Source organism: Gastrolobium bilobum, unplaced genomic scaffold, assembly GCF_033153095.1.
Source record: "Gastrolobium bilobum isolate Gb01-03AN ecotype WA unplaced genomic scaffold, APGP_CSIRO_Gbil_v1 utg3480, whole genome shotgun sequence".
NCBI classification, from domain to species: domain Eukaryota; kingdom Viridiplantae; phylum Streptophyta; class Magnoliopsida; order Fabales; family Fabaceae; genus Gastrolobium; species Gastrolobium bilobum.
Genome location: NW_026898569.1, coordinates 1 through 115,842, shown reverse-complemented (window position 1 = coordinate 115,842; position 115,842 = coordinate 1). Strand labels below are relative to the sequence as shown.

General features: G+C 35.4%; 4 protein-coding genes and 1 non-coding gene across 8 annotated transcripts; 2 read left to right on the top strand and 3 right to left on the bottom strand.

The window, feature by feature from the left end:
• Window positions 1-3,648: 3,648 nt before the first annotated feature.
• On the top strand, window positions 3,649-3,753 carry LOC133317442 (small nucleolar RNA R71). Its single transcript, XR_009752320.1, has one exon. It is a non-coding gene; the product is annotated as a small nucleolar RNA R71 (small nucleolar RNA).
• Window positions 3,754-20,793: 17,040 nt separating this feature from the next.
• Window positions 20,794-52,369, bottom strand: LOC133317438 (mediator of RNA polymerase II transcription subunit 23). Of its 2 annotated transcripts, none has more exons than XM_061519301.1 (21): window positions 52,131-52,369; window positions 52,006-52,049; window positions 51,314-51,413; window positions 50,195-51,184; window positions 47,543-47,842; window positions 46,833-47,048; window positions 46,318-46,525; window positions 44,815-45,098; window positions 44,498-44,581; window positions 43,864-43,958; window positions 43,474-43,636; window positions 43,097-43,342; window positions 40,710-40,880; window positions 40,375-40,488; window positions 40,163-40,288; window positions 39,246-39,394; window positions 29,028-29,268; window positions 28,151-28,922; window positions 27,291-27,472; window positions 21,471-21,574; window positions 20,794-21,371 (listed from the first exon to the last, which is right to left on the bottom strand). In XM_061519301.1, exons 1-21 carry the CDS (start codon window positions 52,254-52,256, stop codon window positions 21,170-21,172), a joined length of 4,917 nt encoding a protein of 1,638 aa, XP_061375285.1. In that variant the 5' UTR covers window positions 52,257-52,369; the 3' UTR covers window positions 20,794-21,169. The 2 variants fall into 2 exon arrangements, with proteins under 2 accessions (XP_061375285.1, XP_061375286.1); XM_061519302.1 differs by having other exon boundaries at window positions 46,833-47,050; window positions 47,608-47,842.
• A 15,802-nt stretch (window positions 52,370-68,171) lies between these two features.
• LOC133317439 (glucan endo-1,3-beta-glucosidase 3-like) lies at window positions 68,172-73,614 on the top strand. Of its 2 annotated transcripts, none has more exons than XM_061519303.1 (4): window positions 68,172-68,322; window positions 71,090-72,337; window positions 73,017-73,044; window positions 73,233-73,614. In XM_061519303.1, the coding sequence occupies exons 1-4, from the start codon at window positions 68,268-68,270 to the stop codon at window positions 73,381-73,383; spliced, it is 1,482 nt and encodes a 493-aa protein (XP_061375287.1). In that variant the 5' UTR covers window positions 68,172-68,267; the 3' UTR covers window positions 73,384-73,614. The 2 variants fall into 2 exon arrangements, with proteins under 2 accessions (XP_061375287.1, XP_061375288.1); XM_061519304.1 differs by having other exon boundaries at window positions 68,172-68,328.
• An 811-nt stretch (window positions 73,615-74,425) lies between these two features.
• LOC133317441 (uncharacterized) lies at window positions 74,426-82,453 on the bottom strand. Of its 2 annotated transcripts, none has more exons than XM_061519308.1 (3): window positions 82,390-82,453; window positions 81,636-81,989; window positions 74,426-74,835 (listed from the first exon to the last, which is right to left on the bottom strand). In XM_061519308.1, exons 2-3 carry the CDS (start codon window positions 81,867-81,869, stop codon window positions 74,677-74,679), a joined length of 393 nt encoding a protein of 130 aa, XP_061375292.1. In that variant the 5' UTR covers window positions 81,870-81,989; window positions 82,390-82,453; the 3' UTR covers window positions 74,426-74,676. The 2 variants fall into 2 exon arrangements, with proteins under 2 accessions (XP_061375292.1, XP_061375291.1); XM_061519307.1 differs by lacking the exon at window positions 82,390-82,453 and adding an exon at window positions 82,129-82,179.
• A 17,955-nt stretch (window positions 82,454-100,408) lies between these two features.
• Window positions 100,409-105,357, bottom strand: LOC133317440 (uncharacterized). The gene is made up of 8 exons (XM_061519306.1): window positions 105,225-105,357; window positions 102,320-102,447; window positions 102,134-102,193; window positions 101,921-102,013; window positions 101,559-101,637; window positions 101,319-101,443; window positions 100,941-101,084; window positions 100,409-100,868 (listed from the first exon to the last, which is right to left on the bottom strand). The coding sequence occupies exons 2-8, from the start codon at window positions 102,443-102,445 to the stop codon at window positions 100,632-100,634; spliced, it is 864 nt and encodes a 287-aa protein (XP_061375290.1). The 5' UTR covers window positions 102,446-102,447; window positions 105,225-105,357; the 3' UTR covers window positions 100,409-100,631.
• Between the last annotated feature and the right edge of the window lie 10,485 nt (window positions 105,358-115,842).

Below are 115,842 nucleotides of genomic sequence, written 5' to 3'. Positions count from 1 at the left end.
AATTGGTCAGAACACCTTTTGTAGAGCAAAGGGTCGTCCCAGAAATACTGCTTAGCTTCATGATGGAACCTCTTTCTCCCTTGGTGATTCAAGTGGTATGGCTCGATTCCGGCAGCCAGGTAGTTTGCAATATCTGCAAACCAAGGAGCTTGTTTTTCAGCGATCATTAGAAGCTGCTCATCAGGGAATGTCTCCTTGATATGATCTCCTTCTTGTGGGCTTGCTCTCTTTAATCGAGATAGGTGGTCAGCCACCTTGTTATCACTTCCTCTCCGGTCCTTGATCTCAAGGTCAAATTCTTGGAGCAATAGTACCCATCTAATTAGTCTTGGCTTTGCATCCTTCTTAGCAAAGAGTTGCTTGATTGCTGAATGATCAGTGAAGACTGTGACTTTGGAACATATTAGATATGAACGAAACTTGTCACATGCAAATACAACTGCCAGCATCTCCTTCTCCGTCATTGTGTAGTTGGCTTGTGCCGGAGTAAGAGTTCTACTAGCGTAGTAAACAGTTCTGAAGACTTTGTCTTTTCGCTGCCCAAGAACTACTCCCAAGCCGAAGTCGCTGGTGTCACACATTAGTTCAAAAGGAAGACTCCAATCTGGGCTTTGAATGATGGGTGCGAACACCAGCCTCGACTTGAGCACCAGGAAGGCTGTCAAACATTTTTCATCAAAATTGAACTTCCTGTCTTGCTCCAGAAGTTCACAAAGTGGTTTGGCGATTTTGGAGAAATCTTTAATGAAACGTCTGTAGAACCCAGCATGTCCCAAGAAGCTTTTGATCCCTTTTACGGTGGTAGGGGGAGGTAGCTTCTCAATTGCTTCCACCTTAGCATTGTCCACCTCGAGGCCCTTGCTTGAGATTTTGTGTCCTAGCACAATGCCTTCTCTTACCATGAAGTGGCATTTTTCCCAATTCAGCACCAAATTGCTCTTGACACATCTTTTCAATACCTGTTCAAGGTTATTGAGGCAAGTAGGAAAAGAGCAACCAATGACAGAAAAATCATCCATGAAAATTTCTACTGCTTCTCCTACCAAATCAGTAAACAAAGCAAACATGCATCTCTGAAAAGTTGCAGGGGCATTACATAGCCCAAAAGGCATTCTTCTGAATGCAAACGTCCCAAAGGGGCACGTAAAAGTGGTTTTGTGCTGGTCTTCAGGAGCAACCGGGATTTGGTTGTATCCCGAATACCCATCTAAGAAACAAAAGAATTCTTTCCCAGCTAGATGATCCAGCATTTGGTCAATAAAAGGAAGGGGGAAATGATCATTTCGAGTAGCATTATTTAATTTCCTGTAGTCTTGACAAATCCTCCACCCAGTTATTTTTTTGGTGGCTATTAACTCTTGTTTGTTATTTTCAACTACAGTAATGCCACCCTTTTTTGGAACGCATTGCACAGGAGCAACCCATTTACTATCTGAGATGGGATAGATTATACCTGCATCAAGCCATTTGATGATTTCTTTTCTTACCACCTCCTTCATATTGGGATTCAGTCTCCTTTGATTCTCCACAGATGAGCTGTCAGGGTCTTGGAGCAAAATCTTGTGCATGTAAATTGTTGGGCTAATTCCTTTTATGTCAGCCATGGTCCAGCCGATTGCTCCTTTGTAATCTTTGAGCTTTTGTGTGAGTTGAAGTTCCTGTTCATGGGTTAGCAAAGAAGAAATAATCACAGGGAGAGTGTTGTCTTTACCCAAATAAGTATATTTCAGGTGTTCAGGTAAGGGTTTTAACTCCAAGGTAGGTGGTTGCTCTACTGAAGGCAATTTTGGTCTTTCCTCTTGCTCTGATCGATTTAAGGATTCAAAGACCCTTTCTTTCCTTCCCTGGGGTTGGTGGAAACTGATGGATGCAAGGTATTCTTCCAGCTCCTCAAAGTCCTTAATGCCTATCTCTGGCTGCAAATGCTCTTGCTGTTCTTCTCGTATGACCGAGTCAAGGATCGAAATGCTAGAGCATTCCTCAGTGTTATCTTCATCAAACCTTATTGCTTTCATGACATTAAACTTCACTTCTTCTCCGTTTACACTCATAGAAAGTTCACCCTTTCTGACATTTATGATAGCATCACCGGTAGCCAGAAATGGTCTGCCCAAAATTATTGGAACTTCTTGATCTGCTTCAAAATCTAAGATGATGAAGTCAGCTGGTAGAATGAACTTGTCTACTTGGACAAGGACATTCTCAATTTTTCCTTCTGGTTTGGCTATAGATCGGTCTGCAAGTTGAAGAGTGACTGTGGTTGGTCTTGCTGCTCCTATGTCAAGCTGCTTGAAGATGGAAGCTGGCATTAGATTTACACTTGAGCCCAGATCACAAAGTGCCCGACCAAGATAGTTCTTCCCAACTGTACACGGGATGGTGAATATACCAGGATCCTTTAGTTTGGGAGGAATTTTAGTCAGGTACTTGCACGATTGTTGAGTGAGGGCTACGGTCTCAAACTCTTCGATCTTTCTTCTTTTTGACAAAATGTCCTTCATGAATTTTGCATATGAAGGCATTTGCTCCAGAGCTTCTACTAGAGGGATATTTATGTGAAGTTGTTTCATCAAGTCAAGAAACTGGCTAAACTGTTTATCCTCGTGTTGCTTTTTCAACCTCTGTGGAAAATGAGGCTCGATCGGTTCACTCCTTCTCTTGCATGGGGGAACATAAGTTGGAACTGAAACTGGTTCACTGACTTTTGTTGCTCCAAGTTCTGCTACAGGTGTTGCGTCATCCGGTTTGATTTCAGCAGACTCATTGCTTTGGACCTTCTCTTCTGATCCTGTCTGAGCTTCAAGGTGTGAAGGGTCAGAGGCTTCTTCAACTTCCTTTCCTATGGGCTGTTTTGCTGGTTCGCGCTTTCGAGGTCGTGCCACTAAGTCTGGGGATGGTAAGGTTTTTCCATCTCGCAGGCTTATAGCATTACAATGCTCCTGGTTATCTTGAGACGGCTTTTCTGTATCACTAGGGAGTGTCCCTGGTTGCCTCTGTTTGAGTGCTCCAGCCAGCTGACCAATTTGGGTTTCTAGGTTTCGCATGGCTGCGCTGTTCTGATTCATGTACTCCTTGACAGAAGTCTCAAAGGATTGGGACTTCCCTTCACCCTTATCCCAGTTTTGTTGGTTCTGCCTGGGATACGGGGGTCGGTTCTGGTAGTTTCCTCCACTACCTCCAGCATTATTCTGATTCCTCCAGCCTCGGTTATTGTTCCCTTGATGGTTGTCATTGCTCCTGTTGTTGTTGTCATACCCTCCTGCATAGCACACAGCAGCTAGATTGTTACAGTCCTCATATTCATGAGGACCTCCACAAGTGGGGCAACTCTGACTTGATTGAGTCAAAAGAAGTTGCTCATTTGTTTTTTTTTGTTCCATGGGCTTCCAGTTTTTTATAGTGTTCTGGAGCGAAGCCATTTGTGCAGAAAGAGCATCAGCTGAGCTTAGCTCAAGAACTCCTGCTTTCTTAGGAGCACTGTGTCGTGTTGAAGGCCATGAAATATGTTTTTTTGAAAGTTTTTCCAACAACTGGTAGGTTTCTGGATAAGTAAAATCCAAAAGATCTCCCCTTGCGGCTGCATTAACAGTTGCTTTCAATGGTGGGGTTAAACCATGATAAAACGTGTGAATGATGCCCCAATCAGAAACTCCATGATTCGGGCAGATTCGTATCAACTCTTTAAAGCGTTCCCACGCTTCATACAGACTTTCCCCATCATACATTTGAAAAGAAGCTATATCAGCCCTCACTTGGGCTTGTTTTGCTTGGGGAAAAAATCGGGTAACAAACTGTTCCGCCAATTGCTCCCAACTGGTGATGGAGTTTGGGGGCAATGTTCTCCTCCATTCTTTGGCTTTTCCAGCTAAGGAAAATGGAAAAAGCCGCATCCGCATGTTTTCTTCCGAAATACCATGAACTTTGAAATTGTCAACTATCTCAGTGAAATTGTCCAAATGACTGTGAGGGTCTTCCATGGGTAGTCCATGGAACTGACCAGCGTTCATAATCATTTGGAACATTGCAGGTTTTATTTCAAAGTTCGGGATATTCAGAGGAGGGGGAACATATCCTCGTTTTGGACCATTTCTGAAGGGAGCAGCCATATCATTCAATGATGGCCCTCTTCCTTCATTCGGTCCTTGTTCAGGCCCATGATTATGATTTCCATTGTTATCATTGTTTACAACCTCCTCCATTGTACTGTTTTTCAACCTTTGAACTCTTCTTCTATTTCAGAAGGTTCTCTCGGGTTCTGGATCAAAAAGTACTATTTCTAGTCCAAGTTCTGTAGGTTCTGTGCTCATACAAATGGAGGAGGTTTATTAAAACAAAAAGACTGCGATTAAACAGCAAAAATGTTTCCTTAAAAATGCCCTTTCTTGCCAAATGATCCCCGGCAACGGCGCCAATTGCTTGGTCGAACTGAGCGTTGCTCGGGAATATTTCTTTCAAAGAGCAAGAGTGTAGAGTGGTAATCAGGATTGCCAACAGGAGCAATCTACTCTGACTAGGAGCAACCCTCTTCAACTATACGCAAGCGTACGTGTCAAGCAATATAGGGTATTATAGCCCCAGATTTATCGTCCTCAGGGAGCAGTTGTGAAGTAAGAAGCGCTAAAGGAAACTTAATTTGTAAAATGGAGCAATAAAAGAAATCACTATTCTCAGCTAAGCTTCACAAAGAGCAATCTCTGGGCAGCTAGTTAAACAATGTTAACCATTCTGAACCAGATGAGAGCAGTGAATGACTTAGCATGGTCATCGAATAAAATGGCATCAATTGAAGTAACTTTAAGAGCAGTCAACGAAATGAAAGTAAGAGCATCAGCTAGTAAAACACAGTTCAGTTATCGTGAGGAAAAGGTTGTGATAGGAATTGAGTTAAGATTAATTTCAGAAAGAAAAAGATCAAGTAGGTGTTACGGGTTCCATGTTTTCATCCTTTTGGTTAACCCTGCCTGGTAGCATATTTTACAAGTGGATTTCGCTCCTTCCCTTGTTTTGCTATAGGTAAGCAGAGGGTAAGGCCTTACTCTCCACGTTACTCCATAGTACTTGGAGTTATATGCAAGGAAACCATGCTGCCTTCTCAAAAGAGCATGGATTCACATGGCAGTGCTCCCCATTCCAGGTGTTTATCCCTCCTTTCTTAAGGCTAAATACCCCAGGATTTTGAGAATGCTCCACACGCCTTTGTCAGTGTTTCATCAACCGAGTGGTCTCGGGATGAGGTTGCCAGCCCAAAGGGTTTCACAAAATCAATAAATTAAACCAAAGAGCAACTCAAAATTCATTTATAAAATATGTGTTCCTTACAAAGCTATCCTAAGACAAAAGGGATTACTTCTATGGAACCCTCACCTACTTAGAGGAAGTTAGCTCCTAGTGAGCATTTTTACAAAGAAATAAGAAAACAAAGAGACAATCAGTCCTAGGATGGGTGCTGATCCTCCTCTTTATGAGGATTGCTTGTTCCTTTTATAGGGTTCTTCATTTGATCTCCATTGTTCCTTTCATCAAGGGTCGTGCTTTGTCTAAATCCTCTCCAATGGTAGCTTTGCTTCTTGCCAGCTTGGCCTTAAATGGAAGTGGTCCCCCTTGCTTTTGGCTCCCTTTTTGAGTAGGAGTATCGGATTCAGGGCAGCACCTCCACCTTCTCTGTTGTAGCTGACGTGGCGGCTCCTCATTTCTCAGCTTCTTTGCTTTCGTACTGTAGCAGAGGCAGCACCTCCACCTTCTCTGTTGTAGCTGATGTGGCGGCTTCCCATTGCTTCATTTGACTGCTATTGTACTATAGCAGACTTCTTTTTCCTTTCTGCGCAACACTCCTTCTTCTCTCTTCATTTTGTGGTTCCTTTTGATGGGCCTTAGGTGTCCTGAACAAAGCAAACTAACCCAATAGTCATATGTGAAAAAGATAATGTTAAATTTGCTCCAGGTCTACCTTAATTCCCACTTTCGGCATTGCTCTGGTCCACTATTCAAAACAGTTGCTCTATATGAAAAGAAGAAGGTTGAAGGGAGTGATTTATAACCAAAACATGGGTTTTGTGGAACAATTTACACTTAATGGGCCTCAACTCTTGAGGACTATCAATATACATCTTTTGTTCCTCGGTGCTAACATCAAACTTTAACTTGAAACCCATAATGGTAGCAAGGCATCAAATAATTAGAATATGATTAACAAGACTAAAATATGAATACAAATTAAATACATCATTCAAAAGCAACAGTGGAAACAAACCTGCAAAGTCTCCCAAATGAGTTGCTTGTAAAATGGAGGAACATTTGCCCATTTACCATAACTGATAGGGAAATTTTGACAATCAACAGCAAGGGCGCCTGCAAACTCAGTGTACAAGCGACCAGATTGCCCAATTGGTTCACCACTAAAGTGCCATTCCAAATCAATTCTATGATTGTCAGGCAGCACATATACATCTTGCACTCGCATATGTTGCTCCCTAATAACTCCCTTCCCATCTAAGTATTAAAGGAAACCAATTAATTAGTATTCAAAAATATAAACTAATTAATCATATTAAGTAAGGTGGGAATTTTGCACCTGTAACGTTAACTGTCCAATAATTAGGGCCTCTTTTCTTCACACCAGATTCTACCCTTATTGGACGACATGAGCTTACCGGTTCAGTAGTTTGCGGATTTGCTTGTTGGACAGTTACATCGTCCCGTCCAACAGAGAAAAAAAACAGGGACATACCTGAAAATGAAAATTACCCACCTTGGTTTCACTCAAACTCAAACCTAAAAAATCAAACCAACAATGCATATCAATTAGTGTATGAAAATCGAAGAAGCAGGGACATGCCGACAGAGACATGATTTGTGGGTTAGGGTTTGTAAATTGTTAAAAGCGGTAGAGAAGGGTTTACCTTGATTAATCACAAAAATCGAAACCCGCGCAGATGCCGCGGTGGCGAACAGACAACAAATAGCAACTGAACGGATGGGTTACCGGCGGCGAAGGTCTTTGGATACGGATGTGAGGAAATAGGTTCGAAGAAATTAGGATGAGAACGTGAGACGCGAGAGTGAGAAGCGGCGGGAAACCAAAATTAATTAGGGATGGTAACTTTGGATACCGTATCGTATAATTAGGGATACTAACTTTGGATACGGTATCGTAACAATCAAATAAGAATGTTAATATCTATGTAGCATCGATGAGATGGGACACGTGACACGATACGACACGACATTTTGATACGTTAATTCTAAAAATTGTTAGATTTCGACACGTTAGAACACGTTTTGATATTAATAATATTTTTAATTTATGTAGTGTATATTATATTTAATATTCAATAATTTAACAAAAAAATGAATCTAAACTTATAATATTCATAACTTTTGCAAAAAAACATAATATATCCAAAATATTTATATTAAACTCAATAAAATAGTAATCGTAATCTAACGAATCTAATAGTTAGAACTAAAAACTCAACGCAACACAACCTTTGAACCTTTTTTAAATTTCTATAACGCGTGTTGGAGTGTCGGGAAGCGTCCGAGAGTGTCGGAAAGTGTCGGACACGACACGTCAAGATTTTTGAAGTGTCGATGCTTCATAGGTTAATATTAATCTTACTACCACATCTTATTTTCCATCGATGAATGATTATCTTTATTGCAAATTAATAATTAACTAATGAATTTGATTTGTGAAAATAATAAGTGTTGATTAACTAAAATCAACTGTTAAGATATGGTAGTAATATTGATAGTAATATTATTTTATTGTTACAATATCTTATCCCAAATAACTTTTAGGATAAATAAATCATATAAATATATTATTTTATTTAAAAAATTAAACAGGCCGGGCCTACAACCTAATCTTTAAATAGGCTTTACTAAAAAAAAAAAAAAAAAAAACTTTTTCACAAGCTTAAATTGGTTCTAATTTCTTAATAGATCAGGCTAGGTCACACTGTAGGTACTTGTAAATCACCGTAGCTCATTTACATTCTTAGAGGTTTATAAAATAATCTTATCACATAATGACATAAAAAAAGGGTTGAAAATTGGTTTTGAAGGGATGACCCGTAGGCTGTAGCCTATTTTGATAGTTCTACTTTAATCTAATTGTACCTATTCACAAAATGGGGCAATACAAAAATTGATGAGATTGAGGAAGGATAAAAGCTGTAACGCCCCAATTTAATGATCGGATTGTTAACTTATATATGGTACTTTTAAGCGCAGATAATTAAATCCTGAAGCGGAAGACTTAACTTTTACTTTTATAAAGTTACCATTCTTTAGTTTATTTTACAATTTATCTTAGTTGTACAGTCTCATACCTGTACAATGTTCCTAATTATTTTAAGGGATTTGCATTCATCATGCAACATGACAACAAAACATTTCCTACACACACAACATTTTGTGAGGCCCGCATTTTTTAAAGTAAAAAAAAAAAAACTACGGCACGGAAAACGAATCTCTATAATATAACACAATCACTTTTTCTACAACATAACTTTTATAAAACCCTTATTTTAATGTAACTAATTACAAATTATAAATCTGAACATACATCATATATATATTGCACTATAGTATCATACATATACAGAAATATATATTGAAGGTAACATTCAACAGATAAACTCTTTTATAGGCTACATATGCCTTTCCAAATGATTATCAACTGCAAATATGCATGATCATATACGTTATGCACTGTCAAAATATGTCTACATCAACATGTAAAATAGCTAAATGTCCACTCCTGATGAGTCTTCTATCCTCACTGCACTGGTCTTTTGCCCTTTGAGGACTCTCATATTACTGATGTACCTATAATTTAAATTACAGCCCCACAACGGGGTGAGAAATGAATCCCAATAAGACTTTGGATTTACGGAGAAATCTCCACCCAATAGTTCACTTACTGCATAAAAGGTCAGATATAAAGCATATAATACAACATGTAATACAAACTGAATTATTACGGAAGCATTTGTACTTCCCCACTGGTAATAATACGGAAGCATTTGTACTTCCCCAATGATATAATACGAAAGATTTATTCTTCCCCACTGATATATAATTCATTCACATCATTTACATACTTGTCTACATGAATGCACATGTATGCACATATACCAAATATCTCACTGTCAATTATACATGGAGTAACAACAACGAGGAAGAAAACCCCTAAACTGAAAGCTTACCTGAATTACTTTTCCTTGAAAAGTAACTTGAGATGCACAATATGATCTACTTGCAACTTGATATCCCTATATCAACTTTCTTGATTGACGACTTGAATAGGTTAACAGGATCTAGAAACAACTCTGGAACTTGGCGACCAAGGCTTGAAAGTGTGATAAGGAAGCTATCTTGGTAACTTAATGGACAAGCTACAATAACTTGAAGATCAAGCTATGAAACTTGATGATCAAGTAAAAGTGACTAAAGGACCAAGTCAAGGTATCTTGATGAAGAAGTCAAAATGGCGACTTGGTGGCCAAATAGGTGTAGTGTGATGTTGAAGCTAACTTGATAACTTAATGAACAAGTAATGTCAAACTTGAAGAATGAGCCAACTTGGTGACTAAGTATAACACCTCACATTTTTAAGTTTAAATATTAAGATGTTAATCAAAGAAAAAAATAAAAATAAAAGAAGTGAGGTGCTTGTCGTGCTTAATCCTTGTCGTGCTTAGACAAATCCTTGTCGTGCTTAATCCTTGTCGTGCTTAGACAAATCCTTGTCGTGCTTAATCCTTGTCGTACTTAGACAAATCCTTGTCGTGCTTAGGAATCATTGTCATGCTTAAACAAAACTGAATGAGTGAAATCCTTATGGTTGTAAGCAAAGTCGGTTAGGTTAGGAGATTTCCGTGGCTTTACTGCAAAAGAAGGTAAGCTCCTTAGTTTTAATCAAGTTCCTTGTTCTCCAAGCGGTGGTGTCAAGGAGATGTTAAACAAAAAAAGAAATTCTAAATGCCTTAAAAAAACATCCAAGTCGGAATTGCAAGTGACTTCCAAGCGGTGGAGTCAAGAAAGAATAAAAAAAAAGAGTCCTTGTCATGCTTAAGCAAGTTGGCAATTTAAGCAAGAGGTGGAGTCAAAGGAAACATTAAAGAAAGGAATTCTGATTGCCTTTAAACAAACAAGTCGGTTCCTTCTTGTCAAAAACCTCAAATCGGTTTTCTTTCCTTAGCAAAACACTTGACCGCTTCTTGCTTTTGTTCTTTTCTTTGCGTACAGCCTAGGAGACATCAAGCAGCTGCATTCTTTTCTTCTAAACCGTAGCAACCAAGAGAGCTAAGAGTAGCTAGTGAGATATGTGCCTCCTTCCCCTTCGACCTTGGACTATCTTACAAGGATATAAAGTTGTTTTTCAAAGATTAAAGTTGCAAGTTGATTCCTAGTGTGGTGGAGGTTAAACAAGGTAACGTATAGATGTTTGAATGGTTGGAAATTTATAGTGGATTGGATTTTATAAGTCAAGGGCTGATTGTAAAAAATTAATATGGTGATTATTTAAGGAGTGTTATGTGTGGTGAACAAAAGAAATAGTAAGAAAAATCTATGAAATCCTAGTATAGGCCAATTCGGCCAAGAGGAGAAAATTGTATAAACAGTATGTTGATAAAATTCTAGGTAGAAGTGGATGTTGGTTTCTATAAGTTAAGATGATGTTTTGACGTTTTTTCGTATTCTGACAGAATTGCCGAGTATTAACAATTCGTACATGGTTGTTGTAGGTTGCCGTACGTTGATTTGAACCCCGAACCGTGAGCTCGGTGGATTTCCCTTGGTCCTGGATTAAGTGGGATTGAGGTGAGTAATTGGAACCATGCTTGTAGAATTAGTAACTTGCATGTGTTCATATGAACAGTAATTAATTGAGAATGTCCTCTGTGTAGGCATTTCTGTTGTATAACGAGCTCGAGAAATATATTACGTTGGAGCTACGTGGAGAGGAGTATTCAGGTAACCTCTTGGTACTGGGGCTTGTTCCCCTTGTGTGTTCCACCATGCCGTTGAGGGTGATGGTAGGAAAATGTATATGAGTAATGTAGAATAACATGATCATGCATTTAGTATGTATGTTGGTACGTAGGTACTGAGTCTCTGTACAGTAGACAGTTTTTCCTTCGGGTGTTTCGGACTTCCACTGGATAGGTCTCCGAGAGGGAGTTCCAGTTGACCTAGGGTCGTGGTGTGTGATCCGGATACGAGCACACTAGGAAGTCTCGGGTGTATGCGGATGGGAGGGGTACCTTGGTTGTTGTTCTAGGAACACGCCTTGGATGAGACCTATAGGCTTATATGCCGAGGACGTTGCGTGTGTTTGGTAGCTACCACTCCAGCTTCGTCGTATTTTGTATCCTATGATCTCTGTTTTCTCTAAATCCCTTGTTGTATCATGTTTTAAAGAAGTTATTTTATATTATTTATATGCATCGAAGTGAGCCATTGGGCGGAGTATTCTTCAGAACCTCTGGGTTACTGAGATATATTCGTATATCTCACCCTGTCTTGGGGGCTTTATTTCAGGATGTAGCAGTGGTGCAAGAGCGGCGGGCAAGAAGCCCGCAGGATGATTAGCTGGAGTATTTGCAGTATTTCGCATTTTGGTGGCCACTGGCCTAGGCTAGACTTAGGGCATGAACATTCCATATGTATGTAGGATGAGATTCATTGTTATATTTGTTCATGTCATTTTGCCTAAGACTAGTACATATATCATTTTGAGGTTTTTTTCATTATGTTGTATTTGAAGACTTTGAGTTGTAAAGTGTAATATGCATGTGGAGACAGTAAACTGAACCTGAATACTTGATGTAATATGTAAGCATGTAATATGATGGAAGGGCAATAGGCCTATTTTAGGAATATGATTATGTGTATGTTTAGAAGATGCATGCAATTGGACTTTGATGATTGAAACGTATTAAGTATTAATCGAGGAAGAAATGTGATATGTATTATATATGTAAAATAAACTGTGATGGGTTGTAAGTGCCCCAAGGCATTGTTGGTCCTTGTGTGTGCCACCCACTGATTATTAGATACCATTTGAGGTCATAGATCACTTGTATAAATTTGGGAAACGTTGGAAAAACAAAGGAAACTCTGGCGAAATTTCTAGGAATTGACAGTTTTTATGTGAACTTCGAGAGATCATATCTCCCTCCATAGAGGTCCGACAGGGATATTACATACACCATTTTAAAGCTTGAGATATCCCCCACATTGTGTTAAAATATTAGAATATTCTGGGTTGCACGCAGCCCTGTAGAAGACTGTGAACACGGACTGTTCAGAACGCTCCTGTGTAGGGGCTGTTTCTGGCAGTTTTTGGGAATTTTATTCCTGCTTCGTTTCTTAGTCAAACTAAGTGTATGATATATCAAATTGAAGCTTGAGGTGTCTAGTTTATGGTATAAAAATTTGAGAGTATTTGAGTGAGTGGTTTCTCTGAAGTAATTCATTTAGTGAGGGATGTTTGGAGTTGTTTTGGGGTTAGCTAACAGCTTTGCTCTTCCAACTTCAAACGGCGATATCCGGAGCAAACAAGATCGAAATACCTCGTGTGATGGTTCATTAGAAAGGTAATTAAGTCCCGTAAAAGATACTAAGAGATGAGATGAACTCGAAGAAAACTATGACGATATAAATAAATATACCGAACCATGTTCGGATAGACAGAAAACGTAAAATTGAGAAATTAACTAAGTGGGTTTATGGGAACCCCTTAGTGGCTTTTAACAAGTAAAATAAGTTAGAAGAGTAGTTTAAATAAGTATTCCGCGAATAGTTTATAGTTACAGTCACAACTTTTATTTATTACGCTTTTTTACAGTTTTAAATGCTCGCGTAATAATCGGAAAAAGTTTATTCGCATTTTTATCAATGAATTGTTGTGATTGTAACTGCGCTTAATATCATAATTAATGTTAACAATACCGGTGTACAACGGGCTGTTACACTAAGTCTTGAAAAAGTAGTGTGATGAAGAAGCTATCTAAGTAACTTGTAGAATAAGCTACTAGATGACTTGTTTAACAAGTAAGCTATGTGACTTCATGAAGAAGCTATCTTAATAACTTAGTGAACAAGTAAACCAACCTTAAAGACTAAGCAATTGAAACTTGAAGGACAAGCTAATGAGGTAACTTGTTGAGCAAGTTAAGTACCTTGACCAACAAGCAAGGTTACTTGACTGGTAAGAAAACCAAGATTACTTGATAAACAAGAAAGGTAACTGAGAAACTTAGACAACACACCACTTAACCTTTATATGAAATAAGTCTACTATTTTTCATTTTCTCTAACTTTAACTTATTTTTCATAATTATTCTACTCATAATTAACATACATTTATACCACTCAAAATTCATGAAATTGCCCACACAATTTAACTAGACTGTTAGAATCAAGTTTAGGCTATGTCCTTGCCAATTTACCAATTTCCCCTTAACTTTTACTAAATTTACATCTATGTCCCTACACATATTTCATGCTCTTATTCAGGTCTTAGTTGACTTATTAAATATAAATTGTATCCTCACGTTCATAATCATGCTAATTACATGATTAACTAGACACTACCTCCTTAAACATATACTTAATTCTCAATTATTTGTTAAATTTCTTAAACGAAACACTACCTAAAAGTGAGAGTCCAACGTCAATAACTTGGTTTCCTTAAGTACCACTTCTCCACCTATCTTAAAATACCACACCCAAAGTGGTGTTTGTGAACAGTTAGTTTCAGCAAAAAAAACAACGCAAATCTAATTGCCTAGGCTTCCTACTCTGTTGGTCTTTTTTTTTCTAAAACTTGAACCAAACGTGGTCTTTTTCAATATCCACCCATATTTTCCCATCAAACTCAAATGAAAACATGTACCAAATACACCCTTACTTTGAGGGAAACTCTTAGAATTTGACAAAGAATGAAATTCTTTGGGATATCATAATGAATACATGCAAAAATAAAGAAATGGAATTAGCTCAACCAGATAACGATAAATAAAATACACCATAAATTAAAGCAATATATGCTCGAGGACAAAGATTTGCTCTATATGCTGTAACACCTTGTCTCGAGCCGATATGTTAATTTATTTTTTGGTAATAAAAGTGCCACATGTTAAATTGAATAAACGAAAGACTTATTAAAAGTATCACAATAGCTTACCATTAATTACATGACTTAACTTTTTCTTTTAAATTTCCTTTCATGTAATTGTCTTACTTCATTTATTATTTAAAACTTTGATTCTATGTAGTCTCATAACCACACAAAACTTTATTTAACTTACAAAACTATAACCAATTATCAAGTATCTACCTGAATATAATAACAAGTAATATTTCTGACAGAAACCATGGACAACATAATGGCTGTAAATTGAACATTTATAAGGATTACAATCCCACTTAATTCAAAGCACCTGATGGACGACAATCTCAATACTTCTTAATTTATAAACAGACATCAACTGATGGCTCCGTGCCATTTCATTACACTATACTAAAATAAACAGACACATATACATTTCGTCCTTAACTGCAAAAATAAATATATAGACCTCTCAAAAGATGTATACACTAAAACATACATATATATATGATCTTAGAAAAAAAATATCCATTACTCCATCTTAGAACAAACATACATATACACATTCACTCAAGTTTAACTTACATTCCATGTCTTTTATGTCACCATAGACGAATTCATATAAAATAAGGTCCATGAACTTGTTTAAACTTTTCAATTAACTTTGTATAGTTAACCTTCTTTACGGGATCATGAAACCCTTCACCGAAAATTAAAATAATTCACCATCTTAATCTAGACATTATAAGCTTTCCAACAATATATTATACGCTTCATTTTGACAAGTAACACTCAAGATATTTTCGCCTTAAGCAAACAGCTCAAAATCATCATCAGAAAAAACAAGACAGTGAACACCTTATTTTTTTGGGGACGTTTCTCTATCCAGTTTATTCTGAAATTTTAAAATCAAATATTAGACATCTAGGGATTTAATTTGACATAATACTGGTCTTGTTTCGTTCATGGATGAAGGAGTTATGAATTTTTCAAACTCCATATAACATGTCGCCAACACAGGGCAGTTTTGGATACAGTTCACTCTTACTAATTCTGAACACAATTTAGCACCAAGAAAAATCTCGAATTTTAATACAAGAAACTAGACACCTTAGGCTTTAATTTGGTACCTCACGCATTCCATTTCGTTAAGAAATGAGTGAGATATGTCCTTTTCAATTTGGACTAAAATGAAAACATAGTTTTTAACCGTCTGAACAACTTTTACTATTTTGTCCACGAATTTTCCGATTCAAATCATTTTGCTCTGAATTTTTAATATGTTATAATTGACTTGTATATCTTTAATTTAGTATATACCACACTCAATTTTGAGTCCTACAACTTCAGTTATGAACTTTGCAAACAAAGGCCAGTTTTGGCTCTATTAGGGTTTGTCCACTTTCCAATCAACTCAATCTTGTTTCCTTTAAACCAATTATCATTATAACACTTTAAACCCTAATTTCACTTAGAAATTTTATCAAACACGTGATGTGTATTTTTTAGCACACTTGGCCGATTCAATCTCTTGAAGATTTAACAAACCTTTTTGTTCATTTTAAGTTTAAACATGCATAGTTTATCTAAAACCAATAAACAACCTCCGATGAACTTCAAAATACTCAAAACAACATGTAGAGTCATGATCATTAGTACGAATTTTTTTGTACTTTCATTTTGCATTCAGAACTTTTATTTTTATTTTTTGTAGCGTCTTAAAATGAGTTTGAGCATGTTGCTGATAACATTAGTCCGAATAATAGTTATGACTCTCTTAATGTAACACCCCTAAATTTTTAATTATTTTAAAATTATTTTTATAAAAAAAGTTATAAAAAAATCTCATTTCATTACTTATGAGAATCACATAAATATTGCAGAAGTTAAACAAGAGCAAATTTGGTGAAATGTTACTGCCGCATCTGTAATGAGGTAAGTGCAAGACTTATTTTATCATACTCTCATATCAAAAATATATTCAATTTAAATATTTAAAACTTCAAAATGCAAAACCCGACTCTAAGGTTTAACTTAAATATCTCTTATATAGTTATAGCATAAAATTTATAATGTTTAGGCCTAGCTTGAAATGTTCGAGACATTATCTTCCATGCTCACTACAAGCCCCAATATTCGGAACATGCTTCACTAAAGGTCTTTGCTTCCCCTAAGAATCATTGTAGCACACAAACACACAACATAAACAATCAACAAAAGGTGATAATCTCAATCCAAAAACACAGAAAAGATAGTCATAACTCAATAACTCATCATAATCAACTCGAGTTTCAATCCAAATTTGTCATTTTCTTTATTAATCTTATTTAGTTTCTGTAAAACTCCCAAATTTTTATCATTTTTTTTAAAAAATATTTCTATAATAGAGAAATTGTCAAAAATCACATTTAATTATTTATTAGGATTGCATAAATATTGCGAAAGTTAAACTAAAGTCAATTTGGAAAAATGTTACCGTCGCACCTATATTTGGGAGAAGTGCAATGCTAGCTTTGTCATACTCCTATACCAAAAATATATTCAATGTAAATATTTAAAACTTCAAAATGTAAAACCAGAGTCTAAGGTTTAACTTAAATATGTCTTATGCAGTTATTAAATCCTAAGTATAGAATTTATAATATTCAACCTAACTTGAAATGTCTTAGACGTTATCCTCACTGCTAGTCTCAACCTTCGAAACCTGCTTCATTGAGGATCTATGCTCCCCTGAAGGATCATTGCAGCACACAAATAGACAAACACAAACAATTAGCAAAAGCTTATAATCCCAATTCAAAACACAGCTAGGATAGTAATTCCTCAATTCATTAAGGATAATTGTAACTCAAATCAATCAACATAATCAACTCGATCATTAATCAAGATATTTCATTTCCACTAATAATTTTATTTAGTTTCATTTAGTTCATTTACTGGGAAGAGAACCATGGTAGACCGAACCATAGTAGACCCGGAAAACCCTGTTGTCAGGTACCACTTTGGGAAGAACGGATAACACCATTGTCACATCATATAACATTAAAGGCATAAAGCCCAAAGGTTGTGTTCATCACTTTCAAGATATATCATCACAAAAGCTATCTTCCCACTATTATTTTATCACACACAAATTAGGGAAATCAAATTTTGTCATAAATTATATACTTGGAAAATTTCCTCAAAACAATTATCCAACATTTATCAAAGGTAGCATTCATTTTACTTATAATCACTTATCCAACATCTTATCAAAGGTAAAATTTATACCACATATAATCAATTATCCAACATCAAATAAGAAGTAAAAGTCATACCACACGTAATCAATTATCCAACATCTATCAAAGGTAAGATTCAACATCTATCAGAGGTAAGATACATATCACACATTACAAATTAACACTTCAACCTACTATCATTAAGGAACTAAGATTATACCCAAGAAAATCATGTATAATTAGCCTTTGATTTTTTAGAGATTAAGATTAAACCCAACAATATTCATATATAATTAACCTATTATTTTCTATAGGTTAAGATTAAACTCAATAAAATTTCCAACACAATTCATATATAATGAACCTAGGATTAACTAAGGGTAAGGATTAGATAAGACAAATTCATTATAAAACTAACCTATAATACCCTAAGTATCAAGATTACATATAACAAATTTTATATAAAACTACCCTATGATACCCTAAGGATTAGGATTTCATATAACAAATTTCAAATAAAACTACCCTATGATACCCTAAGGATTAGGATTTCATATAACAAATTTCAAATAAAATTAACCTATGACACCCTAAGGAAACAAATTTCAAATAAAACTATCCTACAACACCCTAAGGATATAAAACTATGACACCCTAAGGATTAGGATTAACTAAACTTCGTGTTTGAAGGCTTCCTCAGTAGAAGAGCAATTAGCGAGGGGAAGCTTAGTTGGCAGCTAAGGGAAACATAGTTGCAACATAATTTGAAAGGGTTAGGAGAATGGAAGAAAAAAGGAGAAGGGAAATAGAGAGATGTAGGGAATCAGAGAAAGTATGGAAATGATTTGATTTGTTAGGTTAAACTCCTATTTATAGCTAAGGTTTTGTAATGGAAAAATGACATTAATTGCAGGTAATATTAATGGTAATCATAATTACTTTAATTATCATTAATTCATATCTTAAAGGTTACAAAATTAAATAAAAAATAGATGTTGAACGTTACAAATTAAATGATAACCAAAAATAAATGTTGAATGTTACAAATTAAAGTTACCACTAATTAACGTTACAATTTTATAATCAAATAATGGCACACTGGTGACAATTAATGACAACCAGCCTCAACATAAATATATCAAGGTCTATTCTTGTAACACCACTTCATGCCAAAGTAAAAATGTCTAACATCAAATAATGACTATAAAGGTAAGATTCATATCACACATAATAAATTAACACTTCAACCTACATCATTAAGGAATTAGGATTATACCCAAGAAATTTCATATATAATTAACTTGTGATTTTCTAGAGATTAAGATTAAACCCAACAATATTCAAATATAATTAACCTGTGATTTTCTTGAGTTTAAGATTACACCTAATAAAAATCCCAACACAATTCATACATAACCAACCTACGATTCTCTAAGGATTAAAACTAACCTACGGATTAGGATTACGCTATCAAGATTCATATAAAAACTAACTTACATATTAGGATTACGCTATCAAGATTCATATAAAAATTAATCTATAGATTATGATTACCATAACAAATTCATATATAAAGAACCTATGATTACCTAAAGATTGTAATTACATATAACAAATTCAATATAAAACTAATCTATAATACGCTAAGGATCGAATTACCTATAAAAAATTCATATATAAAGAACCTAAGATTACCTAAAGGTTAAGATTACATATAATAAATTCCATATAAAACTAACCTATACCTTAAGGATCATGATTACATCAAACAAAATTAATATAAAACCAATCCCTAAAGATCATGATTACATATAACAAATTTCATATAAAACTAACCCATGATGCTCTAAGGATCGAGATTACATGAACTCCGTGTTTCTCAAAAGAAGAGTGACGAGGGGAAAACGTAGTTGGTAGTTAAAGGGAAAAATAATTGCAACAATATTTGAAAGGGTTGTGAGGAAGGATGAAAAAGAAGAAGGAAAATGGAAAGATGCAAGAAATTAAAGAGAATACGAGAATGATTTGACTTGTAAAGTTAAGCTCCTATTTATAGCCAAGGTATTATAACGGAAAAAGGGCATTAATTGCCGATAATATTAAAATGGTTAAATAATTATTGATGATAATCATAATAACTCTAATTACTATTAATTCATATCTTAACGATTAAACAATTAAATAATAACAAAAATAAATGCTGAATGTTACAAATTAAATGACAACCAAAAATAAATGTTGAATCTTACAAATTAACATTACTACCAATTAACGTTACAATTTTATAATCAAACAACGACACACTAACAATTAATGTCAACCAATCTCAACATATAAATATATCAATGTCTATTCCTATAACACCACTTTATGCCAACGTTAACATGTCATGTAATGATATACATACATATTAGGGTACACACCAATATAAATGTAAATATCATTATTATTGAAAAAAACACTTCTCCGTAGTTCGTTTTGCATGCCATTTCTCGTCTTTTCTTTTTTTAAAGTGAGGCCCACCTTATTTTGGGTCGGCTACAAAATTAAAGCTTCTCCTCTGAAAGGAGAAGTTCAAAACCCATTATTATTATTATTATTTTATTTTATTTTTAGAGTTTTGAGCTATGGTAATGTTACCGTTAGCATGCTAGTATAATTGAATAATTACAAGTTAGCATCACATCTTTTACTACTAAACTCTCTTTTAACATATTATAAAGATATAATAGAATTATTAACTTATTAGTGACTTGATACGAAGCAAAACATTCTCAAAACAGCCGTCAATTTCATTCTTGATTATAATTTATAGGTATTTTATACGCATTGGACTGCTGATTTTTTCACTAATCATTAGTTGCACATTACTTTTATTGAAGAGGTTATAATTATAACATCTATTCCCTTATAACCATATTAATGATTCTTAGATCAAAATCAAATCAATAGTTACAAAATAACATTAAATAAGAACCATTCATTTAATTTTGATCCAACAATCATAAAAATAATTATTAAGGTTGTAAGACAAAAAAGATAGTAAATATAACCTCCCTCTACTTTTATACTACACTTTTTATTTATTTTCTGTCTCGAGATTTCTGCGTCCACTTACCCCCGTGACCGTGAATATGCTCAGTGAAACTATCACAAATGGTGTAAACATGATTAGAATAACATACAAATATCAGTGTCCACGTAAAAATGCAATTGCTACAAAACCATTCTTATCCTTTATTGATGGCCAGGTGCTTTGCAAACAGATTTGTGATATAGACGAGATGAGGCACTACCTAGTGAAATGGGTTTCTATCAGCATTTCCCCACTTACTACTTTACTCCTGCTCCGAATTGAAATTGAATTTGATCGATGTATATAATACAGAAGGCTTAAGTGACATGCAATATATACATAAGCTTTTCTGACGCACAAAGTTAGGGAGAAATGGATGCTACATTTATCAATTTATATACAATTCTTGACTCTTACAATATCTAAATTGCGTTATCACTATATAGTTCAGATCAATATACATTTAAAAAAGAAAGATGTTCACTCCTATATACATTTTCACTTCTTAATAATCCACGAAGGAAAAAGTTAGTGAGAATTTGCGAGTTTAAATACCATATTCTGCTATCATTGTCATGATTTAGAATCGTTCTATTAGTGGGAATATCAACTTATGCACTTGTCATACGCTAGACAGCTTTATACAGGAATATAACATGAAGAATCAACAATAAGATATGTTTTTCTTTACCTTTTTGAACTGAAAATAGTGCTATATGCTGATTTACTCGGAGTATATTCATGCACCTAAGTTGGATTCTGGACTAACTTCGGATGAGATACCGCATAAATAGAAGAATTCACATCAGGCTTTAGGTGTGAAAGCAGATGTTGAATGTCTGGACGTAAACTCTCCGATGCCCTTCCAATGAGAGCCAAAACTTCTGGTCGAGGTTTGCTGCTAACCTGCACAGGCCCTCCCTGCCCTTCATAATGGACGACATGATGGCTGAACACCAAGTGGTAAGAGTAAGTGGCAAGGCAGAAGATCAGAATTTCAAAACTTGTTATAAGGTAAGAGATTCTAAAACAAAGTAGTAACGCTTACAGGAAGTCAATGAGATCTGCTATTTCTGATGCATCTACAGCAATTGATGGCTGGGTGTTTTTTCCAAATACATCCACCAATATAGTTAACAGTAATGAGAGGGTCTGTGGCATTTTTTAGAGTGGAGAGGAAAACCATTAATACCCAAAATTTTAGTGACGTATATCAAAATTCCAATAAATCGTCCAAAAATGCACAAAAATCCTAACTGTAAAAAAGACCATAAGCTATGGCAAGAAATAACAAAACATCTAGTGACCTATGATAAAATCCTAGTGATTTATCCATGAAGAGGCTGTTATGGTTTCAATAATTTTAATCAAGATAAAGGTATACTCTTGGGGGAAAGTAGTAAAACAAGATTTAATGGAGTGGGATATAGATTGGCGGACAGTATGTCTTAGAACGGAATGGAGAAAACCTATAAGTATGGTGGAGGGTTAGACCCGCTGTTATTCCTATGTTCCAGATGGTCCATTTTTAGTCATTTTCCCCTTCATTTCCCCCACTTCTTCTTGTCCCTTTCTTTTTTACTTTTATTTATTTATATATACATATATTGTTATTTTATTTTATCTTATTTTATATTTTTATTTTATTTGTTTATTTTTATTTATTTATTTATTTATTTTATTTTTTATTTTTTTTAACTTTTTTTCAACCGTTTTGTATCAGATAAATGTAAAAGAATACGTTGTGTATTGATCTGTGTCAAGGAGTTACAATATATAGAGACCCTAATGGGCTTAAGTGTAAGGCCCAAACCTAATCCTAATACAGTCAGAATACAGTCAGACTATTTACGGATAAGACAGAATCCAATCATATCTAATCAAATCTAATCATATCATATCTAATATTCTAACACTCCCCCTCAAGCTGGTGCGTATATATTATGAGCACCAAGCTTGTTACAAATGTATTCAACCCGAGGACCTCTAAGAGCTTTAGTGAAAACATCTGCTAGTTGATTAGACGAGTTGACAAAAGCTGTCTTGATTTCTCCTGACTGAATCTTTTCCCGAATGAAGTGACAATCAATCTCTATATGTTTGGTCCTCTCATGAAAAACAGGATTAGAGGATATATGTAGCGCAGCTTGATTATCACAGATGAGTGTCATGGGTTGTTTCTGTTCACAAAGATGAAGCTCCTGAATCAACTGCTTTAACCAGATCAACTCACAGGTAGTATTTGCCATTGCACGATACTCAGCTTCTGCACTAAATCGGGAAACAACAGGTTGTTTCTTGCTTTTCCATGAGATTAAGTTTCCTCCGAAGAAGACACAATAACCAGAAGTAGAGCATCTGTCCGAGGGTGATCCTGCCCAATCGGCATCTGAGTAACCACAAATTTCTGTATTTCCCTGATCCGAATACAACAAACCTTTTCCTGGTGCTCCTTTGATGTATCGGAGGATCCTCACAGCAGCATCCCAATGTGAATCACAAGGGGAATCAAGGAACTGACTGGCCGTACTGACAGCGAAAGAAATATCTGGCCTAGTCACAGTAAGATAATTGAGCTTCCCAATTAGCCTCCGATAACGTCCAGGATCAGATAACGGCTCCCCCTGTCCGGGTAATAACTTGACATTAGGATCCATAGGTGTATCAACTGGTTTACTCCCCAACATACCAGTTTCTTCTAGGATATCCAAGGCATATTTCCTTTGACAGATAGAAATGCCCTGTCTTGATTGCGCCACCTCAATTCCCAAGAAGTAACGCAGCTTCCCAAGGTCCTTTGTTTGAAACGTACTAAACAAATGCTGTTTTAACTGACGAATTCCGTCTTGATCACTTCCGGTGAGAATGATGTCGTCAACATAGACTAACAAATAGATACACTTATCAGGAGATGTAATCCTATAAAACACAGAATGATCAACTTTACTGCGGATTAAGCCAAACGCCTGAACAGCAGAACTGAAACGACTGAACCATGCTCGAGGAGACTGCTTGAGACCATATAAGGATTTCCGAAGACGACACACCTTTCCAGACTCCCCCTGAGCAACAAAACCAGGTGGTTGCTCCATGTAAACTTCTTGTAAATCACCATGAAGAAAGGCATTTTTGATGTCAAGTTGAAGGAGTGGCCAGTGACGAACAGCAGCAAGGGCAAGAAAGAGGCGGACTGACGCCATCTTAGCGACCGGAGAAAATGTATCGCTATAATCAAGGCCAAAGATTTGAGTAAAACCCTTGGCAACTAAACGTGCCTTGAGACGATCAATATGGCCATCAGGTCTAACTTTCACAGTAAAAACCCAGCGACAACAAACTATAGACTTCTCTGGAGGAGCAGAAACAAGGTCCCAAGTGCCATTGGAATGAAGTGCAGTCATCTCATCAAGCATTGCTTGGCGCCACCCTGGATGGGAAAGTGCTGCACCTGTGGTCTTAGGAATAGAAATAGAAGAAAGACTAGAAACAAAGGTGAAATGAGGTGAAGAAAGACGGTCATAACTCAAAAAGGTATAAAGAGGATAAGGGTTACGAGTAGTACGTGTACCTTTTCTTTGAGCAATGGGAAGAGTCTCTGATGAAGGATCCGGAGGGGAAGAAGCAACAGCAGTGGGCGATGAGTCAGCAAGAGTCGAGTCGACAGGAGGCACAGTTTTGCGACGCTGATAGGTGAGAAGTGGACGGTCCTCAGGTATAGAAGCAATAGGTTGCTCATCTGGAATAGAAGCACCTGCAGCTGGCAAAGACAAGTCAAGAAAAGGGACAGGAAGTACATGATCAACCTGTGACATCTGAGATGGGATAGAATTAAAGGGTTGTTGATCAAGAAAAGTGACATCAGCGGAAACTAAGTAACGCTTAAGGTCGGGAGAATAACAACGATAACCCTTTTGAAGACGAGAATAACCAAGAAAGATACACTGAAAGGCTTTGGATGTTAACTTATCCTTACCAGGAGTGAGATCATGAACAAAACAAGTACAACCAAAGACATGTGGAGTTAGAGGATAAAGAGGAACATCTGGAAGCAATAGATTATGAGGAATGTCATTGTGGAGCACAGATGAAGGCATGCGATTGATGAGAAAACAAGAGATGAGTACAGCATCTGCCCAGAAGTGAAGAGGAACCTGCATATGAATAAGAAGGGTACGGGCAGTTTCAATGAGATGTCTGTTTTTACGTTCAGCCACCCCATTTTGTTGTGGAGTGTGAGAACAAGTAGTTTGATGTAAAGTACCTTGTGTGGCCAAGAATTTAGAAAAATCAATAGAAACATATTCCTTAGCATTATCACTACGTAGAATACGAATAGAAACACCAAATTGAGTATGGATCTCAGTAGAAAACTTTTTATAAATGGAAAATAACTCAGAACGATTTTTCATTAAATAGGTCCAAGTGCAACGGGAAAAATCATCAATAAAGGTAACGAAATACCGAAAACCTAAGACAGACAAGGTACGACTTGGACCCCAGATATCTGAATGAACAAGAGAGAAAGGGGCATCAACTCGTTTATTGACTCGACTGGCAAAAGAGGAGCGTGTATGCTTCCCTTGTTGACATGACACACAATCTAAAGACTGAAGACCGGACAAAAGAGGAACCATTTTCTGCAACTTTGAAAGACTTGGATGACCAAGGCGACTGTGGATAAGTTGTGGAAATTCTGTGAGAGAGCATGCTACTGAAGGACGAGGCACATCCAGATAATAAAGCCCCCGTGACTCATGACCCACTCCAATCATTTTCCCCGTACCCGGATCCTGCACAGAAACAGAATGGTTAGAGAAAGTAATGGTGCAAGTGAGGGAGTGGATCAACTTACTAATAGAAATTAAGTTATAAGGGATGCCAGGAATGTAATAGACAGATGTCAGGGCCAAGGTAGAGGTCGGACGAGCTTGTCCAATCCCACAAACTGGGGCTTTGGTTCCATCCGCAAGGGTAAAATACGGTAAATGATCAGAATAAGTAAGAGATGTAAAGAGTTCCTTATTACCACAGAGATGATCGGTAGCACCGGAGTCAAATATCCAAGTGCCAAGTGATGTAGAATGAGAAACACAAGCAACGGGATTACCAGTATAAGGCTGAGACTGAGTAGAAGCCTTCCTGAGAGGGGTTTGGAGTGCAGCACAGTCCGAACCTGAACCAAATGATGCTTTGTCTGACTGAGCTATATTTGCAACAATAGAAGGAGAGTTAACCTCCGAGAGATCAGGAGATGCTGCTGCCATTTAAAGATAAAATATAAAAGCCGTAAACGAAGGCAAACGATATCCAATCAAGAAGAACCACGCGTCTAAGGTCAGACCCACAGAGAAACAATCACAGATCCAGAAAGGGGAGGAGAAGGCGAGCTTCTCTGTCCAAGACCGGCCGGAAAAGGTCGCCGGAATAGTGCTCACGCGCCGGCAGAAGGTGGCGCGTGAAGCCCACGCGCAGTGAAGACAGGTGGCGCGTGACGGCGCGTGGGAGATGCGTTGCTGACCGGACCACCACAGACCTGGTCGCCGGGAAGAAAGGGTCCTGATCGCGTGAAGTTTGGTCGGAAAAGTCGCCGGAAAAAGTCTCTGGTTGCCTGAACAGTGATTCTGACGGCGGGCGGTGGTTCCGGTGGCCGTCGGAGGTGCTGACGCGTTTGGAAAAATCACTCAGAGGCTGTTTACAGCCCTAGAAGGCTTGCCGGAAGGACGCACGGCAAGAAAGATGACTCCTAAGCAGTGGGCTTAGGTTTTTAAAGCAAAAAACAAGGTTTCTGAGCGGAAGCGAGGGTTCCTAGAACGAAAAAGCTCTGATACCAAGATAAATGTAAAAGAATACGTTGTGTATTGATCTGTGTCAAGGAGTTACAATATATAGAGACCCTAATGGGCTTAAGTGTAAGGCCCAAACCTAATCCAAACCTAATCCTAATACAGTCAGAATACAGTCAGACTATTTACGGATAAGACAGAATCCAATCATATCTAATCAAATCTAATCATATCATATCTAATATTCTAACAGTATCTTTCATGTGGGTTCATCTACCACCGACCCTAATTAATTTGGGATAAAGGTGTTGTTGATGTTGATGTTGAAGATAAAGGTATACTCTAGCTGAAAAAATAAATCAGCAACGACAGAGCATTGACGTGTTTAGCTTCTGCATCTCAAGTCATTGGCATGCTACTTGATTTAACATTCAGCACAATTCAGGAAAGGATGGACTAAAGGGGAAAGACATTCTTAGGCAAGATCTGACAAATCCAGATGAAATCACGTTCATGACACGCTGGATATTAGAAAAAATTGATTTATGTGTGTGTGTGTGATATTTTCTGATCCTCAATTGTCTAGGACCCCAAGGAAATTGCTAAAAATTTGGGAAAGAAAAGGATTAAGATTTTTTCTAATTGGAAAGATCTTTACATGTTCAAGGCTACAATGTCAAGAAACAAGTTACAACATACAGGAGTCAACTCAGAGCTGATAAAATTGTTTATCATGAGATCAGGGACCTCATTACTATCAGTGAAGTCTTATTATTTGTATTTTTATAATTTTCTTAAGCGGTTACCATATAAATTTTTTATGAGAAAGTGATAATACTATCACTAGATACCAGAGACCTAATATGGAACATAGGCTAGCACTTATCCGTGGCAGGTGTTTGTTAGTATTTATGATTTGGAAAATACAACTCCTCCAGGATGCATTGAGGATCAGATTCTTCATAGCTATGTTCTCAATATTTAAGTTTGAGCACAGAAGGCACAAGCACAGAGAGATATATACATATATACACATACACACATGAATGTTTTCTTAAAAATGTGGAATTGGTGATTTTCTGTACCTTGTTGAAAAGTGCATGAGCATTGGCAAGTTTTGGAAGGAGTGGGCCCATTATACGGAATGCTATCCTCAACATTGCAACTGATGTTACTGGCCGAAGTTGCTTGATGATAACATTGGTCCCTTCAAGCCATTCTTGAGGGAGGTTACTGAAGAAAGAATGAAGCAACGCAACCACATTCCCTGTGATTACAAGAAAAGATCAGGGTTTCTTTCAGGCTCAATTAATTACTAGAAATAGATCAAAATTCACCTAGTTTTAATGGGAGCAGTATATCCTACAGAGGATAAACCAAAGTAATAGACACTTTAATTTCCATACAGATGCTTGCTGATAGCGTAGCACTCAAAACTAATAATAACTTGCAAAAAGATTAAATTATTCTCATAAATAAAATGTTTAGAAACAATAATGAACAAGATTTTAAAATCAAAGTTAGTGTCATGTTCTTTAAAAAATTTCACTTTCTCGAGTCATTCAAAATAAAAATTTAAAGAAATATCTTCTAGAACTTCTACCCTGTTGGTTAGTAACATCATTTCAAAATCTTTTAATGTCCAATTTAACCTGTACTGTGTCTTCTTGCATTTCCACGAACAACTCACTTATATCTTGATACATCCACACAAATTCTGAGCCATGTCTACCTGAAGACAAATTAAGGACTTCGACATGCTGATATTGCAGCCTATCCTTCATAAAGCAGATCCTTTTTGACAGACACAATTCATATATATTTCAAATAGAAAAATATCTCAAAATATAAGTCACATTTTTTAGTATCAAAGACAGATTAAAATTCTAATGGTAAGACTTAAGCAAATAATTTTCTAGTAAACAATCCCTCTGTGAAACCATACCAATGGCTGTGGAGGTATTGTCCTGTGCAGCCCACGTTGGATCTAACAAAGCATAGCCAACAGCAGAGTCTATTTCCCCAAGAGACCTTTTCCCATCTGTAAGCCACCAGTTCTCTTTTATAATACGTGTTGTCTCCAAGTAAAGTTGTAAGTGAAAATCAGAAGGAAGCTGAGCCAGTAGGAGGCCACAAGCTTGAATCAACAAGCAAGACAGTTGTTGGCATGTATAACCACTTCGAGAAGCAAAGTTAGAGGTATTTATTCCGGAGACTGAAGGTGTTGATCTGCTTGCCCCTAATGAATCTGTGCTTCCCCCTGAAGGTGATGTTGGTAATACTGAACCTTGCCCTACACCATTCGAACCACCGTGGAGAGCATTGCTGGACTGGATCAGTGTTGGTTGTATATTAACAACAATTTGAACAAGTGATTGTACTATCTGAGAGGCAGATACGGGAAGGGAAAGTATTTCAATGACAGCAGTCTCAAGAACCAGCTGAGTGTATGTGCCAGGATCCTGAATTTGGTAAAATGCCTTTTGGCCCTCAGAAGCATTTGCTGGCCCAGACTGAGATACTGCCGGAGGTTTGTTTTGTGCATTACGCAGTGCATTGTTCGAAGCATCCGTTGATCCAGATTTTGAATTGTTATGTAATGGAGGGATAACATTATTCACTATTCCCAATAACAGAGTCGTAAAATAATCCAGAGGAGGGCACATGACAGGATTTGACGAACTTATTTGCTGTGGGAATGACTCTGAAAAGGGAATCTGAAAGAAATACGGACCCAATAATAGTTGCAGAATAATATTATCTTCAAGTAAAACAACCTTAAGGAAAAAAAAAGGCTAACAGAAGAAAATGAAGATTGCTACCTTACTGATGTCAAGTACATTGAGTAATCGAACAATGAGCTTTCCTGGAAGATGACCATAGAAGTATGCAAGTATATCACGAACAAATGTAAATCTTAGAGGGTAATAAGCAAGCAATGTGGAATATATGGCCAATAGTCTTTCTGCTGGATCCATTGCGTCATTTTCAATAAATCTATAAATAATCAAGGGGATGACTGGAAGCAAACGTGCAGCGATATCATCAAAGAACACTGGATACCTGGATATTTTGTCGCATGCAGCATCAGTCAATGCAATTTTCATAGTGATGGCACAGGAGGATGCATTATATCCCAACAGTTAAACACTTACTTACCAAATAAAAAATGTAAATTACTAAAGCACAACTAAAATTGGCTAAGGCTGGTTCACTTCTGTCATTCCAAACAGAAATGTTGGATGCATTAACAATAATTGCACCCATTATTAGCTAAAGCTTGTACAATAATTTTGTCATCCATTAAGACATTTGGTAATGCTTCTTAAAAGTTATTAACTAAAATTTAGATTTCACCTGTTTTCACAATTCTTTTAGTATTATGACGCTAATCTTTTACTTGAATAACGTAAAAATTTGTGTGTATTTATATTCTTATTTTCAGTTAGCATACCTGGTGTGTGTGTGTGTGTGTGTTGTAAAAGAACACTAAAAGAAAATTGGCCAAGGCTGGTTCACTTCTCTCATGCCCAACAGAGAGTTGGATGCATTAACAATAATTGCACCCACTATTAGCTAAAGCTTGTACAATAAATTTGTCATCCGTCAAGGCATTTGGGAATGCTTTCTTAAAAGTTACTACTAGAGAAATACAATACAAATATAATATAAAATCATTCAAGGAACCTTCACCTAACAACTTAAATTTTTGGGTTGAATTGGTTCTTTATATAATATGAGAGCCCATGTGACCAAGTGATCATGAGTTCGATTCTCACCGCCCTCATTCTATTAATAAATATTAAATATTATAGAGTTTCTTAGCACAAGTAGATGGACTTGTGCATTATTCACCATTTAAACCCAACGGGCTATTATGCGGGAAGCATGTTAGAGAAATATAATATAAAACAATTAATGGGGCTTTCACCTAACAACTTAAGTTTTTGCATTGAATTGGTTTTTTATAGTTATTGTAAAGAATCTTGGGATACACCACCCCAAAAGCTAGCTCAAAGGGTGGGAGTGTCTCTACACGAGAGCCCATTGGACTTGAAGAGTGGACAATGCAACAGGCCCAGCCTACCTGTGCTAAGAAACGCCACAAGAGAAAGTGAGGGGCGGCGAAGATCGAACCCGGGACACGAGGCTCTGATACCATGTAAAGAACCTTGGTATACACCACCCTAAAAGCTAGCTCAAAGGGTGGGAGTGCCCAAGACCTTATAAACTCCACATTAGTTGCACATACAACCAATGTGGGACTATTATATCTCAACACGCCCCCTCACACGAGAGCCCATTGGACTTGAAGAGTGGACAATGCAACAGGCTCAGCCTACCTGTGCTAAGAAACGCCATAAGAGAAAGTGAGGGGCGGCGAAGATCGAACCCGGGACACGAGGGCCCAGCCTACCTGTTAGAATAGTTGTAAAAATAGTTCAGTATATATATAGTCCCACATCGTATGAGCTCAACCTATTAGGTCTTTTAGTCTCTTTAAATAGAGAGCTCTTGTACATTGTAATACACTATGATTATTCAATATACAATTATTCTTTAATCTCAAGTTGGTATCAGACCTTTTTCGCTCCGGGGATCCGCTTCCGCTAAAACCCTAAGCCCACTGCTTAGGTGTTCTCTTCTACTTTGCCGTGCATTCTTCCGGCGAGTTTTTCTCTAAGCCGTGTGTCTCTCCGGCTTGTTTCTTCAACTGTCAGAACCACTTCCCGCCGCCAACAACCGCCGCTCGTCACTGTTCAGGCCACCGGAGCACTGTTCCGGCGAGTATTCAGCCCAGACTACCTGTGATCAGGACCGTCTCATCCCGGCGACCAGTTCTGTGGTGGTCCGACCACCGTCGCGTCAGCCACGCGCCTCCACGCGCCGTTCTTCTCCTCTGCGCGTGGTGCTCACGCGCCACCTTCAACCGGCGCGTGTGCACTGTTCCGGTGGATTTTTCCGGCCGTTCTTGGACAGAACTTCTCGCCTTCTTCTCCTCTTTCCGGATCTGTGCTTGGTTCTTTGTGGGTCTCACTTTAGACGCGTGGTTCTCCTTGATTGGATATCGTTTGCCTTCGTTTACGGCTTTTATATTCTGTTTTTAAATGGCAGCAGCATCCACTGATCTCTCGGAGGTTAACTCTCCTTGTCCTCCTGTCAAAACTTCCTCAGGAATTATCTCTACTAATATTGGGCCCATTACATCTTCCGAACTGAAGGATTCTACCTCTCTTGCTGCGAATATAGCTCAGTCAGACAATGCATCATTTGGTTCAGTTTCTCTCTCACTTGCGGACTATGCTGCACTCTAAACTCTTCTCAAGAAGGCTTCTCCTCAGTCTCAACCATATACTGGTAATCCCGTTGCTTGTGTTTCTCATTCTACATCACTTGGCACTTGGATATTTGACTCAGGTGCTACCGATCATCTCTGTGGTAATAAGGAACTCTTTACATCTCTTACTTATTCTGATCATTTACCTTCTTTTACCCTTGCGGATGGAACCAAAGCCCCAGTTCGTGGGATTGGACAAGCTCGTCCGACCTCTACCTTGGCCTTGACATCTGTTTATTACATTCCTGACATCCCTTATAACTTAATTTCTATTAGTAAGTTGATCCACTCCCTCACTTGCACCATTACTTTCTCTAACCACTCTATTTCTGTGCAGGATCCGGGTACGGGGGAAATGATTGGAGTGGGTCGTGAGTCACGGGGGCTTTACTATCTGGATGTGCGTCGTCCTTCAGTGGCACTCTCTCTCACAAAATCTCCACAACTTATCCACAGTCGCCTCGCTCATCCAAGTCTTTCAAAGTTGCAGAAAATGGTTCCTCTTTTATCCGGTCTTCAGTCTTTAGATTGTGTGTCATGTCAACAAGGGAAGCATACACGTTCCTCTTTTGCCAGTCGAGTCAATAAACGAGCTGATGCCCCTTTCTCTCTTGTTCATTCAGATATCTGGGGTCCAAGTCGTACCTTGTCTGTTTTAGGTTTTCGGTATTTCGTTACCTTTATTGATGATTTTTCCCGTTGCACTTGGGTCTATTTAATGAAAAATCGTTCTGAGTTATTTTCCATTTATAAAAAGTTTTATACTGAGATTCATACTCAATTTGGTGTTTCTATTCGTATTCTACGTAGTGATAATGTTAAGGAATATGTTTCTATTGATTTTTCTAATTTCTTGGCCACACAAGGTACTTTACATCAAACTACTTGTCCTCACCCTCCACAACAAAATGAGGTGGCTGAACGTAAAAACAAACATCTCATTGAAACTGCACGTACCCTTCTTCTTCATATGCAGGTTCCCCTTCACTTCTGGGCATATGCTGTACTCATCTCTTGTTTTCTCATCAGTCGCATGCCCTCATCTGTGCTCAACAATGACATTCCTCATAACCTATTGCTTCCAGATGTTCCTCTTTATCCTCTAACTCCACATGTCTTTGGTTGTACTTGTTTTGTTCATGATCTCACTCCTGGTAAGGATAAGTTAACATCCAAAGCCTTTCAGTGTATCTTTCTTGGTTATTCTCGTCTTCAAAAGGGTTATCGTTGTTATTCTCCCGATCTTAAGCGTTACTTAGTTTCCGCTGATGTCACTTTTCTTGATCAACAACCCTTTAATTCTATTCCATCTCAGTTGTCACAGGTTGATCATGTTCTTCCTGACCCTTTTCTTGACTTGTCTTTGCCAGCTGCAGGTGCTTCTATTCCAAATGAGCAACCTATTGCTTCTATACCTGAGGACCGTCCACTTCTCACCTATCAGCGTCGCCAAACTGTGCCTTCTGTCGACTCGACTCTTGCTGACTCATCGCCTACTGCTGTTGCTTCTTCCTCTCCGGATCCTTCACCAGAGGCTATTCCCATTGCTCAAAGAAAAGGTACACGTACTACTCGTAACCCTTATCCTCTTTATACTTTTTTGAGCTATGACCGTCTTTCTTCACCTCATTTCACCTTTGTTTCTAGTCTTTCTTCTATTTCTATTCCTAAGACCACAGGTGAAGCACTTTCCCATCCAGGGTGGCGCCAAGCGATGCTTGATGAGATGACTGCACTTCATTCCAATGGCACTTGGGACCTTTTTTCTGCTCCTCCAGAGAAATCTACAGTTGGTTGTCGCTGGGTGTTTACTGTGAAAGTTGGACCTGATGACCATGTTGATCGACTCAAGGCCCGCCTAGTTGCAAAGGGTTTTACTCAAATATTCGGCCTTGATTATAGCGATACATTCTCTCTGATCGCTAAGATGGCGTCAGTTCGCCTATTTCTTGCTCTTGCTGCTATTCGTCACTGGCCACTCCTTCAACTTGACATCAAAAATGTCTTTCTTCATGGTGATTTACAAGAAGAAGTTTATATGGAGCAACCACCGGGTTTTGTTGCTCAGGGGGAGTCTGGGAAGGTGTGTCGTCTTCGCAAATCCTTATATGGTCTCAAGCAGTCTCCTCGGGCATGGTTCAGTCGCTTCAGTTCTGCTGTTCAGGAGTTTGGCTTAATTCGCAGTAAAGTTGACCACTCTGTGTTTTATAGGATCACATCTCCTGATAAGTGCATCTATTTGTTAGTCTATGTTGATGACATCATCCTCACCGGGAGTGATCAAGCTGGAATTTGTCAGTTAAAACAGTATTTATTCAGTCAATTTAAGACAAAGGACCTCGGGAAGCTGCGTTACTTCTTGGGAATTGAGGTAGCACAATCTAGACAGGGCATTTCTATCTGTCAAAGGAAGTATGCCTTGGATATCCTAGAAGAGACTGGTATGTTGGCGTGTAAGCCAGTTGACACACCCATGGATCCTACTATCAAATTACTACCCGGACAAGGAGAACCATTATCTGATCCTGGACGTTATCGGAGGTTGATTGGGAAGCTCAATTATCTCACTGTGACTAGGTCGGACATTTCTTTTGCTGTTAGTGTCGCTAGTCAGTTTCTTGATTCTCCTTGTGATTCTCATTGGGATGCTGCTGTTAGGATCCTTCGTTACATCAAAGGAGCAACAGGGAAAGGTTTATTATATTCAGATCAGGGAAATACATAAATTTGTGGTTATTCAGATGCCGATTGGGCAGGATTACCCTCGGATAGGCGCTCTACTTCAGGCTATTGTGTTTTCTTTGGAGGAAACCTGATTTCTTGGAAAAGTAAGAAACAAACTGTTGTTGCCCGATCTAGTGCAGAGGCCGAGTATCGTGCAATGGGAGTTGCTACCTGCGAGCTAATCTGGTTAAAGCAGTTGATTCGGGAGCTCCATCTTTGTGAACAGAAGAAACCCATGACTCTCATTTGTGACAATCAAGCTGCACTACATATATCCTCTAATCCTGTATTTCATGAGAGAACCAAACATATAGAGATCGATTGTCATTTCATTCGAGAAAAGATTCAGTCAGGAGAAATCAAAACGGAATTTGTCAACTCCAATGATCAACTCGCGGATGTCTTCACTAAAGCTCTTAGGGGTCCTCGGGTTGAATATATTTGTGGCAAGCTGGGTGCTTACAATATATATGCTCCAGCTTGAGGGGGAGTGTTAGAATAGTTGTAAAAATAGTTCAGTATATATATAGTCCCACATCGTATGAGCTCAACCTATTAGGTCTTTTAGTCTCTTTAAATAGAGAGCTCTTGTACATTGTAATACACTATGATTATTCAATATACAATTATTCTTTAATCTCAAGTGTTATAAACTAAAATTTAGATTTGAGCTGTTTTCATAATTCTTTTAGTATTACCATGCTAATCTATTACTTGAATCACGTGCAATTCTGTGTATTTAACTTCTTATTTTCAGTTAGCATACCTGTTGTGTGTGTGTTGTAAAATTAATAATTATACTGTAGAGTGAACTAAATCTCAGTAAAAGTGAGGATTCGGGTGTAGTTGGATTCAGGGATTGTATTTCGGCTGCAACTCCTTGTTATCTTTATTGATCATCATGACATGTGGAATTTATGTTTTGCTGGTATAGGCCTATTGTACGCTGGGTTGAACCATGTTGATCTCTATTAGAGATGTAATATGAAACTATTTATTTGTCTTCACTTAGCATATTTAAGCTTTTGGGATAACTAATTCATGACATGGTATTAGAGCCTTTATGACCTAGTGGTCTAAAGTTCAATCCTTGCCTATGCATTGACTCAGTTCAAAGCCCAAAGGGCTGTTGCATAAGGTGGGCATGCTAAAAATGTAATATAAAACAATTCATGTGTCTTGATCTACAAACTTAAACTTTTGTGATAGTTGGTTTATGACAATCTTCATGAGTATTTTCTTCTCTCTATTTTTTGTTTGCACGCCTGGTTACAGTAATTTCATTCAAAGTCTTAATAATAGAAAAACTTTGAGGAGGTTTACATACCAAATAAAGCAATCTCTATATTTGTATCATGTATTTTTCTTATTTTGAGACTATTAGTCCCTATTCCTACACTACCCATCTGCTTGTTATATTGTGATTTAAAGTTTCGGGTACTTATGGAGAATTTTGTATCTGTACTGAAAGGTTGGAGCACTTTTTGCTAATTAATTTTCCGAGTAAAAGAGGCAGGACAAGGCTTTACGATAATATGCAGTATTTGTACATATTTGATATGTATGGTTGGTGAGAGACCCCAGAATTTTCAAGGATGAATCTTTACTACGAACTTTTTATTCTAATATTATTGTAAATATGGAAAATGTGTAATATTTGTTTCCTTTATATTCATATTAATATTTTCTTATTTTTAAGGATTTGGATTTATTCCTTTAGGCCATTAGTCTCTCTATATATATTATATTCCCTTTACATGTGCTTTTGAGAACCAACAATTTTTTTCAGCTTTTCTCCTTTCAAATTGCCATTAGAGCTCTTAATCTGGGAGCCTTTTGCTTCCACAACCATCGCCTCTAGTGTGGATCCTTCTTTACGCTTTTAGTGCGTCCAAGTCACCATCTTTAGTGCGGAACCTCTTGCGCAACTTTCGTGTCACCACTTCTGGTCACCAGCCGTCATCGGAAAATTTTTCTGATGACTTTTTCTGTCAAGAAGGCAAATTTTCGCTTATAATTTCCAAATCTACAATTCTACGCCACCCTTGTGTCCAGAGCTGTTCCACACACACTGGAAAGTTTCAACTGCTACTTTAATCTCCAGTCGACCACTTTTCTAGCCGTTTTTTAGACCAGTTAGTCCCAAGATGAGGTTGCGTGTCCCACATTGACCAGAACCCAGGAGCCCATCACCGAAAACACCGCATGCGCCTCCACAAGCTAGTTGTCTCTCTGGCATTGTACTAAAGAGCGCGTGACAGCACATGAAGCATCTTCTTGGTTGTTGCTTGTTGTCACCTCCTCCCTCCAGATCTGTCGTAGTCTTTTCAATTCGATACTGTTTGGATCACGGCCCTTTGTTTTCCCGTAAAGCTCGGATCTTTTTGGTTCATTCAGGTTTCCGTTGCTCAGATCTAACAATTTTATCACTATTTGGGGACTTCCGATAACTCAAGCAAGGCAACGCTCTAGTTTGTGGATCCTTATGGATAATTTTAGTAAGACATCTCACCCTTGCTCTCGTTCTATAACTAGTAAGGACACATACTTAATCTTTTTTTGGCTTCTAGTACTTATTTTAAAAGGTTATGGATTGTTGACTCTGGTGCGACTAACATATGACTTGTCAGCCTGATACCTTTCCCTCTTATCAATCCATCACAATATTCGCACTATTACTATTGTTGATGGATCTTATGTATCGGTTGTGGGTTTTGGTACCATCTCAGTTCAACCTTCCTTATATCTAAAAAATATTCTCCATGTTCCTAATCTCATGATCTTCTCTCCATTCACAAACTTACCACTGATTTGACTTGTACTGAAATATTCTTTCCTACTCATTTTGTCTTTCAGGATCTCACCACGGGAAAGACAATTGGAGTTGTTAAGGAACATGGTGGGTTATATTATCTTTCAAAAACATGTTGCAAGTAGTTCCCGAAAACAGTTGCCTATGGCTCATAACCAGTCCACTTCAGAGTCAATAATTTGGCTTCAACACAAACATCTGGGACATCCACCTTTTAATCTTCTCAAAACTTTGTTTCCGACCCTCCTCAAGTACGTATTTGTTGAATCACTTCATTGTGATGTCTATTAGTTTGCAAAACACCATGGTACATCTTTTCCTTCTAGCTCCATAAAAAATGTCGTACCATTTGATCTTGTTCGCTATGATGTTTGGGGACCATCTAAAGTACATAATATCTCGGGTGCTAAATGGTTTGTTTCATTCATTGATGATTCTACCCGAGTAACTTGGATTTTCCTAATGAAGACAAGTTGGACGTACCATAGTTATTCATCCAATTCTATCACTTGGTTGAGACCCAGTTTGGAAAAAATATTAAAAGACTACGGATTGATAATGGTACTGAATACATCAACCAACAACTCTCACAATTTATTAAGGACAATGACATGCTTCACAAGCTCACATGTGCACATGCCCTTCAACAGAATAGGGTTGCTGAGAGAAAAAACCTTCACCTACTTGAAGTGGTTAGAGCATTACTTTTCCAGACATCTAATCCCAACTCTTATTGGGGAGAGACTGTGATGATTACAACATATTTGATTATTTGGTTACCCTATCAAATCCTTCGAAATATAAGTCCTATTCCCCTCAAGACCTATCTTTTCCATATGTCCCTATTATGCAAAGTCTTGAGTCTTGCATCCTTGGGTGTGGCATTCTTCCATGTTCATAAGTAAATTGGATCCCCGAGCTCTTAAGTATATCTTCCTAGAATACGCCCCCAACAAAAAGGGGTACAAATGCTAATCATCTTAGTTGCAAGTTTTTTATATCTGTTAGAATAGTAGTGTATATGACAGAATAGTCCCATATTCCTTCTGGTCGTCAACTTGCTGATGTCTTGACCAAAGGACTTCCCACTGGCAGATTAAGAACTTACTAGCAAGCTAGGAATGATAAATATCCATTACTCCACTTGAAGGAAAGTGTTGTAAATATGTAATATTTGTTTTCTTTGTTAGTCAGATTAATGTTTCCTTATTTTTTAGGATTTGGGTTTATTCCTTTAGCCCCATTAGTCTCTCTGTATATATTATATTCCTTTATACATGTACTTTTGAGAATCAATAATATTTTTCAATTTTTCTCCTTTCAATTTTTCTCCTTTTGGTCGTCAACTTGTTGATGTCTTGACCAAAGGACTTCCCACTGGCAGATTAAGAACTTACTAGCAAGCTAGGAATGATAAATATCCATTACTCCACTAGAAGGAAAGTGTTGTAAATATGTAATATTTGTTTCTTTGTTAGTCAGATTAATGTTTCCTTATTTTTTAGGATTTGGGTTTATTCCTTTAGCCCCATTAGTGTCTCTGTATATATTATATTCCTTTATACATGTACTTTTGACAATCAATAATATTTTTCAATTTTTCTCCTTTCAAATGATATTTTGGTGGGACCGGCATGATTTTCTTTTTTTATATCTATTTACTTTTTCCTATGATTTTAATTTCTCTTTTACTTCAAGAATTAAGAGGATGTCCTGTCCTATGACTCTAAACTTCTCTCCTCTTTTTCAAACAAGTTTTCTTTAAAAAAATAAAAATAAATTCTGGACTCTGGCTTATAAGACACAAGATCAAACAACTGATAAATAATACAATGAAATAATTTTTATGTTCAGAAGATGTATATTAATCCTTTGTTATCTCCAATCAATCTCATATCTTTTGTTCATTCTTTTCTTAACGTTTCAGCCGTAAGATGAGCACTTTTAGGTCTCCATTCATTTATTTCAAGAACAGACAAGTTTGTAAATTCTTGTGAGACTGAAGACATAAAGATTATATGCTCCTTATTGGCACCATAAATAAATCAAAAATATTTGTTTGAGTTCCATTTTCAAGAAAGTTCTTCTTAACTACAATGAATCAAATTAAAGATGTTTGATCTCAGCAAAAACGACAAGGTCACTCGATGTTTTAATAGAATGTACCTATCCTTCCATGAAAGGTGATTTCCAAGAGCCTTTTGTAGCTCAACCCGCTTGAATATTCCTGAGTAAAGCCAATGTTCCGGGTGCCCCCGAGTTAAACAAAAGACTTTTACTCTTTGCTGAAGCTCTTGCCTATCAAGTAGACTAATCTGCAATTATTTCCATAACATTATTAATCTTCATATAAGAAAGACAAAAAAGCTCCATTGCCCCTACTTTATAATTATAAGAAATATGTTTACTTGGCCTTTATTTCATGTTCAGAACTTCAGATCATGATATATTCAGGGCGTTTCTACACTAGACATGCAAAGGGATTGATGACCTTTACTATATTGATGATTTCTTTCAGAGCTCGTGTTTCATTCTATGAATGTGCTGTTGGGATGCTGTGAGTATTATGGTAACAGTTTTTATCCGTTCGGGAGGGAAAACTAGTACTGAATTTAATGGTTTAGAAAGAGGATATGACATTGCTGACAATATAGAGAGGAGGAGGAAAAATAAATTGCATGTTGCAGCATCACCATTACAAGAAACCTAAGACTGAAATCTCACGAGTAGAACCTCATTTCTACAGTAAAAGGGAGAATTTGAGAACCAACTTTTGAAATGATTCAAAATTTATCATTATACGAACCTGACTTAAACAATGCTACTACATCAGATATATCTGCAAGCAAAAGTTGGCAAGAAATGACACAAACAGACGGAATAAGATCTAAAGGACAAATGAAATTAACTATTCACCAATAGGATAAAATACCACTATGAGCAAGTTTTATCTTTTCTCAAATTTTCTTTCTCATTCTTTTATTTATTTATTTATTTTGGAAAGAAAGATCAAGGATCGGTGTGCATATATCCTCATAAGAAACAAAAAAATACAATCACAGATTGAGTTTGAATGTACATACCACAATATGCAAAGCATGTGGATCATCATCACGATCAATAAGTGCTAGAAGCAAGATATCTAGAGGAAGTAATTCATTTGTCCAAACAAAAAAGGCAAGGCTTGCACAAGCTGTTAACAGAAGGTCCTATAAAGAGAAACTATATGAAAATTACTAAAAAGGTACTGATCTACAGAAGTGCAAGATAATAAAGCGTCATCACAGATATTAACCTGTAAGGAATGTCCTTGTTGAAGCTCAACCTGCATATGATGAAGCAGAACATCCACCATTGTGTAAATGTTAGATGTCACCTCTTCAGGAGAAAATTCTCGCAGGACGCGTCCCTAGACCATTATGGAAAACATGTTAATTTTTTTCATTGTCTTATGAGAGTTTTAAAAATACAAAGGGAAGAGCTATACAAGAAAAAAATAAAGTGGAATAGAAATACGCAGGGGAAAAGTTCCATATAACAAAGATGAACTCATTTTCAAAGCAGTTAAATTTTAAAAGGAAACCGAAAAATGACATGTAAGCATTAAGACAGCAGTTACAAGATAAATACCAGGTTTACATGGTTAATGTTTTCTGAGTGGCCCTGCATTAATATCAAAGCACCAGCACACAAATATTGTCGATGTTGCGGGAAACTATGACCGATATAGGTCATAACATAACTAGGATCAGCCGATGGTGAAAGAAGCTGGGTGCACTGGTTTATTACAGTGTTTTCGGCCTGCACAAGTATCTCAAGTATGAATTTACATATCTAGGAATACAACCGGCATATGAGAAAAAATTTCTAATGGTTACATCATTCACTAATTTATAACATTAATTACCACTGCCACAAATTTCGGACATATTTTTTTTTTGTTCATATTTTGTTTTTTTTGGTAAATTTTTTTTTTTTATTCATATTAAAAAGATATCTTTGATATATAAATATATATATATATATATTGCATACTTTTATATCTTATTTTTATGAAAAAAATAGCATCTTATTCATTATTGTTATTTTTTGACATGATAAAATGATTAATATATTGCATGATACGTAAATTGCACTCTTGTGCATTTAGAAAAGGGAAAGTGATAAGACAAAAGGTTTAGCGTGTCAATGTCCTCCCAACCCGTCCATCTAATTGATTCTACAGGAAACAGGAAATCACCCTAGAATACATGAGCCAGACACCATAGGGAAGCCAAGGGAACTATTCAATCTCGTAGTATTAAGACGGCAACATTTGACTTTTTAACATTTTGGTATTCTATTCAGAACACCAAATTATAGATCCAGCAACACAAAAGTCCAGAATATACAACTTATTTTTTACCAAAACCTTTGTATTTAATCTTCATATTACTTCATGGTTTGAGAGACACCCCAGTAATGGCAAACATCCATATACTCAGTTACACGACAGCTAAGGAATAAATAGCTGTATTTGGACATTACGGATGAGAAAAAGATATTAGTAACATCAATATCACACTACCTTTATCCCAAACTAGTTAGGGTCGATAGTAGATGAACCCAAATAATAAGTACGAAATAATTGAGAAAAAAAAAAGAAAGGATAAAAATATATATATATATATATGACACTAGAAATTAAAAAAGCAATAAACAATTAAAAGGAAAAATAAAATAAAACAAAGTAAAACTAAAGATAAAGACAATAAATAGAAAAAAGTTAAATAGAAAAAGACAATAAATAAATAAACAAGAGAAGAAAAATAAAGAGAAATAAAAGAAAAAGAAAAAAAAAAGGAAAGGTAAAGAAAGAAATAGAAGGAGATACAAGGGCAAAGGACTAAAAAGGGACCATATAGAACATAGGACGAAAAACGGGTCTAATCCTCCACAATGCAAATCGCTCTCCTTCAATCCTTCCTAGACACACTGTCCGACAATTTATATCTCACTCCATTAAGTCTTGTTTTACTACCTTCCCCCAATTAAGTTTTGATCTTCCTCTTCCTCTCGCCCAAACCATCTCAATCTATATTCTCTCATCTTTTCAACCATTACTACTCCTACCTTTCATTGAATATCTTTATTATCTTATCCATCCTTGTATGACCACACATCCACCTTAACATCCTCATGTTCGCTACTCTCATTTTATGTTCATGTTGTCTATGTGTTGGCCAACATTCAGCTCCATAAAACATTGCAGGCCTTACTGTTGTTCTATATGACTTTCCTTTTAACCTAAGGGGAATCTTGCGGTCACACAAAAACCCTGATGCACTACGCCATTTCATTCACCCTACTCTGATCTATGATTTACATCCTCATCAATCTCTCCACCCTTTGCAAAATTGAACCCATATATCTGTAAGTATCTTTCTTGTGTACCACTAACCACCAAGGAAGGACAAGGTGGCATCAACACGCCGGACAAGACAGACAGTCTTACAAACCAAAGCCATGCGCTGACAAATAGAGCGGTGCCTGTTGGCATGTGACAAGGTCTCCAACAACTGTGCTTAGAGAGGTGGCTGGTTAGCAATTTCTGGGTGGATCCAGTCCTTCACAATAAGTTGGGTGCCAGCCAAGATGGCAGCTTGAACCAGCTTTAATACCATGGAAAAGATGGGTTTGTAATTTCTTGAGGAAATCCTGAGCAAAGCTTTCTATTTATGCATGATTTACAATCTTTAATATAAGAAAACTAGAAAAACAAGGAAACTAGGAAAACAATACAAATCTAATAGTTTATAAAATATATAGTTCCTACTTTCCAACAGTTACATTACATCCATTTTGTATTTTCTGCATATGTTCATCACCCCCGGGCCCCAAAAAAAAGAAAAAATTTATTTTTTCAAATTAAGACAGAATTATGTAGGATGAAACAAAAAAATGACTGCATTATGAGCCTCTATTATTTACTGATCTAGAATGCTGGCAGATATGGTAATACAACTTGAATAACAAACCTGCTGCCATGCTTGTATTGCAAGGCTCCTTTTATCTATTCGACTACTCAGTGCTTCACGCAGAACAGGAGGGAAGTAGCGTAGTGTTTTTTCTGACCATGTATGCTGGCTGGTAGCCATTATTTGTTCCAACATATTTTGGAGATAAAGTAGGTGATCAGCATCCGCAATCCCACGAGTTTTAATAAGGATGGCAAGTGTTATAACAGTCACTCGATTCAAAGTTTCAGTAAACTCCGTTGGGCCCTGCAAAAAAAATAAAAATTACACAAGAAATAAAGCATCTCAATCTTGCTTAGAGTGACTAGTAAGCACAAATGAAAAAGAAAAATAACTGAAAAAAAAGAAGTTCCAGCTTCTGAGACCAAATCAAATACCTTGCCTTCCCTTTTAACCAAGAAGAAATCTCTCAATGAGAAAAGAAGATTCAGGCACAGATTTTCAGCTAATCTGAATACTCGATGATCTCCTCGTTTTCCTTTTAGAGCAGAAATGATCTTTGTAACATCATACATCAAGGCTTTGCTTTTTCCCTGGTACCTACATAAAATGACATTTTCATATTTGAAACATAGCTTTTAGCATGTCTAATTCCCTGCAAAATAAATAGATATCACCCCATCTAACTCCATTTCTGGAAACTACAGATACATTTTGGGGCAAAGGCCCAGATGGGGCGATAAAGGATCTTTAAGTTTTAAAACCATTTATTAAACTCAATTTATTTTTGACAGAAGAAAATTCATACCATGTACAGAAATTATCACCTGTAAAGTGGAAGTAGTCGGTAGTTCAATATCTCAAGCACCAAAAGTGTTACCCCAGGCTTGCTCAACAAAGAAGGACTTCTTTGCACCAAATGCTGTGATAAGTTATGTTTTAGAGAGTTGTGATTATAACATCAGCAAGTCAGTACATAAAAAGTTTAATATATGAACAATACAAGTGGCAACAAAAATGATAAAAAAATGTTTCATGAAACCCTGGAAAGGTTAAGAATTAGGTAATGCTTGATACTAAAGAAGAACAAGGTCAGAGATATATATATTGTAATCTTAAAAGACTTGTAGTCTGTCTTATAATCCACGAAAACAAATAATTTATCATTTCAGATTGACTGTAACAACAAGCTAGATCAATAACATCATTTGTCCATATGACTAGTTTCCTCAAAATGAAAACTAATCAGCAGCTGCCAGCTAATTCTACTAAATATAGGAGTTCCACCACAGGACTTCAACATTTAATATTCAATTTCGCCTTCCACCAAGAGATAGAAAAGTACAAGTTGTTCCATCTAAAAGGGATACTAGACTCACAAAGACAAAACATTTTTATTTACAAATTAGCATATAAAACACATAGCATAAAATGTTATCACTGAAGAGCAAAGAAAATTACATTGAAATGCGAACGAAACAGTGAATGAGGTGCAATGAGCAACAATCTAGTGTAAGTTTCAACCATTGCAATGCTGGGCACAACCTGCACATAATATGAGGCAAATATCAAAAGACAGTTATTCCTCTGACCTATAAGAAGGGGCACTATAATTATTTATTTCCAACTCTTTGAAGAGGAAATCATTACTGAAAGTTATAACCAAGCCTCTCTCAATGATAGTATTGTAATAATCATACAACCACAAGTATGGAGCAAAAAAATCATGCTGGTAAATGAATCGTATCATGAGAGAAAGACAGAGAATGAGAAACAACCTGCCCAGAAAACAGAGAGTCTTCCATTTGATAAGACAGCTTCATACATAAGTTCATTGAAAATCCAGATAACAATGACATGGGCAGTGGGCTCACTTCTCGTGTAGCCACTAATCTTTCAGCCGGTTGTTGTAGGTTTGTTCCTGGTAGCAAGTCAGTAACTCCAGCAGAAGTTAACCAATTCATTACTGTTTCACAAGCAGGCTGTGCCATTGTGTAGGTCACAACCCAAAACATCCCTATTGACCGTTCATCCATATTCATATAATCCATCATGCGGTCCCCTGAAAATTCAAGTGTTTATTATTAGAATAATGCAATCAATCAACACCTAAATGATAATTTAACTACAATGTAATAATATTTCAATCAGCAAACTGCCAAAAATTATACATAAGAGTATAGAACTTATGTGAAAATGAGTATAAACAATATAGGCATAGACTGTAGCAAAAGAAGAATTTTATAAATATTAATAAGGAAAATTAGATCAGACAGAAAGAAAGAGATAGGCCAAGATAAAGAGAGAGAAAGTACGAGAAGAATTAGAGGACAATACATATACTCATGTTAACTATAAAAAAAGGGCACAAGGGCCCACACAAAAAAAAAAAAAAAAACCCACAACAAAGCAATAGGGCCCCCTGACTTTGCGAGGGTAGAGGTGAGAGTCAATTACACACGATCTTCCTGTCACAAAGAAGTAACCCACTACTCCAAGGCTCGCCCTCATACTTACTTTAACTATGAAGACAAATATTACAAGTTTGCAACTAAGTTACAACTAGAGTTAACCATAGTAACTATCTCAGGTTTACCATCACATCCACCAGAAAAGAAGTACACACAAAGAGGATATTCAGTCCTCCAAAGTCAACAAAAACAGAAAAAAGGAAAGAAAAAAGAAAACAGCAGCTGAAGAATAGTACAATAACTTCTCAGTAAATCAATTACAGAAATCTCCCAAAAGAAGTCAATAAACTATGTTCATCTAAACTGATGTAAGGAGTAACTAATCTTTTTAAAATATTCCATAGAAGTAACATGTCAATAATAATAATAATAATGTAGCTAAATTCAGGCAATGAAGATTTGGCTGCACCTCTTTATATAATTATTTTGCCAAATAATAGCGCCATTAGAAGAAAGATGATATAAAAAGGATAAAGAAAATGAAAAGTGGAGGAATGAAGCTTCTTTAACAAATGACCCTAAATAAAATATTTTCCACGTGATGTGAGCATGCAGGGCATGCAAATTTTATAAGTTAATGCAGCAGGTAATCCATAATAAAATTAATTGAAGTCCTTCAATGTTCACAAGAGGTCAAAAAGAAAAGAAAACTGCCAAGTAATCAGTATATGTTTCTTCAGATACATACAATGGAGCAAGGTAAAATAAGAAATATTACAAATGAATCTTATGAACAAACATCAAACCATAATTTAGTCATTTGACATTGTCATAGGCTAAAACACAATGAAATAATCATGTTTAATCTACCTTTGCTTGCTTGTCTCCACCATTCATCTATTTGCTTTCCTTTTTGAAGCTGTTCATTGTTCAGATATTCTCTGGTTGATGTGTTCAATGACCAAATACGTAAATTTTGACAACTGCTTACAAAATCAAGCAAGATACTTTGAGGGATATTAGGATCGGAACTTCTGTCTTCTCTATGAAATGATAAAATCTTTCTGGTTGTCTCCACCTGTCAGACAGTGCCAAGTCCATTCTATATCAACTAGCACAACATAATTTCATAAAATTGCTGTAGCACACCAACCTAAGTCTGAGTCCCAGCATAATTATTTCATTAGATTGCCACAAATTTAGAAAGTCCGGACACCAAAAATATTCATTTCTTGAGAAGATTTTGTACTAAACCCTTCCCAGAATAATTTTGCAGTTAATATAATATGTTTTGGACATCAAAAAAGAATTTGTCTTTGCATCCGAAGGGAAGTAGAAAGAACACATTTTCACAATGGAAGCAAGATTTACATTTAATTAACCACCTTTCTAGAATCTGAGTTCAAAGCATTCATGACCAGCTCAATTCGAATTATCTGTGCAAGCAGCCAAGTCACATGATTTGTCTTAAGCATATGATGATCACCCTCTGTAAGACGTGAAACCAGCTTGTCCACAAAATCAACAAAATCAATGCACCCACTTTTCATAAGAAAAAAGAAAATATCAGAGAAGACAAGCCAGTCCTGCCAGCAATTTATCTCTGCAAGAATGCAAGATATATTCAGAAAGAATCAGCTTTTTATATGTGATAACAAAAGCTTTCCTAGAATCAATTATTTTCTTTAGGGGATAAAAGAAGATTATATTCTTAGAAAAAGAAAAAAAGGAGAGAAAGTACATCAGAGGAAGGAGAGGATCAGGAATTCTCCAAACAAGAAAAAGACTAAAAGACAAGAGGGAAACAAAGAAGCACAAAAGATGCAACAATGCTGTCCAATCCCTTGCATCCAAGATGAGCATAGCACCAAAGATAGGCCATAAACACAATCTTGGAACAAAACAGATGTAAGAGTATAGAGAAGAATATGAAATGGATATTAGATGCAAGTATTACAAAGAAATTAGAGTCCTATCCTACTCTGCAAGACATTTTAAGGCCAACTCATAGCAATACACTGCAATTTAAAATTAATTTCCCAAACACCAAAACCTAAAAAGAACTCTATGATACAACACATACACACACACATACAGAATCATATATATATATATATATATATATATATAGACAGACAGAGAGAGAGATAAGATTATTGCCTGAATTTGTTAATTTCAATAGTTCAACAATTCTATCAATAGTTGCCTCACAGATCATCTCTGAAGAAAAAACAGCACCAGAAGTAAGCCCTTGAGATGAAGGCCTATAACAAGGAGCCAGTACCAGCACGCGTCTCCACCAATCAGGTGATGGTGTAGTACGAAGAGCATGCCTTATGCAACGTACAGCTCTCTCCCAATCTAAACTTCCCTTCTGAATAGAAGTTGCAATATCCTACAAAGAGCAATAAGTGACTAATTTACTTGGGACAAATTATCATCAAATGTAAAATAGCAGTAGTATGTACATATAAACCATAGTTGCAGACATGCCAAGCACATATAAGCTATTAAAAGAAAGAAATGCACAAATACAGAGATAAATTCCAATAAAATGGAATAAGACCGCAGAATATTGGAGAGGAAAATAGAAGAACTTAAATAATACAGGACAGAGTCAAAATAGAGAAATCAACAAACATGAGAAAAGTCATTGGACTTTCCATTAGAATTAATCATATAGATAAGTATAATGAAATAATGAAAAGAAGGCAGGTGAAGAAATGCCATCAATATTCTATCTGTATGTAAAGCTAGAAGAAGCGAGAGAAACAGTACATGTATGAGCCTAAGAAAACAATTAGCAAGACCGTCATATTTAACTTTATTGATGTCCTAAACCCAGGCGAACAGGGAAATGAGATTTACTAGCGCAATCCTCTTTATAAACAGCTCAGAACAGCTCAATATACTTTATATGTCCATTTCTTTCTATAAGCACTAACAAGCCACACATTTAGATCTGGATAAGAGAACTGAAATGTACATGAAATTTTGGAATTCCACATCAACACTTCTGCCCACTCAGACAGTTTGAGAATCTGCTCCAAATATCCTTTCATCAACTCCTAAGGCCCTTTTATCAATCCTTAATGAGTGTATGCTACAAAACTTATAATTATACAGAGTCCAAGTTATTAACTGAATGACCATTTATTTAGTTAGGAAAAACATAAGACATGCTAAGTGAGAAAATAAAAGACCAAATCAAAAGTGGAACCAAGCAACATTACCAGAATGAATATTCCAAGTTTACCATAATAGATTCCTTTGAAACATTTGTAAGAAACGAAAGTGGCGCTTTTGAATTATCATGACTCATGAACACTAGTCACTAGTGTCAAATTCAATATCATCACTCATCAGTCACAAATAAAACACGGATTAAAACATAAATTTGAGTATTGAATGCATACAATACAATAGAGGAACCAAAAGATCAAAACCAATAAGTATACAATATTAAGGAGGTTGAGTCTGAGTTTAAAAAAACACAAATAATATGCTAATGGCAAACTCCCAATGCACAAGGCTCCCGACTTGCTAGGGTAGGGGTGAGGGTCAATTATGTGCAGCCTTACTCTTACATTTTTGCAAAGAGGCTATTTCTCAAACTCAAACCTGTGGCCTTCCAGTCACAAGTAGCAACCCTACTGTTGCTCCAAGGCTCGCCCTCTACAAATAATATGCATATAAGCATTAAATTTATAGATATATAAGTCCAATAAAATTATGAAAGCACAGAAGCCACAACAGTTGAACCTATATTGCAATACATCACCAGTACACGTTACTTAAGTCCTTATCTCCAATTTTCATTTCCCAATTTAGGTACTTGTATGAAACCACCTAACTCTTTCATGTATGAGGCTGTATGGCACACAACAGCCAGCAAATTATCTTTCTGAGATTCATAGCCCTTCTATATAACTAAAAACAAATACATCTGAGTACTTCATATGGAAGTTATGAGCAATGATACAGTTTAAGCATGGAAGCTTTGGCAATTCATGCAGGCGAAAAGATCCTATGCCAGTTGATGGATGTCACAAACAATCAAATATCAAATGCCTTTTCAAATAAAATATAAAATCTCAATGAACAGATGAAGCTTAAGAAGAGACAATTCTTGCGAATTCCTCTAGGACAGAACATAATTTTGTGCATAAATCTGCAACTGCTAATCAAATTTGTTGCAATAACATTAAGCAAAATCTAAAAGTAGATTTAAGCAAGGATAGTATCTTAAGAACTTTACTTTTAAATAGGAACGTTATGGGTAAACAAATACTGGTATGCACCTCAAAAACATGGCTAAGGAAAGAAAAAGAAATGGACTCCATACACTGATAACAATTAGACCTAAATCTGTGAGTTTTAGGTCCTTAATTGAAACAATTTCAGTCAATTTATTCTTTCAGTCAATCTTTCTAGGTTGACCACTGTTGCCTCGATATAATAGTTAAAATTTCTGTACAAGTAGTGTTGAGTTGAAAACAATTGTTATTTTTTTTTTTAAGAGATATAAAGGGGTATTGTAAATATGTATGTTGTCTGATTTAGGAGATACCATGAGTAAGAGCACTGTCAAAGTTATGAAAACTATTTATGGGGCACCTTATACCATATGCTTTTATGTTAAGTGGTCCTCTAACAATTTTGAGAACAATATGATAGCATCTGATTATTTAAATACAATTTCAAGCATCAATAATGAGTTTCTTGAGATAGTCATGTGACTCGTCACCTCTCCATGCAATGGTTCTCCTAGTACACTTAAATATGCGATCGGTGATAGTCGCATGTGTGCTGCTGCTTCACCTGAAATATTAGGTGTTGTTTGATTTAGGATCCGATGAGTCCCAAATGTAGGGCAATGAAGATGCTGATCTAACATTTGCATGTGCATAGCCATCATATCTCGTCTCCGGTGGATCTCCAAGATAAGTGTAAACAATGCTTCATCATCTGGAATATTCTCTATGAACTGCAAATCACTACGTAATAATTCATAAAAGGGCACCCGACATTTTCCCTCATCAACTAAAAGCCAGATCACATCCAAACAACTGTGTAGCCATGCAATTACAGCTTTGTCAGGTCTCCATGATTTTAATATATCAGATTCATCAACTCCCTGTTGCCTCTGGTCCCAATTTACCAGCCAATTCAGCATATGGTGGAAGATTTCAGCATAAGTCACAGGTTTCAAAATGGCCTCAAGACCAGTTAAAATAATCTTGCAACATAGTTGGCGAAGGCTACTATTACTAATATCATTATTTCTAACAGACGGACTACCTCTTAGTTTAGATTGTTGTCCAGTGGAGGAAAGATCAGATGATTTGACAGGAGACAAAGCTGCACAGGATAATGGTTCAATAGTTGACTGTGCAGGGGAGCCAATAGTATGAACAGAAGGCAATGGAGATGCAGGATTTGAAGACTGAAAATTAGAAGAATTTGCAATCATGCTGGGAGGTGGCAGCATTCCTGACTGTGATAAGGTTGACGAGGGAACAGCTGGCACTGCTTGACTCAGTTGACCAACAGGCAATTCTGCCGAAGAAACTGAAGAAAGAAGGGATGGCAGAAAGGTATCCCAGTTAATGTACCCAATACCGCATAAGCTCCGTAAAACAAAAAGAAGAAAGTCTGCACGTGGTCCATGACCACTACACTGTAGAACTAGCGATATAAGAATAGCTTCCGTCACAGAACGTAATTGATCTTGGTCCTGAAAGTAAAACACGGTATCAACATACATAAGTAATAAAATTTCATGTTCTCCCTTCAATTAAGGTAAAGCAAAGACGAAACAACAATGGAAGATGTAAGAAGTTGCAGGGCATATTTTCAAACTCACAGGAAACTGGCTCTGAATTTGCTCAAAATCTAGAATGAACTGCTCATTTGGCGGAGGAAGCTCTCGATTAACAGCGAGTACACGTTTTTGTGTCTTGTTCCTGAAATTAAGTATTCCCACATTGAAAAAGTAAGAAAACTTATTATAGGAGTACCATATTTATTCAACATCGGAATCGGAAGAACCAGTGTAGAAAAACCATGTGAAAAGACAATACATTTTATAGTTACAAGCCCAAAAAGGTTCACTAAATATTATTCAGCGTTATCTAGAATAAGTAACTGAAGGGGAGCCTTGACACAATGGTTGATGTCAGGCACCATGTGACTCAAAGGTCACTTCATATTATGTAATCAACCTCTTGCAATGCAAAATGCAAAATAAGCTACCCACCATAGACAGACATAACGTGCAGAGAGGGAGCTTTATAGCACCACACTAATTAGCTAGAATAAATGATTCAGAAAAGTGAAATGTTGCCAAAGCAAATAATAATGATAATGCTTATGTATTTTGTAGAATAAAAAGCATTTGGATTTTTGCAATATCAAAAAACCTATAACCAGATGTGGATAAAGCATACAACAGCGAAACCAGTTTTCATGTAATTAAAGCACACATATAAATCAAGATATAGATATAATCTAATCTCCAGAAACACAAAAACACAAAATAGCGGTGTATGCACTTACGGCGGTTCCCGGAAAGAGTCATCGGGTTTCTGGCGGCTGTTTCTCTGGCAAAATGAAAAGAAGAAGAATTAAACGAAAGAAAAGAGAAATTGCGAGAAGAAGAAGAAGAGAGGAAATGAAATTACTCCAAGCCCTAAGTAGAGGTTGAAGAGATCAAGAATGGGAGCACGAGCAGGGTGGATTTGGTAAGAACGCGAGGGTGTTGCTGTTGCTGTTGCTGCTGTTGATCTCTGATTCAGAGATTGATCCATTTTTTCGGTTTCATTCAATTCGAGTGCACTGCTATAAAAGAAGCTTTCTGATTTTCAGTTTTATGCACACACTGTTCTAAGTTCTAACAAGGCACTCACCAGTCACCACTATTCCAGTCGTCGAACTTATTATCTCTGTAACGGTCAGGGTCAGCTTATACTCGTTTTGGGTAGGGCATGTCTGCGAAATGGAATAGGAATAGTATTTGTGTAGGAAATGCACACATAAGGTGGTTCATATTATTTTTTATATCTCTTTATAGTTTTTAATAAGTAATTGTAAATGATTATTTCTTCCTCTCAGCAATTAAAAAAATAAGAAATTATACTCTTTTTTAGAAAAGAAAAAAAGAAGAAGGTAAGATAAGATATATTAATTGATGAATGAGAAAAGGATTTGTAATACTTTTCATTATTGTAGAAAATTTTATAATAATTTTATTAAATCATTTAAGTCTATTAGTAAAGAAAAAATATTAACTTTACCAAAAAAAAAATATTAAAAAAAAGTGTATTATTAACAACTTTTTATTTTTGAAAGAGAAAGAAAAAAAAATATTACGTCAAATTAATGACTCTATCTAGAGTACACTGCATCAATTTACACTGTATTTTGCTTTGATAATATTAAAATTCAAAAAAATAAAAAATAAATGTGTGTAAACTCCCTAACTATGTAATGATCATTTCAGCTTAATAATATATATATATATATAGGAGAAGGACCACCAAAAAAATTTACAACTTTTACAATTAACTTAATCACCATTGATTTCTATTAATCTAACGGTTATAATTTATTGAAAATTATTAGATCGCATTTATTAATTAATTATTATTCTCAATAAATTATTACCGTTAGATTGATGGAAATTGATTAAGTTAGTTGTAAAGGTGATAAACATTTCTGCGGCCACTTTAGATAAGATTATCTACAGCCATCATTTTTAACTATGTTCTCCCGGGAGAACATAGTTATAACAGTAAAATTGTTTTTTTTCTCTCCTCAGTTACTTTTCAGAACCTGTTTGCTGACATGGAGAGAGAGAAAAAAGCAACTTTAATGTTATAACTACGTTCTCCCAGGTGAACATAGTTAAAAATGGTGGTTGTAGGTAACTTTATCTAAAGTGGCTGTAGAAATACTTTTATCATATATATATATATATATAGGGAAATTGAAAAGTTATGTTGCAGGAACATAAAATTACAGTGGACCCACAAACTTTGTGTCTGCAGGAAATTGAAGTCTTATCATGTAACATTACATACATAAACCCCATATATATATATATATATATATATATATATATATATATATATGAGGCAGGATTCTTTGACACCGGTGTCAAAGAAAAAGTTTGACACCTCATCTGAGAGCCGTTAGATTAAAAAAAATCAATGGTATCACATGCTTACAAATCAGAATCGTTGATTTTTTTAATCTAACGGATCTCAGATGAGGTGTCAAACTTTTTTTTTTTACACCGGTGTCAAAGGATCCTGTCTATATATATATATATATATGAGGTAGGATCCTTTGACACCGGTGTCAAATTTGACACCTCATCTGAAAGCCGTTGGATAAAAAAAGATCAACGATTCTGATTTATAAGCATGTGACACTATTGATCTTTTTTTGATCTAACGGCTCTCAGATGAGGTGTCAAACTTCAAATTTGACACCGGTGTCAAAGGATCCTACCTCATATATATATATATATATATATATATATATATATATATATATATATAGAATAATAAACAAATTCACTAACTGTTAAGAAAAGATTTTTACAACACAATTCCAAAACTTTTTCAGGAACAGAAAATAAATTACTTCTAAGAAAAACCAAAATCAAATTAATTATAAAATTAAACTCTCCAAACGATTTTCAGAACCCATTATTGTAATTGGATTGAACTTGGAAACTTCTGATTTGCGATAATGAGAGTTTTTTTTGTTTTTTTTTTCTTTTTAAAGTTTTAGTGAGATTGACAATGTATTTATGTGGTAATACTAGCGATTACTTGTGGTACATCACCAGGTAATAATTTTTTTCATTTTTTTTTTCTCTCAAAATTTTGTATTGTGGTGTGATGTAGTACATACTGACTTGTATGAGAAAAAAATTCCTCAGTGTTGACGTTAGCAAAAGTGATCCTATTTGGTCCAAAAATGTTAAGCTAAGAGGGAGCACGAAGGGCATGTCATAAGTCTCTAATTTATTATCTATTAATTGATTTAAAAATAATTAAAAATTATGAGAAGTATAATTAAAGTGTTATCTTATTTTTAGTAATATTTTTATAAAAATTTTTATATTTTGCAGTAATTTTCAGCTCAATAAAAAGATAAATTAGAGAGTTCAAGTGAATTTGTTTTGAATTTCTGAATCATATGATTGATTGAAGATCTTATTAAAGATTCTCTTGAATATTGTTTTAAGGAAATTGTTTCCTTTAAATATAAAAGAGAATATTTTAAAGATTTGATTAAACATATAATTGGAGATTATAGTAAAGATTCAATTGAAGATATTATGAAAAATTAAAAGATATGATTTCATCACTATAAATAAAAGAGCTTTAGAACAATTGAAGGAGCTTTTGAACAATTGAGAAGAGCAAATCCTACTTTGGAGAGAGAAACACATCTTTCATGCTTTGAAGCATCGGGAGCGATTTGAATTCAAGAACAAACTCGGGGTTTTGAGGATTCTTCACGTCACCACACCAATGGAGTTTAGGGGATTTTCTTTATTTCTCTTGTCTTTGATTTCGCCATGTTAGACTAGATTTTTATGCAGTTAAGGGTAGATGGAAACCAATTGAATTATTATGTTTATGATTAAATTATCTCTGAAATTTTCCTTTTTATAATTGAATGAATTTATCTATGTTTAATGTTTTCTATGAGTTTGCTCCTTGTAGATTGATTTAGGGGAATTGTATGACAATAAGGATGTTGATGCATGCACCCTGATTTGATAAATTCATCATAATCCTTGTGATCTAGGGGTAGACATAGGGTAAATATGCAATTTTAGATTATTGTTGTTAATGCATGTTTTCTTGGGAAACAACCGGGAAGTTAGGATTCTTTCAAGATTATGTAGAATTAAGGTAACAAGGGATTGAACCTTAATTACTTTGAGGAATCAAATGGCATTATATTAAAGGCGATTATTTGATTGTTTAATCCATAACATAATAAGGATATTGGGGGAATCGAAACCTTAACTACGCTCTTTCTTGATTTTCAAAACCAAATTCTTTTTCTTTGCTTGCTTTAAATTCTGGAATTGCATATTCTTGATTTTCTTTCTTTTATCTCAAATTCGATTATCCAACTAAATCGTCGTTAGCGAACTAGTGTTTGAAAACCAATCATCGTGGGAACGATCTCGTACTTAGTACACTTTTATTACTTTCAAAAACTTGTTGCAACTTCGACAAGTTGTAGTTTTATATTCTTCCATTTTCATTCATCTGCTTCACAAGTTCCCATTATGCTCAAGAGGGACACTACTCGTTCACTTATGAGGCAAATATCAAATTGAAACACGGGACTAATGAGATAACTCTACTCAGTAGCACTGTTGGTTTACCTATAAGTAACAAGTATACACTTCGTGAAGACATTAATTATGTGGCAGTTTATGTTGGTTACATAACTAACATTGTTCTCTTTATTCCAATAGAAGTATGGAACTCACTTTGACAACACTCAAGTCGGTATTCTTGGTCCAGTTCAATTGGTGGCACAAAAGAATAACACTGAGGTCACCAAGGATCTCACCAATAATGTATGGAATTATGTGGTGGGATTACACGGTGAGAATGTGAAGCATTACAGTCTTAATAGTGTTGGAAATCGACAATCACACAAAATCAACAAAAAATAGAAAAGAGAAGAGATATTGACACGGTGATTTATCTTGGTTCACCCAATATAGGCTACATCCAGCTAGTCTGTACTATATTAATCTCACCGCCACTCGTTATAAGTCACTCGGTGTACAAGGAGAATATAAATAGGATTACAAAACCCTAGCATCAGCTATTCATGGGTCCAAGCCCAAACTACTAACAAAAATTACAATAAATCAGAGGCCCAAGCCCAAACCTCAGTTGCCTTTCTGCTGACCCCGACAACAGGGGCCCTCATCACCATGCGAAGCATGAGCCATACCCAACATTCTCCAACTTGGTGAGTGCTTCACATATTTCTTCAATTCCAATGCAGCTGTACACCATTCAAACTTCTCTGAAGTCACTGCCTTGGTCGGAAAATCAGTATTATTGACTTTTGTGTCAACCGTCTTTAGCAATATAACTTTGTCTTCAATCTTCTCTTTGATGAAGTGGTACTGTATGCCGATATGCTTGATCCTCACGTGGAAACCTGGGTTCTTAGCCAAGAGAAATAGCACTTTAATTATCATACCCAATTATCATCTTTCCTTGTGCAAAGTCAAGCTCTTGGCACAACCTCTGCAACCAAATAGCTTCCTTAACAACATGTGTCAAGGCCATGTACTTAGCCTATGTAATAGATAAAGCAACAGTGCTCTGCCTCTTACTCATCCAACTGATAGCTCCGTCAAATGAAGAAAAAACATATCCACTTATAGAGCTCCTACTATCAATATCACTTTCCCAATCAGCAACCACAAAGCATCTCAACTCTAATATTGTATGCCCCCTTGAGCCCTTCACGCCTTCATAGCATAACCAAAGGTCAAACATACCAGTGTGGGTGTTAACGGGTCGAGCCGAGCTTTGGTCTTCAAAGGCTAAGCCTGTGTTTAAATGTGTCAGCCTGACCAAGCCTGTTACCTGTTATGAATATAATTTCAGCCTGTGGCTTGTCTTATTTACAAAAAATAAAAGCCTTGTTTAGCTTGTTAGCCTGTTTAAAATAAAATAAGACAACAAAAATTTATCCAAACAAAATATACAGTCAATAGCACTAGTAAGTCTATAAATATTCATAAATTTAATGTATATCCAAACAGCATAATATAAAACAAAATCATTCAAAAAGTCTGTTTAATTAATAAAATGGGATGAAATGGATTGATGAGAGAGACAGAGAGGGCTATCACAAGTAGTATAAAAAATATAAAATAAAAATAAAAATTAATATATTAGGCTAGCCTGAGAGGCTCTAAGGCCGAGCTTTTGAATTGGAGCCTGAGGCCTTTTTATTAAACGAGCTTTTATACAAGTCCAAGCCTGGTTCCAACAATCAATTTTAGACATAAAAACTCAGGCCTTCACGAGCCGAGCCAAAGGCCCCTGGCTCGTTTAGCACCCCTACCGGTACCACGAAGATAGCGAAACACGCGTTTCACCGCTGTCCAATGCTCTTTTTCTGGCTTGGACATAAACCTGCTCAATACTCCCACTACTTGAGCAATGTCAGGTCGAGTACAAATCATGTCATACATCAGACTCCCAACTACATGAGCATAAGGAACTGATGCCATCTTCTTTTCTTCTTGTTAAGTCTTGGGACACTAGTCAGTCGATAACTTAGAACCAGTAGACATGGGAGTCAACACAGGTTTGTAGTCAGTCATATTGAATTTCTTCAGAACATCCTCTGTATACTTCCGCTGACTCAACCAGAATCTTCCTTTGTCATGCTCCTTCTTAATCTGCATACCCAAGATCACATTTGCAGCGCCTAGATCTTTCATTTCAAACTGCTTTGCTAGCAGTCATTTCACAATGTTGATCATCTTCAAATTGTTTCCAACGAGTAAAATGTCGTCAACATACAAAGTTAGTATAACAAAGTCACCTTCTAACCTTTTCACATAAACACAAAGATCAGCATCGCAGTGGTCAAAGCCAAGCTTCACCACATAAGTGTCGAACTTCATGTACCACATCCTGGGGGATTGTGTAACACCCCGTGTTAACCCGGTTTGTTAACATGTCATCGTATTAAGCCACGCTTAATTTAAAAATGTGGAATATTTTTTCTTTTCAATTATGACGTCATTATACTTAGCCAAGTTGATTACTTAACCATTTTCATAAAAACATCTCCTGTATGAATATTGCAAAGACAATAACTAGAATACCTTATATATAAATAACTGTGAGTATCTAAAATTACGGAACTACAACACGTAATCTGGACATAATATTGATACATTATTAATACTCAAATCTAGACTAAGACATAGTCAATCAACGTGGCATGGACAATCCCCATGCTCACCAAATAAGGCAACAAAGCCCAACAACAATCTCAACTCAATATCATAATAAAGGCAGAAAACATAAGCAGCATCCAATATCCAGTCATGTCGGCATACAACAAGTACATAATCAACTAAGCTCTGGCCTCCTGTCGCTAGAGGAATCAATAGTACCTGAACCTGAAATATGTGCCTCAAACGTGGGGTGAGATCTCTAACAAGAAATCTCAGTAAGACAAGGGGTCCTCAAGGATCTTCCACCCCAAGCTCACTTACATGTGCAATATAAGTTCAAAAGTAGTTTAACAATATAATTTCCAAAATAGTGCAATGCAGCATATAATCATGACATGTGTGTTAACTATTCTACTGATCAGAGAAGTGTAGGAATCCATAAACCCACACGGCACTAGCCATTCGCTGCACCCGCCCACATGATCGCCCCCTGGCCTCCTGTAGGCGTAACACTACATACATATCATAAGCAATTGCACTGAACAGATCCATAGCATTTCAATAAAACAGTACATGAAAACACATCATGCATACAACCATCCCTCCATGGAAAATGGTTGAACCAACAATGGCTAAACCGAGGACACGAAAGCTTACCTCGCAAGCTAACTATCCAAGCCAAGAGTCCACGCTAGCTCAAGGTCACCAAACAACACACTCACAGTCTGTTTATACCAGAATTAACATCGATACTCATGCTCTATAATTTCATGTCAAAAGGAATACGTTTTCTTTCTCATTTTCGCTTACTGCAGGCTTTTCTCAAAGCCTTAAGCATTAAACTGCGTTTACTCTTTTTAAAACTTTAATTTCATATCTTTACCAAAAATTCTAAGATTTTAATATGTTAAACTAGACATCTCCAGCTTTACAACGACATATTATATGCCTCAATCGGAGTTGTATAACTCCGGTTATGTTTTACGCAAAGTGACTGTTGTAACCGAAAATTCCAGCAACCAAAATGCGACTTCAAAATGACACTTCGATCAATCCAATTATCCAATGGCTACTAAATTTTACAGAGTTATAGCCCTATGTGTTAGCTTCACATAGGTCCAAACGGCACTCGATTTGGAGCTCTGTAGCTCAAGATATTGAATTTTTACCGAAATAGGTTCGTTGCTATCCCAATATCCGGATATCATATCCGGATATGCATATCCGGTTATTTCGCGACAGAATGCAATTTCTGCATTTCGCGAGATATCCGTCCAAAGGTCCAACTTTTACCAAATATGAACGTCCAAGCATGCATTTTTATACCCTTTTAGGTTCAAACTCAGATTACAAACTTGTTCAACTTATTAAACATGCCAAGACATCCCTTTTAACCATTAAAACTCATGATCAAAGGTTGAGTCACTTACCCAAGGCTTAAAACTCAGCAAGAAAGGCTCATGGAGCTCACCAGACAACTCTTCCAGTTCTGACTTGGTCCAAACACGAAAATGGAACACCAAGGTTGATTCTTTCTCCACAAAGTTCACACTTTGAAGCTCAAAAAGCCAACTCCAAGGTTCCCACAACCCAAACTAACAAGTCAGCTCCAAAACACTAACAAACTGAACTCCAAACTCAGAAACAAAACATACTCCACTCTCCCAAGGCCCAAGCACACTCACCCCAAGAGATTTGGTTAAGAAACCAAGAAGAAAATGTGGTTTCTTGGCTTCCAAAGGTGGAGAGGAAGGTGGCAAAGGTGGCTGACTACAAGGGCTCCAGAAAATGCTACGTAGAGGTGCAAAACTTAGACCTAGGATCATGTGCCAATCATATATATAGCCACTTAAGTTTTAATCGCACTGTAATAGCGCTAGATGCTACACTTAGCATTTTAATTCCAAACTCAGGACTCTGAACCTACTCAATTTTACAAGAATTATCATATTTTTATTATATTTTTTGCATCACCTTCCCGGTACGCGCTTTCCATAGCCAGTATCAGTTCTGGCACCAGTTCTCATTATTTTAACTTAAAACTTGAAATCACAGTCCTGCATATTATTCTAGTAATATATACTCACTTTTCATAATTTTCTGAGATACTTTGCCGGTACGCACTTATACCGCGAGCAGAACCGATATCTGCACTTTTCGTCCGAAAAGCGACTTTCAACATTATTACCCACTTTCTATAATTATTAAAGCCTCATAATAATTATTATGGTCAATTATGGAATTATCTCATAATTATCTAATTAATTTCCTTAATTAGCGGTGTGGGTTCTTACATTCACCCCACCTTTTTAGGATTTTGTCCTCAAAATCAAAAAACATACTTGTCCCGAAGCGCAGGATACTATCGGAGAAGCTCGTCCTCTCGCTTCCAGAATTACCCTTCAGGAATTCTTCCGGTTCAACGTACTCTGACCATCGAAATGATCTCGCTCCTCAGCTGCTCCTCGCCACGATCGAGAAACTTGAGTGGTCCGACGGGAGTTTTCAAGTTCTCCCGAACCTCCACAGCATCCGGTTGCACCACGTGCGAAGGATCCGCTACAAACTTGCGAAGTTGAGACACGTAAAACACGTCGTGGGTGTTGGTCAAGTTCAGAGACAAGGCAAACCGGTAGGCAACAGGTCCTACTCTACCACGTAACTCATATGGCCCAATGAATCGCGGGCTCAGTTTCCTCGCTTCGAGTTCCCGAACAACACCGGTGACAGTGAAAGTTTCACAAACACGTGCTCACCCTTACTGAAAGAAAGTGGGCAGACTTAGACAATCTGTCCACAAAGACCCAAAAAAAAGTCACAACCAGTCTGAGTCTTCGGCAAACCCACAACGAAGTCCATGGAAATACTTTTCCACTTCCACTGCGGTACATCAAGAGGTTGAAGCTCATCAACGGCTTCTGGTGTTCGATCTTCATCTTCGGGCATCACAACAACTGGGCACTCAACAACAATGTCCCAACTCATTCCAAGATACGATGTCATGGTTTTCTCCACAAGCTCATCTCGACTCTCACGGTCTCCATTCGAGAAGTGCACCCCCAAACAAGGAGGTCACCGACAGAACTCAAAACTTCACAATGACATCAAAACGTCATTCGATTCACTGGGATTCCCAGTCACTCTCTCAAAAGAGGTGACCTAACGCCACAAACTCTAATCCACACAAGACTTGAGTGAGTTTGGTCCTATTCCATGACTCTAACCTCGACAAGACTTACAATATAAAATCAATGTCCTCGAAGTAAATTCATATTCATTTCATAGTCCGAAATCATAATCATGTTCATTTCAACCAATACATGTCAGTTAACATTCTCATTCACATAGTAACGTACCTTAGTTCACGTACACTTGCAAAAATTTTAATTTTAAGATCAATGGCCCTCATATGAGGTGTCAAACTTTTTCTTTGACGCCGGTGTCAAAGGATCTCATCCCCGTGTATATATATTATGCAAATTTAGAATTTTGTAATTTATAATTATTGTATTTGTGCATAGTAACATATACGTGAATGTTTTATACATGTGATAAAATATCGTACATGTATATATTTAATTATTTATTTATATTTTTCATATTCATTATATTGATATGTTGTGTCTCTAATTTTTATATAAATTACCACAGTAAATTTTGTATGTTAAATTTCATAATGTAAAAAGTTCCTATATCTTATAATTTTCAAGATTTACTATAGTAGTGTGATCACTCTTATTTTTAATGTGATGTCAAATTTAAATAATGATATATTATGGATTAAAAATTCTTTTTATAAGATCCTTTTAGAGGTATCCACATGTTTGTCTTCCTAAAGAGTCTATGGGATTCCTCATACAAGGTAAACTAAATAAGATCATTTTTATAAGTTTCTTGAGACAAGGAACATATTCCTTAGACAAGATGAGGTAGTGAGACGTCCTTGCAAAGTAAATAGCTCTAATAAATAAAAAAGATTCACGCTTATGAAAATGTCTTACTAGATAATATATATATTTGTGATGTTAGATCATTTCAGAATATTATAATGTTGATATTTTTCAATTAAAACCATAGATGAATTTTTCATACTAAGTTATGACCGGAAACATTACACTTTTGCGAAAATCATTTTAAATTGTTATCTTCGCTAGGATAAATATCTTATTAAGTGTGTATTTTTAAATGTAAAGGACAAAGACTAAGTTAAATGTTCTGTATGTGTAAGACAAAAGTATCAGGTAATAAAGTTTGCATTTTTTATTCCGTTGTGAAGTTTTACACTAAACCATAATTATATTTTGATTATAATATTAGTTTTTTGTAAGGATACCTTTATAGCTAATATTAGTTTGATGGTTTATATTTTGGTATTTTAGAATAAAGTCAACTTCAATAAAATTAACATTTCAAATCTTTTGAAGAATATATCTATACAATTGGACTTTTTTTTATACATAAAGAAAAGCTAAAATACAAAAGGAAAAGAATCAACTGCCACCCCTAACCCGAGGAGTGGTTGAGGAGTCCGCAAGTAAAAGTAAGAGCAATCCAGGAGAAGTTTCCCAGAAAAAATCATCATCTATATCCAGGCAGTCTAGCAGGAGGTTAACCAGGTAGTCGGCGTAGCAATCGGCCTCCTTTAGCGTATGAATAAAGTAAACTTGTCAGTTACGATTGATCATTGCTCAAATTCGAGTCACCAAAGATATCTCACGAGCTTTCTCAATGTGCTTAGTGAGCAACAAGGCAACAAAGCTTGAGTCATTTTTGATGATTAGTTTCCTAACACCCTTACTTCAAGCTAGCTGAAGCCCTTTCAAAACACCCTACAGTTTTGCATTCCATGCTAAGCAAGTATCAAATTTGTAAGAAAATCCACCTCTCTAGCTGCCACTTGAGTCTCACAGCACCCCACCACAAGCAGCGACCCCTGAATTGCCCCTGGAATAATTTAATAAATTATTCTGATGAGGAAGCCAAATAATAGTACGCTGGACCGGAAGAGAGGTATCATTTGCAAATGCATCGCACACTTGCTGCGTATTATCAATCACAAGGAGATGCGAGTGAAGAAAATGAGGTGATGGTTGGCCATGTGCAATTGAATTACGCCATTGCCATATCATCCAACAGCCAAAACAAAAAGTGTAACCCATGGGACCGTATTTGTACTTTCCACCTTATGATTCCAATTTCATTGTAGCCACTCAAGCATATCAGTCCCGAAGAAGATTTCCCTTTCTGAAGGAGGCAGAATAGCAGCCCATATGTTTTTTTTTTATAATGGGACAATTCCTAACAGCATGCAGTAAGATTTATGCCTTTTCATTACAAATGGCAGACGATCCGCTCCATCCTCCAAAGCAGGTGGCAAGCAACTCCGGATTTGCTGTATAGTATTTTCAGGTAGACATGTCTGCAATAGCTAAACTTGCCAATTGCCATTGTCATCCACGTAATCATATATACATTTGTGGGATTCTTCTTCCAGGACTGGATTAATGAGTCCGTCAATTAAGGGCTGGAGTCCCGGCGCCCACTATCCCTCCAGAAGAAAATCGAAGTACTATCTCCAATCTTTCAGATGACCTTGTTTTTCATAAACAACCAAACCTGACAGAGAGTTAACCATAACCGGGAACAACCAGCCCTCCCAGTGAATATAGAGACGTCAATCCCATTGTTGTATTTTCCCGCCACAAAGAATCTGCTTCATTATAGAATCGCCATGCCAACTTTAAGGGGGTGTTTGGTATAGAAGATATTTTCTTTTACCGGGAATTTTTTTTTTCTAAGAATATGGTAGTAAATATTTTTGCCCAGGTAAGTTATGAAAAAGTTTGTGGTATGCCAAAATTATACTGGGAAAGTTGAGTTAATTTTAGGAGGCGTTTGGTAGAGGAGAATTTTTTTTTTCGAGAATCTCGATTTTTAGAAATATGATGAAAATATTCAGTTTATGATAATATCTGAAAATTAAAAATTTAAAAAAATTCAGTTTATTGGGAATCCTACAAAATACCTGGTACAAAATTCACTAATTAGAAAAATTTAATTAGTGATGTTGTGTTTGGTTGGTGATAAAATATTGATGTGATTTTGAAACAAAATGACGATTTCGTGTTTTTTGTCACAAATTTTTAAGACATTCTGCATGTCTTATATGACGGCAATTTTGTCTAAAAAATCTAAAACATTTTTCATGATTTATGGGTACAAAATAATACCACCGGGATCACGTTGAAAAATAGATTCAAGAGAATAATATTATACCTACATTTTATCACATTCTCCGTACCAAACATAGTAAACAAAAATTTTACACTCCACTTTCCCAAAATATCTACCATATTCTCCATACGAAACACTCCCGTTTGGTACGCGGTATTTTTCAGGATTTTTGAAAAACTGAATTTTTTTAAATTTTAAATTTTTAGATATTATCGTAAACTGAATATAAAAATTATATTTTTGAAAATTGAGATTCCCGAAAAAAAAAAATTATCCTCTACTGTGAAAAAACGTGTATCGGTTAATAATAAAAGAATATAAAAGGATGTCAGACTACGGCTATAGTCAAGTATATTTCGACATGTGATAGACAGAATCTATAAAATTCTAACTTCACGTCACTATTTATGTGGCTGCCGATAAAAGAATTATATAGACGGTCTACGATAAATCGATGAACATAGAATCACAGAAACGGGACTAAACATCTAGTAAATGAATATTATAATAAATACTAAAAAATTCAAGAAAAAAAATATATCAAAACAGGATCGTTGTATGTCAAAACTATCGAAAAATAAATAAATATTCTTAAAGGTTGGAATTATAGAGTAAATTCTCAGTATTATTATAATATATAATTCTTTATTAAAATTAAAAATACATGCATATTTTTATTTAAAATATAAATAAAGTAAATGCAATTAAATGATTTTTAATTATAAAATTGCTACACGTCAACGTACTAAAAATTTATTTCTTCTCATGTTATTATGTATTGAATTTTCAGTCATGATTGATGATAAAATTTATTACGAGGGAATACTGTTTTTCATATTGTATCTGATAATATATAAAAAAGTGGGTAAGACCTATTTAGAAAAGAGAAAAATAAAATAGATCTGAAATACTTTTTTGTAGAGGTGTCAAAATAGATTATGACACATGGGTTGACCTGCGACACGATAAGAAAATTTGTGTTCAGGTTAACCCGCAAAAAAATTTATGTCGTGTGCTTATTGGACAAATGACCTGCAAAAAATTCGTATCGTGTCGCGTCAACACGAATTCGACCGATATTTTTTTTAGGGTTTAGTGTTTGTACATAAAGTTGTGTCATTTCAAGTGAGAGAAAGACACAAGCAAAAAACATTATTGGAGAGAAAGTAAGAGTTTTTTTTTTAAATTTAAATTTTAAATAAAAAAGACTAGATTGTGTCTTTCTCTCACATAAAATGACACAACTTTATGTTATTTAAAAGGACAAATATTTTTCTCAATTTTTTTTTTAATTTTGACCTTTTTTTTAAATTTTGTTGTTGTCAATTGCTATTTTTTGACTCATAATTTGCATGTCATTCGTGTCGTATAGTGTCAAGCTGCAAAAAAATTGTGTCGTGTTCGTGTCTAAGATTATGACATGAAAAAAATTCGTGTTGCGTGTATTCATATCATATCATGTCGATCCACTTGATATGTTGTATGAGATAAATTATTTCATATAATATAAGAAACAATATTAAGTACTTATTATACATGGCAAAAAAATTAATATATTGTTTTTTAATAAAAAAACTACAAAAACGTAGTCGTTTTAAATGTATATAATACAAGTCTATAGCACTCAAACATGCCCACAGGGGGCATGACCTGATGGAGAGAGACACACCACCAAAGGGTGTGACTCACTAGGTGTTGACACGTAAAACTTTGAAAGTCCATAACTTTTGACTCGAGTTTCCGAATTATGTGATTTTTTTTTATTCCTCACAATTTTTCGAGATCTACGTAATGACACCTCATTTGACATATTTTTCTCTCACAAAAAAAATTCTAATTTACAACAACGATACTATAAAAACGTTTAAACCCAGATTAATAAAGAGAAAAACATTGTCATGATTAGAAACATTCATAGTAAAGATCCTTATGATTATGGTACCATTGTTGCAAATTGAAAGTATATTTATAGGAGATAAAACTTCAACTTAAATAAGTTCACACTCACAGATATAAAATATGCAAAACGGAGCGCAAGGAAGAATTTTTTGGATTTTTTTTTTCCGACCAACTCCCCTCGAGGAACTTGTCAACACGTTTGTCTCGAAAAGTTATGCAGAATAAAAAAAAACTACTCCGGGCACTCGAGGTCAAAGTTATGGCTTTCCGAAGTTTTACGATAAAATATCCAAATTTTTGATTTTTTTCCCCACCATATGCCCTTCAATGAGACTTCATTGGGTAGACCTCGAAAAGTTATGTGGAATAAAATTTTCTTACCTAATTCGGACACCCGAGCCAAAAATTATGGTTTTCTAAATTTTTTTGAACTGTTGACTTTTTGTGCCACATGTTAGCATCTGATGAGACACGCTCTTTGTAGGGCGTGACTCACTCCTAAAACACACCTCCTATGAGGCGTCTCTCTCTTTATGAGGTCATGCCCCCTGTGGGGTGTATTTGAGTGCTATAAATTCATATTTATATTTAAAATGACTATATTTTTGTAAATATTTATTAAAAAATAATATTTAATTTTTTTTGCCTATTATACATTAATTAATTTTAAAAAAGTGATAAATAAAAATTATATAAATAAATGAAGAATTCTAGCGTTAGCTAGCATTAAATATTAAAATATAAATAGTAATATAAGTATAACTTTATGCAATATTATAGAAGTAAAAATGTTTATCCTTAAATGACATAACTTATATCTTTTCACTCTAATAAAGAGATGAGATCCACAACTTTATTTTTTTTTTGTCAACTCTCTATCTTTTATCTCTCTATTTTTCTCTCTTAAAATAACACAACTTTACATCTTTTAAAATGAGACACACTTTTGCCTACTACATAAATATGCAAGGTGTGGTGTTCTCGAAGATTGTGAGCACCAATCACCATTCTTATGAACTGCACCAAACAGTGTACACACACTGCAACGGTTACAGTGGCAGCACTGCGCATTATTCACACACTCATCTTCAATTATTAGTTTATGAAATTAATTTATAAGAAATAATTTTATCTTTTATATATATTAAAGTACATTAAATTTTTATTTTTTTCTCTCTTCTTTTTATATATCTCAATATATCTCACATTTATATATATTATATATAAATATATATGAGATAAAATTATCTCTTATAACATAAGAAATAATAATCCCTTAATTTATTACATACAAACATTGAATGAAAATTCAAACATTTGTTTAATAAAGCCTGAGTTTCTTGTCCTGTAATAGCCTCATGTCATAACCATGCACCTGCATTTCAATCTCGGGCGTTGGATCCCTGACACACACATTCATGATCGTAGATACAAATTCTAAGTAACACCTATTGCGTTTTGACCACGACAAGAACGAAAGTCTACCTCACATCACACCACAAATGTTCCCAGTTACAACTGTTCTCTCTCTCTCTCTCTCTCTCCCAAAGGGTCTCAAAAGGTGCAAATTTTCTTTTTGTTTTTTCCCTCGCGCTCCCTCGAAGTTTTCTAGCTCCTTTCCACTGTTTCTTGCTCTGGGTTTGTTTGAAACAATATTGCAGTGGAACTGGAGCTCCGTGTTAGTGGCTTTTCTAAGGAAGCTTTAATGGGTGTGGTGCTACTTTTTTACCTGTTTGCAATCTCTGTTTCTGCTTATGGAGGTAAGCGTTTATTTTCTCTCTCTCACCCTTCTCTGTTTCTCTTCTGTAATTTTCAGTACCTGTTTCTATGTTCATTTGGGCATTTCGTGGCTCTGGTTAACACTGATTTGTTGGTGATTAATCTATTTATATATATTCATTAATGGGTTTTCTATTTCATAATGACTAATGGGTTTGGTTCTCTAGTACTCTCTGGCTTCAAGTTTTTGTGTTTTTCTTCATTATATTAACTTCATCCTTACATCAATACCCACTTCACCTATGAAAGTTGTGTTTTTTCTGTCATGCTCAAGATTCTCCATGTGGGTTTTCATCTCTTTTTATTTTTTTCCCCATAACTTCGTTGAAAGTGGCATTGATTTGAATGGTTAATCTTTGCTGTCTTGTGGTTATTCTAATCATTAATTTGGGCACAGTGGGCAAATGACCAATGGGTATTAATGAAATTATTTGATTGCGTGAGTAATTGATATGTTTGTGTTGAGAATAAAGGAGTAACCGGATTGAGGTTAACTGTTTAAGGTCAATACTTTGCCACAAGAGCATGACAATGCTGAAATTGAGAGATAGAGAAACGGTTGGTGTAAATAGGTATTTTAAATAATTTTTTGTACTAACCAATGGGTATAGCTCAATTGCAAAACACCGACAGTAGAGAATCTGAATTCGATTCTCACCAAATACATCTTTGGGGAGGAGCGAATTGCATAAATTGTGTCAGTGCTTAGTTTCGTAATCGGCTCAAAGAACTGGAATTTATGGGGATATAAGGGGCCCACTCACGTCAAATAGTTAATTACAGTAAAAAATTAACTTTTTGTACTTAGCCAAACAGAGGGGTTTTGTAAAAAAATATATATTTTCCTTTGTGCAGAATCTCTTGATCTGTCCTTCCTATTTTTTAGTGGGATTTTGGGAACAATGTTATTGCGTCCCAGCTCATCAGGCAATTCTTTTGCAGTTTGCACTTAACTACATTTTTGTAAAAAAAATAAATAAAATTGCAATGGGACTAAAATACCCTTACTTGAGAATGCCAATGATGGAAAATATAAATCAATTGGGTCTGCCAATTAAACTTAGTGATGTACATTTACTAAAAATAAAATATAAAAAATTAATGATGTACTGAGTTAGTGGCATTGTGACCTTGCTTACATGAGACTTGATAATCAAAGCACTTCATTGTAACCTCTGCATTTACCCTGCAAAATGAAAATTAAATCATTATTTTTATGATTTTAAACTAGATAATAAAAGTGAATTTCTTGCACATTGAATATTTCTGGTAGAAGAGGTTCTTCTCATATATGACATTCCAACTAGCCATCATTTGAGTATGTGTTACATTTCTTTTTGTTAAATCCATGTCCCAACCTTACAGATAAGATACAAGAAACACACATGTCACATGGGATGACAGGTGAACTAACCTTGATTTTTGTCATGGTTCATGATAAAATATTAACTATTAAGGTTATCATACGTGGAAATATTCTATAATTTTACCTTGTTCCAACTATTTTATATTCCAGAATTTTGACTATCTGCAAACGTAGGGAGTCATTGTGATATAGGCTATAGCTGCTTATGTCTCTAACTATATACTGTAGAACGATGTATTTTTTTAAATTTTCTTTTCTAGTTGTCTCACTTGTGGAGCTTAACACTACAGGTAAATGTTATAGCTGGCTATCTTTACAGGTAGACAGGTATTTTGACCTAGCTTGTGAGATAAGTGAAAATAATTCTCCTTTTTTTTTTTTTTTTTTTTTTTAGTAAAAAAAATAATTCTCCTTTACTTGGATGATAACACATCTTAGATTATAATATTTTCATATTTAATTTATGGGGCACAAGTAATCTCTCTGGCCAGCTGGTTATGTCGTGTCATTTATTACTATAAGAAACACTATCTTAATTGGTCTTGCCCGAAAAAAAACAAAAAATGCTGCCAATACAAGCATAGAAGATGGCGAAGTAGTTTGATACTCATGCGGATGGAAAAAGTAGTATTTTTAGTTACCAAAATGTGCATATTGATAGAAAGACATGTTATGCTTATGACATTTCTTTGAATTCGATGTGGATGTGTCTTTTTAAAAAATGAAGCTTTCATTATTATTCATCCCTAACAAAGCTATCAATTAAATTTTCATTTTTAAACAATTTCCTCTTCTTTAACCAATAAAGATATTGAATAGAATGAACTATTTTATTCCATTTTAATATTGCAAATTAACAAATCAAGGTAGATTTTTTTTCTTAATGTGCTCAGCTTGTCTGCTTAATGCCATCATAGCCAGCCCCCCCCCCCCCTTTCTCTTTTTTTCGGAAGGTTAATTTTAGTATCCCTTTGTTGAAAGCAGTGTAAATTTAACTGCATTCCTTGATGTGCCTTAAATCGTGATTTATGATTTATACCTAACTGGTCTTGTAAGTAATTCAAGATCATTGAGTTACATATGGTGATGGGCATAAAGAGCTAGATGTTTTGAATCATTAAAGAGCAAGAAAAGAAATCCTTTTCCATACTTAGATTTTCTGTAACATGTAGAAAAACTCGATGCCCTTCATGTTCTATTTCTTTTGGACGCAGCTGCATTTGCATTACTTTCTTTGTATCGGTGTTCTTCATGCTCTTCATAGTTTTGTTTTTTCAGTATCGTATGGTAACTTTGACTCTGTTGTGAAGATGAAATACCTATTTATCTTGGATGGTTTAATTGTTGAAAGTCCTTTAGTTGTTGGTGCTTTTTTTGTGCAGATATTGGTGTCAACATTGGTACAGATGTCACTAACATGCCAAGTCCAACAGAGATTGTGGCCCTTCTTAAGGCTCAAACTATCCAACATGTAAGACTCTACGATGCTGACCAAGCCATGCTTCTTGCACTTGCCAACACTGGAATCCGTGTCATTATTTCTGTTCCCAATGACCAGCTACTTGGCATTGGTCAATCCAATGCCACTGCAGCCAACTGGGTTACTCGTAATGTGATAGCTCATTTTCCTGCAACCAACATTACTGCCATAGCTGTTGGATCTGAAGTCTTAACTACCCTCCCAAATGCAGCCCCTGTCCTTGTTTCTGCTCTAAATTTCATTCAATCTGCTCTTGTGGCAGCCAATCTGGATAGGCAAATAAAAGTGTCTACTCCACACTCTTCTTCTATCATCCTCGACTCTTTCCCACCTTCTCAAGCATTTTTCAATCGTTCTTGGGATCCTGTCATGGTTCCCTTGCTTAAGTTTTTGCAATCATCAGGTTCATATCTTATGCTCAATGTGTATCCTTATTATGATTACATGCAATCCAATGGTGTAGTCCCTCTGGATTACGCACTGTTCCGTCCCTTGCCTCCAAATAAGGAAGCTGTTGATACCAACACCCTCCTTCATTATACTAATGTTTTTGATGCAGTTGTTGATGCTGCTTATTTTGCAATGTCATATTTGAAGTTTACCAATATCCCTATTTTAGTCACCGAGTCAGGATGGCCCTCCAAAGGTGACTCATCTGAGCCAGATGCAACTCTTGATAATGCCAACACTTACAACAGTAACTTGATCAGGCATGTCCTTAACAATACTGGGACTCCTAAGCAACCTGGAGTTGCAATTAGTACCTTTATTTATGAGCTTTATAATGAAGACTTAAGATCAGGTCCAGTCTCTGAAAATAATTGGGGGCTTTTTTATGCTAATGGAGCACCAGTGTATACATTACACTTGACTGGTGCTGGTACTATATTTGCAAATGATACAACGAACCAAACCTTTTGTGTTGCCAAGAATACTGCCGATAATAAGATGCTACAGGCAGCACTAGATTGGGCTTGTGGACCAGGGAAGGTGGATTGTTCACCTTTGCTGCAGGGTCAACCATGTTATGAACCAAATAATGTAGTTGCACATGCTACCTATGCTTTCAATGCTTATTATCAGCAGATGGCTAAATCTACTGGGACCTGTGATTTCAAAGGAGTTGCATCTGTCACCACCACAAACCCAAGTAAGAATCATTGCATATTCATAAATATCTACAGGTGAATTTTAATAAATTATGAATACATTTATTTAAAAAATTAGACCAACACAACTAGATGCATAATGAAAAATGCATGTAAACTTTGCACCCTTACACCTGTGACACAATAGACAGATTTGGTGAATCTTAAGAGCAATGTCGATTCTTTTCGAAAATTGTATTATTTGGGAAAAAAAAATTCTAGACAAGAAGTATAAGAATAGTGGTATTTAAATATTCTTACTGATCAGTTTGTTTGTCAAAACTCTGGTGAAATTATAGATGTCAAATGGCCATTTTATCTGTTTTTTTATTTATTTTTATTTTTATTTTGTGTGTTTGGTTGTCATTAGTCCTTTGCCATACATCATAGAAAATTTATGAGAATTTTTCAAATTCCAGTTACTTAATATGCTCCTTAGCAATTTCAATCTTTTTACTAAACATTTGGTTCAAACTAAGTCTCTTAAAATTATGAATTAAATTATGGCCATTTTAGTTTCTTTTGTTAACTTTTGCAGCTTTTCTCTTTATTCTTTATTGGCCTTTTTCTGTTGATTCATATATGTTATACATCAAAGAAAGTCTCCCATTTGCAATTCTCAAATTCAAGTTGCTTAGCATTTTAATAAAACTGATTTTTGTTGTATTATCATTGTTACAGGTCATGGTTCCTGTATATTTCCAGGAAGGTATGATCTCAAGCTTACATTGATATGTGCTTGATATAGTTTTATTTTCTGATTGAATGTGCTGGTTGCATCTTCTCATTTGCCTGACAAATTAGTAATTTCATTTTTCGATTCTCATCTCATCTTATCTGAACTGTTTTTTCTTATAGATATATTTTTGTTCTTCTTTTCATATTTGTGATGAACAGTGGTGGTAAAAATGGTACTGGCATAAATGGCACAGCACTGGCACCATCTACCAATTCCACAAGTTCAGGATGCTTGCCACAATACTACAATGGTGGTTGTTTCACAAGCTCAGTGATTCTTGCTTTACTTTTGAGTGTACTTGTCTTGTAAAACTAGGCACATTACCTAGTGAGCATTAGAATCTAATTCATGGAGACACACTCTTAACTACCTTTTGAAAGACTGTTGCACACCCAATTTTGTGCTCCTCATGTAAGAGGATTTAAAGGGTGGCGAGGTTGGTCAAATTGTATATTGGCAATTGTAACGTGAGTTGTGCATTGAATTTTTGTACAAACGAACCAGAGGAATTATTTTACATCATTCCTGTAATTAGCTTCTTAAGGCTTTTTTCTTATGACAATATAATCAGAAAATCCATTGAAATGCTTGTTATGATGTTGATATGGTCCAGAAAGTTTGTCAAATTTGTGACTCTTTCATGATGCCTTGATTTTTTCAGTAAGAAAACCATGATTTTAGTGTGCACACACCAGGTCCATTTCATAATAAGCTGTATTGATGACTTTAGCTGTGTATATCATTTTTATTTTTTTCAACATACAAATAATTTCTCCCTCCCCTTCGCCTAAAAGATTATACAAGTTTTTAGTTATGAGTGTGTCAGTGTGTGTGTGTATATATATATATTATGTAAATAATCATAACTTATAAGTAAAAATATACCTAATAATTTTGCTCTTTTTATAAAATTTTCTGACTCGATCATAATTATTTTGGGTTTCTGTTACCATCCCTTTCCCAAAACAAAAGGATACAAGAAATAATAAATTTCCTTAAACACTAACAATTGCAGATTTCAGATAGATAACAAAGAATGGCAAGAACTGAGCATCAATGACTAGCAGAAAGTGATACAACTCTAGGAGGAAAGAGAAAACTGGCACATGTCCAGTCATTTTATAGTTGATTTCACAGTGCTGGATGTCTTCTAATAGTGGGAAAAATTATGTGATTTTTGAAAACTTCATATATTTAAATATTTAACCAATGATTGCAATGTACATAGGCTCCATAAAACACAAATTAATGTACAAAAGAATCAACTATAAAAATATTTTGTCATCAGACTGATAATTATGTAAAATCTTCATCTGAGCTGAACAATAAGAATATCTTGTGACTTGCCACAACAAATTATTTATTCAAAATGCTCTCCTCCAGACGAAAAATCCAAAACAAATTGCATTGAATATATCACAGAATATAAGTGTCTTTAAATGTTTCAATTTGTAATATTACATATCAGTTGGTTTAAATTTTTTAAACTTATTTTCCCATCATTTGGGTTCATCTACCACCGACCTCAATTAATTTGGGATAAAGGTGTTGTTGATGTTGATGTTGATTTTCCCAATTAGGCATAGCTCATAGTTGTGGAAGTTATGAATGGTCCAATGGTTGAACAGCAGTCTTGAAGAGAAGGATAGAAACCTTATCAATGGAAAAGTACAAAAAACCACCATGAGAATGTGTAACATATGAACCGAAGCTAGTACCCACAATGCAGTGCCAAGCTGGACCATAAGTAGAATCAAATTCCTGTAACACCAGAAAGTTTTTATCATTAATCATCCAAGTTGTTCATACGAGGTAACAAAATTTAGAAAACAGGTACAAATGTTCACCAAAGTCACTTTGAGTTTAGAAATGAGTCCGCATGCCTAATAAACATACTTTTCAGTTTCCCTCCATACTTAAATACATGGAGACTCATAATAAAAAGAGTGATGCAAACTTTAGCATACTCATAAGAATGGTTACCCATGTTCATCTTTTTATACATATATGCCTACGTGTGAACTGCAGCAAATAGGTTTGCACAGCTTTTACATGTCATCATGCTCTTCGATTTTCTATGATCAGCTGTGAACAGAAACATGCAATTTGGACTCACTTGTGATCCAAGTTCTGCTTTCAAGTTGATCTGTATAGTATAGAAATAGCTATAGAACCCATGTAGCATGCAAAACCAGGGCATTCTTGACCAAATCAATGCAAAGACCAGTTCCAACACTTCAATCCACCCCTTTATATGCATGCACATTTTCTCCAAAGACAACAAATAGTAACAGTATTTTCATCATGACATGCCCAAAACCTTTTAATTTTTTTTTGGGATAACAAGAGAGACAATCCTGTTCGAGCCGGGAACATCCACATTATGGTGGGGATAGTTCTCCCAAAGAGAATTTTTTGCATTCACAAGAACTTGAATCCAAGACCTTACTTAAGCAGAATCAAAACCCCTTTGGTAAAACCTTATAATTTTAATATGACTAAACGAGGATAAATAATAAAATTCATGCAGGATCTGTTCTGTGGATTAAACTCCCTTATTTACACTCTATTTTTCTACTGCAAGCAAATATTTCTAGTGATAATTGATAACATGATATAATTGTCACATTCCAAAGTGAAAAATTTAATCCCAAGCACAAGCATACTCTTGCTTTTGGTCTTTCAAATTGATGATAAGACACTGTTTGGATAGTTTTACTTTATCACACTTGTCTAGTTTTTTGGGATCATTAATAAGAGGTGGTAAGCACCATTGCAAGGAGCTTTCTCTGTATGGCGGCCTAGTGAGGACATTCCGTCCATTTTTTATCTATTGCATAGGGTTGACCACCCATACCTTTTATAAGTAAGAAGACAAAAATATTTTGGGAAAAGAAGAGAAAATTATGACCGAAGGAAGTCCAATACTGTTGAAAATAATCAAGTATGAGTTGTAAAGAAGTACCACATAGACTAGACATAGACCAAGTGATGACCATATAAGTATGAAAGACCCATAAACCTGCAGCCTTAAGGTTTTGGGTTAAGATGTGGTGTCGGCTCACTTATTATGGTTTGTCATTTGGCCCATTGGTGGATGTACCCTTTGCAAAGGGTTTTGGGCTCCCTCATTCCATTCCCAACAGTGGTATCAAAGCAAAGTGAGTAATTGGATCTTCAATTCCAGTTACCTCATAATCATAATCTTCCATCCAAGCAGGCCTTCTTCTAACACGACGAAGAGATTGAGTTTCTTCTTCGTTAACTCCAACTACTATTGGTGAGGATTGACTAGATGAAGAAGTTGCAATAGACGAATTTTCAGGCATACTAGATGCTGAAATTTGCTCTTGTTCAGAATCAATATCACAAAGAACTTCGGTAGGCTGCTGCATATTCCAATCCCAAGTGTTTTCTTCATCAAAAACAACATCCCTGCTAACCACAATTTTTTCGTCAGTGGATTAAATAATTTATATGCTTTAGATGTATCACTTACACCTAGAAAGACACATTTTTCAGCCTTGTCATCAAGTTTTTTTCTTTTCTGTTCCGGGACATGAGCATATGCAATGCATCCAAAAATTCTAAAGTGATCCACATTTGGTTTTCTCCCACTCCAAGCCTCTTCTGGCGTCATATTTCGAACTGCAAAGGTTGGACTTCTGTTCAAGACATGAATACACCAGTTTACTGCTTCTGGCCAAAACGTCTTTGGAACTCTTCCTCTTACCAACAAGCTTCTAACCATATTGAGGATGGTTCTATTCTTCCTCTCTGATACACCATTTTGTTGTGGTGTATACGCAGTTGTAAGCTCTTTTCGGATGCCATGTTCTTCACAAAAAGCTTCAAATTCTTTTGAGCAATATTCACCACCACGATCTGTGCGAAGTGTCTGAATCATCCTTCCTGTCTCATTCTCCACACGAGCTTTGAAATTTTTAAATGTAGAGAAAGCTTCTGACTTTTCCTGTAAAAAATAAACCCACGTTTTTCTAGAAAAATCATCAATGAAGGTAATTAAATATTTTTTACCTCCATTAGAAATTGGATTTATTGGACCACAAATGTCTGAATGCACCAATTGCAAAATTCCCTTTGCTCTCCATGAGTTCCCTTTTGCAAATTCAGAACGATGTTGTTTGCTAACAACACACTCTTCACATACTAAGGAATGAGGAATTGTGATTTGAGGGAGGCCTGTCACCATATTTTTCTGTTGGAGTGTCTTCAACCCACCAAAGCTCAAATGGCCATAGCGAAAATGCCACAACCATGAAGGATTTTTCATTTCAACCATTAAACTAGATTGGATTCCTTCAATCTTTAATGGAAACAATCTGTTTGAACTCATCTGAATAACAGCAATAGCACCTCTAACAGAATCATATATTTCACAAACACCATTTTTAATAGTGATCACATAACCCTTTTCTTGTAATTGGCCAGCACTCAATAAATTACTTTTCAAATCAGGAACATACAATACATTAGATATTGTTTCCACAAAAACCATTCTTGGTTTTTATTTTAATGTCACCTTTTCCCATTACTTTCACAGTAGAATGATCACCAAAACTCACAGTAGATTGAGAATTTTCATTCAGATGAGAGAAATAAGACTTACTACCACTCATGTGGTTGCTACAGCCAGTATCCACATACCAAACATCTGGCTCAATTTGCTTTTCATCTTTAGCAACCATCAATAAGGTTTCACCTTCCTCCTTTTCTGCAAAGTTTGAACTTTCTCCTTTTTCTTTGCTATTTGGCAGCTTAGTATAACATTCAGATTGATAATGACCAAATTTATGACACCTGAAACATTCTACCTTGTATTTATCAGGGGCTCCTCCTCTGCCTCTGCCTTGAAATTGATCATTATTGGCTCTGAAATTAGTGGACCTTCCTCTGCCTCTGCCTCTGTCTCTACCTTTGCCTCTACCCATTCCTTGAAAATTGTTGGAACGAGTATCGGTAGAAGCCTTTAATGCTTGCTCATCTGTGTCTTCTTGTTTGAACTTCTGTTCATGCACCACCAATGAGCTCTGCAATTCATCAAGTGACAAATCATCTATATCTTTAGATTCTTCTATAGCACAAACAACAAAGTTAAATTTTGCTGTTAATGATCGAAGAATTTTTTCTATGACAGTTATTTCTTCTGTCCTGCCTCCATGAATTCGCATTTTATTGACAATGGTCATCACGCGAGAGAAATAATCTGCAATTGATTCTCCCGACTTCATTCGAAGTGTTTCGAATTCCGAGCGTAAAGCTTGAAGCTGCTGCCTCTTTGCTCTTGCAGAGCCTTGATACTTCTTTTTCATGGAGTCCCAAATATCCTTGGAAGTTTCTTTGGAAAGAATGGTTTCCAAGATAGAACGGTCAATGGCCTGGAAGAGATAATTCTTCTGTCAAGTCTATGATGTCAAAGATCTTTTCGACGGTGTGTGACCCGTCGATAAACTCATCTGGATGAGTAGTGCCTTCGAATTCTGGGATCTCAATCTTCACCTCAATATTAGCAAAAAAAGATTGATTTCCAGGTTGACTTCGTCCTCGTCGCTCCTGGTTTCGGTTCCATAATCTCCTTTCCTCCTGATGAGATGATCTTTTAGATTCCCATCCTTCATCTAACTCGTGCAACTGTGCCTCTGCAAGCAGTTGTTCGAGTTCTTGGATCCGTCTGTCCTTTTCCTCAATTTCAGCATCTCTCGCATCAGGATAATAATCACCATCGGTAGGTTGACTGCGTCTGCCGCCACGACCTCTTCGTCCACGACCACGACCTCCGCGATTTTCCTGCTCAGCCATCTTTTTCTGTTGGAGTGTCTTCAACCCACCAAAGCTCAAATGGCCATAGCGAAAATGCCACAACCATGAAGGATCTTTCATTTCAGCCATTAAACTAGATTGGATTCCTTCAATCTTTAATGGAAACAATCTGTTTGAACTCATCTGAATAACAGCAATAGCACCTCTAACAGGATATTTGGGTTGAGACATGGTGTCGGATCCACTTGCTGCGGTTGGTGTAGCCTTAGCTCATTGGTGGTGGCTCCCGCCACGGGCTTCCCTTGGACCCGCTTGACATTGGAGTTTGAGGGAACGAATTTCCCAACAGGGGTATCAGAGCCAATGATCTGGGCTGGGCCAAGTGTGTTTGGAAGGCCTCTGCAGAAGGCTAGTGTGACCCTAATATTTGAAAGAGAAAAAAAAAAGACTTCCGCAGAAGTTGACCTTAGAGTAAGAATGATATTGGGCCTCACACTTGAGGGAGGATGTTGAAAATAATCAAGTATGAGTTGTAAAGAAGTACCACATAGACTAGACATAGACCAAGTGATGACCATATAAGTATGAAAGACCCATTAAACCTGCAGCCTTAAGGTTTTGGGTTAAGATGTGGTGTCGGCCCACTTATTATGGTTTGTCATTTGGCCCATTGGTGGATGTACCCTTTGCAAAGGGTTTTGGGCTCCCTCGTTCCATTCCCAACAAATACTGCAAACAAGATAAGACCTCTATGCTTTGATTGGTGTCCTTTTCTTAATATTTACTATGTTTTATAACTCAAGATCAGCTGTCTATGCTCAAATCCATAATGGGAACCCAGGAAAGGACAGGAGAAGGAGACAAAAAGAAACAGGTTTGAAGGACTTTGCTTCAATTCTGGAATCCTGCTACATTGTTTATCAGCATACCCCTATTACAATAATTCACATTATATTAATATCTTGAGGTTCAGATGGCAAACAGAAGTGAAATTTCAATTATTAGTGAATTATATGTACCAGAAAATGCTATAATAAAGTAGGGGTTTTTGCAAGCTTGGAATGTGTGCTCTTGGTGCACTTGAGAAGGAAGGTGAGCCGGAAGCAACAGAAAAATCCATGGAAACTACCATAAAACTTTAGGGGGGTGTTTGGTTCAGGAAATTTTTTTGGAATAGTAGGGAAATGAGATAGATAGAGAAATGAATGGAAAGATAGATAAAGTGAGATAGGTAGAAAAATGTAAAAAAAAAATTGTTTGGTGGGGAAAAACTTTACTGGGAAAATTAGGTAACTTTATGAAATCAACAGTGCATTAAAAGCCAGATAACCGGTTTTCCGAAAAATCCCACCTTCAAATTGGGTTTCTAAACAGTGCGGATATCTATCTTTCTCATAAATCCAGGCAAATTGGATAGATGGGTTTTTGGTGAAAAACGTTGAAACAAACATGGTATTTCTAAAAACCATACTTGAGAAACATAGATATCCTCTAAAAAGCTCCCAACCAAACACCACCTAGAAGCACGGATATATGCTCAGATTCTTCCCGAGGATTGTTTAGAGTACTTTGTGGTCTGGATAGAGCAGAAAGCCAGAAAGAATATATAGACTGTAGGATCAAAGTAAAGAGTTCAATCAGAAGTTTGCAATTGAAAAGAATCTCTCTCCATCAACACAATGAGTATTTAAAAATCACTCTTTTCAGCAAGATACAGCATAGAATTCAAAAAAAATATTGTAACTAAGAATCTTAAGAACCAAGAAATAAGGAAGTAATATTCTAAAAATCATAAGAATTGTAACCGTTGATTTTATTTTAATCCAACAATAATAAAATTTGTAGTAAGAAAAAATGATAGTAAGTATAACTTATTCCTATTCTAAAAATCATAAGACTATGAAGAATGGAATTGCATTGTATAAGGAATCATTTCACCCCAAAAGCTTAAGTTTATGGGTGAAGCTACATTAATGGTTTATACTATTCTCTAACATGCCCCTTCACACGAGAAGCCACTAAGCTTGAAGGGTGGATAATGCACAGGCTCACCTACCTCACCTACCTGTGCTAAGAAACTCTACAAGACATAATTAATTATTGATTAAATTGGGGGCGGTGATGATCGAACCCGTGACACCGAAGCTCTGATACCATCTAAAGAACCATTTCACCCCAAAAGCTTAAGCTGATGGATGAGACTACATTAATGGTTTATAGGCAAAGGAAGTCTACTCAACAAAACACAACCAAGCATTTTACCATGTGTGCTTGCAACATCCTGTTGGCAGTGGAAGTGATAAGCATAAATATAAGAAGAAAAAATCACCATCAAGAAAGACAAAGAAACAGAAACAAACTTAGTTCCAGCTGGCTGACTGAAGCAGAAAGCAATTAGACTCATTCCATTGATGTACACCCAATTAACCTAACCCAAGATCAAAATCAGCATATAAATTTGGTTATCCTTAATCCCCTGATTATGCTAGATTTTTTTTTTTTAATTTAACAATGAAACTTGAGCTGGGCAAATCAACGAGGTAAAATTAAACTTTAAATTAAATAAGGAATAAAGGACAGATAAAGACACTAAATTTTAGCTCCATCCAAGACATACTGACAACTGATAACATAACATTTCCAATATCTGAACATTTCACATAACACTAAAAGCATCCAAACAAAAAATGCAGACTTTGTATTATGTGTCAAAGATCAGAACCCAGAAACAGATTTTGAAAAAGAAAACTTTCCCATTAGATTAAAGAAAAAAAAGTGACCTTCTTAAGGGCCAGAGCCACAAGTTTACTGTCAAGCTTCTTGGCAGGCATAGAATCGAGGTGGTCACGTGCACAGTGGAAGGCATGTTTCTGCAAAGGGAGAGGCATGTCACATGCTCTGACACGAACGTTAAGGCTATCATGCTGCCCTTGTTGTTCTATGGCTTTCTTCTTTTGTATCAAACTGTTAAGAAACTTGCTTCTTCTCTCCAGTTCCTTCTCTGCTTCTTCCATGTGTTGCTGTATGTTCCCTTAACTCACTCTCTCATCCCTCTCCAATGAACCCTTTTCTTCTCTTGCTCTTCAGCAGCTGATTATGGTCACCAATCTGCTAAAAGCAATGGCAACTATCTTCTGCACTTGGGTTTGTAAAATGGAAAACAATGAAAAGAAAAGAAAAAGCACAAGAGAGAGAAGAAGAACATGTACAATATGATTGAATGGAATGAGTATATGAAGACTAAGATTAAAAGTTCAAAAGTGTTGTGTTTACTCGTTAAGTGTAGACTGTGAAGCTGAGTAATTGTGTTACATAACTTCAGTTGGTGAGATCTTGTTAAAATACATGAACTTAAAAATTTTACGCAGTTTCTTTATAAAAACATTGCATAAGTGAAATTTTATTAAAATTTAAAAATAAATAAATTTATAGACACAGAAGTTTTATATTAATTTTTTATTACAAAAAGCTTTTTTTTTTTTTTGAATACATATTACAAAAAGCTTAAAGTATGAACAAAGAAAGAAAAAGTACCAAACCAAAATCCTAACATGAGCAGAAAATTCGACAAAGTGTACCAACTCTCGTTGCCATTTTCACATTAATTGAAGACATTAAATTTTAACAACCTTGATCATTGTCGAGTGTTCAATGTAATTGTTGGGTTTGGTCTTTGTTTTTGCGTTGTTACTTTCGATGCATTTGTTACTCTTGTCTTTCTTGCGTGTTGACAAGGTCGTGTGACAGAGACTAGAAATCAATATACTACGTACTACATAGGGAATCGGTTATATATAAATATCAAAACTATCGTATACCTTACAAATTAGAGTTATTGATCTTTTTTATCTAATGACTGTCAGACAAGGTGTCAAACTTTAAACTTGACACTGGTGTCAAATGATTTACCTATATATATATATATTGTTCACTTTTTCTGCAGTGACTGCATATTGTTCACTTTTTCTGCAGTTACTGCAGATAAGTTATCTACAATAAGCTCAATACGATGTTGTTTTGGACGAAAATCATGATATTTTTGTAATTTTAATTTATTTCAGGATTATTATAGTCTTTATAATTATAATTTTTCAATTCCAAAACGACGTCGTTTTGGAAGTAAATGCAAATAACTTATCTGTAATAACTGCAGAAATATTTTTCTGATATATATTATCTAACTTAATTGCAATATAATTATTATTCAATTAAAAATTTAATTAGTTGAGTTAAATGATTTAATATTATCTGACTTAATTAAAAATTAGTTATAGTTGAATTATAAATTTAATTTATTAAATCAATGAACAATCATCTATGAGTTTTGGTAGTTTAATTTTTGAATCAAATTTTAAAACATTAACCGAGATAGTTTATAAGGAGGGGAAAATTTTTATCAATACATTACCTCACATATAAGATAGGTAACAAAATTAAAATGTAAATATAGGGATAAAATTAATCATAATTAAAATAAAACAAATGTAGAATAATGTATATAAAGAGGGATAGGTTATTCTAACTACTCCCACTTTGCCTACTTTTATCTACCCCTTTCATGACCGTTCGATTACAGTCTAATTCAACGATCCATATTTACAAAATAAATAAACTATTTCTTTCTTCTCAATTCCTTCCACACTTTTTCTCTCTCCTCTCCTTTCAGCTGTACCTATTTTTTTTTTTTTACCATTATCGTTGAACTCTGCCGCCAGATGAACGCACGACAGTGTAGCTTCTTAAATTATCGCTGAAGTCATGGGTTCATGTGAATTAGAAACTGCCCCATCAGAAGTTTCCATGCCATTCACATCCTTGGTCATTGAGAAATTCTCTGAATTAGACTCACTCATATCTACTTGTGAATTTGATTTAGTTTCAGTTTGTTCTATCTTGCTATCACTAGAGAGATCAAAGGAAATTGTGGATCAGAGGATGGTTTATTATCAACAAGATCTAAAATTGTGGAAGATTGTCGATTTTTCAGCAAAACGGTAATACCAATATGAACATTATTATGGGTTTAAGGAAATTAAAGTGCTTCCCTAACTGTTAGCAAGGATATTGGACTAGTAGGCTCAAGCTGTTAGCAAGGATTGTAACAGTCATCAAAGTCATCAAGTCGTTAGCTTAACTATTGCAATTAGTAGGCTGTTTGTAACAGTCATCTAGCCGTTAGATATTTAGTAGTTGTTAGCTGTTGCAGAATATTTTATTTGTTTATTTTGTTTTCTCTGATGAGTTTGTTAAGTAAAAGATAAGATAGTATAGTTGTAGATAAGTTTGTATTCAAATGTATAACAACTATTGTAATGCCTATAAAGGCAACTCAATTGATTCAAATGAAAGTTAGTTCGATACCAAATTATTATGGTATCAGAGCACGATCTCTGTTAAACACTTCCGCAAAATTGAAACTCTGAGTGAGTGCCTTACGTCAAGTGCGAAAGCTTGGTCAGTTGAGAATGGCTAAGGAGGGAAGTAGCAAAACAAAAATAATCTCGGATCATGGCTCTCCTTTCTATCTGGGAGGGTCTGATAATCCCGGGATTTTGTTGACAACAGTGATGCTAAAAGGTGAAGCCAATTACGAGAATTGGGCTAAGCTCATGAAAAACGCACTCAAGGCCAAAAACAAATTGGGGTTCATTACAGGGTCTGTGAAGACGCCAGAAAGAATGACACTGAAGAGTGGAATGCATGGGAGATGTGTAACTCAATGATTAATGGTTGGATACACAACACTATTGATCCTACGCTCCAGCCATTCATCAAGTGTTTTGATAATGTCAAGGACCTCTGGGACGACTTAAAAGAGCGTTACTCAGTTGCAAATGCTCCAAGAGTATATCAGCTTAAAGCAAGTTTGTCTGCAATTAAACAACAAGGTAGCAGTGTGGGAGCGTATTACACAAAAATGCGAGCCGTATGGGACGAGCTTGAAGGGAGTAAAGTGTACAAGTCTTGTACTTGTGGAGATACATGCGCATATGCAAAAGAAGTAGAGGAAGAGAAGGAGAACGATAGAGTATACCAGTTTCTTATGGGACTCGATGAAGCCACATTCGGGCACCTACGCACACAGATATTGAATACCACACCACTCCCATCACTGAACAAGATTTATGCCATTGTCACACAGGAGGAAACACATCGTTCCATAATTCGTACACAAAATGAAAGAGCTGATGTCATAGGTTGTGCTGCACAAACTGTAGCACCTACAGGGATGGAGAAGTTCGCTGAGCGTGTACCTTGCCGCCATTGTGGAAAGACTAACCATGAATCATCTAAATGTTGGCAAACTTTTGGCTATCCCAATCGTGGAGGTGGCAGGGGGCGAGGACGTGGGCGCTTTGCAGGAGGACGAAGTCATCTAAACTCTAACAACTTTCACACTGCACAAAATAGTGCAAATGCTGCAACAACTAAGGAGTCACAGGAACATGTTGCTGCCTTTTCTGCTCTAACTCCAGAAGTTGTGACAGACGTGGTGACGCGCTTGCTTTCATTGGTGGATAAACCTCATCCTCCTGCTGAAAAATTATCTGGTAACGTTGTTTCTTATGATTGGCTCATTGATAATGGTGCGTCTCGTCACATGACTGGCTCACTTGAACTGTTGGAGAATGTTAAAAATATTGAATCACTTGCAGTAGGGCTATCTAATGGAGCCGTAACACATGCCATAAAGAAAGGAACTGTTGCACTCAATCCACATTTTCTTTTATCTGATGTATTATTTGTACCCAATCTGAGATGCAATCTGATCTCTGTGTCTCAATTGGTGCAACAACAAGAAGAAGATGTGTTGTTTACTAATGAGAATTTTGTTTTGCAGGACCGCAAGCTGAAGATGGTGATTGGGTTGGGTGATCTCAAAGACGGAGTGTATGTGTTTCGGCAGAACCAAACAGCAGCGTTTGCAGTTCGATCCCATGAATCTCTAGAGCTATGGCATAAACGGATGGGTCATGCCTCTCTTGAAGCTGTTTCAATGATTCCTTTTGTCGCAAAATTTAAATTTGATAGTGTAGATAATAAGGCCTGTGATGTGTGCTGTCGGGCCAAGCAAACTAGAACTATGTTTTCTGTCAGTAATCATCATAGCAATGATTGTTTTGAACTTCTTCATTGTGATATATGGGGACCTTATCGTACTTCTTCTCATTCTGGTGCTCATTATTTTTTAACGATAGTTGATGATTTTAGCCGTTCAGTGTGGGTTTGTCTAATGAGCGAGAAGAGTGAAACTTATGAGAAAATGCGCAGGTTCCTTCTTATGGTGCACAATCAATTTGGTAAATCAGTAAAAATCATTCGTTCAGACAATGGAACTGAGTTTAAGTCTAAAAATATGCTTGAGCTTTTCCGTGAGAAAGGTATTCTCCATCAGACTTCGTGTGTGTATACTCCACAGCAAAATGGGAGAGTCGAACGCAAACATAGACATATATTGAATGTGTCACGAGCTTTGTTGTTCCAAGCTCATATGCCAATCGAATTTTGGGGAGAAAGTGTATTAACTGCAGCACACCTCATCAACAGAACGCCCTCTAAGGTCCTTGGTGGAAAGACTCCACATGAGCTCATTCATGGCAATGCAGCCAACTATAGCAATTTAAAAGTATTTGGGTGTTTGTGCTACGCCACTACACAACCCAAACCCACAGATAAGTTTAGTCTGCGCTCAAGGAGATGTGTCTTTGTAGGGTATCCTTATGGACAAAAGGGGTGGAAAGTTTATGATCTTGAGACAAATGAATATTTTGTGTCAAGAGATGTGCAGTTTTGCGAAACAGAATTCCCTTTTGCTATAACATCAGTCACTTCCTCTCCTCCTCAACTTCCTTTGACAATGCCTTTTGATGAAAGACCAGTGGCTGGTTTTTTTGCTGACAATGAGGATGATGAAGCTACCATTTCTCTTGAAGGTACCACAGAGACAGACCAAGAACCATTGCAGGAAAGGGGGAGCACACCAGAGCCTAGTCCTCTTGATGTAATTCCAACAACACCAATACTTGCAGCTCATGAGGAAAGGGGAGCATCACGTCCTACACGTGTCCGTAAGCTGCCTCAATATCTTAGTGAATCTCAATGTAACTTGGCGGAAACACATGCACAAAGTCACGATATCACCTCACCTACTCCCATCTCAGGTATGCGATATCCAATACATAATTATGTCACGTTAACTAAATTCTCTAATCAACATCAAGCCTTTGTTGCAGCTATTGATGCAAGATCTGAACCCTGTTCTTTTAAGGAGGCAATGAAGAGTAAGGAATGGATGGATGCCATGAGTACTGAAATACGTGCTCTTGAGGAAAATAAAACTTGGCGTATTACCAACTTGCCGTTTGGAAAACATGCACTTCCATGTAAGTGGGTCTATAAGATCAAGTACCATTCTAATGGCAGTATTGAGAGGTATAAGGCACGGCTAGTTATTGCTGGGAATCGTCAAATTCCAGGTGAGAATTTCACTGAAACTTTCGCTCCTGTAGCAAAAATGGTGAGCGTTAGAACTCTCTTGGCTGTTGTTGTCGCAAAAGGGTGGGAGCTTCATCAAATGGATGTACACAATGCATTCCTTAATGGTGATCTTGACGAGGAAGTCTATATGCGACTTCCGCCAGGCTTCAGTTCAGGTTATGAGAATAAAGTTTGTCGTCTTCAGAAATCATTATACGGGCTACGACAATCCCCAAGGAACTGGTTCGCAAAGCTGAGTTCATCACTTCAAGCTTATGGATTTGTTCAATCACATGCGGATTACACCTTGTTTACATTACAACGTGGCTCTACTTTTCTTGCCTTACTTATCTATGTTGATGATATCGTTCTTGCCGGGAACGACCACCAAGCTTGCCAAGAGGTAAAGACCTACCTTAATCATTGCTTCAAAATCAAGGACCTAGGCACGTTAAAGTATTTTTTGGGAATAGAAATAGCAAGGAACAAGGATGGGATATTTCTATGCCAAAGGAAGTATGCATTAGATATTTTGCGTGACACAGGTTTGACTGATTGTCGACCAGCTCATTCTCCTATGGAACAAAACCATCGCCTTGCTCTTGATGATGGTCCTGAATTTGGTGACCCTGCGCGTTATCGCAGGATTGTTGGAAAACTTGTTTATCTCACTATAACCCGTCCGGATCTCAGTTACGTCGTACACATTCTATCCCAGTTCATGCAGTCGCCAAAGGAAGCACACTATGATGCAGCTATACGGGTATTATGGTATCTCAAGCTTAACCCCGGCCAAGGAATTCTTTTACCTAGTGCGAGTGATCTCAAAATTCATGCATATTGTGATTCAGATTGGGCAAGTTGTCCTTTGACGCGCCGATCTGTATCTGGTTTTTTTATTATGCTAGGCACCTCACCTATATCGTGGAAGACAAAGAAACAATTGACTGTGTCACGCTCTTCCGCAGAGGCAGAGTATAGGTCAATGGCTGCAACTACAGCAGAGCTCATATGGTTAAAGTCTTTCCTCGCCTCCTTGGGTGTTGATCAAACTGAACCAATGGAATTATTTTGTGATAATCAAGCAGCAATGCATATAGCTGCCAATCCTGTCTTCCATGAAAGGACCAAACATATTGAGTTAGATTGTCACTTTGTGCGTGAGCATCTCCTAGCCAACACCATCCGCACTGCTTACATTCGATCTCATTCACAACTTGCTGACATTTTCACTAAAGCATTGGGCAAGACATCCTTTCTTACATTTCTTCCCAAGTTGGGCATTTCTTGTCTCCATGCTCCAACTTGAAGGGGAGTGTTGGCAAGGATATTGGACTAGTAGGCTCAAACTGTTAGCAAGGATTGTAACAGTCATCAAAGTCATCAAGTCGTTAGCTTAACTATTGCAATTAGTAGGCTGTTTGTAACAGTCATCTAGCCGTTAGATATTTAGTAGTTGTTAGCTGTTGCAGAATATCTTATTTGTTTAGTTTGTTTTCTCTGATGAGTTTGTTAAGTAAAAGATAAGATAGTATAGTTGTAGATAAGTTTGTATTCAAATGTATAACAGTTATTGTAATGCCTATAAAGGCAACTCAATTGATTCAAATGAAAGTTAGTTCGATACCAAATTATTACTAACAACATTCATTTTCATAATCCTCAAGGACATGGGTGAATTCATTTGAAGAAACATTTACTTGAACCAATTGAACTCTTTCTCAGAAACTGCAAATTTCTGGTTGGTACTTTTCCTAAAGAAGCAAAACATGAAAAATCGTATTTAAAAAAAGAAATTTGAAGATATGGACCAAACTGAAATTTAAAAAAATATATTCTGCAAAATAATCAACAAATTCAGCAACCAGAAAATAAATTCAAAGAAAAAGGGGAGGAGAGAGGATGAACACCGGAGAAATTGAGGAGAAAGAAAGGGGAAAATAGTTTATTTATTTTGTAAATATGGACAGTTGGATTAGACTGTAATTGAACGGTAACGAAAGAGGTAGGTTAAAGTACGCAAAGTGGGAGTAGAGAGAATAACCTATCCCGTATAAAGATAAGCATATTCGAAATTACAACATTGCGTCTCTTAAAAACGAAAGTGGTTTTAACTTTCAAAGATAATACACAAGAAATGTTAGCTGGCCCATCTTTCTCACGAGGGTCCACTTTGATTGACAGTTTTTTTTTGCCTATGTTTAATTTATGAAATTGCTATCTAGGAAACTGCAAAGTTCAATCTATTTTTTGGGTGTAGTTAATATATTCCTTACAACACGTTAAGGAATTAAAAAATAGAGTATTTAATATTTTAAAATTTTAAAAAGCATTTAATAATTTTTTAAGTTATTGAAATGATTTAATCCTCAATTAATTTGGAATAAAGACGTTGTTAATGTTGTATTGGAATGATTTAATAAAATAAAACATACTAATTATTCTTTTAACTTATGTCATAAAGAAATTTACTTTCATTTGGAGAAAAATTTTAAGATGCATAATTTACTTTGTATTAAGCAAAATTAAATCTCTTAAATACTGACGTTAAGTTCAAACTCAAATTTTAAGTCTTGAAAACCAAACTTTCTTAACGACTAGAGCAACCCAAGCGTCTAAGTTATCGTTATAAATTGTAATTCTAATGTTATATTATTATTGTTATTATTATTAAGCATCACATACATTGAGAATTAATCCGCTTACGCTTATGCTAATACCTTTTCTCTCTCATCTTTTATCAACGTTAATTTATTTATAAATAGTTAATATTTTTTCATAAGATATGATCATAATAAATAATAAATGAGAAAATCTATTTCACAACCAAAGACAGTGAATCAATTTGCAAGGATTGTTCCATATTAACATATTAATTAGTAATATTGAGTTTGAGTTTTGAATATACAATTATCGTGAAAAACTTGATAAAGAAACTTGCACCTTTAATTTTGCTGGTTCAAACCAAATTAAATAATCAATAATAAGTGGAAAAAAAATTTACACTCCCTCCTACCTTACACTGACCGATCTAGCTAGTTCAATCCGGGAACCGATAAATCGATCATATAACCGGTCCGGTTGAAGCAACGGACCGGCCATGCATTAGAACTGGTGTGACCCAGTCCGACCCGATCGGTTTTCATAAAAACCGGTGACTCGATCGGTTAACAGGTGACCCGGCCTGGTCCCAAAAAAATATGTTCATTATGATTTTTTTTTTCAAAAAAAAAAAATCATAATGGACATATTTGAATATTTTTTGACTTATTGACTTACATAAGTTATGTACCTACAACACTAATATTATCTCAATTATTCGCTATCCAGAAAATTTTGATTTGATTTATAATTAGAGATGTCATTTTCTGAACTTAAAGTCCCGTATCACGATCATTATATTTGTATTTGATCTTTTATTAGATAATAATATGTGATTTATTATTTTTTTATATTAAAATATTTGAAATATATATTATTTTTTAGATATTTGAGTATGTTTATAATTTTTTAATATAAATTATAAAATTACATATAATTATCAGGTCATGCGGTTAAACCAGTGACTCACTGGTTGAACCAGTAACCCAATGATTCAATCCCTCGACCGGGTCAATAACCAGGCCAATTTTAATAATATTGTTCAAGGAGCGATGGGGCCACTTGACTCTACAAAGGTGCAATATTTACAAAATATTGTATAAAGCAAGTTAAATCAATTTTTGTCGGTTTCGTTTGAAGTTGTAACAAAAAATTGAAAGAGTAACTTGGTATGTTTGATTCTGTTTTTTTCTTCTTATAATTATTTTGTAGAATAATTAATGAAATGAGTATTTTCTGTATTTTTTTATTTTAAAAACAAAAAGTCAAAACACACAATACAAACAACTAAAGTATATTAGTTGAAGTTTACAAAAAAAAAAGTATATTAGTTAAATTTAATTCTAAAAACTAAAAACTAAATATAATTTTTATAAAACAATGTTATCGAATAGATTTTTTTTGTTTTTTAATCTAAAAATTTAAAAATTATTTTTAAAAATAAAATTCAAACACACAGTCTATTTGACAATTTTTATCTATACAAATTACTTGATAGACTCTTGCGTAAGCTACTGAATAATGTATAAATCTCGTTATAGCTTTTTTTAAATGGTCTAAAATAATTTATGGTTACGATGTTTGTTATTTTAAATGATATAAATTATGTAATTTTAGAATAGAAATAGATACAAGAAATGAAAATCATGGAGGGAGAAAACGAGTAATTTTTTTAATTTAAATTTTAAATAAAAATATTATTTTGTGTCTGTCTCTTTTTTAAAGTGATATAAATTTATGTCATTTAAAATAACAAATACTTTTCTACAATTTATATATTAAATTTTTTAAGAGATCATGAAGGTACGTGTTTCAGAGAAAAATAAGGAAACAAATTGCAACTTCCATGTTATTGATAGAGACCAGGACCATCAGCTGTAGCCTGTAGGGTGTTACAGTTATTATCTAACAGTATGATTTTTTAAAATATTTTATTTTATTATTATTATTTTTTTTGGAAAACTATTTTATTTTATTTTAAACAGTAAAGATTGTCTGCAGTTGAAAAGAGAACCCTGATTCTAGTTGATTGGCCCTTGGGTGGTGTTTGGATGGGGTCTTTCCCAAATTTGTATAGGTTTCTGAGAGAAGGATTCTAGGATAGCAATGTTTGGTTGAGAGGGATTCACACAAAAAGCTGGTGATCCAAAATGCATAGGTTTCTAAATTTTCCTCAAAATCATAGGTTTTGGTACTGTTTGAAAACCGTTTTCGTCCATGGGATTTTGTAAAAACACAGATACTCGGTTTTTGCTGTTCATCTCCTCTGTTTGTGTGCTTCGTCAGTTTTTGCTGTTCATCTCCTCGGTTTGTTCATGATCACCACCAGCAAGCAAATACTCCCTGCCATGAAGTTGTTGCCATAACATCATCACTTGATTCTTTGAGAAAACATCAAAGCAAAAAATACGGAAGAAACATAAACGAAAGGGGAAACAGTTGTATCATATTAGCGCAAGAGACAATTTAATCAAAACAAGTAATCGTCTCAGCGTTTACTTTCAATTGCAAAAGATAAACTTGATGAAAGATGGATCCTCCCACACTCTGTAACCATTCTGTGAAGCAAGTTGAAGTGGACCAACCAAAGAAGAAGCCATCATCACGAATCGAAGCTCTCAGTGTGTGGGGTTTTTTTATAATTTAAGATAAGAGTTATTTTAGTAATTTAAGATTGTTTTCCCATCTATATCTCACTTCCAACCAAACATACATTTCCTAAAATTTACCTAATTTTCCCAGTAAAATTTTTCCCTACCAAACAACTTTTTTTTACATTTTTCTACCTATCTCACTTTATCCATCTTTCCAATCATTTCTCTATCTATTACATTTCTCTACTATTCAAAAAAAAAATTCTCAACCAAACGCCACCTCGGGAGTATCTTTGTTCTCAATGACAATGTAAACAAGTCATCGTTGTCTGTGATAGCCATTAGCCCCTATGATTTGAACCACTTTTCAAGGGGGTCCTTGAAATAGTTTGAGACATACAAGCGACAATTGCGGAGAGAAAAGAAAGTTCTGGCTCTAAGCGAACTTTCATTTTCCTCTAGTTTGTGTTAACTACAAATTTAACGATATGGAACAAAAATATTTTCAAGATGATATCCTAGTCAACAAAAGTGCTCCTGTGCAGACTGATCTCAAGTTACCCGCGCAAGAATCAATTGAGAGATATTGTTGACTCGCCACTTGCAAAAAGCAATTAGGGGTAGAATTTCTCAAAATTGGTCATCCTCCCGCTGTGAATACAAATGTGTTAACATCTTTTTCTATATAAATAAACTTATTTATAAAATTTGACTTAATCAGCGCAGTGCTTCACAAACTTAAATACCCTAAACAAATGCTTCACAAATTGTGGCAAAGCCTCATTAAAAATTTGGTAAAGCAAAATAAAAGTTGGCTTTTGACCCTTTTACCCCTCGTTAATTAATTAATAACCGATTTGCCCCTCCACAGAACTATCCACCATCCTGCCCCCCTTTAGTTGATCAAGTTGCACTTTTAATCGACTAAATGAGCAAAATTCAGAAATCAAGAAACACGAATTTTAGTCGACTAAATATTCACCTTGATCGACTAAATGTCGAGCACTCTTAGTCGACTAAGGCCATTATTTAGTCGACTAAAATTCGCGAAAAACCCTATATCCAGACCTCTCTCGGTCTCATTTGCAATATTTTCGAAATCAAAACCCCTATTTCTCTTGTTTATCAGCAACGGGACCTCCAATCACCCTTCCATTTCATCCCACCATCTCCAATGCATAGTAATTGTGAAATCATTGTCATTTCCCTTATTTTCTGATTTGTCTCCCCCAAATTCGAACCCAAAACCCTAAAATCTGATTCCTACCCCCAAATTCGTGTGTAAGATGAGCTCAAGTCCAAACATGTATGTTACCAGGATTTACTATGACGGAAAGCATTATGAAGGCCCCAACGGTGTTCAATTTGAAGGAAAAACGAAAATGTTGAAAATCAAACGTGGCACCACGTACAATGAGCTTAAGGGGAGGATTCACCAAAAATTGGGGCTACAAGGCAGCCAGTGCGTTCAACGGATGATCGCCAGAGTAGAGTCTACAGTTGGTAAAGATGCTATATTCTACATTGGTAATGATATATGTGACGATGAAGATGTGGAATGTGTCATAGATGCAATTGTGGACCGAAAATTTCAAAACTTTATTGAGATATATGTTGAAATAGACTGTGGTCAATCTTCATCTGCACCTATGCATGAAAGAAGTCAAAGTCAAGAAGACAAAGTCGTCGGTTTATCTGCTCCTGCACCTGTCTTAAGTCAGATAACACTAAGGGAAATAGACGAGGATGAGGATGAGCATGACGAGGATATGGACAGTGAAGACGATGGTGAACCCGAGAGTGTTATTCCGCTGGGTGACAACTCAGATACAAACGTAGAGGGGAATTTTGACGCTGACACTAGTTCAGGAAACTTGAGTTCCCAGGTGATGCCATCACTCCGTGTTGACCCTGTTAGCAGTGGTAAGATAGTAAATTACAGTTTTTAAATGAATATTTCCTATTTGTGTTATCAATCGTACTGACAGAAAACTCCTGGAATTTGGACGTAGGTTCCGATATTGAGCCGTTTTGGAACGAAAGCCCACATTATTCCTTCATTAATTGGTCTCACCCTAATGATGAGACGGAGATATTGTATGGCGACGATGACTTCCAAGGTGGCTGGCATTTAGGGGATCCATTATATTTGTACCAGGAGTTTCGAACTAAATCTGAAATGCAACATGCAGTCAAATTATATTGTATGAAGTCACATCGTACTGCTGTGGTGGCAAAAAGTGATGACCATAGATTTATGATGAAGTGTCGACACCATATTGATGGTTGTCCCTGGTACGTGCGGGCTATGTTGCCCAAGAATGGAAATACTTGGGTTGTTAGTAAGTGGGCTAAAGAACACACCTGCCTAAACCAAGGCCTTACTCGGGACCATAGACAGCTGGATTCTGATGTAATCTGTGCAACCATTATAAGTATGGATTCTGATGTAATGGCCTTAGTCGACTAAAAGTGCTCGACATTTAGTCGACTAAAATTCGTGTTTCTTGATTTCTGAATTTTGCCCATTTAGTCGATTAAAAGTGCAACTTGATCGACTAAATGGGGGCAGGATGGTGGATAGTTCTGGGGAGGGGCAAATTGATTATTAATTAATTAATGAGGGGCAAAATGGTCAAAAAGCCAATAAAAGTTCATTTTAAACACTTGTACATGTGACACACACACACGTGCGCGATGCATGCAAAAAAAAAAAGGAGTCGGTTTGTTTGTCTCGTAAAAGTTAATGTAACTTTTAAATAAAATTTATAAATAAAATTTTCTACGACACAATTATTAAAAAAATAATTAAAAGATAAAATAAATAAGAGATTTGCAACTTAATATTGAATGGTGTCTATAATAGACTCTAAGAATATTATATTATTGACTCCAAAAATCTGCAATGATAAATTTCTTGGAATAGATTTTAGGGACACCTGTCTCTATTTTTCAATCACTCCCCGCTTTGCAGAAGATGAAAAATCAGCCATTGAAAGAAGGTTCATGGCAAAAAAAGGAATATCATAAGGTTTTAGAAAATAATTAGGATTAATAGACTAACATGTAGTTTACCAAAAAAAAAAACTTCCTTATAAATATAAATTAAAAGAAGTCGGTTGAAGTGTAGACACATGAATAATAAAAAATTAAATGAACAACATAGTTTTACGATGCAGAATATGTCTCTTCGTTTTTTTTAGTTGAAGATATTTTACCATAAATGTATTGAGTTTTATAATTCTCATTTAACATGAGAATTTAAATTTTTCTACACACCCTTCGATTTCCGTGCCAACGTGGGTCCTACATATACTTTTTTTCTAACATATGGGTTTTTGTCTCTACAACATGAGAATTCAATTCTCATGTTGCATGAGAAATTTAAAACCCAAATGTATTTTATTAAACTTTTTTTTTCTGTAATCAAACAAAGAAATAAATATTTCAAAATTTGAAGTAATAAGCGAATTATTGTATATTAATTATTGCAGAAGATTAACTTCAGAAGACGAAGAAGAAAAACAAACACAAAAAATTTAGATTATATTAAATATCATAACTTCAAATAATTAATGTTTAACCTTACGTTAAACATTAGACAATCATCCACAATTGTTCAATCAAACGTCAAATAAATATTAAGACATTCTATATTTTCTAACTATCTAATAATTCTCAAATATATAGTTCAACAACACCTAGAATAAAGTTGATGCTACACAACTTCTTTCCCAGCAACTTTGTCCATATACAACTCCCCTTTCTCAAACAAGGTGTCTTCGACTTCAGCAATAGAACTAATTAAAAATAAAATAAAATTGGGACACTATAATGTATTGATGATATATAATATAGAAATAATATGTAGTAGAAAATTATATACATACAAACTATGTTGCACCGACACTGTCACGGGACACGGGATACGACATGACACGACACGTTAATTTAAAAAATGTTAAATTTCGACACGTTAGGACACGTTTCAATATTATATAATATTTTTAATTTATGTAGTGCATATTATATTTAGTATTCAATAACTTAACAAAAAAATAAAACTAAACTTATAATACCCATCAATTTTGCAAAGAAACATAATATATCCTAAATGTTTATATTAAACTCAATAAAATTGTAATTGTTATATAACGAATCTAATAATTGGAACTCAAAATGCAACACAACATAACATTTGAACCTTTTTTGAGTCTTTGCAATAAGTATTAGAGTGTCGGGAAGTGTCGGAGTGTCAGCGAGTGTCGGACACGACATGTAAGGATTTTTGAAGTGTCGGTGCTTCATAGCATACAAATAATGGGTAAGTACTTGACTCTTTCTCTATCTTAATCTTTTTGTTAGGACGGTTAACTGAATAATTAAAATTTTCTTCCTTGACGACATCAGATTTTATAATCAATTGTGACAACAAAGTGAGGGAAACAACAGCAACATCGGCACTATCACATGTTTGACTCTCATCATCCTGGTAAGACAATAAAATTGTATAAAATTATGAAACCTTATACAAATAACGCAAAAAATATTTAATTGATAAAATCTAATTTTAATTTAAAGATACCATAGCTCTTTTCGGATATGCTGATACAACATTAGTATCGCAAGCATTATCAAATACTGCTTGATCTTGAAAATTAAAATTATGTGTAAAACTAATAAAAAGTACTAATATACTCAAATAATGTTTGAAAATGAAAACAACATGCATTAGGGTCAACAACATATTTAAGGTATGATGCGATAATAGTTTCGTTGAGCAAACTTTAAAAACTTGATATTTTGGCTCGGTTTATGATTCCAAATTCTTTTTTTTCCTATTGACTTTAAATAACATGGACTAGTCATTATGAACGTTAAGTTCTTTCAAATAATGATCCAAATCACCACCCAACAACATCGGTATGTTATACAAAGTTAATTTAAATTAATTTTTCTTAAAAGAACCTCAGTGAAGAGAAAGTGCGAAGGAATTAGAATCAGACTCTTTTGAAATGCTGCTCACATAAATTAGCAGCACTCATTCCCAACAAAGCAACACAAACTCTATCGAACAGAAGAAAAGATGCAGAATCTGTGTTATCCACAACCCTCACTTGAATACTTGAACACTGGCTATTTAGTTACGCATTACAAAGGAATAAATGAAATTTGTAGTACTTTGTCATTGAAATGTTAAGATTCGAAATACGTTGGGGACAATAATTTACTTTGGATGATAATCATCCCAATGTTTTTGGCAGTTTTTACAATACCATATTTTCAAAATCAGAACAAACAGAATATAGACATTTCTCATAGGGCTTGTACTACCAGTTGTATTTCGATTCAATCAACTATATGGTTCCAAAAGTAATGCATGTCGTAACCTGACATATAAATAATAAAAACATAAGAACAAAAAAAACACAATCCAATAAAGATATGGGAAAACATTCATCAGTTGTGAAAATATACCTCCCTGCAATTCTTAATGTAATCGATACAATTCCTTTCGGTATCCTTCAGAAACTCATTTTCAAAAGAATATGAGGTTTGGGTGGACAACTGAGTCAACCTCAGACTACTTTCCATTGAATCAGATGAAAGCCTAAGATGTAATTATATAACATATAACAGAATCAGGGCATATATGAAAATGAATGCTTTTGGAAAGACATATCCGACTATATTAAATTACATGTTCTTAAAAGTATATATGACACATTTTTTTGAAGACTATAATCTTTGGTACATTAGAATAAAAAAGAATCCTTGTGGTATATTTTGTATTTGTTATTCAAATTTTACTTATACATTCAAAAAAACAAATACAGCAAGACACACACAAAAAAAACACAATATAACTCGCCCCGCCCCTACTTTTGAAAATGAGAAAAAAACTCAGTCCGCCCCGCCGAGTTACATTTTGCATTAAAAAAAGAGAGGGGGTTAGGCGAGGCGAGTTAGGCAGGTTGTAAAACTCAGCCTACCCCACCGAGTCGAGCTTGTTTTGTCGAGCTTTTATATATATATAAGATCCTTTGACACCATATTTTAACCGTTAATTTCCGACAATCGATAATTATAATTTATTGTGCGTTACTAATTAATTAATAAGTTTAACGCAATGAATTATAACCATCAAATTGACAGAAATCAACGATTATGATTTAGTGTCAAACTTTTTAATTTGTCATCAGTGTCAAATTTAAAGTTTGACACCTCATCTGAAAGTCGTTAGATAAAAAAATATCGACGACTCTAATTTCTAAGTATGTGACACCATTGATCTTTTTTGATTTAACGGGCTCTCAGATGAGGTGTCAAACTTTAAATTTGACACCAATGTTAATGATCCTATCCCATATACATATATATATATATATATATATATATATATATATATATATATATATATATATATATATATATATATATGGGATAGGATATTGTGACACCCAAGTTATGTTACACCCATGTGACACCCAGTCAATCTCACCGTTAGATCGCTTATGTTGATCCAACGGTTATATTTATTTCCATCTTTGTATGGTCATGATTTCCTAAATTTAAAGTGAAAGCATTAAATATGGAAAATCATAACCATACAAAGGTAGAAATAAATATAAAATATTAAATTTGGGAAATCATGACCATACAAAGATAAAAATAAGTATAACCGTTGGATCAACATAAGCGATCTAACGGTGAGATTGACTGGGTGTCACATGGGTGTAACATAACTTGGGTGTCACAATATCCTATCCCTATATATATATATATATATATATATATATATATATGGGAAAAGTACTTCTACAGCCACTTTAGATAAAATTATCTACAGCTACCCCTTTTTAACTAAGTATGACCGGTCATACTTAGTTATAACAATAAAGCTTTTCTTTTTTTCTCTTTCCTTAGACACTGTCGGCTGACGTGGCGGAGAGAGAAAATGCAATTTTAATGTATGACCGGTCATACTTAGTTAAAATAGGGTAGCTGTAGACAACCTTATCTAAAGTGGCTACAGAAATGTTTTGCTATATATATATATATATATATATATATATATGAGGTAGGATCCTTTGACACTAGTGTCAAATTTCAAATTTGACACCTCATCTCAGAGCCATTAGATCAAAAAAGATCAATGGTGTCACATGCCTGCAAATCAAAGTCGTTGATCTTTTTTGATCTAACGACTCTGAGATGAGGTGTCAAATTTAAAATTTGACACTGGTGTCAAAGGATCCTACCTCTCTATATATATACACACACTTGTGCTTTGCACAAGTTACTAAGTTCTTTACATATTTTGGCGCCAACAAATAATTTGATGAAGTCATCTTCAAAAATAAAAATCAAAGAAAGGGATGAATTCATTTCGAGGGCTCAGGTTCAGCTGCATATAAACCAAGCAACTCCATGCTCATAAAACTCAAGCAAGAAATGGGATCCTAAACAATTAGCGCAGAAAGGACATTTTCACTATAAGATATCAACTCATTGACACCTTAACTGAAATAAAAACCACACTTGAAATAAAGAGAGGATAGAAAATGAGTTGCTGATTAATTAAATATCAACGCACGATTGCAAACCTCATCTAAACATTGTGTACCACATCTGTAAAAGAACCAATTCAACCCAAAAGCTTAAGTTGTTGGGTGATATATATCTCAACACGCCCCCTCACACGAGAGTCCATTGGACTTGAAGGGTGGACAATGCACAAGCCCACCTACCTGTGCGAACAAAGAAATTCCACTTGAAAGAAAGTGGGGGGCGGCGAGGATCGAACCCGGAATACAAGGCTCTGATACCATGTAAAAAACCAATTCAACCCAAAAGTTTAAGCTGTTAGGTGAGGCTATATTAATAGTTTTATATATCTCAACAACATCAGTCCGCAACTTAAAATCTTGCATGACATCAAACAGCCATCTCAAAGCTAAAGTCAGGTCTACGATACTCAAAAGACAAGAATTTCTGACATACATTTAATGCCTAGTTGTTATCAAATTACAGAATTTTGTCCATGTCAACCACTAATCAATTAATGTGTACAATGCATCCTAGTTATCACTATGTTCTATGTCATGACTCATCTTCAGCTTCAGCAGAAGCTATTTCTGAATCCAATTTGTTTGTTAACTGCTCGTTCACATGCTTAGCAACAGATATCATATCAAGAATGACACTTGGATCCAGACCCGCACCTCCTCGTTTGATTACACCACAGATGTGCCCTTGCCTATTGACAGAGAGAGAAACAGCACAGCTCATTTGCGATTCTTCTTCTGATGTGGCATCCACAATATAGTGCCTCCCAACCTACAAAACAGAGCATGACATTATCATAAAATATGGTCAACTGAGAAGGCAGGATAGCACAAGTATGTTTACCTTGGTCAGTGTAACTATGACAGGGACTCCAGATGTGTCAAATTGCAGAAACTCCTCATCACTCACTTCAACTTCTGGTTGCTCATCACTTGAAGAACCAGCAGCAACTTGAACTTTTGGAATACCCGTATTGCTCAAAGCAGCCTAAAAGAATAACAGATATTAGCTGCATTAGGGCCTTTCTTAGTTAATTCTGAAAATAGCTTTATATCCCCCAAAAAAATTCTCAACATCAAACTGAATGCAAAATCATTTGGGATAACTACAAGAAAACAACTACAAAAAACAAGGATATTTTCAATTATATTTTACGGCTAGTTCATCTTTTCAAGCAATTTTCCTTCATATTATTCAATTTTTGTTTTATGTTGGTTGTACCTTAATGGCAGCGCCTAGGGCATCCAACAAATTTCCATCTGAACTAACAAGAAGCCCATCAATGTACAGATCCCAACAAATTTTTCCTTTGATAACAATAAGTGAGGAGAGATCAATTCCAGCACCTGTAACAGTGTCAAGAGCTCAACAGCCACAAATAAGAAATTAAAGAGAGGCAAGAACATGGTAGGAAAAACATATGGTAGTAAGCATAATCTTCATGCTAGGAGGAAGATAGACCTGCTCCACTTTTACCACCCAAGAGACAGCGTTGAAGAGCAATTGACAATTCTGCCGACAACTCATCACCCCCTCTACCCTATATACAAGCAAAGATGTAGTACACCAAATGAAAATAATTATATTGAAGCAATAAAAGGTATTTACCAATCAAGATGGATAAATAAGACATCAATAATAGAAAACACTCTCATTGATGAGAGTCTAAAGCTTATTTGATCCATTGCAGGCATTTAACCTTATTCCAAGGTTTTAAGGATTTACTTGTTTGTTTTGCTATCAATATTCACAGTACTTAAATATGAATATAAAACAGCAATATTCACTAAACAATGAGGAAGAAAAGCAATACAATGCCCAACCTCAAAAGCTGGCTCTGCAGTCGAACTGCAATCAACATGTATAGAGACTTTCCCTTTGTCAGGTTGCAATAAGCTAGGCTTTCCAAGTTCAGCCTATAAATGTGTGTAGCCAATATATCATGGTCAGTCAGAGAACTGATACGATTTGAAAAAATTGTTCAAAACATTAAACAAAAGGATGTTAAAGAGATTCTTCCCAACATTTTAACAAACCTTCAAACTGGCAATGACATCTGTCCCACCCATTCTGACTCTAGCTGAACCATCTGCCCCCTGTCATGAAGTTCATTGAATGTACAAATTAAAACTATTTAGAGCAAGAAAAATTCAGATGGTCAGCTAGGGTCGAATCATCAGAATACTGGTACCCTGCCAAATTCCAACTCATTTCAGAATTACCTGAGGAATGACTCCGGTTTCAACATAGATTGGTCGATAACTCAATCTCTTTCTACCATCACTACGAAGGTCTTGAGCAACACCTCCTTGGATGAAATGTTGTTCTCCAAGAGATAAACCCACCATTCCTGCAAATGCAAAAGATATGAGAAACTTTGTGACTAAAAGTACAACATGGAAACCATTACATATGAAGCATAGACGTCAATCTCAGATAGTGTATACCATAGTTGTCAATCCCCAATATTAGTGCAAAGTGACCAACCCCAAAAATGTTACAACAGGATTGGAATTAGCAGGAATCAGTGTTATTAAACCCGGATCGGTCGGGGTACTTGGTCACTAGTCGGACCGATTGACTGGATATATATATATATATATATATATATATATATATATATATATATATTTAAATATATTCTCCATATCTAAAATGAGTTAAACAAGATTCACTAAATAAGCTCAAAAATTACTCAATCACACTTTTACAAGTTCATAATTAATCAATAAATTGCACAAAATAAGCACAAATAAATGCAAATGCACGCTATCACTATGCCCATGGCATCAAATTTGTGTCAAATTCAGGCCCTCTTTCTCCACCAAACTCATCTAAACCTTGACCAACATTGCTTTCATTTGGGTAAGTAATTTTCATGCTGTGTGCATCTGCATCATTATCCTCATCCTCATCCAAATCAAATAGAAAGACAACATCTAAGAATCAAAATCTACACTAGAGATTCAATCATAAGATTCGTGCAGCTACTTGTCCGGGTGGCCTGAGTTGATAATCATAAAAGCTAATCATAATTCATAATAGCTAAATTGAAAGATATATCTAATCATTTAAGTGGAAGAGTGCAGTCACATAACCCATATAATAGGAACAGGAAATTAGTAAAAGAGACCACAAAAATGCAAACCACATAATATACAACAATCCAAGCTCAGGTACCCAGCAAAAATAATGATACAATGCAACACCAGATAAAGGAAACCACAAAATGCATACACCACAGAAAATACCTCAATCCAAATAAATCAACCACTACACAGCCGACCAAAAACCAGCAGAATTGTGACATGATTTGAGCACCATAAAATTAAAACCACGAAATACACCTTTTTATTGGAATTCAACCAGAGATTGTAAATGGTCTATCAGCCAGACAAACAAAGAAGAAACCCCATAAGCACTAAGGAAAGAAACCCATAGCAAAAGAAAATGATTGGTGGGTATGCCAGAAAGCAAAGATGCTTTGGTGAAAGAAAGACGAAGGCTTTATGATCTTTTGAAGGAAGTTCCATTTTTTCGACCTTTTCCAAGCTATTCGAATTTCATTCTTTGCGAGGTTACATCTGGAATGGATGCAAAGAAATTAAAGGTACCTTCTTTTCAATATCTTTCTACATTTCACTTTTTCCCTCCTTAGCCTAAGACAATTATTGTGTGGTGCCAAATCAGGCACTGTATTTCTGTTTTGAAATTTGAATTGACAGGAACCTTTTTCCCACCAAAATTTCCATTTGAACAACCAATCCCCTCATCATAATAACCATACTAAAATGCAGCCATCTCATCATGCTTAAAGAATAGTTTTTCTGTTAATGTTTTTGCCACCTCAGGTTCTAGCGAAATAACCACACTCTACAACAGAATAACTATATTATAAAAGGAAATTTTGAGTAAAAATAAAATAAAAATACACACGAAACTGGAATACAGTGCATTAAATCGAACCATACAAGAATTCTTCCTTAGGTTTTAAACTTGTCACTGGTGTCGCTCTGTCTTAGAAATGATCGAACTTCTTGGGTATCTTTGTTTTTGTTGAGATTTAAAGTCCCACATTGGTTGTATGTGCAACTAATGTGAGTTTATAAGACCTTGGACACTCCCACCCTTTGAGCTAGCTTTTGGGGTGGTGTATCCCAAGGTTCTTTACATGGTATCAGAGCCTCGCCGCCCCCCACTTTCTCTTTTGGCGTTTCTTAGCACAGGTAGGCTGGGCCTGTTGCATTGTCCACTCTTCAAGCCCAATCGCTCTCGTGTGAGGGGGCGTGTTGAGATTTATAGTCCCACATTGATTGGTTGTATGTGCAACTAATGTGAGTTTATAAGACCTTGGGCACTCTCACCCTTTGAGCTAGCTTTTGGGGTGGTGTATCCCAAGGTTCTTTACAGTTTTAATTTCATTTCATGCATTATAGATTTTAATTTCATGCATTCTTGATCTAAAAGGTATACTTTTTCTAGCAAATAGGCTTTGCTTTATCCACATACTGTTTGTCAGATAGTGGCAACTCAGTCACATGTACAATGAGGATGGAGGAGAAATGTTTAAAAAAGATTTAACATATGCCGATTCCAAATTTATACTCTTTCTTGCTATCTTTGTTTTTCATCTTTTCTTCAGAGAGGGCTTAGGTTGGTGGGGATTGGCAGGTGTACAACGTTTCTTATATCTGCTATAACCCTAAATTCAAAAATTGTGTTTGCTGAGAAATTTTAGAGCCTTGTGTTCTAATCAAGGATGACCTGTTGCATAGTTTAATTATATGTAATTCTGGCAACTGTGAAAAGAAGTAAACAAAAATATTTAAATTATTTTCTGCTATATTTGTTATTCCCAACTTAGACATTATTTATTTGAATACAGGAGGACATTGCAAAAATGGGTTGAATCGGTGAGGGAGGGAAACCTGATGAAAATACATACCAATATTACCTGATGAAAAATTCCAACGCAATGGGTTTCAATCCCAATTACTTAAAAGCCAATTTTAAAATATTTCAAACCCAAACTGAAGACAAGTGAGGAGCATGAAATGCCATAGCACAACAAAGAAATAATGATATAAATTTTGACAGAGTGTGAAACAGGGGAAAGGACAGCAATGCCTGTGAGCAAGGGAGTAAGTGGAGGTGGAGGTGGAGGTCGTGCTTTGCGGTCTTCGTCGCCGGAGAAGCTCTCTGTTCAGCCGTCGTGTTCGTCGTGCGTTGCTTCCTGTTGCTCCTTCTGTAGTCTTAAGTGAACTTCTCATTTACGAATTTAGGGCCCAAACAGAAGCTCCCCTCTTTCTTTTTTCTTACACTTAGACCAACCCAATTTCTTATTTAATTTAACATTTTTAATTAAATAATTTCTTTAAAAATGTAAATTAATTTTTTTGCTAAGTGTATTATTAAACTTGTTCCCGCCAACTTGGTGTATTTAAATCGAGCTGAATATATATATATATATATATATATATATATATATATATATATATATATATATATATAAATATAAATGATCTGTTTATAATTGTTTTTTACGAATTACACTAAGTATGACCGGTAATACTTAATGTAGTTTACAAGAATTTGTAAATATAACCTTTCTCATATATATATATATATATATATATATATATATATATATATATATAGAGAAAAATATTTCTCAAGCAGCTTGAGATAAGTTTATTTCCGTCCACCTCAAAATTACGTCATTTTATTTATTTATTTTTTTATATTAATTGATTCACCTTTGAATGGTTATGATTCTTTTTTTCTCTCCCTTCCTTTATCACCATTCATCCATCTTTGTACAGTTATGATTTAATAGCCGGGGATAAAATTATCTCGAGCAGCTTGAGAAACGATAAGCCCTGTATATATTTTTCTGGTTATTTTTTTCTCTCTTCCTTTATCATCGTACATCCTTTTATAAACTTGATTGCCAACACCTTCATGAACTTATCGCCAACACCTTCATGATTATTTTTCTGGTAGAAATTGTGGATCCTTTTATTCCAGTTTGGTTTAGCTGAAAGTTTTTTTTTTTTTTTTTATTAATGATTTTCAGATAGGACAAAATTCTAAATCATCCAATGACTAGCCTAAAGTTTCTAAGCCATTTCTAAATTTGTGTTGTTTACAGGAAATGATGCAATCAAACAGCTAAAATCATGTGGAGTATTTATTGCGGAGAAAGTCTCGCGAATCTAAGGCCATTCGCCAAAATTATGTTGCTCTTTATGGTCAGGATTTTCTCCATATCTTGTAAAATGCTCAAAAAAATGACATATTAATTGGCTGTAAGTAGAAGTTACATTAAAACATATATGACTTAAATTGGTCGTTGCAAATACAAATGTAATGTTTGTATCAATACTGCTGCACATAAACTAATACGATATCCTCGTTGCGTGAGAAACAATGAATTTTTATTTGGTTTTGGGTATGATAGATCAATGAATGACTATTTAATAGTTATTTGGCAATGGTGCAATCCTACTGATTGGGGCTCTGACATTCATTTTTTCTCCTTCAAAACCAAATCATGGAACACACCAACGGAAACGAAAAAAGAAAGGAGAGAAAAAAACCACTCAATTGACCAACGAAGTTCAAGAGCAATAGTCACTCGCCCATCCATCGATATGGGAGCATACCATAGCGAAAAGAGATCCTCAAAAATTGAGGGTATCGATTTTTCATCTGGGAAGGAGATTGATGAAGTATTCAGGGCTGGTTTGTTCTTCAATGGGGCTCTTCATTCTAATAGAATCAATGAAATTGTTGCCTTTGATATGATGGGAAGGAGTTTGTCAAAGATTCCTTTGCCACATGATCTTACCATGGTAACGATGATGGATAATTTGTACAATTTGGTGGTAATTGGAGGATGTCTAAGTCGCTGTAAAGGTTGGAAGACGGATATGACAAGTGCAATAGTTGAGATATGGACGATGAAAGAATATAAAGTGCAGATATCTTGGACTACTATGGGGCGTTTGGTATAGGAGATATTTTTTCTTTACAGGAGAAAAAATATTACTGAGAATATGGTGAGAAATTTTTTTCCTGGGCAAGTTACAAAAAAGTGTTTGATAAGCCAAAAATTTTACCGAAAATGTTGAGTTATTTTTATTATATTATGTTAGGTTGGTTGTAAAATATTTGTGTGAATCTGTACTTAAATTATAAAATTACCCATTGTGTTTGAATATTTGCTTTTAATGTTCATTTTACAAAACGACAGTCTCTTTCCATGTTCGTTTTTTCTTCAGTTCGCTTGTGCATTAACAACAAAATACATGGTAAGAAATGAAGTTCATATGCAACTGCCCCTAATTTCATAATCCAAGAACACCCCACACACTAATATCAGCAGGGACTTATTTAAAAGATAAAATGCTTAGAATACTTAAAAAACGACAACATCTCAAACACAAACGAAAGAACAAAAAAACCAAATCAACCCTCTACGAGGGCAATTTTGTCTGCAAATTTTGTTAACGCAGCATACTGGGAGAAAAAAAAACCATGGTTGAGTTGGTAATTTTTTTACAAAAGTGTAGTTCAAAAAAAAAAAAATGATGGGGACCAAACTTTGCTGGAATAATTTTTGCTTTGACCCATACCAAATATGGGGAAAAAATTTCCCTCCCCTACCTTCCAAGCATTCTAAACCAAAACCTCATACCAAACACACACTTAGTGTTCGGTATACTTGTGACATTGACGATGACTTTTCCCCAGTATGGTTCACCAAGGGTGGTGATATTGTTGTTGGATAAGATGACATTGATGCATTAATGAAACTGTATCACAAAGGAAAGAAGCTTAGTAACTCCTCAGTAGAGTTTATGTTATTACAGAAGCCACAATCTGCAATTTTTAGAGAGAGTCAATTATCACTCCCTGACTTGAGGAAAGCAAATCATGACAAACAATAACATACAAGAAAGAATTATGGTATGCAATGTGTTCCAATCCTTCTGACCATTTCATTCATCTATTAATAATGTCTTCTTTTTCTTTTTCTTTTTAATTTTGGGATTATGTGGACATTATCATGTATTGTCCAGTGACGGAGTCAAGATTTAATTTTAGTTGGGGCTAAAAATTTTGACATATCAAATTATCAAAAAAAATTCATAATTACACAAATCTATTAAAAAACAAATTACTTAAAATTTTCAAAGTAATAGCATCGATGTTATTTTAACAAATAATAGTTATTTATTTAAAATTTAGAATATAATATAAAATAAAATTAGTAAAGAAAGTGCAAATTATATATACATATATGAAATTTTCATGTGATTTTTATGCACATTTTCATGTGATCTTTGATAACATTATTTCATGTGATGTTAATGAAAGCTTATTTCATGTGATGTTAATGAAAATTGATTTCATGTGATCTTTGTGAATAATTTTTTTTTTATATATATTTTAATTTGATTTGGGCCTACAAACATTAGTTTGCAGCTTGGTAGGCCTTACAAGTCGTATTCGGTTTTTTTAGTTTTTTATAATATGGCAGGCCATAAATCAAGTATTTAATAGGCTAATAGGTCAGTATAGGTTCCAAATATTTTACATAGGCTTAGGCTATTAAAGTCAAAGTTTGATTTAACTTGACCCATTTATACCCTTAGCCGTGACCTGTGAAGAACATTAACATAAATGGACGACAAACTTCACAATTAAAAAGAAACATGAAATTTTCACCAAAAAAAGAAAGAAACAGGGAATAATCAGCGACTACTGTCTAAAATCATTTAAATGACATTGGATCCACATAAATTATTTAATTAGTGTTTAGATATTTTAAAAATTTTAAAAATACAAAAAAAAGAAGAAGTTGTTAATGGATATGTATAAGAAATTTTCATACTCCTTTTATATACATATATCTTCATTGATTTTTCTCTTTAACAGTTTCCACTGATTAATAACCAAAATTCACATTCTTGTTGTGAAATAAAATACAAATAACACCAATAAACAGTTTCCACTGATTAATAACCAATATTTTTTTTTAAAAAGGTAAACGTAAAACAACACTCCATTTTTTCAAAAGAAATAAAATCAATAACTACAACCACAAAAAAAAAGTTGTTAATAAAATAAAGGCGGCATGAATTTCACTCATGTTAGAAACACCCAATAAACAATTATGGTCAGCAAAGACAAATTTTTTTACTTTTATAAGGTTCAAAAATATAAATCAATTTTTTCGCCAACGGACAATATAATTACCAATGCATATTCTAAGAACAAGTATCCGTAAAATCTTGAAGAAAGGAACGAAACATCGTGCCTTGTCGTAGAATGGTTGGGTTCCAGGTGGTAAGTGCCAATAAGAAAAAAAGGTTAGAAGAAAACCTCAATTGGAAAAAGATGAAAGAAGAAGAAGAAATTAAGAAGAAAGAAATATGTTATCTAGTCATACACGGAAAGCAGCTCCATATCTTCATCTGTTACCACTGTTACAATTTTAGCTAGGGTCAACTTACAATTTTAGCTAGGGCCCAATTATAATTGCTTATATAATTATATACACGAAGGAAAGTTCTCATATTTGGGAATTAGGTTTTTGACTATTCTTTGTGTGCAATAACCCAAAACACAATAGTTCAATCGACCTTTATATTCTATAATTATAGTCCTGTTTTTCATTTGGTTTCATGATTGTTACTTTCAAGGGTTAAGTGTTTGTTATTTTAAAGGACACAAATTGCGTCCTTTTAGTTTTTAACACTATGTCTTACCGGTAAGACATAGTTATAACATGAAAAATAGTTTTTTTTCTCTCTCTACGTCAGCTGAAATGATTGAGGAAATAGAAAAAAGTAATTTTTCATATTATAACTATGTTTTACAGGTAAGCTATAGTGTCAAAAACTAAAAGGATACAACCTTGTGTTTTTTAAAAGGACAAACCCTTTTTCCTACTTTTAAATAGGGTTGGCAAAACGGGCCAACCCGGCTCGACCCGGCCCAACCCGCATTCAACCTGTAAAAAACGGGTCGAGTTAGGGTTGGCCCGCAAAAATAAATGAGCCAGAAAATTCAACCCAGCCCGACCCGAGCCGAGTTATGGTTGGTTCATTTTTGCCAACCCTACTTTTAAATGTGTTTATTTGGTTTAATTGGGCCTATATTTTGAAATAGGTCAACTAATCATTTTTGTGATTAATTTTAGAAGTCTTTATTTTTTAAAATAATAGGAGTAAGAATAAATAACATAACTGACTAGAATAAAAAAGAAAAAAAATATACAGGATAAAAAATAAAAAAGGTAAAACACAAAAATAACCATACTATACATGTTCCTGATTATTTGTTTGCATTTAGATGATTTGTTGTTACTTTGTATTGAGTATTTGATTTTCTATTTAAGTGGTGCCAAATTATAATATTGAGTATTTGATTTTCTATTTAAGTGGTGCCAAATTATAATTTTTACCTTAGTTAATTATAATTAATTATATAATAAATAAATAAAAAACAAAAAAAAAACAAGCAGATGCCAAGGCTGGCTTGGATGTGGCTACGCCACTGTGTATTATGTCTACCTTGAAGATGCTAGCTTATCTTCGCATGAATGAATCACAAGAGAGGGAAGCTGAAATTATGAGGAATTCTCTCTTTATGAAAGGCTTAGATCTCAACACTTTCATTGAGATTGCTTGCACAAGAACTTCTTTAGACTTGCTGCACATTAAGCAGACCTACCGTGCTCGGTACAATTCTGATCTTGAGCAGGATGTTCATGTAAAAATAAGTGGTAACTATAGAGAGGTAAGAAAATTTACTTGTTGGAAATTTTGTTTATGGCCCTATACTAAGCCCAAGCTAAAAAAATTATGAGTTTATTGGGCTTAGAAGATAAACAATGCACATGTTTACCTATATCTACATGTGTTAAGAAATTTTATTATAATTAGTTACTTATTAATAGAGTGAGGTGATGAGAATCGAACTTGTAATCACTTTATTATGGAGGTTCTGTTATTATATAAAGAAACAGTTCAATCAAAAAATTTAAATTGTTAAGTGTTGACGAACTCGGTAAATGCACCGGTCGTGCAAGTAATAAAGTGATATGAAAGTTGTCGATCCCACGAGGACTGATGACCAAGCAATAATTTATTTATTTAACTAAAGTTGGATCGATCATAAAGATTTTCTTGAGAATATTGTGATTAAGCAGAATTTGTAAACTATTTTTGATTTTTAATATTTTAGAAATTAAATTCAGAATTTAGAATACTAGAAATTGAGTTTAGATTTTTAATAAAAAAACGTAGTCAGGATTAAACTTTCCCAATGGTTTCTTAACGAGTGTTTGCCTATTCTTACGATTACATTCACGATTAAATTATTAACAGCTCTTTCTATAATTGACTAAATCCCAATCCCTTGGTAATTTAATCCTTTATTCTAATTCAAAGCCTAATCCCTTAGTACTTTTTCATAAAATAAGCATTAACGCAAGAACTCACAGTTATAAAATTCACAAGTCTATCCCTATATCATGTAAATTCCAGCAATCAACCAATCAGAATCACATACTAACATCCTTATTGTCATATATGACTTATATGTTTATCTACGAGTGATCAAGTCATAAAAAAACTAATCATACATATCAGATTGATTGCATAATTTAAAAACAAGAATGTAATTCATAAGAATAAACAAACATCAACTAAGAACCATTGGTTCTGTATCTTCCTAACTACAAAAAGTAAATTAGCTACGCATAGTGATAAAAACAGAATTTAAAGCTACTGTAAAAGTAATAAAGTTCATGATAAAACTTGTCTAATGGTGATGATCAATGGTGCAGGGTTGACTCCTTCCTTCTCCTCTGCCACGATCCAGTGCTGCTCTTCCGCTCCTTCCTTCGCTTCGTCTCGGTCTCTGACTTTTCTCTTGCGTTCCAGAATTTTCTTTCACGGCTTCCTTCGCTTCGTATTTAAAGAGAAAATGTGGTCTTCTAATTTTTGGACCGCTCGCTAAAGCGAGCTGCTTAGCGAGCAATTTTTTGCTTGTCGCCTACTCACTCGCTTGAGCGAGGAGTATGGCGAGCTTCAATATTTTGCTCGCTCACTTGCTCGCTTGAGCGAGAAGTGTAGCGAGCGTTACATTTTTTTATTTATTATTTATTTAATTTCTGATTTTCTTCATGATCCGCGGACTCCAGTGTTGCCTCGTCCTTATCATATTGGTACTTTGTTATTCTAGTCCAAACAACCTGAAACAACAACAAATATTTAGAATCTTATCCATTTGTTGGCAATTCATTCTGTTTTACTGTTTTATTGTTTTAACACTATATTTTTAACTATTTTAATAATTATTTGAACTCTTTTTAACCATAAAAACATAGTGTCTTGGACACTTATCAAACCATTCCTAGATTTGCTCATTGTTGTCCTCAGCAATGAATTGAATTAAAAACATGGAATAATGTAAGCATGCTTAATATAAAACTAGGCGAGATATCAATTTATGAATGATCAGACTTAGACAGAAAATAATAGGATTTTTAAGAACAAACAATTAACTAATCAAACTTGAAAGTAAGCAAGTTATAAAATCAAAGCATAAACTTAGTCAATGAAGCATAAACATTGAGTTTTAACACATCTCTCACTAGATATATCAAGTCACTCATCACTCATCTGTCTAAGGGTAAGTGTTTCACTCAAATTTTCACTGTATCAATATTTTCATAAGCTTGATAATATTCTCACTTTCCATAATTAATTCACATGCACAAAGATCAAGAGGTCTTTATTCAGGTTGTAATGGGCTTGGGCTGAAGGTAAGATAAATAAGGAAAAACTAGCTAAAACAATTAAATACAGAAAGATCATGGTAAAATGTAAACACTCAAACAATAATCTTTTTTCTCCTTTCCTTCCTCCTTTTTCTTTTTCAACACTTTTATTTCTTTTTCTGTATTTTTCTTTTCTTTTTCCAACCTCTAATACTTTTCTCTTTTTCATTTTCATTTTTCAACACTTTTATTTGCATAGAAACAATAAACAAATTTTTTATTTTTCACCATTTTCCAACCTTTGCTTTTGCTCCATTCACCTAACCTCCTTTTTCACCAGTTTTGAATTACATGATAAAGTACTCATGTTTACACCCTACCATGAAATTTCTATAATCCAATCTTATTTAAGGTAGATGTGTATGTTGAGTGGCTAATTAAGACAACAGGTATTAAGAACAGAAAAGGCTTAGGCTCAAAGGGCTAAACAAAGGATATCATAATGGTTGGCTTTTTTGGCTAACTAGCTAAAACAATAAAATGCCTCAATCATTTCAAACATGCATGCAAACAATTACTTCAAGGAGAAACAAAGCAAGTTATGGTAATATTTTTAACAGTGAAATGCATACTGAAAAGAATTTTCTGTTTAAGCTCAAACCTCACGGTTATATGTGTGCAATTCAGTAATTTATGCTCTTTCTCAATCACTCATACTGTAATTTTATTATTCTTACTGACTCTTAGACTAACTCAATCAATGCTTATTCTTAAAATAAAAAATATATTCTAAGTCATCACATCATAAATTAATTTTTACTGACCAATTCTAACTTAGCATGATTTAATAATCCAGACAGAAAGAAGAAACACAATAAAATAAAGAGGAATAAGGAAAAGAATTTTTCCTGTTTTTCTGAAAAATTTTGCGGCTCTTCTCATCACAGGGATCATAGTTGTACCAACTGCTACTATATATATATGGTGTGGTGCGTCCCCATTCCCAGATTTAGGAATTTGTTGTCCTCAGCAATTAATAAATCAATAAGAAAGAACTGCACATATCAACTCAAAAATATCATCAGATAAAGTCAGTAGTAGCCATCATGCTCACAACAGAGTGAGAAAAGTAAAGTCTGTACATCACCAGAGTCATCACTAATCAAAACAGATAAAAAGAAAAATAAAACTAAAATGGTTCTAGAAAATAAAATCTACTGGCATCATAAAATAAACTAAAATAATTAACTTAAAAACGATAAATTCTTAGGCTGCCTCCTAAGAGCGCTTGTTTAATGTCATTAGCTTGACGTTACATCTTCATTAGTCATGGCGGCTTGTATCCGAAATTCAAAGATGATGACATTCCTTTTATCATAAATATTGCTTTGCCGTAATAGTACTCTCGTGCATATGGGCGAGAAGGTTTAGCCTCAAGAGCTCTAAACTTAGTCTTGATGTGTTTTCCCTTGCTCTTAGGCTTTGTCATCTTCACCTCCGACTTGCAACTCTCATCTGGCTTATGATCTTTCTTTTCTTCTTCTTCAGCCTTCTTTTCCTCAATAAAGAAAATTTTCTCTGGCTGAGTTGTAGGTTGTGGAGTTTCTTTTTCAAACATTTTGAGAATAGCCCTTTCTTCTTCCACCCTTAACATCAATTCACCTTTAGGCACATCAATTAGTGCTCCGGAGGTTGCTAAGAAAGATCTCCCAAAGATCATGGGAACAGTAGCGTCCTCCTCTATATCCAAGATAACAAAGTCCATCGGGAAGATGAACTTGTCCACCTTAACTAGTATGTCCTCTATTACTCCATATGCTTGCTTGGTGGAGCGGTCAACTAGTTGCAGAATCATATTGATCGGCTTTACTTCTGTGATTCCCAGCTTCTTCATCATAGATAATGGCATTACTTTGATGCTGGCACCTAAATCACATAAAACTCTCTCTATTGTCATTGAGCCAATCGTGCAAGGAATACTTAAACTCCTTGGATCCTTTAATTTCAGAGGTAAATTCTTCTGCGTGATTGCACTATACTCCTCTGTCAAAATAGTGGACCCTTCTACTGTGAGCTTCCGCTTCTTGGTTAGGATCTCTTTTAGAAACTTAGCATATGATGGCATTTGCTCTATAGCTTTCGCGAATGGGATATTGATGTGCAGCTTCTTAAAAATCTCTAAGAATTTAGAGAAATTTTTCTTCTGCTCGTGCTGCTGTAACCTCTGAGGATAAGGAACCTTAACATAAGGATTGTCTCCAAGTGATTTCATCTTTTCCTCTAAAGAAAGCTTTTTTATTACTTTCTTACACGGGGTATCATTTAACGGTCCTCCAAAAATTGTGACATCTGTATCGACAGGATCGTCAGCTTTCTCTTCAACAAAATTGTCCTTCTCTGCATCTTTTTCACTACTTGGTGCAACTATTGGTTTTTCCACACTTTCCATTGTAATGATGGCATTACATTATTCCTTGGGATTAATAATTGTATTACTAGGAAAGGTTCGTGGAGGCCTCTCAGCCATCTGTTTGGTAAGCGGACCAATCTGAATTTCCAGATTCTTTATGGAAGCTTCTTGATTCTTTAAAGATGCTCTCGTTTCTTCTGCGAAATTTGTTTGAGCTTGAGACATCTTTTTGAATGCAATTTCCCAAGGTGCCTTTTGATTAGATTGCTCTGTTGAATTCCCATATTAGCTTGTTGTGGTCCTCCTTGATTATACGAAAGTGCAGAATGGTTTCTCCAGCCAGGATTATAAGCGATGATATAAGGGTTGTTCTCCCTACGTTTGTCATATCAAAGAGAATTCACCTGAGCTGGGTTTATAGTAACCATAGCTTCACGTTTATCGGCACTATGAGGTCCGCCACAAGTGTTGCACACTACAGGAAATTGAGAATTAGCCATAGAGATTTGATTTTGGGTAAAGAGCTTAACAAGTGAATC

Bases quoted from the DNA above. Each gene is read 5' to 3' on its own strand.
- LOC133317438 (XM_061519301.1), bottom strand. From the start codon at position 52,256: ATGGATCAATCTCTGAATCAGAGATCAACAGCAGCAACAGCAACAGCA. The intron at 51,414-52,005 runs GTAAGTGCATAC...ACTTAATTTCAG, and splicing joins GACTCTTTCCGGGAACCGCC to GAACAAGACACAAAAACGTG. The intron at 21,575-27,290 runs GTACAGAAAATC...AAAATGCCACAG, and splicing joins CTCATGCACTTTTCAACAAG to ACCCTCTCATTACTGTTAAC.
- LOC133317439 (XM_061519304.1), top strand. From the start codon at position 68,268: ATGGGTGTGGTGCTACTTTTTTACCTGTTTGCAATCTCTGTTTCTGCT. The intron at 72,338-73,016 runs GTAAGAATCATT...TCATTGTTACAG, and splicing joins TGTCACCACCACAAACCCAA to GTCATGGTTCCTGTATATTT. The intron at 73,045-73,232 runs GTATGATCTCAA...TGTGATGAACAG, and splicing joins TCCTGTATATTTCCAGGAAG to TGGTGGTAAAAATGGTACTG.
- LOC133317441 (XM_061519308.1), bottom strand. From the start codon at position 81,869: ATGGAAGAAGCAGAGAAGGAACTGGAGAGAAGAAGCAAGTTTCTTAAC. The intron at 74,836-81,635 runs GTCACTTTTTTT...CTGGTGTTACAG, and splicing joins TGGCTCTGGCCCTTAAGAAG to GAATTTGATTCTACTTATGG.
- LOC133317440 (XM_061519306.1), bottom strand. From the start codon at position 102,445: ATGGTGGGTTTATCTCTTGGAGAACAACATTTCATCCAAGGAGGTGTT. The intron at 102,014-102,133 runs GTTTGTTAAAAT...ACACATTTATAG, and splicing joins ATGTCATTGCCAGTTTGAAG to GCTGAACTTGGAAAGCCTAG. The intron at 101,085-101,318 runs GTACAACCAACA...TTATTCTTTTAG, and splicing joins CCCTAGGCGCTGCCATTAAG to GCTGCTTTGAGCAATACGGG.